Source organism: Crinia signifera, chromosome 3, assembly GCF_055691185.1.
Source record: "Crinia signifera chromosome 3, ASM5569118v1, whole genome shotgun sequence".
Taxonomy (NCBI): Eukaryota; Metazoa; Chordata; class Amphibia; order Anura; family Myobatrachidae; genus Crinia; species Crinia signifera.
Window position 1 is genome coordinate 332,196,385 of NC_139219.1, and position 144,179 is coordinate 332,340,563.

At 50.4% G+C, this 144,179-nt stretch overlaps 2 protein-coding genes across 2 annotated transcripts in view; both read left to right on the top strand.

Moving 5' to 3' along the window:
• The first annotated feature begins 5,201 nt into the window (after nt 1-5,201).
• LOC146063085 (adhesion G-protein coupled receptor F1-like) lies at nt 5,202-77,514 on the top strand. Its single transcript, XM_083175099.1, has 9 exons — nt 5,202-5,305; nt 57,929-58,251; nt 59,354-59,415; nt 60,844-61,017; nt 67,124-68,494; nt 71,266-71,307; nt 74,306-74,359; nt 75,395-75,432; nt 77,273-77,514. Exons 1-8 carry the CDS (start codon nt 5,202-5,204, stop codon nt 75,416-75,418), a joined length of 2,154 nt encoding a protein of 717 aa, XP_083031225.1. The 3' UTR covers nt 75,419-75,432; nt 77,273-77,514.
• A 63,574-nt stretch (nt 77,515-141,088) lies between these two features.
• Nucleotides 141,089-144,179, top strand: part of LOC146063087 (adhesion G-protein coupled receptor F3-like) — an 8,251-nt gene continuing 5,160 nt past the window's right edge. Inside the window, exons 1-4 of the mRNA XM_083175100.1 lie at nt 141,089-141,291; nt 141,785-141,969; nt 142,949-143,142; nt 143,340-143,531. Coding sequence (XP_083031226.1) covers nt 141,089-141,291; nt 141,785-141,969; nt 142,949-143,142; nt 143,340-143,531 — 774 coding nt within the window. The remainder of the gene's footprint in view (nt 141,292-141,784; nt 141,970-142,948; nt 143,143-143,339; nt 143,532-144,179) is intronic.

The following is a 144,179-nucleotide window of genomic DNA, read 5'->3' on the forward strand; positions in this document are numbered from 1 at the left end:
CCGACATTTAAAATCCCGACAAGTTCAAAATACCGACACATAGAATGTAGACAGGTGAAAAAGTCAACATGACTTTCGGGCGACAGCTCGCGAGGTCGATATGGGCTTTTCACAGTTTTTTTACCTGAATGTCGACACAGTCGACATGGACACAGTTGGAAGTCAACCGCAGCCCCTCGCATAGCTCGCTGCGCTCGCAATGCTTCGGGCACGGTGCCTCGCTACGCTCGGCACACTATTTTATTCTCCCACCACGCCCTAGTGGATGGTAGGGCATGAAATACCGCCTGTCGGCACATGTCGGGTCAAGAAACAGTGAAAAACCCATGTCGACCTCGCGACCTGTCGCCCGAAAGTCATGTTGACTTTTTCACCTGTCTACATTCTATGTGTCGGTATTTTGAACTTGTCGGGATTTTAAATGTCGGTATTTTGACCTTGTCGGTATTTTGACCATGTCGGGATTTTAAATGTCGGGATTTTGACCATGTCGGGATTTTGACTTTCTGTCAATTGCTGTCGGTATTTTGACCGTCGGGATTTTGACCGTCGGGATTTTGACTGCATCCCCATGGGACAATTGAAAGGGCCAGCACGTCGCGAGGTCAAGTCCTGGGCTGAAAAGGAAAGACAGACTGCTGAAAATATCTTTAAAAAACTGGCCAGTATATTTGATCTTAGGACAGTGGCAGAGATAAAAAGTCGTCTCTATGCACGGAAACAACGCCCTAGTGAAACTCTCAGAGATTTCGCATTGGGATTACAAGAGGCACTGAAAGCCATTCAAGCGTTGGAACCGCAGGGAGAGCCACACGCTGATGAGACCCTCATTAACGTATTCGTAGAAGGGGCTTCCGGAGAAGCGACGCGCGCCCAGTTGATAATGTGGAGACGACAAAACCCAACCTACACCTTCCCCGAGTTTAAAGAGACCATACTGCAAATTCTGGGCCAGAACTCAAGTATCGACGCTGAAAGTGAAGAGGCTTTTGAGATAACGGAAGAGTCGGGAATGGCAGAGGCCAGCCGGGCCATGAAAGGGCTAGTTACTCAGCAAACCCAAGCAGAAAGAGACCCTCTTCTCCTAGAACTAAGCAAGAGCATGATGGAGTTAGGACGAGAATTGAAAGAAATCCGTCAAGAGCAGGTCGAAGCCAGACGCCGGGGCTGGCGACAGAACACAGGTGGCCGAACTCGTCCCCGCTGGGACGTACCCCGTGAATTTGGCCGAAGAGCCACAGACCAATTCGATGAACAAGGTCGACCGATATGTCGGCGATGCCGGCAGAGTGGGCATATTGAACGAAACTGCCCACAAGAAATTTTAAACGACCAAACCCCGGGGAGGCGGACCGACCCTCGGGAGGAGACACACATGTAGGTCTGACACCAAAAGGGTGGAGGTCGCACTATGTTGGCGAGTGCCCCCACCTGAATCTTAAGATTAATGACATCACCTTGCCAGCTCTCGTCGACACCGGGTCGCAAGTGACGACCATCCAAATTGATGAATTTACCAAGTACTGGAATCAAGAGGAACTTCAGGCAGTACCACCTAGTTGGCTACAGCTAATAGCCAGCAACGGCCAACAGATTCATATTAAAGGATACTGGGAGGCAGACCTGTGCCTTGGAGCGACCAAACTAGAAAAACAAGGGTTCTTGGTCACCACCGTGAGAAATCAGCACATGCCACCCATCATCCTGGGCATGAATACACTGCGGAATTGTCCGGAAGAACTCGTAGATCTCCTAAAGAAGGAAATGCGCCTCGCCAATCCGAAAGAAAAAAAGGCCTTACAACGAGCTGTTCGGGTACTTGTGGGACAGCAGAAGTTTATAAACAGCAAGGGCGAAGCAGGCAAGGCCAGAATTGCTGACCAAAGTCCGGTGATTCTCCGACCGAATTCCGAACACGTTGTATGGTGTAAAGCAAAAATTGGGCCTGGGGGTCAAGACTACGAGGCTGTCCTAGAATCATGCGATCTTGAAGGACAAAACCCTTTTGCGGTGGCCAGAACTCTGGCCAAAGTCGAAAGAGGGAGAGTCCCTGTCCGAGTGTTAAACCCTCATAACTACCCTGTACGACTCTTCAGGAACTGTCCAGTAGCCAGCATTGTCCCGATCAACTTTCAGGATGTAATGGAAGAGAGGGATTCTGAAGATTTCCAGGAACATACCGCCGGACAGACGGTGCCTCCTGACTGCGGGCCTGCGTGGTGGTCGGAAATTCAGATTGGAGATACCAATACTCCGACGGAAAAAAGAGAGGAAGTCCTCCGCATCGTACAAAAGAATGCGGCCACATTTAGTCAATACCCTTCTGACTTCGGGACAGCGGAAAATATACATCATCGCATACCAACGGGCACTCACCCACCTATCAAAGAGAGACATCGACCCTTACCGCCCACACTATACCAGCCCGTAAGAAAGATGTTGGCGGAAATGAAAGAAACCGGCGTAATCCATGAGAGCTGCAGTCCGTGGGCGGCCCCAATCGTCCTTGTTAAGAAAAAAGATGGGAGCCTCCGATTTTGCATTGATTACCGGAAACTAAATGCCATTACTCATAAAGACGCCTATCCCTTACCCCGCATAGAAGAATCCTTGACTGCCCTCAAGACCGCCAAATACTTTTCAACCCTTGATTTGACCAGTGGATATTGGCAAATTCCCATGGCCCCTGAAGATAAGGAGAAAACAGCATTTACTACACCGATGGGCCTTTTTGAATTCACTCGTATGCCTTTTGGCTTGTGTAATGCCCCTGCCACTTTTCAAAGGGTAATGGAACATTGCCTCGGTCACTGCAACTTTGAATTAGTCCTGTTGTATCTCGATGACATTATAATTTTCTCTAAAAACTTTGAACAACACCTGGAACATCTGGATTACGTGTTTAGCCGGCTGGCTCAGAGTGGACTGAAACTCAAACCCTCGAAGTGCCACTTGTTGAAACCAAAAGTTCACTATCTGGGGCATATCGTTAGCGAAGAAGGAGTTCAACCAGATCTGGACAAAATCGGAGTAGTACGAGATTGGCCCACTCCCACTACCGTGAAGGAAGTCCGAAGTTTTTTAGGTTTTGCGGGCTACTACAGAAGGTTCATTGAGTACTTCGCTAAGATAGCCGCTCCACTTCACGAACTGTTACGAGGCAAAACAGGCCGGGAGAGAAAAAGTACCTCCCCAGTAGTGTGGACGGAAAAGCAACAAACGTCATTCCAGCGACTTAAGACCGCCCTGATAGAAGCGCCACTATTAGCCTATCCAGATTATTCCAAACCCTTTCGTGTTTACACGGATGCAAGTCACCAAGGGCTCGGGGCAGTACTAGCTCAAGTACAAGAAGGGAAAGAACGGGTAATAGCCTACGCCAGTAGAGGTCTGCGGAAGACCGAAAGAAACGCAGAGAATTATAGTACCTTCAAACTTGAACTCCTGGCCCTAGTGTGGGCTATCTCGGAAAATTTCAAAAATTACCTTTCAGCCACCTCGTTTGTCATAGTGACAGATAATAATCCATTAGCCCACTTACACACCGCTCATCTGGGGGCATTAGAACAACGATGGCTGTCCAGACTGGCCAACTTCCGGTACACAGTTGAATACAGAAGTGGCAAGCTGAATGGTAACGCTGACGCACTGTCTCGACTCCCAACTCAAGATGTTACGGAGCTGGAAAGAGATCAGGAAGAAGAGGTAGAAATCCCATACTCGTATCCCTCTAACAGCGATTCCTTACCTGTGACCTCGGGCCCAGTAACTGCCAATGAAGGCCTGAACTCCGTTGACCTGGATGTGGGGTCCGTAGACTTCGATTGCGAAACCATACAGAAAAAGAGCCCAGTACTACAAGAGTTAATCAGCCTAATGAAAAACAAAATCAGATTGACAAAAGCGCAAAGGGATAAAGCCGACCCAGAACTAATCAAGTTGATAAGACAACAGGACCGCTTCCGAATACAACATGGCCTGTTAGTACGGGTCAGCCTCGATCCCGGTACTCACCGGTCCATTATACAGAAAGTCATCCCACGGCAAGAGTCTCGACTCCTACTGAAGGCCTACCATGACCAATCTGGGCATTTCGGCTCCCAGAAGACAGAGGCGGTCCTACGGAAAAGATACTTTTGGGTCAACATGCGAGCCGATGTCGAACAGTGGTGCCGGAATTGTGTGGCCTGCAATCTAAAGAAACATCCCAAGCCAGATCAGAAAGACCCTCTCTGCCCGATCAAGAGTCACCAACCGCTGGAATTAATTGTTCTGGACCATGTGAAACTAGAAATGGCGTCCAACGGGGTACAATATGCATTAACCATAGTAGATCACTACAGCAAGTTTCTCATAGCCGTTCCAGTTAAGGACTTGACTGCAAAGACCACAGCAGAGGTCATATTGAGATACTTAGTTAGGCCTTATGGATACCCCGAACAAATCTTAACAGATCAAGGCCCTGCGTTTGAAGCACAAGTCTTCCATGAACTCTGCAGACTGTATGCGTGTAAGAAATTACGGACCACGGCTTACCACCCGCAGTGCATTGTCTTGTGTGAACGGGCGAATCAAACAATAATTAGCATGATGAGAAGTCTCTCCACAGAGCAACGCTCACATTGGCCTGTCGTCTTGGCCGAGCTGGTATATTTGTACAACAATACGGAGCACTGTTCTACGGGCTTCACCCCATTTTATTTGATGTTTGGACGGCACGGAAAATTGCCCAAGGATGTCGAATTGGGTTCTGGAGTAACTGAGGCCAGGAAATTTCACACAGAGTGGGTGGATGAACACCAACGACGAATAGGGGTTGCCAGGAAGATTCTGTGCACCTTCGACAGGAACGGAACTACAATATCAACGCTAGAGCGGACCCTTTAAAAATCGGCGATACAGTCTGGAAGAGAAAGATGCGCAGAACCAGTAAACTGGACGTTATGTGGGAAGAAGAACCCTACTCGGTAGTCAGGTTGCCAGATGAGAACTTACAGGCTTATCAAATGCAACGAAATAAAGGTGGTCCCATCATTACGGTGCCTAGGGATCAACTAAAGTTGTGTCCGGCGGAAGTTCCCACCTTACCCTCTAAACCTTCGCCAAATATACCCAAATCCCTTGAAAATATACCGTTCCATGATCCAATGGACTTACTATTATTTATGTGCGGGCCAGGTTCATCGAATATTACCCAGAAAATGATTACTCCATCACCAGCCGAACCATCTGTGGAGCGTGAACTGGACACTCGTATTGTAGTGGATCAAACTGAGGACACTAATGACTCTGTAGTGCTTAGAAGGTCAGAACGGAACACCAGGGGTATCCCACCCCTGAGATATCGAGTTTAGGGCATGCATTTAGTAAAAATGTTGTAAATCAAAATTGTGAGCTAACCCTTACTGAAGCTGTATATATGTATATATGTGTATAAAAGTGTAGAGGAAAGACTTATTCAAAAGTAGAGAGTAATTTCAGAGATGCCCGAGGACTGGCATCCTTCTGCCGGGGAGGCATGTAACACCCTCATGGCACAGAGACTCAGGTGACAGGTAGAGAGGAAGGCTTATGTGAACACTGTAAAAGAGTGACCCCGCTGAGTAGAGGTGTAACACCTGCACAACCCTGTCAAGCACAGTGCAATAAAGTTTTATGGCAGGAGGACTAACGGGTGCCCCAGGAGTAGCACGGGGGAAACTGCCTTAAGGCTGCAGCCGTTAACGGAGTGGTCGGTTGGAGCCAGTGAGAGGTTGAGCAGGGAGCTGCACAAGGAGAAAAAGGACAGCGTTGAAGCTTATGGTGCGTGTCCTACCGTGACAGCTGCCTCCCGACTGCCCAGCACTGCGCTCCGGTGATTCAGTGTCCAGCTTCATTCCGGTGACGCTGAATCCGCCGTGCGGCGTGACACCGCCCGCTGGGTGGACCCGGAGCTGCGGTCACCAACTACCAGGTGAGCCGAAGAGAAGGAGGCCGGCGCTGGGCGGAGTCGCGGCAGAGGTCGGCGCTGGGCGGAGCGGTGACACAGTTAGGCCTGCCCCCAAGTGTACAAGTGAGTGGAGCCAGCCCCAGCTGTCACAGAGACTGAGACTGTCACCATATACTATACAGAGGGAGATCATGGTTGCTTAATCCCCTTTTCCTGCTGGCATGCTACAGAGCGAGCTAACAACAGAGAAAGCCTGATAGCGATTGTGCCCCCTCCTCTACAGCCACCGTACAGCGCAGTGCAGAGCTTAGTATAAGGAGCCACTCAATATACAGGCTACACGATCACCAGAGTGATACAGTCACAGTGAAAGGAGACAGGTTATTTGTGACAGTGGTAACAGGGAGGAGTTAAGGAGCAAAAGTCTAGGATACAGGAGTGACAGGGATCATCATCTGAACTCGTCCCATCCCTATACCGTCCCTAGCTACAGGACATTTAGGAGCTGAAGTGTAAAAGCCAGTTGCTCATCAGTAATAAGGAAGAGCCTGCAGGGAGAGTTCTCTCTACTACCTTAAAGGATTACAACTTGTCCCCTGTCATAACTTGCTAGGAGCAGGAGAGTGCTACCTAGTTGCAGCAAGACTACATTGTTGTGAGAACAGTTATTTGTTGCTATTCATGCTGAATGCGAGACTGTGATGTAGCTATGAAATTGCAAAGACTGGGATAAATACCTGTTAGAGAGCTGTATTGTCAAAATGCTAAAGTAATTTATAGCAGACTAATAGAAGTAATTGCTGTATTGCTAACATAGCCAGACAAAGTAAATAATAGAGTAATTTGTAGCACGCTAATAGAAGTAATTGTTGTATTGCTAACATAGCCAGACAAAGTAAATAATAGAGAAATTTGTAGCACACTAATAGAAGTAATTGTTGTATTGCTAACATTGTCAGATAATACTGTCTATGGGAAGAGTGTTATAGTACAATCTGTCAAAACTTAAAAGTTATTTGTAGAAGTCTTCAGTTATTCTTATCTACAAAATAAAGTTATATTATAAATACCATCGTCTATACTTACCGAAAAGAGGAGAACGAATCCCCGCACTGAAGAAGACAAGAAGCAGAACCTGTAAGAGAAAGAAAGGTAGCGAAGGATTAGAACTAAATTACAGTGTATTACATGTGTGCACATGGAAACCCCTCCAGTCCTCACCGCTGTGTGTGTGTGCATGTGGAAACCGCTCCAGTCCTCACCGCTGTGTGTGTGTGCACATGGAAACCCCTCCAGTCCTCACCGCTGTGTGTGTGTGTGCACATGGAAACCACTCCAGTCCTCACCGCTGTGTGTGTGTGCATGTGGAAACCGCTCCAGTCCTCACCGCTGTGTGTGTGTGCACATGGAAACCCCTCCAGTCCTCACCGCTGTGTGTGTGCACGTGGAAACCCCTCCAGTCCTCACTGCTGTGTGTGTGTGTGCACATGGAAACCGCTCCAGTCCTCACTGCTGTGTGTGTGTGTGCACATGGAAACCCCTCAAGTCCTCACCGCTGTGTGTGTGCACATGGAAACCCCTCCAGTCCTCACCGCTGTGTGTGTGTGCACATGGAAACCCCTCCAGTCCTCACCGCTGTGTGTGTGTGCACATGGAAACCGCTCCAGTCCTCACCGCTGTGTGTGTGTGCACATGGAAACCCCTCCAGTCCTCACCACTGTGTGTGTCTACACATGGAAACCGCTCCAGTCCTCACCGCTGTGTGTGTGTGCACATGGAAACCCCTCCAGTCCTCACCGCTGTGTGTGTGTGCACATGGAAACCCCTCCAGTCCTCACAGCTGTGTGTGTGCACATGGAAACCCCTCCAGTCCTCACCGCTGTGTGTGTGCACATGGAAACCCCTCCAGTCCTCACCGCTGTGTGTGTGTGCACATGGAAACCGCTCCAGTCCTCACCGCTGTGTGTGTGTGCGCACATGGAAACCCCTCCAGTCCTCATCGCTGTATGTGTGTGCACATGGAAACCCCTCCAGTCCTCACCGCTGTGTGTGTGCACGTGGAAACCCCTCCAGTCCTCACCGCTGTGTGTGTGTGCACATGGAAACCGCTCCAGTCCTCACTGCTGTGTGTGTCTACACATGGAAACCGCTCCAGTCCTCACCGCTGTGTGTGTGTGCACATGGAAACCCCTCCAGTCCTCACAGCTGTGTGTGTGCACGTGGAAACCCCTCCAGTCCTCACCGCTGTGTGTGTGCACGTGGAAACCCCTCCAGTCCTCATCGCTGTGTGTGTGCACGTGGAAACCCCTCCAGTCCTCATCGCTGTGTGTGTGCACGTGGAAACCCCTCCAGTCCTCACCGCTGTGTGTGTGCACATGGAAACCCCTCCAGTCCTCACCGCTGTGTGTGTGCACGTGGAAACCCCTCCAGTCCTCACCGCTGTGTGTGTGCACGTGGAAACCCCTCCAGTCCTCACCGCTGTGTGTGTGCACATGGAAACCCCTCCAGTCCTCACCGCTGTGTGGAAACAAGAAAAAAAGAGGGGATACGAATATCCACAAAAAAAGGCGCTATGTATGAGTTAATTGGCTAAATACAGCAGCAGTCTGAAAAAGGGGGAGTCAGCCCCAATATAATGGAAAACAGGAAAAGAAGGGGTGGTTGACTTAGCGCAGTCAACCTCACCGCTGTGTGTGTGCACGTGGAAACCCCTCCAGTCCTCACCGCTGTGTGTGTGCACGTCAGGGGCGGATCCAGGATAAAATGACAGGGGGGGCACCATGATAAAAAAGGGTTTGGGTGGGGGAGGGGCGGTGTTAGTGGTGCCAGTGTACATGCTAAGAGAGCGGCAGGAGAGGGTGGGAATGGAATTAAAAATAGGCCCTGGCATTTAAAGTACACAGGCCCACCATGGCGACAAAAGTGAAGGATGTAGTTGTGCGCGCGCCAAAGGCGCGCTCCGGAAAAGGGTGTGTGGCCACTCAACAGGGGGCATGTCAACACCATATACAACTTCTACACATTATGCAACAAAATACTAGACCCCATTATAGTTGCCCCTTACACATGATGCCAAATGGAATGAGCCAAAATTGACATAATGCCACATGGATTGAGCCAAAATTCAAATAATGCCACATGGATTGTGTCAAAATTCACATAATAACACATGGATTGAGCCAAAATTTACATAATAACAAACACGGATTGAGCCAAAATTCACATAATGCCACATGGATTGAGCCAAAATTCACATAATGCCACACGGATTGAGCCAAAATTCACATAATGCCACACGGATTGGGAAAAAATTCACATAATGCCACATGGATTGAGCCAAAATTCCCATAATGCCACATGGATTGAGCCAAAATTCACATAATGCCACACGGATTGAGACAAAATTTACATAATGCCACATGGATTGAGCCAGAATTCACATAATGCCACACAGATTAAGCCAAAATTCACAATACACTTCATAAACAGGGACATTGTCCACCAAAGGCTCGCATTAAACATTTACACCATAATGTCCATTACACGTTAAGTTACACGCCATTATGTCCATTATGTGTTATGCCAAACACCATAATGCCTATTAAAAATTATGCTACATAAGTGCTGCTTATCTACATGCTCATTGCCAAGGGTTCCATGCTCATTGCCATAGGTTCCATGCTCGTTGCCATGTGGGATTACATGCTCATTGCCATGGGGGAATACATGCTCGTGGTAAATGGGGGACAGCCGCCGCCAGGCAGAAGTGATAGCCACTGACAGTGGCAGAGCCTGGCTGTATTCAGAGCACTGCAGGTCCCGGCTATTTGAAATAATACCCCTTTCACACCAGAAAATGCATTCCCAGGTTGGCCCCTTTTACACCAGCCTAGTCCCTGCATTTTCTGGTGTGAGGGGGAGAGAAAACCACCCCTCCCCCCTTTAACCAGTTATCTTATTTAACCGGCTATATCTTCGGAACCAACTGACCCATTTACATGAGACAAGTATCATATTGAATAACTTTTGAGTGGGCTTTGAATGATTTTGGTCCAGTGAAACTGGAACGTTTGGTTCCAGAGTAATCTGCCCTCAAAGAACATGAACAGCCATGAAATTACATTTCAAAAATAAAAAAATCGGTTTACACGCAATATCTCTGGAACCGATTGACCGATATGGACCAGCCTGATATCATATTGAAGGCCCAGCGATTTGGAATTGAATGAAATCAACCACAAGCTTCTGTGATGCAAGGGCGGGAACTGGCAGCCATCGGAACCAGGTGGGGGTCGGAATTGACAAGTCCCATATTATCCGATGGGGAAAAAACGTTACAGGTTTGCCAGGCGATATCTCCGGTTCCCGGGGGCTAGAGACACGGGGCTGGGCTCGTTGGAAAGCCCTGGTCCTCAGCTACAAAATAAATGACAGGGGGGGGCACGTGCCCGGGTGCCCCCCCCCCTGAATCCGCCACTGGTGCACGTGAAAACCCCTCCAGTCCTCACCACTGTGTGTGTGTGCACATGGAAACCCCTCCAGTCCTTGGTGCTGTGTGTGTGCACATGTCCTCACCACTGTGTGTGTGTGTGTGCACATGGAAACCCCTCCAGTCCTCACCGCTGTGTGTGTGTATGTGTACCCCAGTGTTGCCGACTTTTGGGCTGCCCTCTCCGGGAGAGGGCAGCCAGCAGCAGGAGGTAGGGGCGGGGCCGAGCGCTATGATGAAAAAGGGGGCGGAGCCAGAGGCGGATCTCAACAACAACAAAAAAAAAACATGTCATTTTAGCAAAATACGCTCACCGCTGCTTGCGCCACTTCTCGCGCTGCCGCTGCTCCTGCTCTCCATACTTCAGGCCACTGTGTAATGAGTGGCTGCTGTATCCAGCGCTACTCACAGAGCCCCGCTGTGGCTTTCATTTACATAATAGGGCGGTACATCGCGCTTGTAGGACCCAGCGCATCATGACTTGCGCATGCGCAGTCCGACTTTTCAGCTTGCAGGCTGAATACCCGGGAGGATCCTGGGTATTTCCGTAAGACCGGGAGAAAAGGGCAAAAACCGGGAGACTCCCGCAAATTCCGGTAGGGTAGGCAACCATGGTGTACACATGGAAACCCCTCCAGTCCTCACCGCTGTGAGTGTGTGTTTGTGTACATAGAAACCCCTCCAGTCCTCGCAGCTGTGTGTATGTACACATGTAAACCCCTCCATTCCCCACTGCTGTTTGTGTTTGCACATGGAAACCCCTCCAGTAATCGATGCTGTGTGTTAGAGTGTGTGCGCATGGAAACCCCTCCAGTCACCGACACTGTGTGTGCACATGGGAACCCCTCCAGTCCTCACCACTGTGTGTGTGTGTGTGTGTGTGCACATGGAAAGTTTGAAACCCCTCCAGTCCTCACCGCTGTGTCTGTGTGTACATGGAAACCCCTCCAGCCCTTGCCGCTGTGTCTGTGTGTACAAGGAAACCCCTCCAGTCCTCGCCGCTGTGTCTGTGTGTACAAGGAAACCCCTCCAGTCCTCGCCTCTGTGTCTGTGTGTACACGGAAACCCCTCCAGCCCTCGCCGCTGTGTCTGTGTGTACATGGAAACCCCTCCAGTCCTCGCCGCTGTGTCTGTGTGTACATGGAAACCCCTCCAGCCCTCGCCGCTGTGTCTGTGTGCACATGGGAACCCCCCCAGCCCTCGCTGCGGTGTGTGTGCACATGGGAACCCCCCCAGCCTGCGCTGTGGTGTGTGTGCACATGGAAACCCCTCCAGCCCTCGCTGTGTCTGTGTGCACATGGAACCCTCCAGCCCTCGCTGTGGTGTGTGTGCACATGGGAACCCCTCCAGCCCTCGCCGCTGTGTCTGTGTGTACATGGGAACCCCCCCAGCCCGCGCTGTGGTATATGTGCACATGGGAACCCCTCCAGCCCTCGCCGCTGTGTCTGTGTGTACATGGGAACCCCCCCAGCCCTCGCTGTGGTGTGTGTGCAAATGGGAACCCCCCAGCCCTCGCTGTGTCTGTGTGCACATGGAACCCTCCAGCGCTCGCCGCGGTGTATGTGCACATGGGAACCCCCCCAGCCCGCGCTGTGGTGTGTGTGCACATGGAAACCCCTCCAGCTTTCGCTGTGTCTGTGTGTACATGGGAACCCCCCCAGCCCTCGCTGTGGTATATGTGCACATGGGAACCCCTCCAGCCCTCGCCGCTGTGTCTGTGTGTACATGGGAACCCCCCCAGCCCTCGCTGTGGTGTGTGTGCACTTGGAACCCCCCCAGCCCTCGCTGTGTCTGTGTGCACATGGAACCCTCCAGCGCTCGCCGCGGTGTATGTGCACATGGGAACCCCCCCAGCCCTCGCTGTGTCTGTGTGCACATGGAACCCTCCAGCCCTCGCCGCTGTGTCTGTGTGCACATGGAACCCTCCAGCCCTCGCTGCGGTGTATGTGCACATGGGAACCCCCCCAGCCCTCGCTGTGTCTGTGTGCACATGGAACCCTCCAGCCCGCGCTGTGGTGTGTGTGCACATGGAACCCTCCAGCCCTCGCTGTGGTATACTGTATGTGCACATGGGAACCCCCCCAGCCCGCGCTGTGGTGTGTGTGCACATGGAAACCCCCCCAGCCCGCGCTGTGGTGTGTGTGCACATGGAAACCCCCCCAGCCCTCGCTGTGTCTGTGTGCACATGGGAACCCCTCCAGCCCTCGCTGTGTCTGTGTGCACATGGGAACCCCCCAGCCCTCGCTGTGTCTGTGTGCACATGGGAACCCCCCCAGCCCTCGCTGTGTCTGTGTGCACATGGAACCCTCCAGCCCTCGCTGTGGTATACTGTATGTGCACATGGGAACCCCCCCAGCCCGCGCTGTGGTGTGTGTGCACATGGAAACCCCCCCAGCCCGCGCTGTGGTGTGTGTGCACATGGAAACCCCCCCAGCCCTCGCTGTGTCTGTGTGCACATGGAACCCTCCAGCGCTCGCCGCGGTGTGTGTGCACATGGGAACCCCCCCAGCCCTCGCTGTGTCTGTGTGCACATGGAACCCTCCAGCACTCGCCGCGGTGTGTGTGCACATGGGAACCCCCCAGTCCGCGCTGTGGTGTATGTGCACATGGGAACCCCCCCAGCCCTCGCTGTGTCTGTGTGCACATGGAACCCCCCCAGCCCTCGCTGTGTCTGTGTGCACATGGAACCCTCCAGCGCTCGCCGCGGTGTGTGTGCACATGGGAACCCCCCCAGCCCTCGCTGTGTCTGTGTGCACATGGAACCCTCCAGCGCTCGCCGCGGTGTATGTGCACATGGGAACCCCCCCAGCCCACGCTGTGTCTGTGTGCAAATGGAACCCTCCAGCGCTCACCGCGGTGTATGTGCACATGGGAACCCCCCCAGCCCACGCTGTGTCAGTGTGCACATAGAACCCTCCAGCGCTCGCCGCGGTGTATGTGCACATGGGAACCCCCCCAGCACACGCTGTGTCTGTGTGCACATGGGAACCCCCCCAGCCCGCGCTGTGTCTATGTGCACATGGAACCCTCCAGCGCTCGCCGCGGTGTATGTGCACATGGGAACCCCTCCAGCCCTCGCTGTGTCTGTGTGCACATGGGAACCCCCCCAGCCCGCGCTGTGTCTGTGTGCACATGGGAACCCCTCCAGCCCTCGCTGTGTCTGTGTGCACATGGAACCCTCCAGCGCTCGCCGCGGTGTATGTGCACATGGGAACCCCCCCAGCCCGCGCTGTGTCTGTGTGCACATGGAACCCTCCAGCGCTCGCCGCGGTGTATGTGCACATGGGAACCCCCCAGCCCACGCTGTGTCTGTGTGCACATGGGAACCCCCCCAGCCCGCGCTGTGTCTATGTGCACATGGAACCCTCCAGCGCTCGCCGCGGTGTATGTGCACATGGGAACCCCTCCAGCCCTCGCTGCGGTGTGTGTGCACATGGAAACCCCTCCAGCCCTCGCTGTGTCTGTGTGCACATGGAACCCTCCAGCGCTCGCCGCGGTGTATGTGCACATGGGAACCCCCCCAGCCCACGCTGTGTTTATGTGCACATGGGAACCCCCCCAGCCCGCGCTGTGTCTATGTGCACATGGAACCCTCCAGCGCTCGCCGCGGTGTATGTGCACATGGGAACCCCTCCAGCCCTCGCTGCGGTGTGTGTGCACATGGAAACCCCTCCAGCCCTCGCTGTGTCTGTGTGCACATGGAACCCTCCAGCGCTCGCCGCGGTGTATGTGCACATGGGAACCCCCCCAGCCCACGCTGTGTTTGTGTGCACATGGGAACCCCCCCAGCCCGTGCTGTGTCTATGTGCACATGGAACCCTCCAGCGCTCGCCGCGGTGTATGTGCACATGGGAACCCCTCCAGCCCTCGCTGCGGTGTGTGTGCACATGGAAACCCCTCCAGCCCTCGCTGTGTCTGTGTGCACATGGAACCCTCCAGCGCTCGCCGTGGTGTATGTGCACATGGGAACCCCTCCAGCCCTCGCTGCGGTGTGTGTGCACATGGAAACCCCTCCAGCCCGAGCTGTGTCTGTGTGCACATGGAACCCTCCAGCCCTCGCCGCGGTGTATGTGCACATGGGAACCCCTCCAGCCCTCGCCGCGGTGTATGTGCACATGGAAACCCCTCCAGCCCGCGCTGTGTCTGTGTGCACATGGAAACCCCTCCAGCCCTCGCTGTGTCTGTGTGCACATGGAACCCTCCAGCGCTCGCCGCGGTGTGTGTGCACATGGGAACCCCCCAGCCCGCGCTGTGGTGTGTGTGCACATGGAACCCTCCAGCCCTCGCTGTGGTGTGTGTGCACATGGAACCCCCCCAGCCCTCGCTGCGGTGTATGTGCACATGGGAACCCCCCCAGCCCGCGCTGTGTCTGTGTGCACATGGAACCCTCCAGCGCTCGCCGCGGTGTATGTGCACATGGGAACCCCCCCAGCCCACGCTGTGTTTGTGTGCACATGGGAACCCCCCCAGCCCGCGCTGTGTCTATGTGCACATGGAACCCTCCAGCGCTCGCCGCGGTGTATGTGCACATGGGAACCCCTCCAGCCCTCGCTGCGGTGTGTGTGCACATGGAAACCCCTCCAGCCCTCGCTGTGTCTGTGTGCACATGGAACCCTCCAGCGCTCGCCGCGGTGTATGTGCACATGGGAACCCCCCCAGCCCACGCTGTGTTTGTGTGCACATGGGAACCCCCCCAGCCCGTGCTGTGTCTATGTGCACATGGAACCCTCCAGCGCTCGCCGCGGTGTATGTGCACATGGGAACCCCTCCAGCCCTCGCTGCGGTGTGTGTGCACATGGAAACCCCTCCAGCCCTCGCTGTGTCTGTGTGCACATGGAACCCTCCAGCGCTCGCCGCGGTGTATGTGCACATGGGAACCCCTCCAGCCCTCGCTGCGGTGTGTGTGCACATGGAAACCCCTCCAGCCCGCGCTGTGTCTGTGTGCACATGGAACCCTCCAGCCCTCGCCGCGGTGTATGTGCACATGGGAACCCCTCCAGCCCTCGCCGCGGTGTATGTGCACATGGAAACCCCTCCAGCCCGCGCTGTGTCTGTGTGCACATGGAAACCCCTCCAGCCCTCGCTGTGTCTGTGTGCACATGGAACCCTCCAGCGCTCGCCGCGGTGTGTGTGCACATGGGAACCCCCCCAGCCCGCGCTGTGGTGTGTGTGCACATGGAACCCTCCAGCCCTCGCTGTGGTGTGTGTGCACATGGAACCCCCCCAGCCCTCGCTGCGGTGTATGTGCACATGGGAACCCCCCCAGCCCGCGCTGTGTCTGTGTGCACATGGAACCCTCCAGCGCTCGCCGCGGTGTGTGTGCACATGGAACCCCCCAGCCCTCGCCGCGGTGTATGTGCACATGGGAACCCCCCCAGCCCACGCTGTGTTTGTGTGCACATGGGAACCCCCCCAGCCCGTGCTGTGTCTATGTGCACATGGAACCCTCCAGCGCTCGCCGCGGTGTATGTGCACATGGGAACCCCTCCAGCCCTCGCTGCGGTGTGTGTGCACATGGAAACCCCTCCAGCCCTCGCTGTGTCTGTGTGCACATGGAACCCTCCAGCGCTCGCCGCGGTGTGTGTGCACATGGAACCCCCCAGCCCTCGCCGCGGTGTATGTGCACATGGGAACCCCCCCAGCCCACGCTGTGTTTGTGTGCACATGGGAACCCCCCCAGCCCGTGCTGTGTCTATGTGCACATGGAACCCTCCAGCGCTCGCCGCGGTGTATGTGCACATGGGAACCCCTCCAGCCCTCGCTGCGGTGTGTGTGCACATGGAAACCCCTCCAGCCCTCGCTGTGTCTGTGTGCACATGGAACCCTCCAGCGCTCGCCGCGGTGTATGTGCACATGGGAACCCCTCCAGCCCTCGCCGCGGTGTATGTGCACATGGGAACCCCTCCAGCCCTCGCTGCGGTGTGTGTGCACATGGAAACCCCTCCAGCCCGCGCTGTGTCTGTGTGCACATGGAACCCTCCAGCCCTCGCCGCGGTGTATGTGCACATGGGAACCCCTCCAGCCCTCGCCGCGGTGTATGTGCACATGGAAACCCCTCCAGCCCGCGCTGTGTCTGTGTGCACATGGAAACCCCTCCAGCCCTCGCTGTGTCTGTGTGCACATGGAACCCTCCAGCGCTCGCCGCGGTGTGTGTGCACATGGGAACCCCCCAGCCCGCGCTGTGTCTGTGTGCACATGGGAACCCCCTCCAGCCCGCGCTGTGTCTGTGTGCACATGGAACCCCCCAGCCCTCGCCGCGGTGTGTGTGCACATGGAACCCTCCAGCCCTCGCCGCGGTGTGTGTGCACAGTCCTGATTTGTTTATTCATGTCAGTGGTTGGAGTGGGACGAGGGCTCCCTCAGGGAGCATGGAAATGAGCACTCAGTGGAAGCAGCCGGCATGCAACCTCTGTTTATTCAGCATACACTCCCGGCGCCGCTGCTTGTGTAATGTGTGTGTAGTGTCACGCAGGTTCTAACAACAATACACATTACTACTACAGCTCCTCATAAGCCTAGCGCAGCAGAAATCACACAGCGCCAGTGTTGCCAGGACACAAACCTCAAACTGAATAAGCTGCGCATGTGGTTGTGAAAGCAGCTCTACGTAGGGGTTTGTAGATAATTGGAGAACGGATAGAGCGCTAAATGAAAATAGAGTGACATGCTGCACTGCAGGTGTGGCAGATGTAACAGGTGCCGACAGAGTTACATTTGGGTGGGATATATTGTTTCTGTGCAGGGTAAATACTGGCTGCTTTATTCTTACACTGCTATTTAGATTTAATTTTGATCAGACCCCACCCAAATTTAACACTCTGCACCTATTACATCTGCCCCACCTGCAGTGCAGAAAGGTTTATCCATCTGCAGAAATTGCAGCCTTGCTAACAGGGTGTGAATCAGGCCCAATGTTAGCACTGTATGTGGTCTATGTACCAGGGGCTAGTAGCAGTCGCTGGCCTGGGCTGTGGGTCTCTGTCACCCATTACCACAATGTTACATAACGGCTTTCGGGTAAGGGGTACCCGGACAACCCCGCTGGGAGATGTTATATTATTCTAGAACATAACGTAATAAGGTAAATCAACAATATTTTGCCCCTCCTGGGGGCAGGACTGTGTTTGGAATTGGTGCTCCCAAGAGCCAAAGAAAGGGATGATGTATCAAGCAGGGAAAATAGAGAAGTGACCAGAGGAGAAGTTGCTCATGGCAACCAATCAGCTTTGAGGTATAAAATTATTGGTAGAAGCTGATTGGTTGTGATTTCTCCTGGGAGATGGTGGGTAGGAGTTTGGTCCGGGGACTGGACTGGTGTTTGGAGACTATCACACAGAGGGCCTTATTCTTGTTCACTCTTTATGACAAAATCCTTCTCAAATGGACAAAACCATGTGCACTGCAGGGGGGCAGATGTAACATGTGCAGAGAGAATTAGATCCGGGTGAGTTATTTTGTTTCTGTGCAGGGTAAATACTGGCTGCTTTATTTTTACACTGCAATATAGATCTCACTTCGAAGTAAAACCCCACCCAAATCTAATTCTCTCTGCACAAGTAACATCTGCCCCACCTGCAGTGCACATGGTTTTGTCCATCTAAGAAGGAATTTGTCAGAAAGAGTGAACCAAAATAACCCCCAGAGGCCATTATTCAGATCTGTTTTCAGTACAAATTTGTTTGGAAAATGGGCAAAACCATGTACACTGCAGGTGGGGCAGATTTAACATGTTGATGAGTTAGATTTGTGAGTTACTTTGTTTCTGTGCAGATTAAATACTGGCTGCATTATTTTTACACTGCAATTTAGATTTCAGTTTCAACACACCCCACCGCAATCTAACTCTCTCTGCACATGTTACATCTGCCCCACCTGCAGTGCACATGGTTTTGCCCATTTTCCAAACAAATTTGTACTGCAATCAAATCTGATTGGAGCTCCGGTTGAAGGGGATGCGTCTCCGGCATCTGGCGGATGGCGAATCCACCGCCAGCCCCTGCCTGAACGAGACCCGCTCCATCTGTATTTATATTGTGGCAGGGACAGCATAAGATTAGAGCAGCAGCAGCTGCAGGATGAGTAGATCCAGTCCAGCTTTTCCCAAAGAGGTGATCAGGGTTTGGTTGATTAGCAGCACCTGTGGTTTTCTGTTAAATCTGTGTCCAGGACAGAGGATAATGGCTCCTGATGGTGGAACAGCTGCCCAGGTGATTGGCTGTGGGGGTGTGCGCTACGGTAGGGCCATTGGAAGCTGTGAGGAGTTTGGTGAACCGTGCTGCTGACACCAGTGTGCTGCTCTACTGTAACCCTGTGAACATGCGGGAATGCTGTTTCCAATAAAGACTCAGACTGCATCTGTGTCCAGTGGGGGGGGGGGGATTACACATAGTGCAGCTGGCCGGAGGACCAGGAAAGGTTCCACTTGTGGTGTGTCTAGTGAATTGGTCAGCCTGTTGTGTGTGAGGCAGCCATTAAAAGACTGTTTGCCGTTTTGTTTTAAAAGTGGCCAGTAAAGCGTCTAGGTGTAAGTCTATAGTGTGAATATGGCACATTATATTAAGCCTCCTAAATTTGTCCTTAAAGGGAAAATGCGTGTTGCTATGGAGGACGTACTGAAAAGGTTTACTGAACGGCTGCTGGGCGGCAGCAGGTCGTTGCAGGAAGCAATACCAGATTCACACGTTGCATGAGGGGTCAAAGGAGCGGAGAAAAGAAGCTACCAACAGTAAAGGCCATATTTACTTGCGGGACTCCCTGGTGAACACCGCTAACGAGTTAGACTCTGCGCCCCTGTTCCTGGTCTACTTCCATTCTCTGGTCCAGCTGCTCTCTGGTGTCCCTGTGCATGAGCTCTCCATATCTCAAACCACCCTCCTTCCAGTTCCCAGCGCCCTCCACTGGTTGGAGCCAGGAACACAGCAGACCCCGGTTCTGACAGTATGTTCAAGGCCGATAGACTCGGCTCACGACCCAAGTGTGGGACCAGCGGCATTCCATGATGACACCGCCCGAATCGAGATCCAGGAAGCCACTCAGCATTGATTCTTACCCTATGCCCCAGGTTGGTGAGTTGGTATACAATTTTGCCAAAAGTCCGTATCTCACTACACTTGATTTGACAAAAGGTTATTGGCAGATTCTGTTAACAGAAGCTGATAAGGCAAAAACAGCCTTCCCTACCCCACAGGGCTTATTCCAGTATACAGTGCTGACATTTGGTTTACATGGTGCCACAGCCACCTTCCAGAGGGCTAGGAATAAGTTGCTGCAGCCCCACAGGGAATATGCAGCTGCATATTTAGATGACAATGTTTTTTTTTAGCTCTGATGGGCACACAGGATTACCGCCTGAAGCCAGGGTAGGAAGAAGAGGGCGAGGTGGGCGACCTCTGGAAAGTCCCCTTCAGACGATGGCAGGGAGCTGATTCACTGTCTGTCTCTGCTTCAGGGAGATGGGCAGGGTTAGTGGTGGTGCTGCAGCTACGAGAGAGGACGGGGGGAGCAGTGGCGGACTCCAGCAGAACGGGGTGCGCAAGCATCTCATGTGCATATACTACCTTCTGGTGGCTGGCGAATGGAGGTTCTATTGCATACTTGCCGACTTTGGCATACTCCTTTCTGGGAGAAGCCCGGAGAGGAGTGAAAGGGGGCGGGTAGAGGCTTCATTTTGGGGGCGGGGCACGGGTGATGTCATCAAGCCCCACCCCCATGACGGGCTGAAGCCTCAATTTGCGGGTCCGTGGGTGGGTGGAGGGGCTAAATATTACGCGAAATGCCGCAAATTGTGTCATTTTGCCCCGCCCCCTCCCCGCGGACCAGCGAAAGCCATAGTTTTTAGACCGCGGGGAGAGGGGGAGCCGGGGCTGTAGGGAAATGCGTTAGACTTGCCCCCCTTCCCGGGGGACCGGGAGGGGGACCCGATTTGCGGGACCCTCCCGGCCATTCTGGGAGGGTAGGCAAGTATGTTCTATTGCCAGGAGCAGCTCTGAGAGCTGCTCCATCTGTAGCTACTCAAGAGTGATAGACTGGGGTGTGGGCTACGGTAGGGACCACTGGAGCATTCTGAGGAATTTGGAACTACTGTATGCTGTGTACCTGGTATGCTGCAATGCTGTAACTATACCTGGCTATGCTGTGTACCTGGTATGCTGCAATGCTGTAACTATACCTGGCTATGCTGTGTACCTGGTATGCTGCAATGCTGTAACTATACCTGGCTATGCTGTGTACCTGGTATGCTGCAATGCTGTAACTATACCTGGCTATGCTGTGTACCTGGTATGCTGTAACTATACTTGGCTATGCTGGGTACCTAGAATAAGAGCATTTTATCGTTTTATATATACATGCATATTTTATTATATAATGTGTTTTAATCGAGATTTTTTGTTTTTATTTGTTTCACTTTCTATATATACATGGAGGATCTGCGAATAAAACCTGGCCACATTAGGGATGGACTTAGCCTGAATGAAGTAGGGCTTAGTTTTTAGATGTGGCCATGGTAAAACATCCTATCCCATATCATTGCTGGAATGCCAGTATCCAAAATGGAGACCTGAGATTACCAAAGACCGGCGATCATATCCACCAAGCAAAGTATCCTATTGATACCTGTGAGGTGAGGAAAGGATCAAGAAATTCATATACGCTGATCCCCAAAAAAGGAAAAATAACATCTAAACAGATCCGCAATAACCGGAGTGTGACACGCAAACACGGAGCGTATGAACCGCAAACGTCACTTCCGGGTATAGTGACTTCCGGTCCAGACGTCCACGAAACAGGCGGCTAGAACGCACTTGAGCCGCAATACGTCATTTCCGGCGAAGCTCTTCCGTTCACAACGGAGCTATACAGGAGTCTGTTTCCATGAAGACACTTCTCAAATATCCGCTTTAACGACAGAAACGTCACTTCCGAAACGCAAGTAATGCGGAAGTGTGCCTGTCAGGTGAAACAGATGATCTAATCAAAGGGGTATAAAAACCCTAGACCTTCAGTGAGTTGGCATCCACATCTGAAGAAGGAACAGAGTTTCCGAAACATGTTATGAGGATGCCAAGACGCTGACGGGAGGACTCTGACAAAACTCCATCTTATCCCCATTCAAAGCCTGTGCGGTGGTGCATTCATCCTGCTACCCGGGACCTACCAACTTTAGCACCAAGCCCACCGCACCACCCTGGAATGGTGAGATATTAAGGACAGATTGCCCCGTCTAATCCCTTTGTACATGCACTTTAAAATATACTGCATTTGTCACTTTGAGGAAAAACTGCTTTTAAAACTGTATTGTATATTTCATATTGTACCCTTTTTTTGCATTGCATCTCTGCATTTGTTGCAATTGCATATGTTTTTTGTTAATAAATTTATCTGGTAAATATATTCCCATTGTGGGTCCAGATTCATTGCATATCCACTGTGGAACACATGCGCCTACCCTGTTGACCTACCCCCCCCCCCCCCCCCCCCCCCCCCAAACAAGTATGTTCTATTGCCAGGAGCAGCTCTGAGAGCTGCTCCATCTGTAGCTACTCAAGAGTGATAGACTGGGGTGTGGGCTACGGTAGGGACCACTGGAGCATTCTGAGGAATCTGGAACTATGCTGTGTACCTGGTATGCTGCAATGCTGTAACTATACCTGGCTATGCTGTGTACCTGGTATGCTGTAACTATACTTGGCTATGCTGTGTACCTGGTATGCTGCAATGCTGTAACTATACCTGGCTATGCTGTGTACCTGGTATGCTGCAATGCTGTAACTATACCTGGCTATGCTGTGTACCTGGTATGCTGCAATGCTGTAACTATACCTGGCTATGCTGTGTACCTGGTATGCTGCAATGCTGTAACTATACCTGGCTATGCTGTGTACCTGGTATGCTGTAACTATACTTGGCTATGCTGGGTACCTGGTATGCTGTAACTATACTTGCATATGCTGTGTACCTGGTATGCTGCAATGCTGTAACTATACCTGGCTGTGCTGTGTACCTGGTATGCTGCAATGCTGTAACTATACCTGGCTATGCTGGGTACCTGGTATGCTGCAATGCTGTAACTATACCTGGCTGTGCTGTGTACCTGGTATGCTGCAATGCTGTAACTATACCTGGCTGTGCTGTGTACCTGGTATGCTGCAATGCTGTAACTATACCTGGCTATGCTGTGTACCTGGTATGTTGCAACGCTGTAACTATACCTGGCTATGCTGTTTACCTGGTATGCTGCAATGCTGTAACTATACTTGGCTATGCTGGGTACCTGGTATGCTGCAATGCTGTAACTATACCTGGCTGTGCTGTGTACCTGGTATGCTGTACCTGGCTATGCTGTGTACCTGGTATGCTGCAATGCTGTAACTATACTTGCATATGCTGTGTACCTGGTATGCTGCAATGCTGTAACTATACATGGCTATGCTGGGTACCTGGTATGCTGCAATGCTGTAACTATACCTGGCTGTGCTGTGTACCTGGTATGCTGCAATGCTGTAACTATACCTGGCTATGCTGTGTACCTGGTATGCTGCAATGCTGTAACTATACCTGGCTATGCTGTGTACCTGGTATGCTGTAACTATACTTGGCTATGCTGGGTACCTGGTATGCTGTAACTATACTTGCATATGCTGTGTACCTGGTATGCTGCAATGCTGTAACTATACCTGGCTATGCTGTGTACCTGGTATGCTGCATTGCTGTAACTATACCTGGCTATGCTGTTTACCTGGTATGCTGCAATGCTGCAACTATACTTGGCTATGCTTGGTACCTGGTATGCTGCAATGCTGTAACTATACCTGGCTGTGCTGTGTACCTGGTATGCTGTACCTGGCTATGCTGTGTACCTGGTATGCTGCAATGCTGTAACTATACTTGCATATGCTGTGTACCTGGTATGCTGCAATGCTGTAACTATACTTGGCTATGCTGGGTACCTGGTATGCTGCAATGCTGTAACTATACCTGGCTGTGCTGTGTACCTGGTATGCTGCAATGCTGTAACTATACCTGGCTATGCTGTGTACCTGGTATGCTGCAATGCTGTAACTATACCTGGCTATGCTGTGTACCTGGTATGCTGCAATGCTGTAACTATACCTGGCTATGCTGTGTACCTGGTATGCTGCAATGCTGTAACTATACCTGGCTATGCTGTGTACCTGGTATGCTGCAATGCTGTAACTATACCTGGCTGTGCTGTGTACCTGGTATGCTGCAATGCTGTAACTATACTTGCATATGCTGTGTACCTGGTATGCTGCAATGCTGTAACTATACCTGGCTGTGCTGTGTACCTGGTATGCTGCAATGCTGTAACTATACTTGCATATGCTGTGTACCTGGTATGCTGTAATGCTGTAACTATACTTGGCTATGCTGTGTACCTGTATGCTGCAATGCTGTAAGTATACTTGCATATGCTGTGTACCTGGTATGCTGCAATGCTGTAACTATACTTGGCTATGCTGGGTACCTGGTATGCTGCAACTATACTTGCATATGCTGTGTACCTGGTATGCTGCAATGCTGTAACTATACCTGGCTATGCTGTGTACCTGGTATGCTGCAATGCTGTAACTATACTTGGCTATGCTGTGTACCTGGTATGCTGCAATGCTGTAACTATACCTGGCTGTGCTGTGTACCTGGTATGCTGCAATGCTGTAACTATACTTGCATATGCTGTGTACCTGGTATGCTGCAATGCTGTAACTATACCTGGCTGTGCTGTGTACCTGGTATGCTGCAATGCTGTAACTATACTTGCATATGCTGGGTACCTGGTATGCTGCAATGCTGTAACTATACCTGGCTATGCTGTGTACCTGGTATGCTGCAATGCTGTAACTATACCTGGCTATGCTGTGTACCTGGTATGCTGCAATGCTGTAACTATACCTGGCTATGCTGTGTACCTGGTATGCTGCAATGCTGTAACTATACCTGGCTATGCTGTGTACCTGGTATGCTGCAATGCTGTAACTATACCTGGCTGTGCTGTGTACCTGGTATGCTGCAATGCTGTAACTATACTTGCATATGCTGTGTACCTGGTATGCTGCAATGCTGTAACTATACCTGGCTGTGCTGTGTACCTGGTATGCTGCAATGCTGTAACTATACTTGCATATGCTGTGTACCTGGTATGCTGTAATGCTGTAACTATACTTGGCTATGCTGTGTACCTGTATGCTGCAATGCTGTAAGTATACTTGCATATGCTGTGTACCTGGTATGCTGCAATGCTGTAACTATACTTGGCTATGCTGGGTACCTGGTATGCTGCAACTATACTTGCATATGCTGTGTACCTGGTATGCTGCAATGCTGTAACTATACCTGGCTATGCTGTGTACCTGGTATGCTGCAATGCTGTAACTATACTTGGCTATGCTGTGTACCTGGTATGCTGCAATGCTGTAACTATACCTGGCTGTGCTGTGTACCTGGTATGCTGCAATGCTGTAACTATACTTGCATATGCTGTGTACCTGGTATGCTGCAATGCTGTAACTATACTTGCATATGCTGTGTACCTGGTATGCTGCAATGCTGTAACTATACTTGCATATGCTGTGTACCTGGTATGCTGCAATGCTGAAACTATACTTGCATATGCTGTGTACCTGGTATGCTGCAATGCTGTAACTATACTTGGCTGTGCTGTGTACCTGGTATGCTGCAATGCTGTAACTATACTTGCATATGCTGTGTACCTGGTATGCTGCAATGCTGTAACTATACTTGCATATGCTGTGTACCTGGCATGCTGCAATGCTGAAACTATACTTGCATATGCTGTGTACCTGGTATGCTGCAATGCTGAAACTATACTTGCATATGCTGAGTACCTGGTATGCTGCAACCTGCTGCAAAATAAAGACCAAAACTTATCTTGATCCACTCTATGTGATCCCCTGTCACATATATATATATATATATATATATATATATATATATATATATATATATATATATATATATATATATATATATATATATATATAGCTAAATAAGGGCACAATGATTGTCTTCCAATCTAATGTTATTTTTCTACTGGTAAGTGCCTATCAATTGTATATCAAAATATCAAAATAACCATTTAATTAAAAAAACATGAAAATTAAACACAAGTAGTATATGTAACAAGAGAGAAGGACCGCAAACCCATAGGAGCTGGCAGTCCAGCAGCCAATCAGGAGCGGCATTTGGTGGCTTCTGATTGGCTACCGGACAGCAAGTTCCTATTGGCTCACAGTGGAAGAGTTGAATACAGCGGCGGACCGGCTTTGACTATACAGCCGGGCAGCACACCGCTCTCTCTGCCCGCCTGTCATTGCTTTACATTGTGTGTGCCTGGCGACTGTCGGTCTTACCAGGAGTGGCAGCATTTCACCCTCCTCTTGCCAACGAGCAATTTCACTCCCCCTTGGCAATGAGCAATTCACTCCCCCTTAGCAACGAACATGAAGCCACCTTGGCATCAAGTATGAAGCCCCTGGCATCAAGCAAGAACCCCCTAGCAATGAGCATATAGTTAAGTGGCACTTATGTATCAATTATGTAATGGGCATCCCGGTTTGTGTTATAATGTGTGATGGGCATCATAGTGTGTGTTATAATGTGTGATGGGCATCATCGTTTGTTTTATAATGTGTGATGGGCATCACAGTGTGTGTTATAATGTGTGATGGGCATCACAGTGTGTGTTATAATGTGTGATGGGCATCACAGTGTGTGTTATAATGTGTGATGGGCATCACAGTGTGTGTTATAATGTGTGATGGGCATCACAGTGTGTGTTATAATGTGTGATGGGCATCACAGTGTGTGTTATAATGTGTGATGGGCATCACAGTGTGTGTTATAATGTGCGATGGGCATCACAGTGTGTGTTATAATGTGTGATGGCCGCTTCAGTTTCTCCTGGTAGTGTAGTGGTAAGTACTGCAGCAGTATGTGCTCAGGAGAGAGGGAAAGCGATGTCATAGACAAACGCGGGGGAAGGGTGTTCTGGTTGCCTGGACGCCCCCCTTCTCTTTACATGTGCCTTAAATTCTGACAACAATAACACTGGTATATAATATAATCAATAGAACTACCACCACACCATGCAGTGTAAGGGACAGAGCGGAGCTGCCACCACATCATGCAGTGTAAGGGACAGTGCGGAGCTGCCACCACATCATGCAGTGTAAGGGACAGTGCGGAGCTGCCACCACATCATGCAGTGTAAGGGACAGAGCGGAGCTGCCACCACATCATGCAGTGTAAGGGACAGAGCGGAGCTGCCACCACATCATGCAGTGTAAGGGACAGAGCGGAGCTGCCACCACATCATGCAGTGTAAGGGACAGTGCGGAGCTGCCACCACATCATGCAGTGTAAGGGACAGAGCGGAGCTGCCACCACATCATGCAGTGTAAGGGACAGAGCGGAGCTGCCACCACACCATGCAGTGTAAGGGACAGAGCGGAGCTGCCACCACATCATGCAGCGTAAGGGACAGAGCGGAGCTGCCACCACATCATGCAGCGCAAGGGACAGAGCGGAGCTGCCACCACATCATGCAGCGCAAGGGACAGAGCGGAGCTGCCACCACATCATGCAGTATAAGGGACAGAGCGGAGCTGCCACCACATCATGCAGTGTAAGGGACAGAGCGGAGCTGCCACCACATCATACATACAGTGTAAGGGACAGAGCCGAGCTGCCACCACATCATACAGTGTAATGGACAGAGCGGAGCTGCCACCACATCATGCAGTGTAAGGGACAGAGCGGAGCTGCCACCACACCATGCAGTGTAAGGGACAGAGCGGAGCTGCCACCACACCATGCAGTGTAAGGGACAGAGCGGAGCTGCCACCACATCATACAGTGTAATGGACAGAGCGGAGCTGCCACCACATCATGCAGTGTAAGGGACAGAGCGGAGCTGCCACCACATCATGCAGTGTAAGGGACAGAGCGGAGCTGCCACCACATCATGCAGTGTAAGGGACAGAGCGGCGCTGCCACCACATCATGCAGTGTAAGGGACAGTGCGGAGCTGCCACCACATCATGCAGTGTAAAGGACAGAGCGGAGCTGCCACCACATCATGCAGTGTAAGGGACAGAGCGGAGCTGCCACCACATCATGCAGTGTAAGGGACAGAGCGGAGCTGCCACCACATCATGCAGCGTAAGGGACAGAGCGGAGCTGCCACCACATCATGCAGCGCAAGGGACAGAGCGGAGCTGCCACCACATCATGCAGCGTAAGGGACAGAGCGGAGCTGCCACCACATCATGCAGTGTAAGGGACAGAGCGGAGCTGCCACCACATCATGCAGTGTAAGGGACAGAGCGGAGCTGCCGCCACATCATGCAGTGTAAGGGACAGAGCGGAGCTGCCACCACATCATGCAGTGTAAGGGACAGAGCGGCGCTGCCACCACATCATGCAGTGTAAGGGACAGAGCGGAGCTGCCACCACATCATGCAGTGTAAGGGACAGAGCGGAGCTGCCACCACATCATGCAGTGTAAGGGACAGAGCGGAGCTGCCACCACATCATGCAGTGTAAGGGACAGAGCGGAGCTGCCACCACATCATGCAGCGTAAGGGACAGAGCGGAGCTGCCACCACATCATGCAGCGCAAGGGACAGAGCGGAGCTGCCACCACATCATGCAGCGTAAGGGACAGAGCGGAGCTGCCACCACATCATGCAGTGTAAGGGACAGAGCGGAGCTGCCACCACATCATGCAGTGTAAGGGACAGAGCGGAGCTGCCGCCACATCATGCAGTGTAAGGGACAGAGCGGAGCTGCCACCACATCATGCAGTGTAAGGGACAGAGCGGCGCTGCCACCACATCATGCAGCGTAAGGGACAGAGCGGAGCTGCCACCACATCATGCAGTGTAAGGGACAGAGCGGAGCTGCCACCACATCATGCAGTGTAAGGGACAGAGCGGAGCTGCCACCACATCATGCAGTGTAAGGGACAGAGCGGAGCTGCCACCACATCATGCAGTGTAAGGGACAGAGCGGCGCTGCCACCACATCATGCAGTGTAAGGGACAGTGCGGAGCTGCCACCACATCATGCAGTGTAAGGGACAGAGCGGAGCTGCCACCACATCATGCAGTGTAAGGGACAGAGCGGAGCTGCCACCACACCATGCAGTGTAAGGGACAGAGCGGAGCTGCCACCACATCATACATACAGTGTAAGGGACAGAGCCGAGCTGCCACCACATCATACAGTGTAATGGACAGAGCGGAGCTGCCACCACATCATGCAGTGTAAGGGACAGAGCGGAGCTGCCACCACATCATGCAGTGTAAGGGACAGAGCGGAGCTGCCACCACATCATGCAGTGTAAGGGACAGAGCGGAGCTGCCACCACATCATGCAGTGTAAGGGACAGAGCGGCGCTGCCACCACATGCCCAGTGTACCAGCTTCTACCACATTTACTGTTTGTGTGGGTCTGAGCCCTCAAACATTGCACTGGACCAGAGAGCAGTGACCAGGAGGAAGGGACAGGAGCCTTACCATGAAGTGGGAGATTGTGAGCTTAGAAAGTGGTGCTATTATGTTTGTGTATGTATTTATTACGATAGGTTTGATATGATATATGTCAGGGCTGCCGACTCTCCCATAATGTCCGTGAGACTCCCGGAATCCTGGGTCATCTCACGGACTCCCGGAAGAGGGCCCCTTTCTCCCGCAGCTGCCCCTTCGCATATGCGATGTGTACTGTGCACACGCGATGATGACGCTGCATCATAGAGTTGCCAGCGTCCTCGAGAATGTATCCGCGATGTGTACTGGGCGCGATGACGCGGCCAACGCGATGACGCCGCTTGCGCGGAAGCAAAGAGGTAGCAAGCTAGATGCCGAGAGAAAGGGTGCACCCGCACCGGGAACCCTTTCAACCTGTCTAAGGCCTCAATCAGCTGCTTCTCGCCTGCTGCGGAACCAGCTTACATCGTACAGCAGCTGCTTCACAGACACGCAAGGTAGATGGTCCTCTTTACAATCTACCTCAGGCACCAGACTGACCTGAGCTGAGGATAGTGTGCATGGAGTGTGTACTCCCAGGCTGTTGAAGGTGGCTGGTACCACTGACACAATGGTGGCTGTAACTGCGAGATATTCAGAGTGGCTTACAGGAAGTCTGGGAGGGTGGTGAGAAGGGGGGTAAAAACCATGCATTTGTGGGCTGTCACAGTGATAATGGCCATACTGCTGTAGGTAGAGGGGGTTGGCTACAGCATGTGCATTCCCTGGCTCAATGGGCTGTGTAATAAATCCCTGTAATAAACTTATATAGGATTCAAGGGCAAGGGCTCTGGAACCATTAATGGTTTTATATCCTTTTGCTCAGTGTGTTGTTATCATGTATACTGTGTCATTTATGGCCTGTCAAAATATAAAAAAAAACTGTATGGGCCCCGTGGCGATGTAAGGCCCGCCCCCTGGTGATGTAAGGCCCGCCCCCTGGCTTTACTTTTCTCCCTGAAATCATTTTTAAAAAGTAGGCAACCCTGATATATGTATTGTTAATACTGTAATCCATACGGTATCCAGTGTATACCAATTTTCAGGGCTATTACCGCCCCCCCAGACTCCGGTACTTACTCCAATGTGCGGCAGAGTGGGAGACTGTGGATTATATTTGGAACCCCCCCCCTCTAAAAATCCTGCGTTTGCCACTGGATGTGGCTGGTGATTTGCATCTCTCTCCTCAGTGACAGTGACAGATGCTGGCTGCAGGTTAGTTCATTACCTTGACGAGCAGTGACAAGCCTGCGATGGACTGGACTCTGAGAATGATCCTTCTGCTTGTAATGGAGATGCCCCAGCAGGTGGGGGCACAGCAGCAGGTTTGTACTGGGGGGGTTTGTATGGTTCTAGATAAAGGCACTAGGATTAGGGACCCGTCCCAATGATGCAGAATTAGCAGCAATAACCTATATATTGGTTACAGTAGCGGCTGCGTCTCCCATGTACAAAGTGCTCAGGAACCGGAGGATTCTGGGGATCGGATTTTGCAAACTACTGTATATTTCATAGGGGTGGAACCTGAATCTACACTTATGGGGGAAAGTTACTAAGATGGGAGTTCTGCTTTAGATGGGATGTTGTTTTGGGCAACCAATCAGATACTGAGGCAGATGCACTAAGCTTCAAAAGTGATACATTGGAGAGTGATAAACAGCCAGCCAATCAGCTCCTGACTTTCTTGTCACAGACTGTTTGAAAAATGTCAGGTAGGATCTGATTGGCTGGCTGTTTATCACTCTCCATTTTATCACTTTTGAAGCTTAGTGCATCTGGCCCTCTATCTATTATCTTCAAGAAGGTGTTAAATAAATAAGAAGTAGTTCCGGATTAATTGCCCATAGCAACATCCCATGTAAAACATCTTAGTAAATCCCCTGCATGTCATGTACACATGCAATCTTATACAATATTTGTCATAGACATTCCCTGAGCGATCGCAGAGCAGAGGAGCCACTATCGCCGTCACGTTCCACAAATGACATCTTTCGGGAATATTCTATATTTTGGGTTTTTGGATACGGGAGACTCGACCTATATCTATTATAGCAGACCCTTTACTACAGTAACAGACTGGAAAACGGGGTACCGGAGCAGCTGTTGGGGCGCCTGTGTGAGTTGTTAGGCCAGCAGCAATTAAAATTAAAGGGATTGTCAGTCCCAAATGGAAACGCAAAAAATACAAGGTGTAGATTGCGCTGAATTGGTGGCGGAAGAAGGTTAGTAGTAAATGGTGAACATTATAATTATACATAAAAAACAATAAAATGCAAGAAACTAAAAATAATGGAAGGAAATTGGAAAAGCTGCATCCAGTTATTATAACATCACCCCGGTGAGAGTCCGCAGCTCAGTGGGGGGCGGAGTGTGGAAATGGCCTCCAGACAATGCACAATGTGGTGTCCTTTACAGCGCTTCCTCCAAGTTGGTAGTGGGGGTGACATTCCTCCCAATTTCTGGAATATCTGAAGCTGTAGGTAGTCCTCTTCGTTGCCAGGGCAGGTGCTTTAGAGAGGTGGCTTTCCTTCAGTTAGTAGTACCGTCCGTGCCCAATATGGTATTGGATGGCCAAGTGTAGTCTGGGTCCCCGTCTCTGGTTGGTGGTTCTCAGGGAGTTTTTGGTGGGTGATGCCTGGAACAGCAGTGTGAGGGGTGAGAGGGCTGGATGCCTGATGCCTCCATCACCCACGGTGACAGTCAGTAGGTCTGTTCGACATGATCTAGACCAGGGCTGGGCAACACCGGCCCTCCAGATGTTAATGAACTACACATCCCAGGATGCTTTGCATTAGTTTTGCTATGTGGCCGTGCTGAAACTGATGCAAGGCATGCTGGGATGTGTAGTTCATCAACATCTGGAGGGCCGGTGTTGCCCAGCCCTGATCTAGACAATGACAAAAGATCGACACAAGCAAAAAGTTGACATGTAAATGGTCAACATCAGGAAAGGTCAACGTCAGTTTTCTTAACCTTTTATATGTGTCAACCCATCGACTGTCACCATTGACACATCCAGTATCCAGTCAATGGTGATGATACAGCGGCGTTGTGTCCAGGAGGGTCCGGAGCAGAATCACCATAGAACAAGATCTATAATGCTGTAACATCCATGATAACATTGATCATGTCGACAGTAATCCAGGATTACTGTCGACATTATCAATGCAGACCATCATGAACAGGTAGACAAGTTCAATGTCAGCAATACCCCCATGACGACATTGTAACGGCAATCTGACAAAGGTCGTTAGTCCACATATACCACACACGATATAATAATACACATGTTCATGCGACGTGATGACATCATCGCTGACATCACAACTACCTGATTCATACTCCTGTCCTATTCTGCAGTCCTTACAAGTATTAGCAGCAATGTGTTTTATAGGGTAGATCAAAAGGTAAAAATATTTACAGGCAATAGGCAGGCAGGGTCAAAGGGTAGACCAAGTGAAAATGTCGACATAAAAATAGTCGACACAAATAAATTGGTTGACGTGCTTTTTTTGGGGGGGGGGGGTGTCATGTTGTATAGTACATTATATCTAAGCCAAATTAGTGGAAACGTACCCCCGCGGGCTCGCTCCCCTCACCTGTCTACCTTTGGATCCTTTTTACTTATTTCATGTTGACTATTTGGGTCCGACCTATTGACTGTCTCTCTTTTAAGTGTAGATCTGTCACCCGGATAATATCCATGCGCCTTTATTTTACAGATAAATAGGAGCATGCTGCTGCAGGAACCAGGGCACGTGGTGGGCAGAAGTAAGAGGGCGTCTGGTACGTATATGCTGTATATATCAATGTATTAAAGTATCCTACAAAGAGCAGGTCTGATTCATTTGCATGGTAGGCAAATAGTAGGCATGTGGATGGTGGGTGTGGCTTAATGATTGTGTCATTGTGGTCCTGCCCCCTTTTCAAGGGGGTGGAGACGCCACCTAATTTTCAGGATCCTATTTTCTCTTCCCCATATGGACTGAGGTGGGATAGTCCTCTTACCATGCAATAGTTTAGGGGCGTGTTCTAGCGAATGACAAATGAAACACTGTATGACATATTTAAGATCTTGGTGTGACATCATTAGGGGCGTGGACATGTCTGTTACAATGACGCAATGCATTTTATAAAAAGTGTACAGATGGCCTCGAGATAAATGCAGAACTATAAAATACACCCGGCTGAGTTAGACGTATAGAGATGCGGTACAAACATGTTATGCGTTTCGTGGGTGCATGGCCCGCTTCGTCAGACTGTCCTATGCAGCTACATGTAGATTCAAATATATCAATGACTGAGTGAGTGAAGATAACAATTGTGATTTTAAATGGAGGTTAAATATAAAGAGTAATAATTGGTAAATAAAAGCACTGATAATAATAATAATAATTAATATATTTACTGATAACTTTTCCAATAGTGCTGTAGGTTTTTACCATTGCTCTTTAATAGGAAAAATGCAATATTACTAATATTATTGATAATAATGTATACAGGGGTGGTGCAATGCATCACCCAGCACGATACAGATCCCCGTCCATTACAGTGGAGCGGGGGGCATAATCAGAGAGCTCAGTCTTAGGAGTATGAACCAGGACCTCGGATTCCTGTATCCTCCACACTCCCCACACACAGCACAGATCTGCCACTGAATCTGCATGGCCAAGATCTGCCGGAGCTGTGTGTGTAAAATGAGGCCACACATGCTGCTGCAACTGTAGTAAGACACATATTAACACGTATCTTCATTCCTTCACCTCCCCAGCTGTCACCGCAGACCATTCTCTTTAGATTATCAGCATTGTGCAGGCATCATAAAAATGTACCCTTCCCTTCTGCGCAGTGGAGGCAGCCATCTTGCCTGATCAGGCCATGTTCATGAGGGCACAGCCAATCAAATCCCTGGGAACCAGTGACATCACTAAGGCAGATTAGGCACTAGGTGTTGTGTGAATTAATAACTAGAACACTAAGGGGGAAATTTACTAAGCAATATACGGTAGGAATTGGTGTATTCGTATGCAGTCGTATTCATATTTGGGTACATATTCGTATTCAGTGACACACGCAAGCACACTTCTCTGCTTGTTACATACAGAGATGGGTACCCATTTATACATTGAGAAGTTTTCATTGTGGGCTGTGGGCTACCTGATGTTCTGACTCCTGACACACGCATCGAAGAAGAACATGAAACAGAACATCCACAGCCAGCGGCGTAACTATAATTTGGGAGCCCCCCCGCCGATAATAAATCACGCCCCCCCCTCCCTCCACCACCCCGGCCGCCCATGCCCCCCCCCCCCCCATATTTACCTGTATTCGCTGCGCTGGTCCCGGCTCCCCTCCTGGCTTTATTCTGATGCTAAACACGGACCATCACAAAATGGCCGCCCCCATACAGCAGACAGTTTCATAGAACTGTTTGCTATATGGGGGCGGACATTTTATGATAGCCCGTCGAAATAGCATCAGAATGAAGCCAGGGGAGCCGGGACCACCGCGGCGAACATAGGTAAAGCTGCGGGGGATGGGGCATTATAAAAGCACCGCAGCCCCCCGGCACCCGCACTTACCCAGCGCCTCCCCGCGACTGCGGGGGCTGCGGTGCTGTAGCTACGCCACTGTCCACAGCAGCTTGTGCAGGTTCCTCGGAGGCTGCGTATCCCTCATTTAATCCCCCCTATATGACTACACTCACCATCAGACGCAGACATTGCTTAAGAACATGCAACACACTGAAAATTAAAAGACAAACAAACAAAGAACCTTTTCTCCTTACCTAATACACACACACAGACACAGACACACACAGACAAACACACACACACAAACCACAAGACAACTTTCAAACGAATAAACCAACAATCAGTAGATAACTCAGCAAACTTTGACCTCTCTTGCACTCTCCACACCGCGCCTCTCTAGCGGAGCTAGGGAGCATGCAAACATGAATCAGTCCCGCGCACGATGCAACCGTACAGCAATAATGGCCGCACAGTCTAATGCAGATGTGGTTACTTTCAGTGAGTCCCCCGCCGTGCTATTTCCCATTTATCGCTGATGGAATGGTGTTCACTTCCTGCACCATGTGGGGGCAAACCAGAGCCTACTGGTGCGCTACAACGGACAACTACGACCGGGACAGACTGTGGAGCTGGTGTACCGGACCAGGTGACCCATTTCTCCTTCTTACTCAGAGTTCACCATTTGTGTCCTTTCCCAAATTCAGCATGGTCTGTCCGGCACAGTCCATTGCCCCTTGCCCCAACTTCTTCCACCTGGGGAGTGAACGTATGTAATACATTGGTGACATAGGGTCCAAACCTCCCAGTCAGGATACGTGGAGATGATGCTCAGGACAACCAATCAGATTCTGGCTATGATATCATAGAATGTACAAGATAAATATCTAGCGTATGATTGGTTGCTGAGGGCATCACCACCATTTCTGCGCTCTTTGGAAGGTTCCCCGAGAATGGGATATAACCCAAACAGAGAAACCTGACACTTTCCCAGCAAAGGTTTTACACATAAAACTGGAATCTGTCTATAGATATGTGATAATACAATGACATCATTGTAATTGCTGACACCAACATCCATTGTCTCTCAAAGGGACCGATTCAGACTCAAATACCCCGTGAGCGAGCGACTTCGGTGAGTTTCACACTCGCCGAGCCATTAGCTCCAGACAGGGAGGTCCAGGGGTGGGCAGGAGGCGGGAGCAGGAGAACGCCCACCATTTATGGGCGTCCCCATATGAAACTAGCAATCAGACCCCAAATTATAAGTACGTGCCATATGTATTGCGCTTGCACGAGGGGGTGTAGCGGCAAAAAATGCGTATGGATCGTAAACGCAATGAGGCCGGAGGTAGACTGACAGGAAGGTTTCTGGGTGGTAAGCGGACGTTTTCCGGTAGTGTCACGAAAAAAACACAGGCGTGCCCAAGTGTTGTAAGGGGGGTCTGTGACGTCCGCGCCGGCCTCGGTCAGCCTGATTATGTCGCACAGTTGGAAATAACATTTAGAGATCGCCTGGATTTACCAATAATCCCATCTGGAGGTGTAGTTACTGACGATCATGGGCCCCTCTCTGGGAGGAGACACTACAAGGCGCATCAGGGGCGTCGCTAAACCGTGACCCGCTACGGAAAAATTGCCTGAAAAAAATCGTTAGTTTACCAAAATAATTGGAACCTTAGGGCATGTATGGGACAGAGGCCCCTATTGCAGCCTATACCTCAATGTGTTCAGGGCACCCCCCGATAGAAACCTATTGGGGGACTGCTTTTCTGGTTCCTCCATGTTACATCTAGGGGATATTGACCTTTTGTGGAGATTGGACTTCCGGGTTTAGGACACAGAGGCCTATATGCAAATGTGTCGGGATTCCTGGGAGGGATCTAGTTGGATCCATCTCAGCAGGATTATGGGGGTGGGATGCACAAACATCCGGCCCCTCACTTTGCCGCACATCGCCGGCTACCGCATTGATAATAATTGCACATGCCCTAACTTATTATCGCAAAGAGGAGCTCTTGAGCTGCCATTTGTGAAGCAGCCGGCAACGTGGGCGCGGGTCCCTGGTGGCTTCTCTCCCTCCTCCTGCCCGGTTGGAGGAGGTCACTGTTCCGGGCAGCACGGCAGGTCGGGCAGCCCAGACACATGTGTATGTGTGTGTGGGGGGCGGCAGGGGTCGGTGTGGGGCAATGGGGGTCGGTGCAAGGGTGCGGTGTGTGGGTTTTAGTTCATACGCAAATGCGGTAAAAAAACATTTTTTTTTTAGTACATATGCATATGAGACACGCGATGTAACCCCTGGAAATGGCAAATCCGTGGTTTGGTCATATATGTCAACATGGTGCAAGAAAAATACCAATGGGCATTTGTGGACGCTGACAGAAAGGTGCCGGTGGGGGCATAAACAGACCACCAGAGATGCTGCATCATATGGTAGTGTTGCAGACATACTGCCACAGGCATGCCACTGAAAGTGGTTGCTTGCAGCCGGTTACGTACCATAGGAGGCCACACTCAGGAAGGAGCACGGCACCTGCCACAAGGGCGGTGTAAGTTCTGATGGCGTGCCCGATGGTGGCATCTATAGATGCAGTGGGCATTACAGATCTTGCCCATACAGCCGCACAGAGTTACACCAGGAAAGGACTTTGTAGCTGCATTGGTATAAGGCCGCAGGTGGGAGAGCGGAAAATGACGCAGGGACAGATGCTGCTTCCTCCAACCCATAATGTCACAGACCCTGAGCGTTATGTGTCCAGCAGCATCAGTCTGTGAAACCAATGTGTAACCGCGTCATAACATGAGTTGATGTTACATGTTTTATCTACCTCCCTTTACATCACTATTGTGTCTCTTGCAGGCACCACCAGCTATGTGGCCTGTTACCTTCCCTTCCAGTATAATGGTGTGCTGTATACAGCGTGTATTGTGGATGTCGCTGGCGGCTACTCTTGGTGTTCAAATACAGCATTCTATGCCAAAAGCAGCCTCTCAATATATTGCCTGGAAGTTGGTACAGTATCATTTTTAAATTTCAATTCACACTGTCCAGTGCCCACCATAGTTTTACCTACTGAGCATTTGTTATCACTTCCAGATAAATGAAAAGCTGGTGTAGGATGTGAGCAGCCAGAATAGGGTATGAGGAGCCAGCATAGGATATGAGCAGCCAGTATAGGATATGAGGAGCCAGTATAGGATGTGAGCAGCCAGTATACGATATGAGGAGCCAGTATAGGATGTGAGGAGCCAGTATACGATATGAGGAGCCAGTATAGGATGTGAGGAGCCAGTATAGGATATGAGGAGCCAGTATAGGACGTGAGGAGCCAGTATAGGATGTGATGATCCAGTTTAGGACGTGAGGAGCCAATACAGGAAATGAGGAGCCAGTATAGGATATGAGGAGCCAGTGTAAAATGTGAGGAGCCAGTATAGGATGTGAGGAGCCAGTATAGGATATGAGGAGCCAGTGTCAAATGTAAGGAGGCAGTATAGGATGTGAGGAGCCAGTATAGAATATGAGGAGCCAGTATAGGATATGAGGAGCCAGTACAGGATATGAGGAGCCAGTATAGGATATAAGGAGCCAGTGTAAAATGTGAGGAGCCAGTATAGGATGTGAGGAGCCAGTACAGGATATGAGGAGTTGGTGTAAAATGTGAGGAGCCAGTACAGGATATGAGGAGCCAGTATAGGATGTGAGGAGCCAGTACAGGATATGAGGAGCCAGTATAGGATGTGAGGAGCCAGTATAGGATATGAGGAGTTGGTGTAAAATGTGAGGAGTCAGTACAGGATATGAGGAGCCAGTATAGGATGTGTGGAGCCAGTATAGGATATGAGGAGCCAGTGTAAAATGTGAGTAGCCAGTACAGGATGTGAGGAGCCAGTATAGGATATGAGGAGTTGGTGTAAAATGTGAGGAGCCAGTACAGGATATGAGGAGCCAGTGTAAAATGTGAGGAGCCAGTATAGGATATAAGGAGCCAATGTAGGATGTGAGGAGCCAGTACAGGATATAAGGAGCCAGTATAGGATGTGAGGATCTGGTGTAGAATGTGAGGAGCCATTATTGGATATGAGGAGTCATTGTATAATGTGAGAAGCCAGTATAGGATATGGAGGAGTTGGTGTAGAATGGGAGGAGCCAGTATAGGATATGAGGAGTTGGTGTAGAATGGGAGGAGCTAGTATAGGATATGAGTAGCCAATGTCGAATGGGAGGATCAAGTATAGGATATTAGGAGCCAGTATAGGATATGAAGAGCCAGTGTAGAATGTGAGGAGCCAGTATAGGATATGAGGAACTAGTATAGAATGTGAGGAGCCAGTAAAGGATAGGAGGAGCCTTTGTAGAATGTGAGGATCCAGTGTACAATATGAGGAGCCAGTATAGGATAGGAGGAGCCAGTGTAGAATGTGAGGAACCAGTAGAGGATATGAGGAGCCAGTGTAGAAAGAGAAGAGCCAGTATAGGATATGAGGTCCCAGTGTACAATGTGAGGAGCTAGTATAGGATATGAGGAGCTGGTTTAGGATGTGAGGAACCAGTATGTGATATCAGTAGCCAGTGTAGTATGAGAGGTGCCGGTATAAGTTATGAGGAGCCAATGTGTGAAGCCAGTATAGTATATGAGGAGCTGGTATACAGTGTAAGGAGCCAGTACAGGATATGAGGAACTAGTATAGGATATAAGGAGCCGGTAAAAAATGTGAGGAGCCAGCATAGGCTATGAGGTACTAGTGTAGAATATGTGAAGCCTGTATAGGATATGAGGATCCAGTGTAGATAGTGAGGTGATAATATAAGATATTAGGAGTCATTGTAGAATGTGAGGAGCCAGTATAGGATATGAGTAATCAGTGTAGAATGTATGGAGCTAGTATACGATATGAGGAGCCAGTGTAGAATATGAGGACCCAGCAGGGCTAGACTGGGACCAGAAATCGGCCCTGGCATTTTGAGCACACAGGCCCACCTACATTCGGCGGGATCCTTGTATGCCCATTACACATTGCCGCACACTGTATTGCCCATTACATATTATGACACACACCGTAATGGTCATTACACAGTATGGCACACACCGTGATGCCCATTACAGACTATAACACAATTCGTTACGCCCATCAGGGGCCAGTATGGTATATGAGAAGCCAGTATACGATGTGAGGAGCTAGTATATGATATGAGGAGCCAGTATATGATATGAGGAGCCAGTATGGTATATAAGAAGCCAGTATAGGATATGAGGAGTCAGTACAGGATATGAGGAGCCAGTATTGGATATGAGGAGCCGGTATAAAATGTGAGGAGCCAGTACAGGATGTGAGGAGCCAGTATAGGATATGAGGAGTTGGTGTAAAATGTGAGGAGCCAGTACAGGATATGAGGAGCCAGTATAGGATGTGAGGAGCCAGTATAGAATATGAGGAGCCAATGTAGGATATGAGGAGCCAGTACAGGATATGAGGAGCCAGTATAGGATATAAGGAGCCAGTGTAAAATGTGAGGAGCCAGTATAGAATGTGAGGAGCCAGTACAGGATATGAGGAGTTGGTGTAAAATGTGAGGAGCCAGTACAGGATATGAGGAGCCAGTATAGGATGTGAGGAGCCAGTACAGGATATGAGGAGCCAGTATAGGATGTGAGGAGCCAGTATAGGATATGAGGAGTTGGTGTAAAATGTGAGGAGTCAGTACAGGATATGAGGAGCCAGTATAGGATGTGAGGAGCCAGTATAGGATATGAGGAGCCGGTGTAAAATGTGAGGAGCCAGTACAGGATGTGAGGAGCCAGTACAGGATATGAGGAGCCAGTATAGGATGTGAGGAGCCAGTATAGGATATGAGGAGTTGGTGTAAAATGTGAGGAGTCAGTACAGGATATGAGGAGCCAGTATAGGATGTGAGGAGCCAGTATAGGATATGAGGAGCCGGTGTAAAATGTGAGGAGCCAGTACAGGATATGAGGAGCCAGTGTAAAAGGTGAGGAGCCAGTATAGGATATAAGGAGCCAATGTAGGATGTGAGGAGCCAGTACAGGATATGAGGAGCCAGTGTAAAATGTGAGGAGCCAGTATAGGATATATCGAGCCAATGTAGGATGTGAGAAGCCAGTACAGGATATGAGGAGCCAGTATAGGATGTGAGGATCTGGTGTAGAATGTGAGGAGCCATTATTGGATATGAGGAGTCATTGTATAATGTGAGAAGCCAGTATAGGATATGGAGGAGTTGGTGTAGAATGGGAGGAGCCAGTATAGGATATGAGGAGTTGGTGTAGAATGGGAGGAGCTAGTATAGGATATGAGTAGCCAATGTCGAATGGGAGGATCAAGTATAGGATATTAGGAGCCAGTATAGGATATGAAGAGCCAGTGTAGAATGTGAGGAGCCAGTATAGGATATGAGGAACTAGTATAGAATGTGAGGAGCCAGTATAGGATAGGAGGAGTCTTTGTAGAATGTGAGGATCCAGTGTACAATATGAGGAGCCAGTATACGATAGGAGGAGCCAGTGTAGAATGTGAGGAACCAGTAGAGGATATGAGAAGCCAGGGTAGAAAGAGAAGAGCCAGTATAGGATATGAGGTCCCAGTGTAGAATGTGAGGAGCTAGTATAGGATATGAGGAGCTGGTTTAGGATGTGAGGAATTAGTATGTGATATCAGTAGCCAGTGTAGTATGAGAGGTGCTGGTATAAGTTATGAGGAGCCAATGTGTGAAGCCAGTATCGTATATGAGGAGCTGGTATACAGTGTAAGGAGCCAGTACAGGATATGAGGAACTAGTATAGGATATAAGGAGCCGGTAAAAAATGTGAGGAGCCAGCATAGGCTATGAGGTACTAGTGTAGAATATGTGAAGCCTGTATAGGATATGAGGATCCAGTGTAGATAGTGAGGTGATAATATAAGATATTAGGAGTCATTGTAGAATGTGAGGAGCCAGTATAGGATATGAGTAATCAGTGTAGAATGTATGGAGCTAGTATACGATATGAGGAGCCAGTGTAGAATATGAGGACCCAGCAGGGCTAGACTGGGACCAGAAATCGGCCCTGGCATTTTGAGCACACAGGCCCACCTACATTCGGCGGGATCCTTGTATGCCCATTACACATTGCCGCACACTGTATTGCCCATTATATATTATGACACACACCGTAATGGTCATTACACAGTATGGCACACACCGTGATGCCCATTACAGACTATAACACAATTCGTTACGCCCATCAGGGGCCAGTATGGTATATGAGAAGCCAGTATACGATGTGAGGAGCTAGTATATGATATGAGGAGCCAGTATATGATATGAGGAGCCAGTATGGTATATAAGAAGCCAGTATAGGATATGAGGAGTCAGTACAGGATATAAGGAGCCAGTATTGGATATGAGGAGCCGGTATAAAATGTGAGGAGCCAGTACAGGATGTGAGGAGCCAGTATAGGATATGAGGAGTTGGTGTAAAATGTGAGGAGCCAGTACAGGATATGAGGAGCCAGTATAGGATGTGAGGAGCCAGTATAGAATATGAGGAGCCAATGTAGGATATGAGGAGCCAGTACAGGATATGAGGAGCCAGTATAGGATATAAGGAGCCAGTGTAAAATGTGAGGAGCCAGTATAGAATGTGAGGAGCCAGTACAGGATATGAGGAGTTGGTGTAAAATGTGAGGAGCCAGTACAGGATATGAGGAGCCAGTATAGGATGTGAGGAGCCAGTACAGGATATGAGGAGCCAGTATAGGATGTGAGGAGCCAGTATAGGATATGAGGAGTTGGTGTAAAATGTGAGGAGTCAGTACAGGATATGAGGAGCCAGTATAGGATGTGAGGAGCCAGTATAGGATATGAGGAGCCGGTGTAAAATGTGAGGAGCCAGTACAGGATGTGAGGAGCCAGTATAGGATATGAGGAGTTGGTGTAAAATGTGAGGAGCCAGTACAGGATATGAGGAGCCAGTGTAAAAGGTGAGGAGCCAGTATAGGATATAAGGAGCCAATGTAGGATGTGAGGAGCCAGTACAGGATATGAGGAGCCAGTGTAAAATGTGAGGAGCCAGTATAGGATATATCGAGCCAATGTAGGATGTGAGAAGTCAGTACAGGATATGAGGAGCCAGTATAGGGTGTGAGGATCTGGTGTAGAATGTGAGGAGCCATTATTGGATATGAGGAGTCATTGTATAATGTGAGAAGCCAGTATAGGATATGGAGGAGTTGGTGTAGAATGGGAGGAGCCAGTATAGGATATGAGGAGTTGGTGTAGAATGGGAGGAGCTAGTATAGGATATGAGTAGCCAATGTCGAATGGGAGGATCAAGTATAGGATATTAGGAGCCAGTATAGGATATGAAGAGCCAGTGTAGAATGTGAGGAGCCAGTATAGGATATGAGGAACTAGTATAGAATGTGAGGAGCCAGTATAGGATAGGAGGAGTCTTTGTAGAATGTGAGGATCCAGTGTACAATATGAGGAGCCAGTATACGATAGGAGGAGCCAGTGTAGAATGTGAGGAACCAGTAGAGGATATGAGAAGCCAGTGTAGAAAGAGAAGAGCCAGTATAGGATATGAGGTCCCAGTGTAGAATGTGAGGAGCTAGTATAGGATATGAGGAGCTGGTTTAGGATGTGAGGAATTAGTATGTGATATCAGTAGCCAGTGTAGTATGAGAGGTGCTGGTATAAGTTATGAGGAGCCAATGTGTGAAGCCAGTATCGTATATGAGGAGCTGGTATACAGTGTAAGGAGCCAGTACAGGATATGAGGAACTAGTATAGGATATAAGGAGCCGGTAAAAAATGTGAGGAGCCAGCATAGGCTATGAGGTACTAGTGTAGAATATGTGAAGCCTGTATAGGATATGAGGATCCAGTGTAGATTGTGAGGTGATAATATAAGATATTAGGAGTCATTGTAGAATGTGAGGAGCCAGTATAATATATGAGTAATCAGTGTAGAATGTATGGAGCCAGTATACGAAATGAGGAGCCAGTGTAGAATATGAGGACCCAGCAGGGCTGGACTGGGACCAGAAATCGGCCCTGGCATTTTGAGCACACAGGCACACCTACATTCGGCGGAATCCTTGTATGCCCATTACACATTGCCGCACACTGTATTGCCCATTACATATTATGACACACACCGTAATGGTCATTACACAGTATGGCACACACCGTGATGCCCATTACAGACTATAACACAATTCGTTACGCCCATCAGGGGCCAGTATGGTATATGAGAAGCCAGTATACGATGTGAGGAGCTAGTATATGATATGAGGAGCCAGTATATGATATGAGGAGCCAGTACGGTATATAAGAAGCCAGTATAGGATATGAGGAGCCAGTACAGGATATGAGGAGCCAGTATAGGATGTGAGGAGCCAGTATAGGATATGAGGAGTTGGTGTAAAATGTGAGGAGTCAGTACAGGATATGAAGAGCCAGTATAGGATATGAGGAGCCGGTATAAAATGTGAGGAGCCAGTACAGGATGTGAGGAGCCAGTATAGGATATGAGGAGTTGGTGTAAAATGTGAGGAGCCAGTACAGGATATGAGGAGCCAGTATAGGATGTGAGGAGCCAGTATAGAATATGAGGAGCCAATGTAGGATATGAGGAGCCAGTATAGGATATAAGGAGCCAGTGTAAAATTTGAGGAGCCAGTATAGGATGTGAGGAGCCAGTACAGGATATGAGGAGTTGGTGTAAAATGTGAGGAGCCAGTACAGGATATGAGGAGCCAGTATAGGATGTGAGGAGCCAGTACAGGATATGAGTAGCCATTATAGGATGTGAGGAGCCAGTATAGGATATGAGGAGTTGGTGTAAAATGTGAGGAGTCAGTACAGGATATGAGGAGCCAGTATAGGAAGAAGGAGCCAGTATAGGATATGAGGAGCCGGTGTAAAATGTGAGGAGCCAGTACAGGATGTGAGGAGCCAGTATAGGATATGAGGAGTTGGTGTAAAATGTGAGGAGCCAGTACAGGATATGAGGAGCCAGTGTAAAATGTGAGGAGCCAGTATAGGATATAAGGAGCCAATGTAGGATGTGAGGAGCCAGTACAGGATATGAGGAGCCAGTGTAAAATGTGAGGAGCCAGTATAGGATATAAGGAGCCAATGTAGGATGTGAGGAGCCAGTACAGGATATGAGGAGCCAGTATAGGATGTGAAGATCTGGTGTAGAATGTGAGGAGCCATTATTGGATATGAGGATTCATTGTATAATGTGAGAAGCCAGTATAGGATATGGAGGAGTTGGTGTAGAATGGGAGGAGCCAGTATAGGATATGAGGAGTTGGTGTAGAATGGGAGGAGCTAGTATATGATATGAGTAGCCAATGTCGAATGGGAGGATAAAGTATAGGATATTAGGAGCCAGTATAGGATATGAAGAGCCAGTGTAGAATGTGAGGAGCCAGTATAGGATATGAGGAATTAGTATAGAATGTGAGGAGCCAGTATAGGATAGGAGGAGCCTTTGTAGAATGTGAGGATCCAGTGTACAATATGAGGAGCCAGTATAGGATAGGAGGAGTCAGTGTAGAATGTGAGGAACCAGTAGAGGATATGAGGAGCCAGTGTAGAAAGAGAAGAGCCAGTATAGGATATGAGGTCCCAGTGTAGAATGTGAGGAGCTAGTATAGGATATGAGGAGCTGGTTTAGGATGTGAGGAAACAGTATGTGATATCAGTAGCCAGTGTAGTATGAGAGGTGCCGGTATAAGTTATGAGGAGCCAATGTGTGAAGCCAGTATAGTATATGAAGAGCTGGTATACAGTGTAAGGAGCCAGTACAGGATATGAAGAACTAGTATAGGATATAAGGAGCCGGTAAAAAATGTGAGGAGCCAGCATAGGCTATGAGGTACTAGTGTAGAATATGTGAAGCCTGTATAGGATATGAGGATCCAGTGTAGATTGTGAGGTGATAATATAAGATATTAGGAGTCATTGTAGAATGTGAGGAGCCAGTATAGGATATGATTAATCAGTCTAGAATGTATGGAGCCAGTATACGATATGAGGAGCCAGTGTAGAATATGAGGACCCAGCAGGGCTGGACTGGGACCAGAAATCGGCCCTGGCATTTTGAGCACACAGGCCCACCTACATTCGGCGGGATTCTTGTATGCCCATTACACATTGCCGCACACTGTATTGCCCATTACATATTATGACACACACCGTAATGGTCATTACACAGTATGGCACACACCGTGATGCCCATTACAGACTATAACACAATTCGTTACGCCCATCAGGGGCCAGTATGGTATATGAGAAGCCAGTATACGATGTGAGGAGCTAGTATATGATATGAGGAGCCAGAATATGATATGAGGAGCCAGAATGGTATATAAGAAGCCAGTATAGGATATGAGGAGCCAGTATATGATATGAGGAGCCAGTACGGTATATAAGAAGCCAGTACAGGATATGAGGAGCCAGTACAGGATATGAGGAGCCAGTATAGGATGTGAGGAGCCAGTATAGGATATGAGGAGTTGGTGTAAAATGTGAGGAGTCAGTACAGGATATGAGGAGCCAGTATAGGATATGAGGAGCTGGTATAAAATGTGAGGAGCAAGTACAGGATGTGAGGAGCCAGTATAAGATATGAGTAGTTGGTGTAAAATGTGAGGAGCCAGTACAGGATATGAGGAGCCAGTATAGGATATGAGGAGCCAGTGTAAAATGTGAGGAGCCAGTATAGGATATAAGGAGCCAATGTAGGATGTGAGGAGCCAGTACAGGATATGCGGAGCCAGTATAGGATGTGAGGATCTGGTGTAGAATGTGAGGAGCCATTATTGGATATGAGGAGTCATTGTATAATGTGAAGAGCCAGTATAGGATATGGAGGAGTTGGTGTAGAATGGGAGGAGCCTGTATAGGATATGAGGAGTTGGTGTAGAATGGGAGGAGCTAGTATAGGATATGAGTAGCCAATGTCGAATGGGAGGATCAAGTATAGGATATTAGGAGCCAGTATAGGATATGAGGAGTGAGTGTAGAATGTGAGGAGCCAGTATAGGATATGAGGAACTAGTATAGAATATGAGGAGCTAGTATAGGATAGGAGGAGCCTTTGTAGAATGTGAGGATCCATTGTACAATATGAGGAGCCAGTATAGGATAGGAGGAGCCAGTGTAGAATTTGAGGAACCAGTAGAGGATATGAGGAGCCAGTGTAGAAAGAGAAGAGCCAGTATAGGATATGAGGTCCCAGTGTAGAATGTGAGGAGCTAGTATAGGATATGAGTAGCTGTTTTAGGATGTGAGGAACCAGTATGTGATATCAGTAGCCAGTGTAGTATGAGAGGTGCCGGTATAAGTTATGAGGAGCCAATGTGTGAAGCCAGTATAGTATATGAGGAGCTGGTTTACAGTGTAAGGAGCCAGTACAGGATATGAGGAACTAGTATAGGATATAAGGAGCCGGTAAAAAATGTGAGGAGCCAGCATAGTGTAGTACTAGGTACTAGTGTAGAATATGTGAAGCCTGTATAGGATATGAGGATCCAGTGTAGATTGTGAGGTGATAATATAAGATATTAGGAGTCATTGTAGAATGTGAGGAGCCAGTATAGGATATGAGTAATCAGTGTAGAATGTATGGAGCCAGTATACCATATGAGGAGCCAGTGTAGAATATGAGGACCCAGCAGGGCTGGACTGGGACCAGAAATCGGCCCTGGCATTTTGAGCACACAGGCCCACCTACATTCGGCGGAATCCTTGTATGCCCATTACACATTGCCGCACACTGTATTGCCCATTACATATTATGACACACACCGTAATGGTCATTACACAGTATGGCACACACCGTGATGCCCATTACAGACTATAACACAATCCGTTATGCCCATCAGGGGCCAGTATGGTATATGAGAAGCCAGTATACGATATGAGGAGCTAGTATATGATATTAGGAGCCAGTATATGATATGAGGAGCCAGTATGGTATATAAGAAGCCAGTATAGGATATGAGGAGCCAGTATAGGATATGAGGAGCCAGTATATGATATGAGGAGCCAGTATGGTATATAAGAAGCCAGTATAGGATATGAGGAGCCAGTATGGTATATAAAAAGCCAGTATAGGATATGAGGAGCCAGTATAGGATATGAGGAGCCAGTATAGGATATGAGGAGCCAGTATATGATATGAGAAGCCAGTATATGATATGAGGAGACAGTATACGATATGAGGAACCAGTGTGGTATATGAGAAGCCAGTATATGATATGAGAAGCCAGTATAGGATATGAGGAGCCAGTATAGGATATGAGGAGCCAGTATAGGATATGAGGAGCCAGTGTGGTATATGAGAAGCCAGTATATGATATGAGAAGCCAGTATAGGATATGATTAGCCAGTATAGGACATGAGGAGCAGGTATAGGATATGAGGAGCCAGTATACGATATGAGGAGCCAGTGTGGTATATGAGAAGCCAGTATATGATATGAGGAGCCAGTATATGATATGAGAAGCCAGTATTGGATATGAGGTGCCAGTATAGGATATGAGGAGCCAGTATAGGATATGAGGAGCCAGTATACGATATGAGGAGCCAGTGTGGTATATGAGAAGCCAGTATATGATATGAGGAGCCAGTATATGATATGAGGAGCCAGTATATGATATGAGGAGCCAGTATACGATATGAGGAGCCAGTGTGGTATATGAGAAGCCAGTATATGATATGAGGAGCCAGTATATGATATGAGGAGCCAGTATAGGATATGAGGAGCCAGTATGGTATATGAGGAGCCAGTATGGTATATGAGGAGCCAGTATAGGATATGAGGAGCCAGTATAGGATATGAGGAGCCAGTATAGGATATGAGGAGCCAGTATATGATATGAGGAGCCAGTGTGGTATATGAGGAGCCAGTATATGATATGAGGAGCCAGTATAGGATATGAGGAGCCAGTATAGGATATGAGGAGCCAGTATGGTATATGATTAGCCAGTATATGATATGAGGAGCCAGTGTGGTATATGAGAAGCCAGTATATGATATGAGAAGCCAGTATAGGATATGAGGAGCCAGTATAGGATATGAGGAGCCAGTATATGATATGAGGAGCCAGTGTGGTATATGAGAAGCCAGTATATGATATGATTAGCCAGTATAGGATATGATTAGCCAGTATAGGACATGAGGAGCAGGTATAGGATATGAGGAGCCAGTATACGATATGAGGAGCCAGTGTGGTATATGAGAAGCCAGTATATGATATGAGGAGCCAGTATATGATATGAGAAGCCAGTATAGGGTATGAGGTGCCAGTATAGGATATGAGGAGCCAGTATAGGATATGAGGAGCCAGTATACGATATGAGGAGCCAGTGTGGTATATGAGAAGCCAGTATATGATATGAGGAGCCAGTATATGATATGAGGAGCCAGTATATGATATGAGGAGCCAGTATACGATATGAGGAGCCAGTGTGGTATATGAGAAGCCAGTATATGATATGAGGAGCCAGTATATGATATGAGGAGCCAGTATAGGATATGAGGAGCCAGTATGGTATATGAGGAGCCAGTATGGTATATGAGGAGCCAGTATAGGATATGAGGAGCCAGTATAGGATATGAGGAGCCAGTATAGGATATGAGGAGCCAGTATATGATATGAGGAGCCAGTGTGGTATATGAGGAGCCAGTATATGATATGAGGAGCCAGTATAGGATATGAGGAGCCAGTATAGGATATGAGGAGCCAGTATATGATATGAGGAGCCAGTGTGGTATATGAGGAGCCAGTATATGATATGAGGAGCCAGTATAGGATATGAGGAGCCGGTATAGGATATGAGGAGCCAGTATGGTATATGATTAGCCAGTATATGATATGAGGAGCCAGTGTGGTATATGAGAAGCCAGTATATGATATGAGGAGCCAGTATAGGATATGAGGAGCCAGTATATGATATGAGGAGCCAGTGTGGTATATGAGAAGCCAGTATATGATATGAGGAGCCAGTATAGGATATGAGGAGCCAGTATGGTATATGAGGAGCCAGTATATGATATGAGGAGCCAGTGTGGTATATGAGAAGCCAGTATAATATATGAGGAGCTAGTATAGGATATGAGGAGCCAGTATAGGATATGAGGAGCCAGTATAGGATATGAGGAGCCAGTATGGTATATGAGGAGCCAGTATATGATATGAGGAGCCAGTGTGGTATATGAGAAGCCAGTATATGATATGAGGAGCCAGTATAGGATATGAGGAGCCAGTATAGGATATGAGGAGCCAGTATAGGATATGAGGAGCCAGTGTGGTATATGAGAAGCCAGTAGAGGCAGTGAGGATGCTTCGTATGTGGGATATGAGGAGGTGGTTTCGGATATGATCTGCAAATATAAGACCAGATCAGCCATTAGGATTTACAGGGCCAAAAAGGATATAAGCAGAAGGAATATAAGTTAATATGCTGTACATTTGGTTAATGATGAATAGTAAACATATTCTTTCTTTGGGTTTGATGGTCATATACTCATAGATATATGTACCATATGTAGTACTAAAGTTGCCATATGTCTACTCTTATCATTTGCCTTGTGCCGCTCAGGTAAAGTAATTGTTGTTGTCTCTATTCTATGAATTTTCTGGTGGTAGATGTACATAAAAGTGTGGCATAGGGCTAGAGAAAAAAGAGAGCACTGCAGAGCCAGCCAATGTAGTGTCCAAGGTTAGCATGTGCTCTATATTAACTGCCTCAGCTCCCCTGAATTAGGTTGAGGTAGATACATGGTAGATGCTGATTGGAGCATGGTAATCTGATTTCAGCAAGGAATGAAACTGCTTTACCATTAGATTTGTTGGAATTCCTATTCATTGTTATTTCTATTATAGATTTTACACCTGGAAACACATCCGTGAAGCCTGGATCTACAGCGCTAGGTCTACTGGCAGCAACTTCATACACACCGGGGACAAACTCAATCCCAGATCAAAGGTCAACTTTACCTCCCATTAATTCTACCCTCAACTCTGGCATGACCCCGGGCACAATGAGCTGGAATAACCCATCAATGGCATCTGGACCAGCACTGAATATGTATCATACTACTGTACAGGCTGACCTTCTTCCTAATGGTTTGCAGTCAGCATTGCCCATTTCTGCCGATCTCATAGACGCAGCTGGGTTAGGTAAGTGGCCCCTGAGCAGTTCCAGAGAGAAATGGTAACTGTAGTTCCATTAGTGGCATGCCTATAATTATTAGGGTGACAGTGTAAAAATCCTATATCCCGTCCGGTGGCTAGTGTATACATCCTTCCTCCCGCCTGGTGGCTAGTGTATAAATCCTACCGCCAGCCTGGTGGCTAGTGTATAAATCCTACCTCCCGTCTGGTGGCTAGTGTATAAATCCTATATCCAGCCTGGTGGCTAGTGTATAAATCCTATATCCAATCAGGTGGCTAGTGTATAAATCCTACCTCCCGTCTGGTGGCTAGTGTATAAATCCTATATCCAGCCTGGTGGCTAGTGTATAAATCCTACCTTCAGCCTGGTGGCTAGTGTATAAATCCTACCTCCCGTCTGGTGGCTAGTGTATAAATCCTACCTCCAGCCTGGTGGCTAGTGTATAAATCCTACCTCCCGTCTGGTGGCTAGTGTATAAATCCTATATCCAGCCTGGGGGCTAGTGTATAAATCCTACCTCCAGCCTGGTGGCTAGTGTATAAATCCTACCTCCAGTCTGGTGGCTAGTGTATAAATCCTTCCTCCCGCCTGGTGGCTAGTGTATAAATCCTACCTCCAGCCTGGTGGCTAGTGTATAAATCCTATATCCTGTCTGGTGGCTAGTGTATAAATCCTACCTCCCGTCTGGTGGCTAGTGTATAAATCCTACCTCCAGCCTGCTGGCTAGTGTATAAATCCTACCTCCAGCCTGGTGGCTAGTGTATAAATCCTACCTCCAGCCTGGTGGCTAGTGTATAAATCCTATATCCAGTCAGGTGGCTAGTGTATAAATCCTATATCCAGTCAGGTGGCAAGTGTATAAATCCTATATCCAGTCAGGTGGCTAGTGTATAAATCCTATATCCAGTCTGGTGGCTAGTGTATAAATCCTACCTCCAGCCTGGTGGCTAGTGTATAAATCCTATATCCAGTCTGGTGGCTAGTGTATAAATCCTACCTCCCGTCTGGGGGCTAGTGTATAAATCCTATATCCAGTCTGGTGGCTAGTGTTAAATCTTACCTCCAGCCTGGTGGCTAGTGAATAAATCCTGTCTCCAGTCTGGTGGCTAGTGTATAAATCCTATCTCCAGTCTGGTGGCTAGTGTATAAATCCTATCTCCAGTCTGGTGGCTAGTGTATAAATCCTACCTCCCTTCTGGGGGCTAGTCTATAAATCCTACCTCCCGTCTGGTGGCTAGTGTATAAATCCTACCTCCAGTCTGGTGCCTAGTGTATAAATCCTACCTCCCGTCTGGGGGCTAGTGTATAAATCCTACCTCCAGCCCGGTGGCTAGTGTATAAATTCTACCTCCCGTCTGGTGGCTAGTGTATAAATCCTATCTCCAGTCTGGTGGCTAGTGTATAAATCCTACCTCCAGCCTGGTGGCTAGTGTATAAATCCTCCCTCCAGCCTGGTGGCTAGTGTATAAATCCTACCTCCCGTCTGGTGGCTAGTGTATAAATCCTATATCCAGTCTTGTGGTTAGTGTATAAATCCTACCTCCATCCTGGTGGCTAGTGTATAAATCCTACCTCCAGTCTGGTGGCTAGTGTATAAATCCTACCTCCAGTCTGGTGTCTAGTGTATAAATCCTACCTCCCGTCTGGTGGCTAGTGTATAAATCCTACCTCCAGTCTGGTGCCTAGTGTATAAATCCTACTTCCCGTCTGGGGGCTAGTGTATAAATCCGACCTCCAGCCTGGTGGCTAGTGTATAAATTCTACCTCCCGTCTGGTGGCTAGTGTATTAATCCTATCTCCAGTCTGGTGGCTAGTGTATAAATCCTCCCTCCAGACTGGTGGCTAGTGTATATATCCTACCTCCCGTCTGGTGGCTAGTGTATAAATCCTATATCCATTCTGGTGGCTAGTGTATAAATCCTACCTCCAGCCTGGTGACTAGTGTATAAATCCTACCACCAGCCTGGTGGCTAGTGTATAAATCCTCCCTCCAGTCTGGTGGCTAGTGTATAACTCCTACCTCCAGCCTGGTGGCTAGTGTATACATCCTATATCCAGTCAGGTGGCTAGTGTATAAATCCTACATCCAGTCAGGTGGTTAGTGTATAAATCCTACCTCCACCCTGGTGGCTAGTGTATAAATCCTACCTCCAGCCTGGTGGCTAGTGAATAAATCCTGTCTCCAGTCTGGTGGCTAGTGTATAAATCCTATCTCCAGTCTGGTGGCTAGTGTATAAATCCTACCTCCCGTCTGGGGGCTAGTGTATAAATCCTACCTCCCGTCTGGTGGCTAGTGTATAAATCCTACCTCCAGTCTGGTGCCTAGTGTATAAATCTTACCTCCCGTCTGGGGGCTAGTGTATAAATCCTATCTCCAGTCTGGTGGCTAGTGTATAAATCCTACCTCCAGCCTGGTGGCTAGTGTATAAATCCTCCCTCCAGCCTGGTGGCTAGTGTATAAATCCTACCTCCCGTCTGGTGGCTAGTGTATAAATCCTATATCCAGTCTTGTGGTTAGTGTATAAATCCTACCTCCAGCCTGGTGGCTAGTGTATAAATCCTACCTCCAGTCTGGTGGCTACGGAATAAATCCTACCTCCAGTCTGGTGGCTAGTGTATAAATCCTACCTCCAGTCTGGTGGCTAGTGTATAAATCCTACCTCCCGTCTGGTGGCTAGTGTATAAATCCTACCTCCAGTCTGGTGCCTAGTGTATAAATCCTACCTCCCGTCTGGGGGCTAGTGTATAAATCCGACCTCCAGCCTGGTGGCTAGTGTATAAATTCTACCTCCCGTCTGGTGGCTAGTGTATAAATCCTATCTCCAGTCTGGTGGCTAGTGTATAAATCCTCCCTCCAGACTGGTGGCTAGTGTATAAATCCTACCTCCCGTCTGGTGGCTAGTGTATAAATCCTATATCCATTCTGGTGGCTAGTGTATAAATCCTACCTCCAGCCTGGTGGCTAGTGTATAAAACCTACCTCCCGTCAAGGGGCTAGTGTATAAATCCTACCTTCAGCCTGGTGACTAGTGAATAAATCCTACCTCCAGTCTGGTGGCTACGGAATAAATCCTACCTCCAGTCTGGTGGCTAGTGTATGAATCCTACCTCCAGTCTGGTGGCTAGTGTATAAATCCTACCTCCCGTCTGGGGGCTAGTGTATAAATCCTACCTCCCGTCTGGTGGCTAGTGTATAAATCCTCCCTCCAGCCTGGTGGCTAGTGTATAAATCCTACCTCCCGTCTGGTGGCTAGTGTATAAATCCTATATCCAGTCTGGTGGCTAGTGTATAAATCCTACCTCCAGCCTGGTGGCTAGTGTATAAATCCTACCTGCCGTCTGGTGGCTAGGGTATAAATCCTACCTCCAGCCTGGTGGCTAGTGTATAAATCCTACATCCAGCCTGGTGGCTAGTGTATAAATCCTTCCCCCAGTCTGGTGGCTAGTGTATAAATACTACCTCCAGCCTGGTGGCTAGTGTTTAAATCCTATCTCCAGCCTGGTGGCTAGTGTATAAATCCTACATCCAGTCTGGGGGCTAGTGTATAAATCCTACCTCCAGCCTGTTGGCTAGTGTATAAATCCTACCTCCAGTCTGGGGGCTAGTGTATAAATCCTAGCTCCAGTCTGGTGGCTAGTGTATAAATCGTACCTCCAGCCTGGTGGCTAGTGTATAAATCCTACCTCCAGCCTGGTGGCTAGTGTATAAATCCTACCTCCAGCCTGGTGGCTAGTGTATAAATCCTACCTCCAGCCTGGTGGCTAGTGTATAAATCCTACCTCCCGTCTGGGGGCTAGTGTATAAATCCTACCTCCCGTCTGGGGGCTAGCGTATAAATCCTATATCCAGTCTGGTGGCTAGTGTATAAATCATACCTCCCGTCTGGTGGCTAGTGTATAAATCCTATATCCAGTCTGGTGGCTAGTGTATAAATCCTACCTCCAGTCTGGTGGCTAGTGTATAAATCCTACCTCCCGTCTGGTGGCTAGTGTATAAATCCTATATCCAGTCTGGTGGCTAGTGTATAAATCCTAGCTCCAGTCTGGTGGCTAGTGTATAAATCCTACCTCCCGTCTGGTGGCTAGTGTATAAATCCTATATCCAGTCTGGTGGCTAGTGTATAAATCCTACCTCCCGTCTGGGGGCTAGTGTATAAATCCTAGCTCCAGTCTGGTGGCTAGTGTATAAATCCTACCTCCAGTCTGGTGGCTAGTGTATAAATCCTACCTCCCGTCTGGTGGCTAGTAAATAAATCCTACCTCCAGTCTGGTGGCTAGTGTATAAATCCTAGCTCCAGTCTGGTGGCTAGTGTATAAATCCTATATCCAGTCTGGTGGCTAGTGTATATATCCTAGCTCCAGTCTGGTGGCTAGTGTATAAATCCTAGCTCCAGTCTGGTGGCTAGTGTATAAATCCTATCTCCAGTCTGGTGGCTAGTGTATAAATCCTATCTCCAGTCTGGTGGCTAGTGTATAAATCCTACCTCCCTTCTGGGGGCTAGTGTATAAATCCTACCTCCCGTCAGGTGGCTAGTGTATAAATCCTACCTCCAGTCTGGTGCCTAGTGTATAAATCCTACCTCCCGTCTGGGGGCTAGTGTATAAATCCTACCTCCAGCCCGGTGGCTAGTGTATAAATTCTACCTCCCGTCTGGTGGCTAGTGTATAAATCCTATCTCCAGTCTGGTGGCTAGTGTATAAATCCTACCTCCAGCCTGGTGGCTAGTGTATAAATCCTCCCTCCAGCCTGGTGGCTAGTGTATAAATCCTACCTCCCGTCTGGTGGCTAGTGTATAAATCCTCCCTCCAGCCTGGTGGCTAGTGTATAAATCCTACCTCCCGTCTGGTGGCTAGTGTATAAATCCTATATCCAGTCTTGTGGTTAGTGTATAAATCCTACCTCCAGCCTGGTGGCTAGTGTATAAATCCTACCTCCAGTCTGGTGGCTACGGAATAAATCCTACCTCCAGTCTGGTGGCTAGTGTATAAATCCTACCTCCAGTCTAGTGGCTAGTGTATAAATCCTACCTCCCGTCTTGTGGCTAGTGTATAAATCCTACCTCCAGTCTGGTGCCTAGTGTATAAATCCTACCTCCCGTCTGGGGGCTAGTGTATAAATCCGACCTCCAGCCTGGTGGCTAGTGTATAAATTCTACCTCCCGTCTGGTGGCTAGTGTATAAATCCTATCTCCAGTCTGGTGGCTAGTGTATAAATCCTCCCTCCAGACTGGTGGCTAGTGTATAAATCCTACCTCCCGTCTGGTGGCTAGTGTATAAATCCTATATCCATTCTGGTGGCTAGTGTATAAATCCTACCTCCAGCCTGGTGGCTAGTGTATAAAACCTACCTCCCGTCTGGGGGCTAGTGTATAAATCCTACCTTCAGCCTGGTGACTAGTGAATAAATCCTACCTCCAGTCTGGTGGCTACGGAATAAATCCTACCTCCAGTCTGGTGGCTAGTGTATGAATCCTACCTCCAGTCTGGTGGCTAGTGTATAAATCCTACCTCCCGTCTGGGGGCTAGTGTATAAATCCTACCTCCCGTCTGGTGGCTAGTGTATAAATCCTCCCTCCAGCCTGGTGGCTAGTGTATAAATCCTACCTCCCGTCTGGTGGCTAGTGTATAAATCCTATATCCAGTCTGGTGGCTAGTGTATAAATCCTACCTCCAGCCTGGTGGCTAGTGTATAAATCCTACCTCCCGTCTGGTGGCTAGGGTATAAATCCTACCTCCAGCCTGGTGGCTAGTGTATAAATCCTACATCCAGCCTGGTGGCTAGTGTATAAATCCTTCCCCCAGTCTGGTGGCTAGTGTATAAATCCTACCTCCAGCCTGGTGGCTAGTGTTTAAATCCTACCTCCAGCCTGGTGGCTAGTGTATAAATCCTACATCCAGTCTGGGGGCTAGTGTATAAATCCTACCTCCAGCCTGTTGGCTAGTGTATAAATCCTACCTCCAGTCTGGGGGCTAGTGTATAAATCCTAGCTCCAGTCTGGTGGCTAGTGTATAAATCGTACCTCCAGCCTGGTGGCTAGTGTATAAATCCTACCTCCAGCCTGGTGGCTAGTGTATAAATCCTACCTCCAGCCTGGTGGCTAGTGTATAAATCCTACCTCCAGCCTGGTGGCTAGTGTATAAATCCTACCTCCCGTCTGGGGGCTAGTGTATAAATCCTACCTCCCGTCTGGGGGCTAGTGTATAAATCCTATATCCAGTCTGGTGGCTAGTGTATAAATCCTACCTCCCGTCTGGTGGCTAGTGTATAAATCCTATATCCAGTCTGGTGGCTAGTGTATAAATTCTACCTCCAGTCTGGTGGCTAGTGTATAAATCCTACTTCCCGTCTGGTGGCTAGTGTATAAATCCTATATCCAGTCTGGTGGCTAGTGTATAAATCCTAGCTCCAGTCTGGTGGCTAGTGTATAAATCCTACCTCCCGTCTGGTGGCTAGTGTATAAATCCTACCTCCCGTCTTGTGGCTAGTGTATAAATCCTACCTCCAGCCTGGTGGCTAGTGTATAAATCCTAGCTTCAGTCTGGTGGCTAGTGTATAAATCCTACCTCCCGTCTGGTGGCTAGTGTATAAATCCTACCTCCCGTCTGGTGGCTAGTGTATAAATCCTACCTCCAGCCTGGTGGCTAGTGTATAAATCCTAGCTCCAGCCTGGTGGCTAGTGTATAAATCCTAGCTTCAGTCTGGTGGCTAGTGTATAAATCCTACCTCCAGTCTGGTGGCTAGTGTATAAATCCTAGCTCCAGCCTGGTGGCTAGTGTATAAATCCTAGCTCCAGTCTGGTGGCTAGTTGGGTATAACGAGCCCTGTCCTGGCTGAAGAAATTCCGGGGGTAAAAAAAGTGGGGTCCCCCGTAAATCTATAGCCAGCACCGTCCTGGTCCCTAAAATACGGGGGACAAAATGAATTGGAGACCCTTGTATTTTGACAACCAGCACCAGGCCCAAACAGTCAGCAGGCTAATGCCACAGCCTGGAGAAACTTCCCGCGGTCCCTCTGATGGTTTGCAATAAAAGGATTTAGCACACATTCAGTTTTCCCCGTAAGTGTATAAAGCCCCCTGACAGATAACAGCACATCAGGGTCTGTCAGCCATTACAGTTACATGTGGCTGCAAAAGAAAAAGAAAAGTGGATGAGATAATATCTAGATAGCATTCTAAAGAATGTAATTCATTTGTACATTCTTTTATTGAGACACAATAGCAGCAGCAGCAGCAACAGCAGCAACAACAGTGGCATCAACAACAACAGTAGCAAGAGCAGTATCAACAACAGCAGAAGCAGCAACAATGACAGTAGCAACAACAACAGTAGCAACAGCAGAAGCAGCAACAATGTCAGTAGCAACAGCAACAACAACAGTAGCAACAACAGAAGCAGCAACAATGTCAGTAGCAACAACAACAGTAGCAACATCAGAAGCAGCAACAATGTCAGTAGCAACAGCAACAGTAGCAACTGCAGCAGCAACAGTGGCAACAACTACAACAGAAACAAATCCAGCAGCAACAGCAGCAGTAACAACAGCAGCAACAGCAGAGGCAGCAACAACCGTGGCAGCAGCAGCACCAGCAACAACAGTGGCAGCAGCACCAGCAACAACAGTGGCAGCAGCAGCAACAACCGTGGCAGCAGCACCAGCAAAAACAGTGGCAGCAGCAGCAGAGGCAGCAACAACAGTGGCAGAAGCAGCAGCACCAGCAAAAACCATGGCAGCAGCAGCAGCAACAACAACAGCAGCAGCACCACCAGTAAAAACAGTGGCAGCAGCAGAGGCAGCAACAACAGTGGCAGAAGCAGCAGCACCAGTAACAACAGTGGCAGCAGCAGAACCAGTAACAGCAGCAGCAGCAGCAGAACCAGTAACAGCAGCAGCAGCAGCAGCAGAACCAGTAACAACAGTGGCAGCAGCAGCAGAACCAGTAACAGCAGCAGCAGCAGCAGAACCAGTAACAGCAGCAGCAGCAGAACCAGTAACAGCAGCAGCAGCAGAACCAGTAACAGCAGCAGCAGCAGAACCAGTAACAGCAGCAGCAGCAACAACAGCAGCAGCAGCAGAACCAGTAACAGCAACAACAGCAGCAGCAGCAGAACCAGTAACAGCAGCAGCAGCAGCAATGGACGCCTCACAGGCGATGTGTAAGTAACATCTCAAAAACCATTTGCCTCAAATGAGGGTCATACTGGGGTAAATTTACTAAGATGGGAGTTCTACTGAAGATGGGATGTTTCCCATAGCAACCAATCAAATTGTACTTCTTATTTATTTAGCACATTCTGGAAGGTAATAGACAGAATATGATTGTTTGCAATAAATGTACCCCACTGAATGATCCAAAACATCTCTGTGGGTCACTAAGGAACCCAAAAATGTTACATTGCGCTGCGGAGACTTCATGCACACAAATCTGTGCCCACTCTCCGCTACTGGCACTGCCCATGGGTATCGCATCCAATTATCCATTTGTCGGGGGGACACAATAAAACTAACGACAAATAATACACCCACATGATGTCACAGAACGCCATTGGCACTCAGCATTGTGACATAGCTGTGCCACCCCGATCGTCACTGAGTCTGATATATATCTGTGTATAACAGAATAATCTCTCCCACAGACCCTACGTCTAACGCTTCTGTCTGGGGCCAGCTGACCGAATGGCTGCAACTGGCAAATCTGGTGCGTAGGACGAAGTGTTATATTATAGTAATGTCTATAATGTACAGTCATCTTACTATGATCAATACAAAGCATTACAGAATAACCAAAGTGAGTGCTGTATCTATCCATGGACTCATGCAGTTATAGTAGGGAGGTAGGTTCCATGGTTGGTGTCATTCTGGGCCTAATTCAGTAAGACCCGGTCCCCAGCATATTCGGGCCAGGGGCCGATGTTGCAGGTCTGCACATGTGTATGGGTGAAAATACACATGTGTAGACCCGATTCACGAGTATTACACTCACCATGTGCCACGCAAGGCCAGGAGAGGGAGGGGTGCGGAGAGGGAGGGGTGCGGAGAGGGAGTAGTGCGGAGAGGGAGGGGTACGGAGAGGGAGGGGTACGGAGAGGGAGGGGTTTGGAGAGGGAGTAGTACGGAGAGGGAGGGGTGCGGAGAGGGAGGGGTACGGAGAGGGAGTGGTACGGAGAGGGAGGAGTGTGGAGAGGGAGGGGTACGGAGAGGGAGGGGTGGGGAGAGGGAGGGGTGCGGAGCGGGAGGGGTGTGGAGAGGGAGGGGTGCGGAGAGGGAGGGGTGCGGAGAGGGAGGGGTGGGGAGAGGGAGGGGTGCGGAGCGGGAGGGGTGTGGAGAGGGAGGGGTGCGGAGAGGGAGGGGTGCGGAGAGGGAGGGGTGCAGAGAGGGAGGAGTGCGGAGAGGGAGGGGTGCGGAGAGGGAGGGGTGCGGAGAGGGAGGGGTACGGAGAGGGAGTAGTACGGAGAGGGAGGAGTGCGGAGAGAGAGGGGTGCGGAGCGGGAGGGGTGCGGAGAGGGAGGGGTGGGGAGAGGGTGGGGAGCGGGAGGGGTGCGGAGCGGGAGGGGTGTGGAGTGGGAGAGGTGCGGAGAGGGAGGGGTGCGGAGAGGGAGGGGTGTGGAGAGCGGGCAGCGCACATATCAATTCGCATGCTGGGGTGAACATTCGCTCTGCGAAAGAGCGTGGACACTCCCTCGCCCGGCGGGCGGTGTTTCAGCGATCGGTAAGCAGTGATTTTTGCTACTTACCGAGTCAACCAGAATCAGGGAGAGGAGAGATTATTACTGGAATTATTATTAATTTATTTTATTTATATGGCGCCACAGGGGATCTGCAGCGCCAATGACCGAGCACATAAACGATAAGCAGAACAGGAAACAGCGAGACACAGGTGACTACAATAGAGGATAAGAGCAGGGTATATAACCATAGCTGCAACAGCAGGCAGCACTGGCATAAGTATAAGCAAGAGAAGGAAAAGCACCAGAGGGAAGAGGGCCCTGCTCATCAGAGATTACAATCTATAGGGTATAGCGATCACAGTTGAGAATTAGAATTCAGCTCGGACGTATTTTATTGTCTTCTGTGCAGTAAGGGAACATTGCCGCTATATAATACAGAGTCTTTCTCTCATAAACAGAGTACCTCCGCAGATATCGCACTGGGCATAATTCCGGACTTACAGAAATACACATCCTCCGTCGGCCCCGCCGGGTTCTACAAGGGCGAGGTGGCACTAATACTGAATATTCTGGGGAATATCACGGAAATAGCAGCCCAATCAAATCAGACCTTTCAGGCGAGCACAGTGCTGGTGAGTCCCAGGCGGCGAAACGCGCGTATTCCACCGTCATGTAGGATCTTACTTCCAATATTACTCATAGAACCTGGATAATGATTGTTTGCTATGATTCATTTTGTGTGCTGAATCAGCCCCTATTGTAGTTCTCGTAACCCCAATGATATAATAGCCCCTTTCCTGCCAGTCCACATACATAGGACATGCAACAAATGAACACGCCTAGCAAGAGGACTTCAGGGTTAACATGTATGTGTCAAATTTGCATCAAATTCTAACAACCAATGAGGCACCTGCTCTCATTGTGTATCTTGCGATAGACATATACAAGCTGATGGCTGATTGGTTCCTTTGGATCATTCAGGGGTTAAAGTGAGGGGGAACTGGGTGGAACTGAGTTCCACCACGTCTAATGGTAGGGGAACTGAGTTCCACCTCCACCACAGCCCTGAACAGTAATTCCAACAGAAAAACCTGTCCCATCGGCTTCTTCTTCTGGCACGGCGTGCATAATGTAAAGTTAAGATGAACAACTGTGGACATTATGTGTATAAGGGGAATTACTGTGTGATTTAATATGAATCAAGGGCACTACATGCAGTGTAATGTGTATACGATTGTGCTACCATGTATGGTGGGACCATTATCCCTTTATGGGTGGTACGGCACAATTCCCTAGCACGGTTCTAGGCTCTGCCTAATTGGGGGGGGGGGGGTGTCGGTGTTAGGGGAGCGGAGTTCCACCACCACTCCTGGACCACTTTAAGCCCTGGGATCATTACATATTGTTTACTTAAATAATATTAGTAAATTAACCCTAAAGGAAGAAAATATATAAATGTCCTCTACGTGACCTTCAACCCCTGCAATATCGTATCTGATAATTATCCCAATATTACTGCAATGGCAGATCAAACTCCATAGTGTCCTTATGTAGCATGGACGTGGTCATCATTCATGTCACCAACCAGCCACAAGCCAGCCAATCAGGAGACAGACACATGGCCGGATCTCTGTTTACCAACGCCCCTTTACAGGAAATCCCAGCCAAAGGAACGTATCCCCCACATGTATCACGGAGGTAGGGCTGGCTCTCGGCAGCTGCCATGGGGATCCAGAATCTCTGGGGCATCCCTGACTATTACAAGATTAAGGACGACTCTGACAGAGGCTTCCTTGGTGAACTTAAGGCTTACGGCAGGTGTAGAACTTCTAAGACGCCACTTCCACACTTTCGTGTATGCAGAAGGGATGTGGGGATCCGCAGTGCATATGGGAGACCCAATCTATATTATGTCCAATGGTTGTCTCAGAATCGTAACTGACCAGCGATAATCTCATATTGGTCACTGTTCACCCTCAGGTCACAATTAACCCCTGCGGTGTCTATATGGTGACGGTCAGGGGTGCACCCCAGAGTTACCACAATATTAACAGGATTTAAAAAAGGAGAAAAAGAAACTCGGATGGGGTGCACGCCTGATTCTGGACATTTAGTATTGGATACAGTTAAAAATAATTTGATAACAAATTAGTCATTAATAACAAATTTGATAATTGCCCCTGAGAAAAATTACTTCCAGTGCCTTGATGATTATGAGGACTGCGCAGAATATGGGAAAATGTTTACGCCACACAAGTTAAGGGGTAAAATTTAGAAATGACCATTATATCTTCTTATGGTGACACCCAGTCGGTACAGGATCTCTCATTTGATAGGAGTTTGCTGATAAGAGTCAGTAATATTTGAGTCTTGTTTTGCTTTAACAAACCCACATGGTGCATTATATAAATTGTGAACCAATTCTGATATTTTTAGTTTTTTGTGAAAACAATTGTACTGTATCAAAGATAAACAATTGTATATAAATATGCAGTTGGGATGAGGAGTTAGAGAGTCCAGCATAGGACGAGGAGTGAGAAAGTCCAGCATAGGACGAGGAGTGAGAGAGACCAGCGTAGGACGAGGAGTGAGAGAGTCCAGCATAGGATGAGGAGTGAGAGAGTCCAGCATAGGATGAGGAGTGAGAGAGTCCAGCATAGAATGAGGAGTGAGAGAGTCCAGCATAGGATGAGGAGTGAGAGAGTCCAGCATAGGATTAGGAGTGAGAGAGTCCAGCATAGGATGAGGAGTGAGAGAGTCCAGCATAGGACGGGGAGTGAGAGAGTCCAGCATAGGATGAGGAGTGAGTGAGTCCAGCATAGGATGAGGAGTGAGTGAGTCCAGCATAGGATGAGGAGTGAGAGAGTCCAGCATAGGATGAGGAGTGAGAGAGTCCAGCATAGAATGAGGAGTGAGAGAGTCCAGCATAGGATGAGGAGTGAGAGAGTCCAGCATAGGATGAGGAGTGAAAGAGTCCAGCATAGGACGGGGAGTGAGAGAGTCCAGCATAGGATGGGGAGTGAGAGAGTCCAGCATAGGACGGGGAGTGAGAGAGTCCAGCACAGGATGAGGAGTGTGAGAGTCCAGCATGTGTAGACCCGATTCACGAGTATTACACTCACTGTGTGCCACGCAAGGCCAGGAGAGGGAGGGGTGCGGAGAGGGAGGGGTACGGAGAGGGAGGAGTGCAGAGAAGGAGGGGTGCGGAGAGGGAGGGGTACGGAGAGGGAGGAGTGCAGAGAGGGAGGGGTGCGGAGAGGGAGGGGTACGGAGAGGGAGGGGTATGGAGAGGGAGGGGTACGGAGAGGGAGTAGTACGGAGAGGGAGGGGTACGGAGAGGGAGTAGTACGGAGAGGGAGGGGTGCGGAGCGGGAGGGGTGCGGAGAGGGAGGGGTGCGGAGAGGGAGGGGTGCGGAGCGGGAGGGGTGCGGAGAGGGAGGGGTATGGAGAGGGAGTAGTACGGAGAGGGAGGAGTGCGGAGAGAGAGGGGTGCGGAGCGGGAGGTGTGCGGAGAGGGAGGGGTGGGGAGAGGGAGGGGTGGGGAGAGGGAGAGGGAGGGGTGGGGAGAGGGAGGGGTGCGGAGCGGGAGGGGTGTGGAGTGGGAGGGGTGTGGAGTGGGAGAGGTGCGGAGAGGGAGGGGTGCGGAGAGGGAGGGGTACGGAGAGGGAGGGGTACGGAGAGGGAGTAGTACGGAGAGGGAGGAGTGCGGAGAGAGAGGGGTGTGGAGCGGGAGGGGTGCGGAGAGGGAGGGGTGGGGAGAGGGAGAGGGAGGGGTGGGGAGAGGGAGGGGTGCGGAGCGGGAGGGGTGTGGAGTGGGAGGGGTGTGGAGTGGGAGAGGTGCGGAGAGGGAGGGGTGCGGAGAGGGAGGGGTGTGGAGAGCGGGCAGCGCACATATCCATTCGCATGCTGGGGTGAACATTCGCTCTGCGAAAGAGCGTGGACACTCCCTCGCCCGGCGGACGGTGTTTCAGCGATCGGTAAGCAGTGATTTTTGCTACTTACCAAGTTAACCAGAATCAGGGAGAGGAGAGATTTTTACTGGAATTATTATTATTTTATTTTATTTATATGGCGCCACAGGGGATCTGCAGCGCCAATGACCGAGCACATAAACGATAAGCAGAACAGGAAACAGCGAGATACAGGTGACTACAATAGAGGATAAGAGCAGGGTATATAACCATAGCTGCAACAGCAGGCGGCACTGGCATAAGTACGAGGAGTGAGAGAGTCCAGCATAGAATGAGGAGTGAGAGAGTCCAGCATAGGATAAGGAGTGAGAGAGTCCAGCATAGGATAAGGAGTGAGAGAGTCCAGCATAGGATGAGGAGTGAGTGAGTCCAGCATAGGATGAGGAGTGAGTGAGTCCAGCATAGGATAAGGAGTGAGAGAGTCCAGCATAGGATAAGGAGTGAGAGAGTCCAGCATAGGATAAGGAGTGAGAGAGTCCAGCATAGGATGAGGAGTGAGTGAGTCCAGCATAGGATGAGGAGTGAGTGAGTCCAGCATAGGATGAGGAGTGAGAGAGTCCAGCATAGGATGAGGAGTGAGAGAGTCCAGCACAGGACGAGGAGTGAGAGAGTCCAGCATAGGATGAGGAGTGAGTGAGTCCAGCATAGGATGAGGAGTGAGAGAGTCCAGCATAGAATGAGGAGTGAGAGAATCCAGCATAGGACGGGGAGTGTGAGAGTCCAGCACAGGATGAGGAGTGAGAGTCCAGCACAGGACGAGGAGTGTGAGAGTCCAGCACAGGACGGGGAGTGTGAGAGTCCAGCATAGGACGGGGAGTGAGAGAGTCCAGCATAGGATGAGGAGTGAGAGAGTCCAGCATAGGACGAGGAGTGAGAGAGTCCAGCATAGGACGGGGAGTGAGAGAGTCCAGCATAGGACAGGGAGTGTGAGAGTCCAGCATAGGACGGGGAGTGTGAGAGTCCAGCATAGGACGGGGAGTGTGAGAGTCCAGCACAGGACGAGGAGTGTGAGAGTCCAGCACAGGACGAGGAGTGAGAGAGTCCAGCATAGGACGGGGAGTGAGAGAGTCCAGCATAGGACGGGGAGTGTGAGAGTCCAGCATAGGACGGGGAGTGAGAGAGTCCAGCATAGGACAGGGAGTGTGAGAGTCCAGCATAGGACAGGGAGTGTGAGAGTCCAGCACAGGACGAGGAGTGAGAGTCCAGCACAGGACGAGGAGTGTGAGAGTCCAGCACAGGACGGGGAGTGAGTGAGTCCAGCATAGGATGAGGAGTGAGAGAGTCCAGCATAGGACGAGGAGTGAGAGAGTCCAGCATAGGACGGGGAGTGAGAGAGTCCAGCATAGGACAGGGAGTGTGAGAGTCCAGCACAGGACGAGGAGTGTGAGAGTCCAGCACAGGACGGGGAGTGTGAGAGTCCAGCACAGGACGAGGAGTGTGAGAGTCCAGCACAGGACGGGGAGTGTGAGAGTCCAGCACAGGACGAGGAGTGTGAGAGTCCAGCACAGGACGGGGAGTGTGAGAGTCCAGCACAGGACGAGGAGTGTGAGAGTCCAGCACAGGACGAGGAGTGAGAGAGTCCAGCATAGGACGGGGAGTGAGAGAGTCCAGCATAGGACGGGGAGTGAGAGAGTCCAGCATAGGACGGGGAGTGAGAGAGTCCAGCATAGGACAGGGAGTGTGAGAGTCCAGCATAGGACGGGGAGTGTGAGAGTCCAGCACAGGACGAGGAGTGAGAGAGTCCAGCATAGGACAGGGAGTGAGAGAGTCCAGCACAGGACAGGGAGTGAGAGAGTCCAGCACAGGACGAGGAGTGTGAGAGTCCAGCACAGGACGAGGAGTGTGAGAGTCCAGCACAGGACGAGGAGTGAGAGAGTCCAGCATAGGACAGGGAGTGAGAGAGTCCAGCACAGGACAGGGAGTGAGAGAGTCCAGCACAGGACGAGGAGTGTGAGAGTCCAGCACAGGACGAGGAGTGAGAGAGTCCAGCGTAGGACGAGGAGTGAGAGAGTCCAGCATAGGACAGGGAGTGAGAGAGTCCAGCACAGGACGAGGAGTGTGAGAGTCCAGCATAGGACGGGGAGTGTGAGAGTCCAGCACAGGACGGGGAGTGTGAGAGTCCAGCACAGGACGGGGAGTGTGAGAGTCCAGCACAGGACGGGGAGTGTGAGAGTCCAGCACAGGACGGGGAGTGTGAGAGTCCAGCACAGGACGAGGAGTGTGAGAGTCCAGCACAGGACGAGGAGTGTGAGAGTCCAGCATATTTAATTATTGAATTTGAATTATTGTGTCTAAATAATTAATCCATATGCCCCTTAACAAGAAACTTCTTAGAAAATAGGTAAATCCTATAATAATAATAATAATAATAATAATAATAATAATAATAATAATAATAATAATAATAATAATAATAAGGATATTAATAAGCTATTCAGGTTTTCACTAGTGAGATACAATGGAGGAATTACTGAGTGCCTTTAGTATAAACTTATCTTTGGTTATGTTTAAAATCATCGATCCTGTAGAATAAAGGCAAACACTGCTCCTCACCTATATGGGGGGAATTCAGGTGCGTTTCAGGCCTGAGGCCACTAGCTGGTTCCTGACAGAGCAATTCAAGTGTTGCTCATTTCAGTATACTGCTATGTGGTTCTGCCATTTTGGTGGACTGGTAACTGGTAAAACTATCATTACAGAGGAATGTATTTGTGTAGTATCGTATATCAGCATGGTTATATCGCTATATTCTGACTCTCGCCTCTAGGATATTTTATACATCACCAACCAGCTTCTCAATGAGACCTCCTGGGGTGCAGCTTCCAGCAGTAACTCCGCACTCGGACCCCAGCTCTTGTGGTGCTTTGAAAACATTTTGGAACGGATGGAAATAACGGATGTCTCCTTTAACGTTTCGTATGAAAACATTGAGTTGCGCTGTTTGGCCGCCCCCTGCATGAACTTGAGCAATGAGACGGCCCTGAGGGTTGTGGAACAGGTGAGTGTTGCATTCCCTGCAAAGGACAGTCGGCAAACGTTAAATTCTTCCTGTCTGGTCAACGTGTTGTTATTAACCTACAAGAACCTTCATATGAACTTCAGGAAGAGCTACGAAGAAGAAGGGGGTCCAAGTGGTGGTTTCGTGGTAGACAGTAACATTATGACAAACATCATGCTGTTCGATGGCAAGAGTTACCATGGCGCCAGCACCAATTTGAGTTTCCAGTGTAACAACGGAGACTGCGACCCAACAGCCGTGTGCGCCTTTTGGAATTTTAGCACCAACAGTTGGTCATCGGCGGGGTGCACGACCGAAGTTGTCAACGGTGGGACTAACTGCCAATGCTACCATCTCACATCATTCGCTATACTATTTGCAAAATATTTACCATCAGGGCTGCGGAACTCCAACGTTCTTGATTATATCACAATCGCCGGCCTGGTTGTCTCCATAGCATCTCTTGTTTTGTGCATTTACTTCCAAGTGTATCTGCTGAAGACTGCGATAAACCTCGTTGCCCACTACAGACATCTGGCCATCCTCAACGTCTCGTCCTTCCTGCTTCTGAGTAACGTCTCCTTCATAGCAGCCAGTTACATCACACCAAAACAGTACCTCAGGCTTTGTGTTGGCCTCACCTTCCTCACCCATTTTTCTCTCCTGGCATTCCTCTGCTGGACCTTGGTCCAGAGTCTCTTCCTTTTTTGCCGTCTAGTGTTCGTGTTCCACCACATAACAAAGAAGGAGTTCATGGGCCTCTCTGTTGGCCTGGGGTACGTGTGTCCCAGCTTGATTGCTGCAGGCACCTTCTTGTACTTCACACCCACTGATGATTATCAGGGAGACAATGTGTGCTGGCTGAACAGCAACTCGGGGGCTTCCATGGCGTTCATTGTCCCGACCATCATTATCCTGTCAGGGAATTTCCTTGTGCTGCTGGTGGTGGTCCGCAAGCTCCTTAGACCGTCCATTTCCGATGGCCACAGAGAAGACGAGGAAGTCATTAGGAAGCTGATAAAGGCTGTAGTCTTCTGCACCCCCCAGTTTGGATTGACCTGGGCCGTTGGAATCCCTTTGCTGACATATGGGAGCTCGGAAGTATTACAGTATCTGTTCGTCCTGCTCAACCCCCTGCAGGTAAGTGAGGGATGCAGTGCTCTCCATGAGTCTGGGACCGGGATGCCGTCATTTGGTCTACAGCATGATGGTCGACAGTCAATAGGTCAACACCATTAGGTCGACATGGGAAAATGTCGACATGGGAAAAGGTCGACATTCGAAAGGTCGGCATTGTGTTTTTCACTGTTTTTTGAACCGATATGTGCCGACAGGCGGTATTTCATGCCTACCATCCACTAGGGCGTGGTGGGAGAATAAAATAGTGTGCCGAGCGCAGTGAGACACCGTGCCCCGCGCAGCGAGCGTTGCGAGGGGATGCGGTGGACTTTAAACTGTGTCCATGTCGACATGTCGAACTAATGACCTTTCGACCTAGAACCATGTCGACCTAGAACCATGTCGACCTAGACCCACGTCGACCTTTTCCCATGTCAACCTAATGGTGTCGACCTCATGACTGTCTACCATAATGCTGTAGACCAAATGATCCCAACCCCTGGGACCTGTGCAAAAGCCATGGGGTGGAAGGGTTGTAGCGTCTCCACTAGGGGGCGCTACAATAGACTGAATATAAGTAATATTATTGAAGTATAATAGGCATTTATCCCTTGGAGTAAGATGAATGTGATGTCATCAGAGATTGAGGAGTCGGAACGTGTAGCCCAGAGGTGGAACACATAAGTACCGTCCGGCTTCTTTCCATTCTATGGGCCTAATTCAGAGTCCTTCACAGATCTCCTAAATACGTTATTCAGCAATTTCTGTAGATCTGCGCACGTGTGAGCAATTCACCTGCGCTCTTGGGCCCTATGTACTGTACAGATGGGTCCATGGCCAATCAATGCTAAAATGGTATTCGGATGATAGATTGACAATGTATACAGTAGGTGGATGGACATTAGGTCAACACTATATGGTCGGCATGCAAAAATGTCGGCAGATGGTCAACGTAAGGTTGAAGTTGCACCCCCTGTACCCTCTATAGCTACGCAACTGCTGTCAACGCTTTCTCTGAGGAGAACCCGACCCGTCCTGCACTCCTCCAGCAGCCGGCAATAAGATAGGCAATATGTCTAATGGGTGGTCCGGTGCACCCCCGGACCACCCCTTAGATTCGCCTATGGTGCCGCCTCACCCCACAAGTATCTTAGGACATCGGCGTCCTGCGCTGCACCTTTGGAGGGCACCTGCCAATATATCTCCCTGCATTTTTGCTATGCCAGCCCCCTGCCTTTTCCAGGCATATATAATTAGTTGAAAGTATTTACACAAATAGAGACCCCCATGAGCAGACCACCCAACCAGAACACTGGTCACGCCACCCACATTATTAGGTGCTGGCCACAACCCCTATTATTGCACATAATAGGCTCATGATAATTTTCAGCTCCAGGCCCATTTAGACCTTAATCTGGCACTGGCTGAGGTACTCACCGTACCTGCTGTGATACCCACCTTTCCTTCTGGGGTACTCCCCTTACCTGCTGAGGTTCTACCCTTACCTGCTGGGGTACTCCCCTTACCTGCTGAGGCACTCTCCTTACCTGCTCAGATATCCACCTTGCCTTCTGGGGTACCTGCTGGGGTCATCCCCTTACCTGCTGAGGTACTCTCCTTACCTGCTGGGGTCATCCCCTTACCTGCTGAGGTACTCTCCTTACCTGCTGAAGTACTTCCCCTTACCTGCTGAGGCACTCTCCTTACCTGCTGAGGTACTCTCCTTACCTGCTGAGGTACTCCCCTTACCTGCTGAGGTACTCCCCTTACCTGCTGAGGTACTCCCCTTACCTGCTGGGGAACTCCCCTTACCTGCTGAGATTCTCCCCTTTCCTGCTGAGATACCCACCTTGCCTTCTGGGGTACTCCCCTTACCTGCTGAGGTTCTACCCTTACCTGCTGGGGTACTCTCCTTACCTGCAGAGATACCCACCTTGCCTTCTGGGGTACCTGCTGGGGTCATCCCCTTACCTGCTGAGGTACTCTCCTTACCTGCTGAGGTACTCTCCTTACCTGCTCAGATACCCACCTTGCCTTCTGGGGTACCTGCTGGGGTCATCCCCTTACCTGCTGAGGTACTCTCCTTACCTGCTGGGGTCATCCCCTTACCTGCTGAGGTACTCTCCTTACCTGCTGAAGTACTTCCCCTTACCTGCTGAGGCACTCTCCTTACCTGCTGAGGTACTCCCCTTACCTGCTGAGGTACTCCCCTTACCTGCTGAGGTACTCCCCATACCTGCTGAAGTACCTTCCTTACCTGCTGAGGTACTCCCCTTACCTGCTGGGGTACTCCCCTTACCTGCTGAGGTACTCCCCTTACCTGCTGAGGTACTCCCCTTACCTGCTGAGGTACTCCCTATACCTGCTGAAGTACCTTCCTTACCTGCTGAGGTTCTCCCGTTACCTGCTCGGGTTCTCCCGTTACCTGCTGAGGTACTCCCCTTACCTGCTGGGGTACTCCCCTTACCTGCTGAGGTCCTCAGCCAGCTCTCACCTGTGCAGCACATACATGATAAATGACCATCTTACAGAACAGGTAACAGGTGCCTTCCTCAGAAATTGGTTATAGCGGTCCATCCTCCGGGTGACCCACGTTCCATTCAGCGGCCCTTGCTTCTACCTGGCCCAAGTACATGCAGTTCTTAGCATGCGCCGTGTAATGTCAGCTACTACATAGGGGTGCAGGGCCTTTGCTTTGTTTGGTGTTTACTTATCCAAGGTGCTAGAACGTGGGTGTGAGAGGTTTCCGGACGGGCGTTCTGATCACCCCATCCCTCTCTTCTCTCCCTCAGGGCTTCTTCATCTTCGTCTTCGGCTGCCTGCTGGATAAAAGGGTTTGTGACTTCATGTTTACTTGTAGCAGTTTCTATCACATAGATTCTCTTCTAACCCCTGCACCTTACATCTATTCCAGTCCGCCATTCCCCTTAGTATGTGAGCTCTGGCAGGCAGGACCCTCCTTCCTACCGCTATTCCCAAGCACACTCCATGGGGGACATTGACTAAGCTCAGCCGTAATCGCCGAGCGCAAATACAAATGGTTACGAACGTCTTCGGCCATGATTTTGGCCTGAGAACTCGGCAAATTCACCTAGCTGCTGAGTTCTCAGGATTAGTAGTTCCCGATGGGGGCGACATTCGTATTTGGCTGCTGCGTTTACCGGCAACCAAACACAGCCGACCCTGGAGAGTGGGGTCCCCCCAGGCCACCCAAGGCCAGTGCTGAAGCCTGGGCTTTCTCCGGCACCCCTGGACGGTGGGCGCCAGGCTGATTTTTGCTTTTGTGTAAAAAAGAACACATCACATTGGAATTGGAGAACCACAAGTCCTAGCATGCCATTCCTCATCCAGCAAACACAGAACACGGGACACGTCAACCAATCAGGGCTCAGCTCAATCCTGATTGGCTGTAGGCGTTTCCATGGAGGGTTTTTCATGCCGGGAAACTTGGCAGCCAAATATGAACGACTTCCTTTCTACCATCGGAAAATACGAATCCTGAAAATTCGGCAGCTTAGTAAATCTGGCGAATTATCAGGCTGTATTTTCGGGGTGATCACGGAGGATTCTGGCCATACCCTTTTGTACCGCGAATTGTCCGTGATCAGCATTCCTAGTAAATTTCCCCCAAGTTCCTGCATGTGGGGCAATAAAGGGCCTGATAGGACTTGTATTTCCACAGCAGAAGCAATACTCAAATAAAACACGAACACCCCATAGAAAGTTAAAAAAAAATATTACATACATGCACAAACATACATATACTCACCCATGTTCCCCTGTAGATCTGTCCTCTTTTCCAGTAGAAATTCATTAGAGAGCTGTGGAAAAAATATATACTCACCCGGATCTAGTGTAGATCATGTTCTCCTGGTTCCAAGTAGCATCTACAGCAGGCATTCCCAACCACGGTCCTCAAGGCACACCAACAGTGCAGGTTTCAGAGATATCCAGACTTCAGCACAGATGGTTTAATCAGAATCCCTCAGATTCTAATTAAGTCACCTGTGCTCAAGCCTGGATATCTACAAAACCTGCACTGTTGGTGTGCCTTGAGGACCGTGGTTGGGAATGCCTGATCTACAGGGTTAAAAAAGAACAAAAAAATGCAAACTCCAGACTGAGGAATAGCATTGTGTGTGTGTACACATGCTGCTTCTCCGTGTAACTGAAGGCAAATCCCACTCACATCAGTCAATGGAAACCTCTCAGCAAATCAGCTGCGAGCTCCAGATGAGCTCTGCACCTGATTGGCTGTTCGCGTTCCATAGATGTCTATGTTATGACCCTATGGTGGTTCCCAGCATGCAAATCAATTCTGTGTAAATAACAATGGCTCCTATGATGGGTCTGACCTCAATGCTAATTCACAATATCCCCGGGGATACCTTCAATAATCTTTGCGGGTATGCTGATTTGCTGGTTGCACAGATCATACGTTGGGTGTAGGATTACTGACCACTGAATTGTGAATTGTGCCAGCTCCAGTGAGTTGCCCATCCCATGCCCAAGTCATCTGTCCTGTCCGGTCTGTTGTTCATGTAAGGTATATATGCCATGGTATTCCGGTTCATGTAAGGTATTTATGCCATGGTATTCCGGTTCATGTAATTTATGCCATGGTATTTCGGTTCATGTAAGGTATTTACAGTATGCCATAGTCTGCCCATGTGTATTTTACTCATGCTCTAATATCCCTCTACCTCTCCCTGTCACACTTTACCTCCCTCTGCCTCTCCCTGTCACCCTCTACCTCTCCCTGTCACACTTTACCTCCCTCTGCCTCTCCCTGTCACCCTCTACCTCTCCCTGTCACACTCTGCCTCTCCCTGTCACACACTGCCTCCCTCTGCCTCTCCCTGTGACATGCTGCCTCTCCCTGTCACACACTGCCTACCTCTGCCTCTCCCTTTCACCCTCTGCCTCTCCCTGTCACACACTGCCTACCTCTGCCTCTCCCTGTCACACACACTGCCTCCCTTTGCCTCTCCCTGTCACACTCTGCTTCTCCCTATAACACACTGCCTCCCTCTGCCTCTCCCAGTCACACTCTGCCTCTCCCTGTCACACTCTGCCTCTCCCTATAACACTTTGCCTCCCTCTGCCTCTCCCTGTCAACCTCTACCTCTCCCTGTCACTCTGCCTCTCCCTATAACACTCTGCCTCTCCCTGTCACCCTCTATCTCTCCCTGTCACACTCTGCCTCTCCCTATAACACTCTGCCTCTCCCTGTCACCCTCTATCTCTCCCTGTCACACTCTGTCTCTCCCTATAACACACTGCCTCCCTCTGCCTCTCCCTGTCACACACTGCCTACCTCTGCCTCTCCCTGTCACACACACTGCCTCCCTTTGCCTCTCCCTGTCACACTCTGCTTCTCCCTATAACACACTGCCTCCCTCTGCCTCTCCCTGTCACACACTACCTACACCTGCCTCTCCCTGTCACCCTCTGCCTCTCCCTGTCACCCTCTGCCTCTCCCTGTCACACCCTGACACCCTATTCCTCTCTCTGACACCCCCTGCCTCTCCCTGTCACCCACTGCCGTTTTGCATATAGTGAACTTGGGTTGGGGTGGAGGAGGGGGACCCAAATAATATTATTTGCACCTGGGCTCACAACCCCCAAGTCCCACCACTGGTGGGAGGGTAAGGATTATGGGAACAGGGGCAGGGGTATACATATTGGGGCCCATGGATTCCATCCTTCGAGATGCCAATGTCCCCACCGCCAGTGATCCATATGTATCCCCTCTCAGGGTATCACTGTACTGTGTCTCACAGCCCCGCTGTACTGTGAGGGGAAGGTGACAGATGTTACTGTGCATTCCAGGTGATGGGTCTAATGAAGAAGAGACTGTCAAAGACTCCCAGTTTCAGAAGCACGGTAAGGACATATACTGTATAAGGACTAATACCTATTGTGCAGTCCTAATGCGCAGCAGTCCCTGAGATTACAGCGGACTGGCTCAGAGCAGCTGAATATTAGGGTTGTACTGTAATATTCTGTATGGGACATGGGGCACCTGCCCTCCTCTGCCTCTTATTGTACACATGTAATTGTGTGTGAGATGGGTGCATGTAGCGCAATGGCGGATAGAGGGGGTAGGACACAGACCATGTCATGGGGGCGATACATCTTAATCCAGAACATAACCCCAAAATCTGATACCCCCACCCCCCCTCCCCCCATACGCCGTCCAGTGCAGGGGCAAATGCAGGATTTGGAATGGGGGAGGGGGGGGGGGTTGTGTGTGTGTGTGTATGTGTGTGTGGATACATACACTATATATATATATATATATATATATATATATATATATATATATATATATATATATACACACACACACACACACACACACACACACTTATACATATTTTTAGGGGATTTAGCTAAATTTCCCAACTTCAGGATATTGCAAATACTGTAGCACTACTATCAATAACAAAATGGCACTGCCCAAACATTTACATGGGCTACAAGAAAATGTCCACCGCTATTTTCTTTAGTAATCACCAGCAGTGAAACATATTATAGTAAGAAGCAGAATTCTACTCAGACCCCCTCACCACTGGCCCACTGGGGCGGGGCCTAATGCCACCAGGGAGTGGGGCCAATATTGCATTTGTCAGGACAGCAGTAATCAGGACAAAACAATGATTTAGTCCATCAGGGGGTGGGGGGTTCTGGTACTATGAAACCCCCCCTGCATGCGCCACTGCAGTGAGTTTGGTTGGTTCAGGTACTGGAGGGGGAGAATGGAGGGGCACACTGCATGTTAAGGGGTAAGACCACTGCCCGCTACATTTCTTGCCCTCACATAACTGGCAGAAACTCCCATCTGCAAGGACGGACAATGCGCGAATGTCGTTCTCAGGAAACCGGTAATGTGTCATACTGTCTGTTATGTCCCCACAGGCTACAACGGTCAGCTCTTACTGAGGACACTGATGAAGGTAAGACGTAGCGAGGGGCCATGTGTAATATAGGGGTATGTGCTGGACAATATCTAGTCCCGCAACTCGGCCTCTGTAGTGACCTGCGAGTTCCATGCCGTTACATTGTGGGCCTGTTACAGACCAGGTCGCTGATGTGCAAAATTGCCGAAGACTGACAGAAAACCTGCCCTGCACAAGTCTGCGAGTGAATTGCAATAATAATGCAGATCGCTATCCTATCACACATCTACACGCAATTCCCGATTATTTCTGTGCAAATGTGCGTAGCACTGTGACCGGCTGATCGGCACCGGCGCTGACGTCACAGACCCCCCTGATAACGCTTGGCGCACCTGCGTTTGATCTGGCACTATGATAACGGCCGGCTTCCTGTCAGTCACATTGCGGAGGGATTGCGTTTAGATGTTTTCACTATTCCAGTCGCTATTTGGGCTCGCACATGCGCGCTGCAATCCGTACACATGCGCAGTCATCCGATAATCTAACGGATTGCAGATTGGCACAACAGCGATCAGGTCTGAATACGTTTTTTTCATATTTGAACGCGCCCATTGTGATGCGAATATACACAGGTGATAAATGCCGGCCACTGTCAGGACTGATAGTTCTAAGGGGGTCATTCAGGCCTGCTCGCTAGGCTGCGTATATTCGCTGGTTTGCGGCAGGGCTGGTCAAACTAGTCATTGTGAACTACCCACATTTCTCATTTTCCAGACCACCAACTGGTGCACAGGTGCTGTCATTACTAACTGTCACATTTCCAGACTACATATCTGGTGAACAGGTGCAGTCGTTACTAACTGCCACATTTCCCAGACCACTTAGCTGGTGCACAGGTGCCGTCATTACTGTCACATTCCCCAGACCACCTAGCTGATGCACAGGTGCAGTCATTACTGTCACATTCCCCAGACCACCTAGCTGGTGCACAGGTGCCATCATTACTGTCACATTCCCCAGACCACCTAGCTGGTGCACAGGTGCCATCATTACTGTCACATCTCCCAGACCACCTAGCTGGTGCACAGGTGCCATCATTACTGTCACATTCCCCAGACCACCTAGCTGGTGCACAGGTGCAGTAATTACTGTAACATTCCCCAGACCACCTAGCTGATGCACAGGTGCAGTCATTACTGTCACATTCCCCAGATCACCTAGCTGGTGCACAGGTGCAGTCATTACTGTCACATTCCCCAGATCACCTAGCTGGTGCACAGGTGCAGTCATTACTGTCACATCTCCCAGACCACCTAGCTGGTGCACAGGTGCCATCATTACTGTCACATTCCCCAGACCACCTAGCTGGTGCACAGGTGCAGTAATTACTGTAACATTCCCCAGACCACCTAGCTGATGCACAGGTGCAGTCATTACTGTCACATTCCCCAGACCACCTAGCTGGTGCACAGGTGCCATCATTACTGTCACATTCCCCAGACCACCTAGCTGGTGCACAGGTGCAGTAATTACTGTCACATTCCCCAGACCACCTAGCTGGTGCACAGGTGCAGTAATTACTGTCACATCTCCCAGACCACATAGCTGGTGTACAGGTGCAGTCATTACTGTCACATCTCCCAGATCACCTAGCTGGTGTACAGGTGCAGTCATTACTGTCACATCTCCCAGATCACCTAGCTGGTGCACAGGTGCAGTCATTACTGTCACATTCCCCAGACCACCTAGCTGGTGCACAGGTGTACATTGTACAAGTCCACAGATGGTTTGGAAAACATGGACTGTTGGTAGATCTCAGGACCAGTTAGGCCACCCCTGATTTAGGGCATACTTACTGTACACAATAGATGTAAGCCGCCTTTTCTTTCCTTCATAGGTTTTCGGAAACATGGAAGACGCTGATTACAGATTCCTAGATTGTTATTCTTACATCCACTCATATAATGTAATGTCTCATGGTGTCCATGCATAATCATTGTGTGCGTTATGGACTAGATCGCATCGCACGCGGAATTGTACCATGTATGGGCACCTTCAGATGCGGGAGTGTGCAGTGTACCATAGAGTGCATATCAGCAGCCACTATGAGGACGAATGCCGCCTCCAGACAAAACCAAGAGGAAACAGCATTCAAGTGGCGTTCTCTATCACACAAACACATCCATTATAACTGAAAGTGTTTCTTTATGTAGTATTTCAACAAAACCAATAAATACAGAAAAATATATATATGTGTCGCACTATACAAAACACCTGACAACTTCCCGGGGGTGTTAAAAGATAAGAAATCATTAAATAAACAATATTAAAAGAAAACAAAGATCACTGGTGAGATCGCTCACCATACTGGCTCATCTTTCACTGTACGGCTCACCTTACATGAACTGTACCGGCTCACCATACTGGCTCACCTTACATGCACTGTACCGGCTCACCTTACATGCACTGTACCGGGTCACCATACTGGCTCACCTTACATGCACTGTACCGGCTCACCATACCGGCTCACCTTACATGCACTGTACCGGCTCACCATACTGGCTCACCTTACATGTACTGTACCGGCTCACCATACTGGCTCACCTTACATGCACTGTACCAGCTCACCATACTGGCTCACCTTACGTGCAATGTACGGGCTCACCATACCGGCTCACCATACTGGCTCACCTTACAAACACTGTACCGGCTCACCATACCGGCTCACCTTACATGCACTGTACCGGCTCACCATACTGGCTCACCTTAAATGCACTGTACCGGCTCACCATACTGGCTCACCTTACATGCACTGTACCAGCTCACCATACTGGCTCACCTTACGTGCAATGTACGGGCTCACCATACCGGCTTACCATATCGGCTCACCTTACCAGCTCACCTTACGTGCACTGTACGGGCTCACCATACCGGCTCACCATACCGGTTCACCTTACGTGCAATGTACGGCTCACCATACCGGCTCACCATACCGGCTCACCTTACCGGTTCACCTTACGTGCACTGTACCGGCTCACCATACCAGTTCACCTTACGTGCAATGTACGGCTCACCATACCGGCTCACCGTACCGGTTCACCTTACGTGCAATGTACGGCTCACCATACCGGCTCACCATACCAGCTCACCATACCGGTTCACCTTACGTGCAATGTACGGCTCACCATACCGGCTCACCTTAAAAGCTCACCTTACGTGCACTGTACCGGCTCGCCGTCCCGGTTCACCTTACGTGCAATGTACGGCTCACCATACCGGATCACCATACCGGATCACCATACCGGTTCACCTTACGTGCAATGTACGGCTCACCATACCGGCTCACCTTAAAAGCTCACCTTACGTGCACTGTACCGGCTCACCATACCGGCTCACCATACCGGTTCACCTTACGTGCAATGTACGGCTCACAATACCGGCTCACCATACTGGCTCACCTTACCAGCTCACCTTGCGTGTACTGTACCGGATCACCATACCGGCTCACCATACTGGTTCACCTTACGTGCACTGTACCGGCTCACCTTGCCAGCTCACCTTACGTGCAATGTGCCGGCTCACCATACCGGCTCACTATACCGGTTCACCTTACGTGCAATGTACGGCTCACCATACCGGCTCACCTTACCAGCTCACCTTACGTGCACTGTACCGGCTCACCATACTGGCTCACCTTACCAGCTCACCTTGCGTGTACTGTACCGGCTTACCATACCTGCTCACCATACTGGATCACCTTACGTGCATTGTACCGCCTCACCTTGCCAGCTCACCTTACGTGCAATGTACCGGCTCACCATACCGGCTCACTATACCGGTTCACCTTACGTGCAATGTACGGCTCACCTTACCAGCTCGCCTTACGTGCACTGTACCGGCTCACCATACCAGTTCACCTTACGTGCAATGTACGACTCACCATACCGGTTCACCTTATGTGCAATGTACGGCTCACCATACCGGCTCACCTTACCAGCTCACCTTACGTGCACTGTACCGGCTCACCATACCGGCTCACCATACCGGTTCACCTTACGTGCAATGTACGGCTCACCATAACGGCTCACCTTAAAAGCTCACCTTACGTGCACTGTACCGGCTCACCATACCGGCTCACCATACCGGTTCACCTTACATGCAATGTACGGCTCACCATACCGGCTCACCTTACATACACTGTACCGGCTCACCTTACATGCACTGTACCGGCTCACCATACCAGTTCACCTTACGTGCAATGTACGGCTCACCATACCGGCTCACCATACCGGTTCACCTTACGTGCAATGTACGGCTCACCATACCGGCTCACCTTAAAAGCTCGGCTTACGTGCACTGTACCGGCTCACCATACCGGCTCACCATACCGGTTAACCTTACGTGCAATGTACGGCTCACCATACCGGCTCACCTTACATACACTGTACCGGCTCGCCATACTGGCTCAACTTACATGCACTGTACCGGCTCACCATACCAGTTCACCTTACGTGCAATGTACGGCTCACCATACCGGCTCACCATACCAGTTCACCTTACGTGCAATGTACGGCTCACCATACCGGCTCACCTTACATACACTGTACCGGCTCGCCATACTGGCTCACCTTACATGCACTGTACCGGCTCACCATACCAGTTCACCTTACGTGCAATGTACGGCTCACCATACCGGTTCACCGTACCGGTTCACCTTACGTGCAATGTACGGCTCACCATACCGGCTCACCATACTGGCTCACCATACCGGTTCACCTTACGTGCAATGTACGGCTCACCATACCGGCTCACCTTAAAAGCTCACCTTACGTGCACTGTACCGGCTCACCGTACCGGTTCACTTTACGTGCAATGTACGGCTCACCATACCGGCTCACCATACCGGCTCACCATACCGGTTCACCTTACGTGCAATGTACGGCTCACCATACCGGCTCACCTTAAAAGCTTGCCTTACGTGCACTGTACCGGCTCACCATACCGGCTCACCATACCGGTTCACCATACTGGCTCACCTTACCAGCTCACCTTGCGTGTACTGTACCGGCTCACCATACCGGCTCACCATACTGGTTCACCTTACGTGCACTGTACCGGCTCACCTTGCCAGCTCACCTTACGTGCAATGTACCGGCTCACCATACCGGCTCACTATACCGGTTCACCTTGCGTGCAATGTACGGCTCACCATACCGGTTCACCTTGCGTGCAATGTACCGGCTCCCCATACCGGCTCACCTTACCGGTTCACCTTACGTGCAATGTACCGGCTCACCATACCAGCTCACTATACTGTGTCACCTTACGTGCAATGTACGGCTCACCATACCGGTTCACCTTACATGCAATGTACGGCTCACCATACCGGCTCACCTTACCGGTTCACCTTACTTGCACTGTACCGGCTCACCATACCAGTTCACTTTACGTGCAATGTACGGCTCACCATACCGGCTCACCATACCGGTTCACCTTACGTGCAGTGTACAGCTCGCCATACCGGCTCACCATACCGGCTCACCTTACCAGCTCACCTTACGTGCACTGTACCGGCTCACCATACTGGTTCACCTTACGTGCAATGTACGGCTCACCATCCCGGCTCACCTTACATGCACTGTACCGGCTCGCCTTACCAGCTCACCGTACATGCAATGTACCGGCTCACCATACCGGCACACCTTACCGGTTCACCTTACTTGCGCTGTGCCGGCTCACCATACTAGTTCACTTTACGTGCAATGTACGGCTCACCATACCGGCTCACCATACCGATTCACCTTACGTGCAATGTACGGCTCACCATACCGGCACACCTTACCGGTTCACCTTACTTGCGCTGTGCCGGCTCACCATACTAGTTCACTTTACGTGCAATGTACGGCTCACCATACCGGCTCACCATACCGATTCACCTTACGTGCAATGTATGGCTCACCATACCGGCTCACCATACCGATTCACCTTACGTGCAATGTACCGGCTCACCATACCGGCACACCTTACTGGTTCACCTTACTTGCGCTGTGCCGGCTCACCATACTAGTTCACTTTACGTGCAATGTACGGCTCACCATACCGGCTCACCATACCGATTCACCTTACGTGCAATGTACGGCTCACCATACCGGCTCACCATAGCGGCTCACCTTACCAGCTCACCTTACGTGCACTGTGCCGGCTCACCTTACCGGTTCACCTTACATGCAATGTACGGCTCACCATACCGGCTCACCTTACCGGCTAACCTTACATGCACTGTACCGGCTCCCCATACCGGCTCACCATACCGCTTCACCTTACGTGCAATGTACGACTCACCATGCCGGCTCACCAAACCGGTTCACCTTACCAGCTCACCTTGCGTGTACTGTACCGGCTCACCATACCGGCTCACCATACTGGTTCACCTTACGTGCACTGTACTGTCTCACCTTGCCAGCTCACCTTACGTGTGATGTACCGGCTCACCATACCGGCTCACCATACTGGTTCACCTTACGTGCACTGTACCGGCTCACCTTACCAGCTCACCTTACGTGCACTGTACCGGCTCACCATACCAGTTCACCATACCGGCTCACCTTACATGCACCATACCAGTTCACCTTGCCGGTTCACCTTACGTTTACTGTACCGGCTCACCATACCAGTTCACCTTACGTGCAATGTACGGCTCACCATACCGGCTCACCTTCCCAGCTCACCTTACGTGCAATGTACCGGCTCACCATGCCGGCTCACTATACCGGTTCACCTTTCGTGCAATGTACGGCTCACCTTACCGGTTCACCTTACTTGCGCTGTACCGGCTCACCATACTAGTTCACTTTACGTGCAATGTACGGCTCACCATACCGGCTCACCTTACGTGCAATGTACGGCTCACCATACCGGCTCACCATAGCGGCTCACCTTACCAGCTCACCTTACGTGCACTGTGCCGGCTCACCATACCGGTTCACCTTACGTGCAATGTACGGCTCACCATACCGGCTCACCATACCAGCTCACCTCACCAGCTCACCTTACGTACACTGTACCGGCTCACCACACTGGTTCACCTTACGTGCAATGTACGGCTCACCATACCGGCTAACCTTACGTGCACTGTACCGGCTCACCATCCCGGCTCACCTTACATGCACTGTGCCAGCTCACCTTACCAGCTCACCGTACATGCAATGTACCGGCTCACCATACCGGCTCACTGTACCGGTTCACCTTACATGCAATGTACGGCTCACCATACTGGTTCACCTTACGTGCAATGTACGGCTCACCATACCGGCTGACCATACCGGCTCACCTTGCGTGCGCTGTACGGGCTCACCATACCAGTTCACCTTACGTGCAATGTGCGGCTCACCATACCGGCTCACCTTACCAGCTCACCTTACGTGCACTGTACCGGCTCACCATACCGGCTCACCATACTGGTTCACCTTACGTGCAATGTACGGCTCACCATACCGGCTCACCATACCGGTTCACCTTACGTGCAATGTACGGCTCACCATACCGGCTCACCTTACGTGCACTGTACCGGCTCACCATACTGGCTCACCATACCGTTTCACCGTACGTGCAATGTACGGCTCACCATACCGGCTCACCTTACCAGCTCACCTTGCGTGCACTGTACCGGCTCACCATACCGGCTCACCATACTGGTTCGCCTTACGTGCAATGTACGGCACACCATAGCGGCTCACCTTACGTGCACTGTACCGGCTCACCTTACCAGCTCACCTTACGTGCAATGTGCCGGCTCACCATACCGGCTCACTATACCGGTTCACCTTACGTGCAATGTACGTCTCCCTATACCGGTTCACCTTACGTGCAATGTACGGTTCACCATACCGGCTCAATTTACTGCTGCCACCATTCCTGGTCCCCGCTGCTGGGCCATTGCATGCACGGTAGCTTCTATGGTAATGCGCATGTGCTTCTGCAGCGTCCCCAGAGGCACATTCAGGGTCCTGGGTCAGGCGTATGCGCAGTATTGTCATCGGTACTGCGCATGTACAGAACCCGGGTTTTATGGGCTGCGCTCAGGCTTCCTCAGCGAGGGAACACCTCCCATTGGGACTGCTTTGGGTGACTGGCAGGTCAGACATCCAATAGGAAGTCACTGCCAGTTTCACAGACTGCATCTGCCATCACTTAGGCAGAGGACAGTGGCGGATTATAGCTGGGGGTGGCTGCAGTCCATAGGTTAAAACCGCTACTGTTAAGGACGCTGCGGCTGGGAGAGAAGAGGGGGCCCGGCCAGAGGGGGCTACACACGGCCTCCTCGTCTCTAGAATTGCCCCGGACTGCATGGTTAGCACTGCAGCCCCGCTGTATGTACCAATGTGCTATGTGGACACAAATCGGCTATTGTATGCTTTCACACTGCGCATGCGTATTATCCCAGGGAGTGATTGGCGAGTGCAATTCCAGCGAGAGTGACAGGAGGTCAGCGTTTGGGGGTGTTAATGGGCCGTCAGGACAGTGTTTCATGGGCGTGCATAAATTAGCAGCTGTGATCACACGTCCTACTGGATCGATGTGCGCCGATGTTAGCAACATTTCTGCAAGGGACGCGATTGATTCTTTGGCATGTGCTAGCTTCTGCGTATATTAGCAACATCATTAAGAAGAACAACCTCATCGGAATGACCCCCATTGTCCAGTAACTGAAAGCTGCAGTTCCACATGAAACCACAAGGTGGCAGCCTCTAAATTCCCACTGTACTACTGGGATGCGGTCATCTATTAGAATGAACTTAGGTCTACAGTCATTAGGTCGACCCCACTAGGTCGACTGTCAGGAAGGTCGACCTGACTTAAGGTCGACATGGGCCAAGGTCGACATGACTTAAGGTCGAATTTGCATAAAGGTCGACATGAGGAAGGTCGACTGGTCATAAGGTCGACATGGGTTTTTCACTGTTTTTTGAGCCGACATGTGCCGACAGGCGGTATTTCATGCCCTACCATATGATCCCATTCCCATAGATGAGCAGAAAACAAGAAAATAACAAATTACAGTACAATGCAATTTAGGACAAGTACATGGTAAATAAACACAGTTCCATTAGGGGACAGGACACGGATGCAATTATCAGGGTGGCAGAGATATGTTCTAAGGAAAGCACATGAGGAGAGAGGGCCCTGCTCGTGAGAGCTTACATTCTAAAATATCATTTGTAAACTATAGTAGTGCCGGATCTACATACAGTATACAATTATATCTCTAGGTATACGAACACACTTCCTCTGCACTGTGGGCGATACCTGTTCAACAGCATCATATATTGAAGTACTTCCATAGGGGTACGGCCATTAGGTCTACAAGCATTGGGTCAACACCACTAGGTCAACATGCAGCAAAGTCGACATGGGTTAAGGTCGACATGGGTCAAGGTCGACATGGCTTTAGGTCGATACAAGCATTAGGTCGACAAGGGCTAGGTCAACAGTCCAAAGGTTGACATAGGGTTTTCACTGTTTTTTGTGCTGACAGGCGGTATTTCGTGCCCTACATCCACTAGGGCATGGTGGGAGAATAAAATAGTGTGCCGAGTGCAGCGAGGCACCGTGCCCGAAGCATCACAAGTGAAGCGGTGCACTTTGAAACTGTCCATATCGATTGTGTCGTCATTCGCGTAAAAAAACAGTGAAAACCCCCATGTCGACCTTTTGACTGTCGACCTGGCCCATGTCGACCTAATGCTTGTGTCGACCTAATGTCGTGTCGACCTACACCCATGTCGACCTTGACTCATGTCAACCTTAACCCATGTCGACCTTGCTGCATGTCGACCTTAACCCATGTCGACCTTGCTGCATGTCAACCTAGTGGTGTCGACCCAATGCTTGTTGACCTAGTTGTTGTAGACCCTAACGATCCAAACCCCTTTCATATTATAGTGACATATTGTCGGGGCATTATTTCTATGAGCTGATGTGTAGACAGTGCCTCCGTACCTCAGGACCAGGACCTGCAGTGCCTCGTACCTCAGCAGCACATGTGTTACGGTGTTCTGCACTTGATGACCAGGACCTGCAGTGCCTCCGTACCTCACGACCAGGACCTGCAGTGCCTCTGTACCTCACGACCAGGACCTGCAGTGCCTCTGTACCTCACGACCAGGACCTGCAGTGCCTCGTACCTCATCAGCACATGTGTTACGGGTTTTTGCACCAGGTGACCAGGACCTGCAGTGCCTCATACCTCATCAGCACATGTGTTGCGGGGTTCTGTACTAGATGACCAGGACCTGCAGTGCCGCGTACCTCATCAGCACATGTGTTATGGGAGTTCTGAAGAGAGGCTGGTGCATACAGGGTGGGGAGAGAAGCTGGTGCAGCCAGTGGAGGGAGGGAGAGAGAGCGGCTGGTGCAGCCAGGGGAGGGAGGGAGAGAGAGAGGCTGGTGCAGCCAGGGGAGGGAGGGAGAGAGAGAGGCTGGTGCAGCCAGTGGAGGGAGAGAGAGAGGCTGGTGCAGCCAGGGGAGGGGAAGAGAGGATGATGCAGCCAGGGGGGGGAGAGAGGATGATGCAGCCAGGGGAGAGAGAGAGGATAATGCAGCCAGGGGAGGGGAAGAGAGAGGCTGGTGGAGACAGGAGAGGGGAAGAGAGGATGATTGAGCCAGAGGAGGGGGAGAGAGGATGATGCAGCCAGGGGAGGGGAAGAGAGGATGATGCAGCCAGGGGAGGGGGAGAGAGGATGATGCAGCCAGGGGAGAGAGAGAGGATGATGCAGCCAGGGGAGGGGAAGAGAGAGGATGATGCAGCCAGGGGAGGGGGAGAGAGGATGATGGAGCCAGAGGAGGGGGAGAGAGGATAATGCAGCCAGGGGAGGGGAAGAGAGAGAGGCTGGTGCAGCCAGTGGAGGGAGGGAGAGAGAGCGGCTGGTGCAGCCAGGGGAGGGAGGGAGAGAGAGAGGCTGGTGCAGCCAGGGGAGGGAGGGAGAGAGAGAGGCTGGTGCAGCCAGTGGAGGGAGAGAGAGAGGCTGGTGCAGCCAGGGGAGGGGAAGAGAGGATGATGCAGCCAGGGGGGGGAGAGAGGATGATGCAGCCAGGGGAGAGAGAGAGGATAATGCAGCCAGGGGAGGGGAAGAGAGAGGCTGGTGGAGACAGGAGAGGGGAAGAGAGGATGATTGAGCCAGAGGAGGGGGAGAGAGGATGATGCAGCCAGGGGAGGGGAAGAGAGGATGATGCAGCCAGGGGAGGGGGAGAGAGGATGATGCAGCCAGGGGAGAGAGAGAGGATGATGCAGCCAGGGGAGGGGAAGAGAGAGGATGATGCAGCCAGGGGAGGGGGAGAGAGGATGATGGAGCCAGAGGAGGGGGAGAGAGGATAATGCAGCCAGGGGAGGGGAAGAGAGAGAGGCTGGTGCAGCCAGTGGAGGGAGAGAGAGGCTGGTGCAGCCAGTGGAGGGAGAGAGAGAGGCTGGTGCAGACAGGGGAGGGAGAGAGACAGAGGCTGGTGCAGCCAGTGGAAGGTGAGAGAGAGGCTGGTGCACACAGGGGAGGGGAAGAGAGGATGATGGAGCCAGAGGAGGGGGAGAGAGGATAATGCAGCCAGGGGAGGGGAAGAGAGGATGATGCAGCCAGGGGAGGGGAAGAGAGGATGATGCAGCCAGGGGAGGGGGAGAGAGGATGATGGAGCCAGAGGTAGACAGTGCCTCCGTACCTCAGAACCAGGACCTGCAGTGCCTCGTACCTCATCAGCACATGTGTTACGGGTTTTTGCACCAGGTGACCAGGACCTGCAGTGCCTCATACCTCATCAGCACATGTGTTGCGGGGTCCTGTACTAGATGACCAGGACCTGCAGTGCCTCGTACCCAGAGCCGGATTAACAATGGGCCTGATGAAGCTATAACTCCAGGCCCACTCTCCAAATAGGCCCATTTTGTAGCTGAGGGTCAGGGCTTTCCAACGAGACCAACACCGCATCGCTAGCCCCCCGGGAACCAGAGCTACCGCCAGGCAAACCTGGAACGTTTTCCCCATAGGATAACATGGGACCCGCTAATTCCGACCTCCACCCGGTTCCAACGGCTGTCAGTTTGTTTAAAGGGGGACGGGGGTGGTTTTATCTCCCCCTAACACCAGAAAATGCAGGGACTAGGCTGGTGTAAAAGGGGCCAGTCCGAGAATGTCCCTGCATGATCCTGGGACCATATTCCCTGCATTTTCTAGTATGAAAGGGGTATTATTTCAAATAGCCGGAACATGCAGTGCTCTGAATACAGCCAGGCAGCCCCCTGCTCTCTGCCCGGCTGTTAATGGCTGTCATTTCTGCCCGGCGGCGACTGTATTCCCCCTTGGCAATGAGCATGTAATCCCACATGGCAACGAACATGGAACCCCTGGCAATGAGCATGGAACCCCTGGCAATGAACATGGAACCCCTGGCAATGAACATGTAGGTAAGTAACACTTATGTAGCATAATTTTTAATAGGCATTATGGTGTTTGGCATAATACGTAATGGAGATTATGGTGTGAGGCTTAACATTTAATGGGCATTATGGTGTAAATTTTTAATGTGCGCCTTTAGCGCGCAATGCCCCTATTTATGAAACATATTGTGCATTATTGCTCAATCTGTTTATTATAGTGCAGGCATGTCCAAACTATGGCCCTCCAGCTGTTAAACTACAAGTCCCACCATGCATTGCCACAGTTTTTCAATTAGGGAATGCTAAAACTATGTCAAGGCATGCTGGGACGTGTCGTTTTTAGGCCACTGTTTGGACATGCCTGTTATAGTGTGTATTTTGGCTCAATCCATATGGCAAAATGTGAATTTTGCCTTAATCTGTGTGGCATAACATGAATTTTGCCTTAATCTGTGCGCCATAGTGTGAATTTTTGCTCAATCGGTGTGAATTTTGTCTCATTCCATGTGGCATAATGTGTAAGAAGCAAGTACAGTATAAGGGGTTACTATTGTGTTGCATGATTTATATAAGGGGTATATGGTGTCGTAAACTTAGGTGACCACATAAAAGGTGCTGACATATTGTCTACCAAGTTTCGGCTTTCAGTATTTTTTTTATGACTGGAGTGCCGCCTCACCCCGCAAGTATCTTAGGACATCGGCATCCTGCGGGTGCACCTTTGGAGGGCACCCGCCAATAAATCTCCCTGCATTTTTCTTATGCCAGCCCCCTGCCTTTTCCAGGCATATATAATTAGTTGAAAGTATTTACACAAATAGAGACACACCCATGAGCAGACCACCCAACCAGAACACTGGTCACGCCACCCACATTATTAGGTGCTGGCCGCAGCCCCTATTATTGCACATAATAGGCCCTTGATCATTTTCAGCTCCAGGCCCATTTAGACCTTAATCTGGCTCTGCTCGTACCTCATCAGCACATGTGTTATGGGAGTTCTGAAGAGAGGCTGGTGCATACAGGGTGGGGAGAGAAGCTGGTGCAGCCAGTGGAGGGAGGGAGAGAGAGCGGCTGGTGCAGCCAGGGGAGGGAGGTAGAGAGAGAGGCTGGTGCAGCCAGTGGAGGGAGAGAGAGAGAGGCTGGTGCAGACAGGGGAGGGGAAGAGAGGATGATGCAGCCAGGTGGGGGGGGGAGAGAGGATGATGCAGCCAGGGGAGGGGGAGAGAGGATGATGCAGCCAGGGGAGAGAGAGAGAGGATGATGCAGCCAGGGGAGGGGAAGAGAGAGGCTGGTGGAGACAGGAGAGGGGAAGAGAGGATGATGCAGCCAGGGGAGGGGAAGAGAGGATGATGCAGCCAGGGGAGGGGGAGAGAGGATGATGCAACCAGGGAAGGGGGAGAGAGGATGATGGAGCCAGAGGAGGGGGAGAGAGTATAATGCAGCCAGGGGAGGGTGAGAGAGGATAATGCAGCAAGGGGAGAGAGAGAGGCTGGTACAGCCTGTGGAGGGAGAGAGAAAGAGGCTGGTGCAGACAGGGGAGGGGAAGAGAGGATGATACAGCCAGTGGAGGGAGAGAGAGAGGCTGGTGCAGACAGGGGAGGGAGAGAGACAGAGGCTGGTGCAGCCAGTGGAAGGTGAGAGAGAGGCTGGTGCACACAGGGGAGGGGAAGAGAGGATGATGGAGCCAGGGGAGGGGGAGAGAGGATGATGCAGCCAGGGGAGGGGAAGAGAGGATGATGCAGCCAGGGGAGGGGAAGAGAGGATGATGCAGCCAGGGGAGGGGGAGAGAGGATGATGCAGCCAGGGAAGGGGGAGAGAGGATAATGGAGCCAGAGGAGGGGGAGAGAGTATAATGCAGCCAGGGGAGGGTGAGAGAGGATAATGCAGCCAGGGGAGAGAGAGAGGCTGGTACAGACTGTGGAGGGAGAGAGAGAGAGGCTGGTGCAGACAGGGGAGGGGAAGAGAGGATGATACAGCCAGGGGAGGGGAAGAGAGAGAGGCTGGTGCAGCCAGTGGAGGGAGAGAGAGAGGCTGGTGCAGACAGGGGAGGGAGAGAGACAGAGGCTGGTGCAGCCAGTGGAAGGTGAGAGAGAGGCTGGTGCAGACAGGGGAGGGGAAGAGAGGATGATGCAGCCAGGGGAGGGGGAGAGAGAGGCTGGTGGAGACAGGGGAGGGGAAGAGAGGATGATGCAGCCAGGGGAGGGGGAGAGAGGATGATGCAGCCAGGGGAGGGGAAGAGAGGATGATGGAGCCAGAGGAGGGGGAGAGAGGATGATGCAGCCAGGGGAGGGGAAGAGAGGATGATGGAGCCAGAGGAGGGGGAGAGAGGATGATGCAGCCAGGGGAGAGAGAGAGGATGATGCAGCCAGGGGAGGGGAAGAGAGAGGCTGGTGGAGACAGGAGAGGGGAAGAGAGGATGATACAGCCAGGGGAGGGGAAGAGAGGATGATGGAGCCAGAGGAGGGGGAGAGAGGATGATGCAGCCAGGGGAGGGGAAGAGAGGATGATGCAGCAAGGGGAGGGGAAGAGAGGATGATGCAGCCAGGGGAGGGGGAGAGAGGATAATGCAGCCAGGGGAGAGAGAGAGGATGATGCAGCCAGGGGATGGGAAGAGAGAGGCTGGTGGAGACAGAAGAGGAGAAGAGAGGATGATGCAGCCAGGGGAGGGGAAGAGAGGATGATGCAGCCAGGGGAGAGAGAGAGAAAGGATGATGCAGCCAGGGGAGGGGAAGAGAGAGGCTGGTGGAGACAGGAGAGGGGAAGAGAGGATGATGCAGCCAGGGGAGGGGAAGAGAGGATGATGGAGCCAGAGGAGGGGGAGAGAGGATGATGCAGCCAGGGGAGGGGAAGAGAGGATGATGCAGCCAGGGGAGGGGAAGAGAGGATGATGCAGCCAGGGGAGGGGGAGAGAGGATGATGCAGCCAGGGAAGGGGGAGAGAGGATGATGGAGCCAGAGGAGGGGGAGAGAGTATAATGCAGCCTGTGGAGGGAGAGAGAGGCTGGTGCAGACAGGGGAGGGGAAGAGAGGATGATACAGCCAGGGGAGGGGGAAAGAGGATGACGCAGCCAGGGGAGGGGAAGAGAGAGAGAGGCTGGTGCAAACAGGGGAGGGAGGGGGAGAGAGGATGACGCAGCCAGGGGAGGGGAAGAGAGAGAGACTGGAGCAGCCAGTGGAGGGAGAGAGAGAAAGGCTGGTGCAGCCAGTGGAGGGAGAGAGAGAGAGAGGCTGGTGCAGCCAGTGGAGGGAGAGAGAGAGGCTGGTGCAGACAGAGGAGGGAGGGGGAGAGAGACTGGTGCAGCCAGTGGAGGGAGAGAGAGCGAGGCTGGTGCAGCCAGTGGAGGGAGAGAGAGAGAGGCTGGTGCAGACAGGGGAGGAAGAGAGAGGCTGGTGCAGCCAGTGGAAGGCGAGAGAGAGGCTGGTGCAGACAGGGGAGGGAGAGAGAGGCTGGTGCAGACAGGGGAGGGAGAGAGGCTGGTGCAGACAGGGGAGGGAGAGAGAGGCTGGTGCAGACAGGGGAGGGAGGGGGAGAGAGACTGGTGCAGCCAGTGGAGGGAGAGAGAGCGAGGCTGGTGCCGCCAGTGGAGGGAGAGAGAGAAAGGCTGGTGCAGCCAGTGGAGGGAGAGAGAGAGAGAGAGAGAGGCTGGTGCAGCCAGTGGAGGGAGAGAGAGAGGCTGGTGCAGACAGGGGAGGGAGAGAGACAGAGGCTGGTGCAGCCAGTGGAAGGTGAGAGAGAGGCTGGTGCACACAGGGGAGGGGAAGAGAGGATGATGGAGCCAGGGGAGGGGGAGAGAGGATGATGCAGCCAGGGGAGGGGAAGAGAGGATGATGCAGCCAGGGGAGGGGAAGAGAGGATGATGCAGCCAGGGGAGGGGGAGAGAGGATGATGCAGCCAGGGAAGGGGGAGAGAGGATAATGGAGCCAGAGGAGGGGGAGAGAGTATAATGCAGCCAGGGGAGGGTGAGAGAGGATAATGCAGCCAGGGGAGAGAGAGAGGCTGGTACAGACTGTGGAGGGAGAGAGAGAGAGGCTGGTGCAGACAGGGGAGGGGAAGAGAGGATGATACAGCCAGGGGAGGGGAAGAGAGAGAGGCTGGTGCAGCCAGTGGAGGGAGAGAGAGAGGCTGGTGCAGACAGGGGAGGGAGAGAGACAGAGGCTGGTGCAGCCAGTGGAAGGTGAGAGAGAGGCTGGTGCAGACAGGGGAGGGGAAGAGAGGATGATGCAGCCAGGGGAGGGGGAGAGAGAGGCTGGTGGAGACAGGGGAGGGGAAGAGAGGATGATGCAGCCAGGGGAGGGGGAGAGAGGATGATGCAGCCAGGGGAGGGGAAGAGAGGATGATGGAGCCAGAGGAGGGGGAGAGAGGATGATGCAGCCAGGGGAGGGGAAGAGAGGATGATGGAGCCAGAGGAGGGGGAGAGAGGATGATGCAGCCAGGGGAGAGAGAGAGGATGATGCAGCCAGGGGAGGGGAAGAGAGAGGCTGGTGGAGACAGGAGAGGGGAAGAGAGGATGATACAGCCAGGGGAGGGGAAGAGAGGATGATGGAGCCAGAGGAGGGGGAGAGAGGATGATGCAGCCAGGGGAGGGGAAGAGAGGATGATGCAGCAAGGGGAGGGGAAGAGAGGATGATGCAGCCAGGGGAGGGGGAGAGAGGATAATGCAGCCAGGGGAGAGAGAGAGGATGATGCAGCCAGGGGATGGGAAGAGAGAGGCTGGTGGAGACAGAAGAGGAGAAGAGAGGATGATGCAGCCAGGGGAGGGGAAGAGAGGATGATGCAGCCAGGGGAGAGAGAGAGAAAGGATGATGCAGCCAGGGGAGGGGAAGAGAGAGGCTGGTGGAGACAGGAGAGGGGAAGAGAGGATGATGCAGCCAGGGGAGGGGAAGAGAGGATGATGGAGCCAGAGGAGGGGGAGAGAGGATGATGCAGCCAGGGGAGGGGAAGAGAGGATGATGCAGCCAGGGGAGGGGAAGAGAGGATGATGCAGCCAGGGGAGGGGGAGAGAGGATGATGCAGCCAGGGAAGGGGGAGAGAGGATGATGGAGCCAGAGGAGGGGGAGAGAGTATAATGCAGCCTGTGGAGGGAGAGAGAGGCTGGTGCAGACAGGGGAGGGGAAGAGAGGATGATACAGCCAGGGGAGGGGGAAAGAGGATGACGCAGCCAGGGGAGGGGAAGAGAGAGAGAGGCTGGTGCAAACAGGGGAGGGAGGGGGAGAGAGGATGACGCAGCCAGGGGAGGGGAAGAGAGAGAGACTGGAGCAGCCAGTGGAGGGAGAGAGAGAAAGGCTGGTGCAGCCAGTGGAGGGAGAGAGAGAGAGAGAGGCTGGTGCAGCCAGTGGAGGGAGAGAGAGAGGCTGGTGCAGACAGAGGAGGGAGGGGGAGAGAGACTGGTGCAGCCAGTGGAGGGAGAGAGAGCGAGGCTGGTGCAGCCAGTGGAGGGAGAGAGAGAGAGGCTGGTGCAGACAGGGGAGGAAGAGAGAGGCTGGTGCAGCCAGTGGAAGGCGAGAGAGAGGCTGGTGCAGACAGGGGAGGGAGAGAGAGGCTGGTGCAGACAGGGGAGGGAGAGAGGCTGGTGCAGACAGGGGAGGGAGAGAGAGGCTGGTGCAGACAGGGGAGGGAGGGGGAGAGAGACTGGTGCAGCCAGTGGAGGGAGAGAGAGCGAGGCTGGTGCCGCCAGTGGAGGGAGAGAGAGAAAGGCTGGTGCATCCAGTGGAGGGAGAGAGAGAGAGAGAGAGAGAGAGAGGCTGGTGCAGCCAGTGGAGGGAGAGAGAGAGGCTGGTGCAGACAGAGGAGGGAGGGGGAGAGAGACTGGTGCAGCCAGTGGAGGGAGAGAGAGCGAGGCTGGTGCAGCCAGTGGAGGGAGAGAGAGAGGCTGGTGCAGACAGGGGAGGAAGAGAGAGGCTGGTGCAGTCAGTGGAAGGTGAGAGAGAGGCTGGTGCAGACAGGGGAGGGAGAGAGAGGCTGGTGCAGACAGGGGAGGGAGAGAGGCTGGTGCAAACAGGGGAGGGAGAGAGAGGCTGGTGCAGACAGGGGAGGGTGGGGGAGAGAGACTGGTGCAGCCAGTGGAGGGAGAGAGAGCGAGGCTGGTGCCGCCAGTGGAGGGAGAGAGAGAAAGGCTGGTGCAGCCAGTGGAGGGAGAGAGAGAGAGAGAGAGAGAGGCTGGTGCAGCCAGTGGAGGGAGAGAGAGAGGCTGGTGCAGACAGAGTAGGGAGGGGGAGAGAGACTGGTGCAGCCAGTGGAGGGAGAGAGAGCGAGGCTGGTGCAGCCAGTGGAGGGAGAGAGAGAGGCTGGTGCAGACAGGGGAGGAAGAGAGAGGCTGGTGCAGCCAGTGGAAGGCGAGAGAGAGGCTGGTGCAGACAGGGGAGGGAGAGAGAGGCTGGTGCAGACAGGGGAGGGAGAGAGGCTGGTGCAGACAGGGGAGGGAGAGAGAGGCTGGTGCAGACAGGGGAGGGAGGGGGAGAGAGACTGGTGCAGCCAGTGGAGGGAGAGAGAGCGAGGCTGGTGCCGCCAGTGGAGGGAGAGAGAGAGGCTGGTGCAGACAGGGAAGGCATTAATCTTCTGGCTGTTTGGGCCCGGCTTTGTTGGGACCCCTACATGTTTTGTCCCCAGTATGCATGTGGCATGGGAACAAAGGAAAGTTTGGAATAGAAGGAGAGTAGAATATAAATGTGTTATCTGCTCTTCTGTATAAGATTAAGAGTGCATTAAGGGCCTGATTCTGATTCTCACAGCTTACCAAGTCCCAGGGGGCCCGCCTCGCCCACACGCTGAATCGCCGCCCCCTTCCCCTCACAACCATGCACTAAGACACATCCCCTCAAATGTCCCGCTGGTAAAGAAATCATTCAATGATTGCAAACCATCAAATGATTTATTCAGGCCACACAAATATAAGTCATTAGAGACATGTGACGTCAGCCGCCTGCCTCCAACACTCCTCGTCCCTCCCGCCACCAGCACTCCTTGTCCCACCCACCCCCAGCACTCCTCGGCCCACCGCCTCCAGCACTCCTCGTCCCACCCGCCACCAGCACTCCTCGTCCCACCCGCCTCCAGCACTCCTCGTCCCACCCGCCTCCAGCACTCCTCGTCCCTCCCGCCACCAGCACTAATCGGCCCACCGCCTCCAGCACTCCTCGTCCCACCCGCCTCCAGCACTCCTCGTCCCTCCCGCCTCCAGCACTCCTCGTCTCACCTGCAGCCAGCACTCCTCATCCCACCCGCCCCCAGCATTCCTCGTCCCACCCGCCTCCAGCACTCCTCGTCCCACCCGCCTTCAGCACTCCTCGTCCCACCCGCCTTCAGCACTCCACGTCCCACCCACCTTAAGCACTCCTCGTCCCTCCCGCCTCCAGCACTCCTCGTCCCACCCGCCTCCACCACTCCTCGTCCCTCCCGCCGCCAGCACTCCTCGTCCCTCCCGCCTCCAGCACTCCTCGTCCCATTCGCCTCCAGCACTCCTCGTCCCACCCGCCTCCAGCACTCCTCGTCCCACCCACCTCCAGCACTCCTCGCCCCACCCGCCGCCAGCACTCCACGTCCCTCCCGCCTCCAGCACTCCTCGACCCTCCCGCCTCCAGCACTCCTCGTCCCACCCGCCTCCAGCACTCCTCGTCCCACCCACCTCCAGCACTCCCCGTCCCACCCGCCTCCAGCACTCCTCTTCCCACCCGCCCCCAGCACTTCCGCAAACGCACGGAGGAGCGAATGAAGCAAGATGACACCCTAAATTTCCAAAGCGTTTCTCTAGAGGTTGGCACAAGGGTGAGGTGGACACTCTGACTGTATTGCAACCCAATGATAGTGAGGTGGAAACTCAGACCCAGGAGACACCAGGGATATTGCACCCAATGATAGTGAGGTGGACACTCGGACCCAGGAGACACCAGGGATATTGCACCCAATGATAGTGGAGTGGACACTCTGACCCAGGAGACACCAGGGATAGTGCACCCAATGATAGTGAGGTGGACACTCTGACCCAGGAGACACCAGGGATAGTGCACCCAATGATAGTGAGGTGGACACTCGGACCCAGGAGACACCAGGGATATTGAATCCAATGATAGTGAGGTGGACACTCGGACCCAGGAGACACCAGGGATAGCTTGCCCAATGATAGTGAGCGGACACTCGGACCCAGGAGACACCAGGGATATTGCACCCAATGATAGTGAGGTGGACACTCGGACCCAGGAGACACCAGGGATATTGCACCCAATGATAGTGAGGCAGGCACTCCAACCCAGGAGACACCAGGGATATTGCACCCAATGATCGTGAGGTGGACACTCGGACACAGGAGACACCAGGGATATTGCACTTAATGATAGTGAGGCGGACACTCGGACCCAGGAGACACCAGGGATATTGCACCCAGGGATAGTGAGGTGGACACTCGGACCCAGGAGACACCAGGGATATTGCACCCAGGGATAGTGAGGTGGACACTCGGACCCAGGAGACACCAGGGATATTGCACCCAATGATAATGAGGTGGACACTCGGACGCAGGAAACACCAGGGATATTGCACCTAGGGATAATGAGGTGGACACTTGGAACCAGGAGACACCAGGGATATTGCACCCAATGATAATGAGGTGGACACTCGGACGCAGGAAACACCAGGGATATTGCACCCAATGATGAGATGAGATGAGATACATCTATATTGTCATCACCCTAATTAGAGTGACAAAACTCAGTTTAGCATCCATCCAAATATGTACATATAATAAAATATGAAATGATCCACAGACAAATTACAATAAAACTTAAGTCCCATTAAACCTCCCCTCATGACCCAAGTTAGCATTTAGTTCTAAAATAGCCCTAGGAAAGAAATGATTCCTCATCCTACTGGTCCTACTCCTCATACAACTAAACCGTCTACCAGAAGGTAATAGAACAAACAACCTATTTACTGGATGGGTTTCTATCTTTTAAGATATTGTTCACCCTACACAGGCCACGCCTCCTCTGAATGTCATCAGCAGCAGGGCGAGTAGTACCCATTATCCGTTGGTCCAGTTTAATTACCCTCTGTACTTGATTCCGTTCTGCAACGGTACAATTTCCATACCAAACGGAGATACAACTGGTCAGAATGCTTTCCACTGCACAGCGATAGAAATTAACCAATATGCTCAGTGGCAATTGTTGTTTTTTCAGCATCCTGAGGAAAAAAAGGCGTTGATGGGCCTTTTTTACCAAACACTTTATGTTAGTTGATGATAGGACTAGATTTTTTCCTACGAAAATCCACCACATTCTCTTTCGTCTTACTTGCATTGAGAAAGAGATTATTGGCACTGCACCACTCAGACAAATGCTGAATCTCATCTCTGTATGCCGTTTCATCATTGTTGTCAATAAGGCCTATTAATGTTGTATCATCGGCAAATGTAATAATGGTATTGGAATTAAAAACCGGTTTGCAGTCTTACATAAAAATTGAATAAAGGAACGGGCTTAGTACACAACCTTGTAGTACCCCAGTGTTCAGTATAACTGATGATAGTGAGGTGGACACTCGGACCCAGGAGACACCAGGGATATTGCACCCAATGATAGTGAGGTGGACACTCAGACCCAGGAGACACCAGGGATATTGCACCCAATGTTGATAGTGAGGTGGACACTCAGACCCAGGAGACACCAGGGATATTGCACCCAATGATAGTGAGGTGGACACTCAGACCCAGGAGACACCTGGGATATTGCAACCAATGACAGTGAGCGGACACTCAGACTCAGGAGACACCAGGGATATTCCATCCAGTGATAGTGAGGTGGACACTCAGACCCAGGAGACACCAGGGATAGTGAACCCAATGACAGTGAGCGGACACTCGGACCCAGGAGACACCAGGGATATTGCACCCAATGACAGTGAGCACAGAGCAGTATATTGTATCTGGGTGAATCCCTAATGCTTGCTATTCAAATGAGCCTCCTGTGTTTGTGGTTTCACCTCGCCCGGTGCCCTCACACTGACTGACGGAGGGCGAGCGTACACTTGTGTCCCAGCATGAGGTGTGTGGGATCCCGGCTGGCACTACTGCTCCTGTTTTGCTGTTCTGTGTGGCGTACGGTGAGTGACATCACTATTACCCATGACCCGCTTTATCACAGCTATTCAATTGCATGCAGGCAGTAAGTCTCTATATGGTTTATTGTGACATTCACGTCACCTACTCTGAGCAGGTGAAATGTTGGGGAAAATCCTTAGGTACTTGTTTCCTAGCACGGCCACACCGATTTGCATCCGGGTGGTCGTGTCGGAAAAATCGCGTCGGTCGCATCGTATGCGACCGACGCGATTGACCCGATTTTCACATTGAATCTAATGTGAATAGGGTCCCTGGGACCCTATTTTACATTGGATTCAATGTAAAATATTCCCCAGACCCCCAATTTTACCCCCTCAATGCCACCACCCCACGATTGACGCCAACCCGAAGCATGGCGAGCGCAGCGAGCCCGCGAGGGGCGGCGGTGCGCGTCCTCCGACCTTTTCATACCCCTACTATCCACGTCGGCGAGGAGTTGAGAATATAAAGTGTGGCGAGCGCAGCGAGCCACCGAGCCCGAAGCGTGCCGAGCGGACGCGTATAACTTCACAGGTATGCGCATCCCCTCGCGGGGCTCGCTGCGCTCGCCACGCTTCGGGCTCGGTGGCTCGCTGCGCTCGCCACACTTTATATTCTCAACTCCACGCCGACGTGGATAGTGGGGGTATGAAAAGGTCATGGATGCGCACCGCCGCCCCTCGCGGGCTCGCTGCGCTTGCCACGCTTCGGGTTGGCGTCAATCGTGGGGTGACGACGGGGCCATATACAATGTGAAATGGGTCATATTGGGCCATTTCACATTGTTTCCTATGTGAGATGGACTTAATCAAGTCCATCTCATCTTGTGCCATTATAATGGCACAAGACCGACGCGATGCCCCCGATTTTTCCTTTGCCGGCAAAATGGACCTGATTTCAAAGGAAATCGGGTCCATCGCGGCCATTGTGTACCTTAACTTTAAGGTACACGATGCCCGCGATTGTGGCCGTTCTAGGAAACAAGTACCAATCCTTATTTTTGGGTAATAATGTTGGGACTTGGGACAAGTGTTTTTAGACTTGCAGATGGAAGTAATCTGTTGTTTTCACAAGATTTTTGAAAGTGCCTTTATTTGATCCAAAAATATACTTCTGACAGGGTTGGAAGGTTGACACAAGCATTATGGCAACAATGGGAAGGTCTAAAGTCAAAAGTTCGACATGAGTTTTTGAGCCGACATGTGCCGACAGGCGTTATTTCATACCCTACCATCCACTACAGCGTGGAGGGAGAATAAAATAGTGCGCCCCACGCAACGAGGCACCGAGCCCGGAGCGAGGAGACGCGGTACAATGTGACAGTGCCCATGCGGACTATGTCGACATTTGGAACAAAAACGCGAAAATACTTGTGTCTACATTTGACTGTCGACCTTCCCATTGTCGACCTAATGCTTGTGTCAACCTTCCAACCCTGTCGACCTTAGCCATGTCATCCTATTTCTGGTGTCGACCTAAGCTCTGTCGACCTTCAGTCATTTGATAATACATAGGGCTGGGTATTTGCAGGTGTGAATCAGGCCCAATATCCTTGTGATTTATAACAGTCAGCTCATGACCCCCGTTACTGATAAATGACACAATAACAATATAACTTTCTCCTAAAATACACGAGACATGTGATTGGCTGTCTACATCTATAACAGCAGTAGGTACAGGACACGTGATTGGCTACAAATCGGTACATCTGTCAGAATGAACTTAGGTCTACAGTCATTAGGTCGACCCCATTAGGTCGACTGGCTGAAAGGTCGACCTGATTTAAGGTCGACATGGGCCAAGGTCGACGTGACTTAAGGTCGAATTTGCATAAAGGTCGACATGAGGAAGGTCGACTGGTCATAAGGTCGACATGGGTTTTTCACTGTTTTTTATCCGAGTGTCGACACAGTCGACATGGACACAGTTGGCAATGAGAATCGGATCCTCGCATCGCTCGCTTCGCTCGCGATGCATCGGGCGCGGTGGCTCGCTTCGCTCGCCACAGCTTTAATAACCTCCTCCACGCCCTAGTGGATGGTAGGGCATGAAATACCACCTGTCGGCACATGTCGGCTCAAAAAACAGTGAAAAATCTCATGGCGACCTTATGACCAGTCGACCTTCCTCATGTCGACCTTTATGCAAATTCGACCTTAAGTCATGTCGACCTTGGCCCATGTCGACCTTAAGTCAGGTCGACCTTCCTGCCAGTCGACCTAGTGGGGTCGACCTAATGACTGTAGACCTAAGTTCATTCTAATAGATGACCGCTTCCATAACAGCAGTAATATGATTGGTAGGTATGAGAAGCACCTGCTCCCAACAGGTCACCTGGCACAGGAGAAAGGAGCACAGTGTTTTCTCGTCAACCCCAAAAAGTTCATCATGCACACGGTCGACACAAGGAAAAGGTTCTGTGTGGAAATGGTCAACACATGATAAGGTCGACATGAGTTTTTCTTGTTTTTTGTGTCAATTTGTAAATTTGAGCATGAAAAAAAAATCCTATAAAACTCTTTGGGACCTTTTCAATAATTGACTTCACGTCGACCTTTGATTGTGTCAACCTATTGTCAATGTCGACCAAAAATATATCAGGTTCACCTCCTATGCTGTCCCCTGCAGGCAGCAGCAGACGTCATTTATATACAGAGAATAATATCAGTCCTTGCGCCAACTCTGGGGTTAGTGTTTGGCAGTGGCCAGCTTAAGTACCTGCACCCAAAGGTAACCCACGGAAACATGGGGAGACTGTGCAAACTCCACACAGAAAGTACCTGCATTGGGATCTGAACTCATGACCTCAGAGGTGGGAGACAGCAATGCTGACCACTACGCCAATCATGGCTGCACTGTAACTTCTGCCTGTGTATAATGATAACCTCCTATCTGCCTGCATCCATGCTTGAAGTGAGGTGAGTTCCAGCCTCCGTACATTGCTCCTGACAGATCCCGTATACAGTAACACAGGGGATTAGGGGAAGTATCCTCGTTTGCCTGTGTATACAGTATATAAGCACACTCATTACCCTGGTTGGACGCTGTTTTCTGTATGTAAATAGTGTTTGCTTTGTGTGTTTATTGTAGTCGGATATAAGTTGGAGCAAACAGATGTGAGACGGCCATAAGCAAAATAGCCGCGACTGTCAGGCTACACGTCCACTCTGGTTACACTAACGTGTGTGTGATGCAAATTACTGTAACCATAGATACGTAGTCCCGGGAGCAGCGGGGTCATTGGCAGAGCTAGAAACTTTGCGACCCCCTGCCAAAAAAAATGTGGCGCCCTTCCCCGTACATTTATATTTTTTTACCTAAATGCTCATTGCCACGGCTTATATGCTCGTTGCCAGGGGCCTCATGCTAGCTTCCAGGGGTTAAATGCTCGTTGCTAGGAGTTTTGTGCTCATTGCCAAGGGTTCCTTCCTCCAGGCAGGGGTTTCAAGCTCATTTCCAGGGAACTTCCTGGGACTTCCTGGGCAGTGTTTTTTTTTTTGCTTGTTCCCAGTAGGACCTCTAGCATCTATCCATCTGTCCAGTAGGACCAGTATCATCTGTCTCCTCCAAGGCGGCAGCCATTTTATAAGCAGTGCTAATTTTGGCAAAGAAGAGGTTTTTCCTGTGACTAAAATGTAAAGATAATGAAAATAGGAATTTCTTAATAACAAAAATATTGACTAAACATTCGTCCATGTCAGGGTTGCCTACCCTCCCGTATTGGCCCGGAGGGTCACGGAAATCGGGTCCTCCTCCCGTCCCCCCGGAAAGGGGGGCAACCTTCCCGCATTTCCCTTCATCTCCCGTGAACCCCCCTCCCGGCGGGCATTGCATTGTGGGGGGCGGGGCTAAAATGATGCGATCGCACTAGACAATAGTGCAGCCCGCCGCCGCCCCCGTACCGCCCCTTCCCCCCTCCCCCCTTTATTTAATTTTTTTACACACATTCGCCAGCAGGGGGCGGGGAGCAGCTCATAAATATTCACTTCACACTGGTCCCGGTCATTACATATGCACGAGCGGGACCAGTGCAGCGGCTCTCTACCCCAGTCCCTTGCCAGCTCTTGACAGCTCTCACAGGGGGCAGCTTCTGCTGCCTGTGTCCCCGGGAGCCCTCCTTCTCCCCCACAAATTCTGGGGCAGGCAGGGAGGCTTACATCCTTTCATCTCCCTGCCTGCCGCCATCCCCCGGCTCCCTGCGGCATTCGGCGCAGGGGTTAAAATTTGCCATCAGGGGCAGCGAGCCCCTGTGGCGTTGAATAGGGTGACAGGGAGGGCTGACAGCGAATGCTCCAGCCCTCCGGAACCCTGCAAATGTGCAGCAAATCCTAAACAGGATTCGCTGCACATCGCGAGAAGGGACATTGAATACCGGCCTTTGTCATGAGAGTCACTCAGCCAGTTTATGTAGCTAGTTACCGTTAGCTAAATACAGTAGATATATATTATATATATATTATATATATATTATCCATGTTCTGCAGCAGACTTGTACTGTACTGCTACTAATTGTATCAGGCAGGTTGTATTTTTCATTAATTATTTAAATTAACGTTTTTAATTACAAAAAAAGATTGTATTCTTAATTTGATATTTACAGAAAATAAATGCCCTGCTGTGAAGGAAATAGCGTTTGTGTTGTTCTTGTTGATACCTAAGTTACTAAACACATAGGGGTTTATTCTGATTCACTCGAAAGGCACAATCACTCTCTAATGGACAAAACCATGCTGCACTGCAGGTGGGGCAGATGTAACATGTGCAGAGATAGTTAGATTTGGGTGCGGTTTGCACTTCAAACTGAGATCTATATTGCAGTGTAAAAATAAATCAGACAGTATTTACCCTGCACAGAAACAATAAAACACCTAAATCTAACTCTCTCTGCACATGTAACATCTGCCCCACCTGCAGTGCACATGGTTTTGCCCATTAGAGAGTGATTGTGCCTTTCCGAGTGAATTAGAATAACCCCCATAGTGACAGGTATAGAAAGTATTCAAGGGAATAATAGAGAAATGGGGTGACATTTAATGGGACGCGATTTTTAGGCACTTTCCGAAATCACAACATATCGCACTATTTAAATTTGCATATTTAATGAGATGCAATGTCGCTGGCAAAAAGTGCGATATTGTGTCATGAAAATGTGCGATTTGAGGACATGTGCAAATTTGTGTGAAAAAAAACAAAAACCTGGCGTGGGGTCCCCCCTCCTGGGCATAACCAGCCCAGGGCTCAAAGAGCTTGTCCTGGTTTATTAAAATCACAGGGCAAAATTTTATAAAATGCCACAACTGGGGGAGACTTTTTATACAAGTCCCCCCGGCGAAAGCATTCACTGTTCAGCATGGGCAGGGATCCGGGGGAAGTGCGAACCCCTCACCCCCAATGAAAGCCCCCCTCCAGAATTTACCAGCCCATGCTGAAGCCCGGGGCTGTCCCCAGTGCCGCTGGGCATCATGCTGATAAATGTGTCAAATAAAATTAAACTATTGTATATTGTTGTGGAACTACAAGTCCCAGAGAGCCACGAGTCCCAGACTGCAGGGCACTAAAAGGCCCGCTGGGACTTATAGTCCCACAGCAGTACAAATAGTTAAATAAATACACACACACACCAGAGAAAAAAAACTTGAGGTACTTGTGTACTATCTGGGCCCCCGATTTTTTCATCAGGTCGGAAAAATCGGGTCGATCGCATTGCATGCGACCAAATCGCATGCGATGCGATGGACCCGATTTTTACATTGGATCCAATTTTAAATGGTCCCTGAGACCCAATTTTTGACCAATCCAATGTTAAATGCCCCCAGACCCCAGTTTTAATTGTATACCCACCCTTTTCATACCCTCACTATCCACATTGGCATGGAGTTAATTTTATATAGTGTGGCGAGCGCAGCGAGGGGACGCGGAATACATGTTAAGTAATCGCTGCACTCGCCACGCTTTATGCTCGGTGGCTCGCTGTGCTTGCCACACTATATAAAATCAACTCCACGCCAACGTGGATAGTGGGGGTATGAAAAGGGTGGGTATACAATTAAAACTGGGGTCTGGGGGGCATTTAACATTGGATCCAATGTAAAAATCGGGTCGATTGCATCGCATGCAACCAAATCGATGCGATCGACCCGATTTTTCTGAAAAAATCGGGTCCATCGCATCTGATTGCATGCCTTAAGTTAAGGCATGCAATCAAAAAATCGGGCGCCCAGATATTACACAAGTGCCACACTTTATTACATAAGGAGCCCCTACAGTGTGCTGATATTAGTTCGGTCCCCTTGTCCAGTAGAATCCATGTGGGGTAAAAAAAACATACTCACCAGCCGGCTTGTTTGCTTCTCCGGGACCCCTGGAACGCTGTAGCCACAATCCCGTCTTCTGTTTACATCTGGGGCTCGGGGGTTAAGCCCGCCCATCAGCCAATCATGATCAGGGAAATGGCTGGTGGGTGGGCCATACTTTAAAATGGGAAAGCATCTGGATGCGAATTGAAGTGTTACTAAATCGCCAGGTGCCAGAATGTGCAAATTTGCGGCAAAAAGTTTCAAAATGTGGCAAAAAGTTTCAAAATGCGGCAAAAAGTGTGATTTTTTTTTACCCCCCCCGCATCCTATAAAATGTGCGATTTTATTCCTATTAAATGTCACCCATGATCTTCAACAAAATCCATTACAGTTACAACCAACTGCAAATCCTCTAGCATCCCAAAAAACGTCTGCTATAAGGGGGCGGACATTTTGTATGGAACATTTTTCATAATAGCAGCAGGAGCCGAGCCAGGAGAAGTAGATCTGCGTGTCCCGGTTACAGAGGCGGCGGAAAGTGGCAATGGGGGTAAGGCGGCAGCAGCGCAATGATAGCCCCAGCAGACCCCCGGCGCCCACACTTTACTCAGCGCCTCCCCGCGCTGCGGGGTCTGTGGGGCTGTTTTTACGGTACTGATCGCATGTGTACATCGCAGGCAGGGCCGGTGCAAGGCACCGGAGCGCCCCAGGCGAGGGGGGGTGGGGCTCCCCGGTGCCTACGGGGGGGGGGGGACCTGCGGCGCTGTGTGATCTGGCGGCGGGGTCCCTGCAGTGATGCGCGCTATCTGGCAGGCAGGCGGCGGCGCGGGAAGCGCTGATGGGTTTGAAAACTCGCCGCACGCTGATTGGCTGAATCTCAGCTAATCAGCATGCGGAATGTTTTCAAACCGAGCAGCGCTTCCCGCACCGCCGCGTGGCTGCCGGATAGCGTGCATCACTGCAGGGACCCCGCCGCCAGATCACACAGTGCCGCATGTACCCGGCACGGACACCCCTGCAGCCTCTATGCGAGAGGCGAGGGGCGAAGTGCCGCCCTCCAGTGGCTGGCGCCCTAGGCAAATGCCTAGATTTGCCTAGTGGTGGCGCCGGCCCTGATCGCAGGTAACAAAATGTCCTCTCAGATTTATCACATGCGATTACCCAGAGGAAAGTTTATATATGGTAATAGCCCATGCCCCCAACATTTCACCGTGCGCCTTCGGCATGCAAACTGTCTCTCCTGGCAGCACTCAAATGTTGGGAGGTATGAGACAGTATTGTGTTTAGGGGTCCGGTATGATATGCCGGCGGTCGAAATACCGATGCCTGAATCTCGATCGCCGCAATGCCGACAAGGGGGGCCGTGGATCACCCTTCTTGCCGGCTCGATGCGCTCACCACGCAGTGAACCAGGTGCCTCGCTACACTCGGCACACTATTTTATTCTCCCTCTATGTGTTTCGTGGACAAAGTGACGGCATTGCGGCGGTCGGGATTCCGGCATCGGTATTTCGCCTGCCGGGATTCTGACCGCATCCCGTGTGTAGGTGACAAGTGCAAATAAGCCTCAAATGTCTCCAAACTGCATCTTTCTATTTTACATTCTTTTGTTTTCTTTGGAATGTTTGTGAGTTTTAGGTGGAAATGGAAGAGGCGGTCACTGAGAGGAGAGAGAGGAGCCCTGGTGAGGTGGTCACTGAGAGGAGAGAGAGGAGCCCTGGTGAGGAGGTCACTGAGAGGAGAGAGAGGAGCCCTGGTGAGGTGGTCACTGAGAGGAGAGAGAGGAGCCCTTGTGAGGAGGTCACTGAGAGGAGAGGGAGGAGCCCTGGTGAGGCGGTCACTGAGCGGAGAGGGAGGAGCCCTGGTGAGGCGGTCACTGAGAGGAGAGAGAGGAGCCCTGGTGAGACAGTCACTGAGACAAGAGAGAGGAGCCCTGGTGAGGCGGGCATTGAGAGGAGGGAGAGGAGCCTTGGTGAGGCGGTCACTGAGAGGAGAGAGAGGAGCCTTGGTGAGGCGGTCACTGAGAGGAGAGAGAGGAGCCCTGGTGAGAAGCTGATGTCCATTATACAGATGTACACATACTTTATGTTTAGTAATTATGCAGACAATGGAGACAATTTAGTACTGTAAGTCATACTAAACAATGGCTGCCAAAGCACTTCCTTTAACAACAAAACACTTCCTGTGTAACAAACACTTCCTACAGTATATGACATATAGATAGCAGTGATGCCATACACATAGAGCGCATACTTGCCTACCATCCTGAAAATCTGGTGCCTCTCCCGGATCCCCTGGAAAGGTGGGTCATCAGCGGCAACAGGTAGGCCAGGTAGAGATGACAAGGGTATGGTAGAAGGGTGGGGAGAGCGACCTGGTGACAAGCTCGGGTGCTGGTAAAGTCCATTATTTATATTTGGAACTCCCCCATGTTGTATTTCCCAGGAGTGTGCAATCCTCATACATGTGATGATCTGACCACGTGTGTGTTTGTCGTGTGCTCCTTCTCCTCCTAGGGATAGTTTCCTTGAGGGTCTACATCCAGTTTATACCACGCAATGCCGTCTCGGGTGACCTGCAGCTCGTGAAGGATCTTCTGACCAGCGGGAACCTCTCCTCTGCAGACCTGGCCATTAACATCACTGGGATTGCTGCCACAACAGGTCAGACGTGCGGTCACATTGCAGAGATGTATACGAGCGCTGAGCAGATATAATAGTATACATGCAACAGTATATACTTTACAATCTATATACACTATAGAATAACACTGGGTAACATTGCCTATGTAAGAATACAAACTCACTCACACGGTTCTCTTTGTGCGCACACAAATGGCGCAACAATTGAATTGCTCAGCTGGTCGCCATCTAGTGGCACAAGGGCACACAACAGATCAAAGAGGTGAGGAGCAGAGTTAGATTTCTATTACAAATAATATATGTATAAATGGTAATTTTTAGACTGGCCTATGATTGACTAATGTGATTACTTTGTTGTATGCACCTGACGCGTTTCTCCAATATAACAGAGATTTCATCAGATGCCCCTGATGAATTCAGCTTATGCCGCCCACAATTGTACAATCCTCATTTATTATTGAAATGCAAAAAGACTTGGTACCGAATTCCTGCATCCAACTCCTGTCCTCCATCATTATGTAATATAGGCTGGCCAAGAAAACCATATTTGCTGCTTGTCCTGGTGGTTACAACTTACAGGACACCTGTGTACGCTTTGTGTATAACTGGCTGTAGAGTCTTACACAGGTAACATTGTGAATACTCACCACTACACTACCGTACGTTGTCTTCTAGAATGCACCAAGAAGGGACAGCGCAATCAGTGTGGCTGTAAGCCTGGGTTCATGTTTGACATATCCAAGTGCACCTCCTACCCATCCTGCTACATCCCCACGGACAGCGAATCCTCCTGTGTCTGCAATCAAATAAACTCCACCAGCTCGCCGTACTGTGAGCAGATCCCACCAGGTAGGTGATCACTGCTTTGTATCATCTCCAGTCCTCGTAGTAAGATGTGTGTGAGGGGTCTGGTGATGCCCCAGCTCTGCGTGCAGAAGATGAGGAGGAAACTCTTGTGGGCATTGGAAGACTGAGTTTTAGATTCCCAAAGAGGACTTTATGGGGCATTTATTGGGCCAGTGCTAGGGATAGGCAATCCTAGATCCCAGAATCCGAATAGATAATGCCATTAATCAGAAAATCCTGGGTACGGCTCTACTGTAATTCCCAGAACGTGCAGTATGGGGGATAACGGTTCCCACTATGCCACTAGTATGGGGGAGATAACGGGGTACTTGTGTATTATCTGGGCGCCCGATATATCGCATCGCATGCCACTAGTTAAGGCATGCGATGCGATTGGACCCGATTTTGAGCCTTTTCCGGGAGGAGTGTACAATTTTAATATTGCGTCGCATCGCATGCCTTAACTAGTGGCATGCGATGCGATGTGACGCGATTATACCTGATATTACATTATACAGGCACCCTGATGCCTGATTACAATGTTAAATGCACCCCCAGACCTGATTTTTAATTGTACAGGCACCCTGATGGGTGATTACTATGTGAAATGCCCCCTCCCCATTGTTAACGCCACCCCAGTATCAACGCCAACCAGAAGCGTGGAGAGCGCAGCGAGCCCGGGAGGGGCGGCGGTACGCGTTCTCCGACCTTTTCATACCCACACTATCCACGTCAGCGTGGAGATGATTCTATATAGTTTGCGAGCGCAGCGAGCCACCGAGCTGGAAGCGTGGCGAGCGCAGTGGGTGGCGTTAACAATGGGGGGCCATTTAACATAGTAATCACCCATCAGGGTGGGTGTACAATCAAAAATCGGGTCTGGGGGGGGGGGGCATTTAACATAGGAATCAGGCATCTGGGTACCTGAACGATTAAAAATCGGGTCCAATCGCGTCGCATTGCATCGCATGCGATATGATTGTATGCGGTGCGATGCGATTTTTTAACATGCGATGAAAAAATCGTGCGCCCAGATAATACACAAGTACCGATAACGATTCCCACTATGCCACTAGTATGCCGGAGATAACGATTCCCACTATGCCACTAGTATGTGGGAGATAACGGTTCCCACTATGCCTCTAGTATGCCGGAGATAACGAATCCCACTATGCCACTAGTATGCCAGAGATAACGATTCCCACTATGCCACTAGTATGGGGGAGATACCGGTTCCCACTATGCCACTAGTATGGGGGAGATAACAGTTCCCACGATGCCACTAGTATGGGGGAGATAACAGTTCCCACTATGCCACTAGTATGGGGGAGATACCGGTTCCCACTATGCCACTAGTATGGGGGAGATAACGGTTCCCACGATGCCACTAGTATGGGGGAGATAACGGTTCCCACTATGCCACTAGTATGGGGGAGATAACGGTTCCCACTATGCCACTAGTATGCCGGAGATAACGGTTCCCACTATGCCACTAGTATGTGGGAGATAACGGTTCCCACTATGCCACTAGTATGTGGGAGATAACGGTTCCCACTCTGCCACTAGTATGGGGGAGATAACGGTTCCCACTATGCCACTAGTATGCCGGAGATAACGGTTCCCACTATGCCACTAGTATGGGGGAGATAACGGTTCCCACTATGCCACTAGTATGTGGGAGATAACAGTTCCCACTATGCCACTAGTATGGGGGAGATAATGGTTCCCACTATGCCACTAGTATGGGGGAGATAACGGTTCCCACTATGCCACTAGTATGTTGGAGATAACAGTTCCCACTATGCCACTAGTATGGGGGAGATAACGGTTCCCACTATGCCACTAGTATGCCGGAGATAACGGTTCCCACTATGCCACTAGTATGACGAAGATAATGGTTCCCACTATGCCACTAGTATGACGGAGATAATGGTTCCCACGATGCCACTAGTATGTGGGAGATAATGGCTCCCACTATGCCACTAGTATGTGGGAGATAATGGTTCCCACTATGCCACTAGTATGTGGGAGATAACGGTTCCCACTATGCCACTAGTATGACGAAGATAATGGTTCCCACGATGCCACTAGTATGACGGAGATAATGGTTCCCACTATGCCACTAGTATGTGGGAGATAACGGTTCCAACTATGCCACTAGTATGACGGAGATAATGGTTTCCACGATGCCACTAGTATGACGGAGATAATGGTTCCCACTATGCCACTAGTATGTGGGAGATAACGGTTCCAACTATGCCACTAGTATGTGGGAGATAATGGTTCCCACTATGCCACTAGTACGTGGGAGATAATGGTTCCCACTATGCCACTAGTATGGGGGAGATAACGGTTCCAACTATGCCACTAGTATGACGGAGATAATGGTTTCCACGATGCCACTAGTATGTGGGAGATAACGGTTCCAACTATGCCACTAGTATGACGGAGATAATGGTTCCCACTATGCCACTAGTATGACGGAGATAATGGTTCCCACTATGCCACTAGTATGGGGGAGATAACGGTTCCAACTATGCCACTAGTATGGGGGAGATAACGGTTCCCACTATGCCACTAGTATGACGGAGATAACGGTTCCCACTATGCCACTAGTATGGGGGAGATAACGGTTCCCACTATGCCACTAGTATAGGGGAGATAATTGTTTCCACTATGCCACTAGTAAGTGGGAGATAATGGTTCCAACTATGCCACTAGTATGGGGGAGATAACGGTTCCCACTATGCCACTAGTATGACGGAGATAACGGTTCCCACTATGCCACTAGTATGGGGGAGATAACGGTTCCCACTATGCCACTAGTATGGGGGAGATAACGGTTCCCACTCTGCCACTAGTATGGGGGAGATAACGGTTCCCACTATGCCACTAGTATGTGGGAGATAATGGTTCCCACTATGCCACTAGTATGTGGGAGATAACGGTTCCCACTATGCCACTAGTATGCCGGAGATAACGGTTCCCACTATGCCACTAGTATGTGGGAGATAACGGTTCCCACTATGCCACTAGTATGTGGGAGATAACGGTTCCCACTATGCCACTAGTATGGGGGAGATAACGGTTCCCACTATGCCACTAGTATGCCGGAGATAACGGTTCCCACTATGCCACTAGTATGGGGGAGATAACGGTTCCCACTATGCCACTAGTATGTGGGAGATAACGGTTCCCACTATGCCACTAGTATGTGGGAGATAACGGTTCCCACTATGCCACTAGTATGTGGGAGATAACGGTTCCCACTATGCCACTAGTATGGGGGAGATAACGGTTCCCACTATGCCACTAGTATGGGGGAGATAACGGTTCCCACTGTGCCACTAGTATGGGGGAGATAACGGTTCCCACTATGCCACTAGTATGGGGGAGATAACGGTTCCCACTATGCCACTAGTATGTGGGAGATAATGGTTCCCACTCTGCCACTAGTATGGGGGAGATAACGGTTCCCACTATGCCACTAGTATGTGGGAGATAACGGTTCCCACTATGCAACTAGTATGTGGGAGATAATGGCTCCCACTATGCCACTAGTATGTGGGAGATAACGGTTCCCACTATGCCACTAGTATGTGGGAGATAATGGTTCCCAGTATGCCACTAGTATGTGGGAGATAGCGGCTTCCACTGGTGAAGCTGGGAATGATATTCCAATGATAGAATCTATTTTTGTGATTGTGTGTCTCGATAAATTAAGGGTGGGCCGATATTGGGATGGACTATTTGCTGTCCTCTCCTGCTGAAGACCAGAAAACGGATCTCATCTGCTCTCGTGATGTGACACCCACTTAGGTAAGTATCAGAAAACCACTGTCAGGGAAATTTACTAAGATGGGATTTCTATGTCACATGAGATGTCGCTATGTGCTATTATCGTCTATAAGACGCTAAATAAATGAGATGTAAAATGTCCCAAATATGTAAAATATATAAAGAAAATAATGAAAAATGGATGTTGACTTGTGTGTCAACCATTGCCATGTCAACTTGTCACTTATGTCGATATCTTTTCCATGTCGACCTGATCAATGACGATGATATGAGGTGGGACCTATTCACTGTTGAACTATAATCTGGATCCCTGTTCCGTCACAGACCTGAGGTCTATTTTAGCATGGTGGCAGGAGTTGGGCATCACAATGAGGCCTCCTCAGAGGGCATAGCCGGTGGCATGGGAGGGTAACCAGCCTCTCCTCCAGACTCTATAGTGGTGCTGTGCTATAAGTTAATAAGAAGCACCACCGTCATGTATCATCCATGCTGTCATCCGGTGTAACTAACCCTGTTCCATCCCCAGTTCCAGGACGCATTTCGCTATTCCCAAGCTCTGTCTCTGTTGGGAACAACATCAGCTTAGAGTTCTCTTCATCAGCGGATGTCACCAATGTGAGGTGGGTAATGGTGAACCCACTGAGGAACTTGAAGAAGGAGGTCACAAACGGCACCAGGGCCACGGTGGTTACATCTAAGAGGTCCTCTACGGTCAGCATCAAAGACATCCCCAGGAACTGGGAAGGTATCTCTCCAGTCACATCTTATCTTCACGTTCCCGTTTATCTCCTAGATTAGTGAATGTAGATCTATGTAGATCCATTTATATAGACATTACGTAATACTACGCTCGAATACGGATTCAACCAATATTTCGGTTCGTGTATTAATTAGCGTTTACGATTTGCTGGATCCCAGGTTGTTGGATTATTTGCTAAAAGACCAATAAAAGTTGTTTATTTCTGGTCTTTTTTCCAAAATATTCCCTTGGAGTTTGGTGGCTTCTCCCGTATCCCGTACTAACTTCTATAATTCATATTCATGAGCGATTGCCAATGTTCTGCACTGTACTAGACTTTACATTGTCAAATGCACATATAGGGCCTGATTCAGTAATGCTTGCTGCTTAGCGAGAGCCTTAATGCCACATGCCACCTGCCACCCGTCCCAACGCTTGCTCTACCCCAAGAAATGCACATGTTTTGCGCATCGGGGCTGGGGCCGATTCCAGATTACTAAGCGCAATCCTGAATTGGGCCATAGTTTTACTATACAATGTGCAGATGTTCATTTGGACAATATTCCCTATGAAAGTGCATAGGTTTATGTAGTATTTATTGTATTTGTATCCTACGGATCCCGGTCTGATATAAAGTTGAAGATATGCAGTCCATAGACTATATTTTCTAACGCGTTTCGCACCTGTGAGCGTTCTTGTGGGAGTACAGCAGGAGACCCCTTTGGTAACTAATACCAGATGTTGTTGGAGGACTGACGGCTTTATTCTGTATGCTAAATAGACTACATTATATTATATTCCCGGAGCTGACATCCTGATCTCCCGTCCTGCAGGGTTATACATGTGTACGTTTCGGTACTGGAACCTACCCTGGCAAGCCAGTCAGCAGGTGAAGTTCTCTCTGCAATCCCCGGACATCACGCCGAGACCAGCCCAAGTCACGCTCTGGAACAACTCCACCTCCTTCCCCGGGACCACACTGGAGTGCTGCATCTGGAACAATGGAAGTTCCTACCAGGTGTTTTGGGAACCTGGGCACATCCCCTCAGGTGTGACGCGTCATAGATCTGGGCATGCCGGATGGTAGTGCATAGACATAAGGGGTTATTGGGCATTATTTTGCCGGATGAATCGTTCTCCTCATCACAGCGATTCTATGATCGTTTCATTTTTCTCAGTGATGGAAGTATTATTCAGAATCATGGAGAGATGTATTGAGCCTTGGGGACAGGCTGGGCTTTCCCCTGCGAATGCATACTTGTCCTTTTGGTTTTCCTGTTCCAGGATTGACACTCCTGTTTTTTTGCAGCTGCTACTTATACCCCTTTCACATCGCACTTTTAAACCGGTATATTGCCGTTTTTTTCCCATTTTAAAACGTTTAAGGCTGCAGTGTGAAAGTGCCAAAGTTGATTTACCGGTTAAAGATAACCGGTATTTCAACACGGTTAAAAAGCAGAGTCCTACACGTTTTAAAGCCATTTTTAGGCAGTGTGAATGGCTCTATTTCAATGGCTTGAAACGTGTCCCTTGGGGGTTAAACGGGTTGAATTTTGAATGGTATTAAATGATTTTTAAAACGGTTTTCACCTGCAATGTGAAAGGTCTCAAGGCTCAGACCCGTTTTAAAGTCCCATTTAAGAATACCGTGTCATTACCCATTTCTGCAATGTGAAAGCAGTATAAGTAAGGCAGCTCTTGTTCATTGCGCCCCTACTGGGACACTCTCCCTGGCCTAGCCAGAAAGTGATACCCCAAAAATTCTCCTTACCTGTGCACTAGGCTGATAACATACGTGGAAAAGAAATTAGTGATAGCGCTGACTCAAGTTTTCTTTATAAATATAACAAAATTTATTTAAAAGAATTTATATCTTTTGAAATATAACAATTAGTCACCGGCCGGTGGTACACAATATACAATCATATAAATTTAAAACAATTACTAAAAAGGGGAAATGTGGGTGAATTAATTAAGGAGTAATTCCTTTAGGGGTGCTGAATATATTATTTAGCCCAACTTATAGTACAATACTGGCAGTTTTAATGTTAGCCTGTGAGTGGCCAATCAGTCCAATTTGAACAATAGGTAGCTCTCTCACAGCTCCTGTTTGTTAAAGAGTACTTTGCATGCAGTAACCAGTTAGTAAGGTTAGTAATTATTATGTTAGCCTGTAGTTTGGCCGGTTAGTCCAATTCACACTGGGCAGCTCTCTCACAGCTCCTGTGAGTTAATGGATATTTGCATGTAATAGCAAGTTAGTAATGTTAATGCTTTGAAAAGCTTGGTAACTTGCCAGGTTCCGGATTTTTCAGCTGCAAATGCAGTGCAGCCAGGCGGACTCGTCTACGCTCCCGGGGTTTAAGGCAGTCACTCAGAGGCTTGATTGTGGCAGTGAGGGGTACCGGCAGGGCCGTTTCTAGAGGCGGACAAGCCGTGCAGCAGCCCGGGGCGCCGCACGGCTTGTCCGCCTCTGAAACAGCCAGGGCGCCCGGCAGTCTAACCCCCCCGCCCGCAGCCGCAGCCGCTGCCGCTGTCTCCCCGGCCGCCCGACTCCACGCTGGAGAGGGGAGGGGAACGCATCGTGCGTTTCTCCGTCCCCTCGCCCACGTCACTGGGCTGCCGCTGTCAGCCAATAGGAGCTCGGGCGCGGGATAGGAGAGAAGCACGATGCGCTCCCCTCCCCTCTCCAAGTAAGTTTGTTACTGGGGGCATATGTTTGTGACACTGGGGGGCATATATCTGTGGCACTGGGGGGCATATATCTGTGGCACTGGGGGCATATATCTGTGGCACTGGGGGCATATATCTGTGGCACTGGGGGCATATGTTTGTGACACTGGGGGGCATATATCTGTGGCACTGGGGGGCATATATCTGTGGCACTGTGGGCATATATCTGTGGCACTGGGGGCATATATCTGTGGCACTGGGGGCATATGTTTGTGACACTGGGGGGCATATATCTGTGGCACTGGGGGGCATATATCTGTGGCACTGGGGGCATATATCTGTGGCACTGGGGGCATATATCTGTGGCACTGGGGGCATATATCTGTGGCACTGGGGGCATATGTTTGTGACACTGGGGGGCATATATCTGTGGCACTGGGGGGCATATATCTGTGGCACTGGGGGCATATATCTGTGGCACTGGGGGCATATATCTGTGGCACTGGGGGCATATATCTGTGGCACTGTGGGGCATATGTGTGGCACTGTGGGGCATAATTGTGGCACTGTGGGGGCATATATTTGTGGCACTGGGGGCATATGTGTGGCACTGTGGGGGCATATATTTGTGGGACTGTGGGGGCATATATTTGTGTCACTGTGGGGGCATATATTTGTGTCACTGTGGGGGCATATGTGTGGCACTGTGGGGGCATATATGTGGCACTGTGGGGTATATATTTGTGGCGCTGTGGGGGCATATCTGGCACTGTGGGGGCATATTAGTAAACAGCATCGGTTGTGCGGCAGCGGCACATGGGGCATAATGTGTAATGGGCATTACGATGTGGGGAGTATTGTGTAATTGCCATCACAGTGTGTGGTCTAATGGGCATCTTGGTGTGCGGTGTAATGTGTAATTGTCATCACGGTGTGCGGCGTAATATGTAATCGTCATCACAGTGTACGGCGTAATGTGTAATTGGCATCACAGATAAATAGTGTATAATGATTTAAGTAGCCTGTCATTGTGAGGCGTACTAGGTCATTGTGTGGCCTTCAGCCAGCCAACTTAAGTGCGGGAGGACAATAACAATTCCTGCAGCAACCAATGTCTGGTCTTGCAGGTTGCAAAAGTGTGATATAAGGTAATTGTTTTCCTGCTAGACCACGCCTTACATTAAGCCACACCCCTTTTAATATCAAGCCACACCCCCTATTTCGGCGCGCGCCTTCGGCGCGCGAAATTACTATAATACCATGCTATGTATTGGGGGGGGGGGGGCGCATTTTTATTTCTTCGCCCTGGGAGCTAAATTGTCTAGAAACGGCCCTGGGTACCGGTACCGGTGAATAACTCCTTTACGCGTTTCCCCGCCTTTGGTTTCAGCGGCTTCCTCAGAAGGACATATACTCACTGTGTTCAATGTTCCGTTTAAATAGACCTCATAATTAGGTCTGCGTCTGCGCCCTAGGTGTGCTATCCAGGCCTCGTTTTCGCCTGTAGCGCACGTCACGTCATTGTAATGGATAAACTGACCACGCCTCACTTTCATTTAGCCTGCGTGTCATGTATCCCGCTTGCGTCTCAGGCCTCGTTTTCGCCTGGAACGCACGTCACATCTCCGTAGTGAATATACTAACCATGCCTCACTCTCGTTTTGCGTGCGTATCATATATGCCGCTTTTGTCTCCGGCCTCAGTTCAGGCATACTTGTGGAAGTGATTATACGGTCCGTGGCTCCCTTTATATTTGGAGCGCACGTCAAGTAGTCTTTTACCATTTGAGGTGTGTATGATTTACTCGTTGGCATGGTTACTGTTTGATGTGTCGTCTGATTGGATAGTATTTAGACACATATTGTCTATTCTTTCGTGTATAAATTTATACTGGCATTCAGACCCTTTAATAGGGAAACATTGGGCATTTTGCAAATCATAAAGAGAAATTATATATAACCAAAATGTAGTAATCTGGCACTATTTATAAAAAAACACAAGAGTATAGTTGGTACTTATGTAGTATCTGGGCTGCCGATTTTGTGATTGTATGCCTTACCTTAAGGCATACAATCAGATGCGATGCGATGCGATTCAATGCGATTTTGCATAGGATTCAATGTTAAGAAGGTCCTGTTCATTTCCCCACTATCCAAGTGGGCATAGAGTTGATTTTATATAGCGTGGCGAGCCCCGCGAGGGGACGCATATTTCCTAAAAAGTATTCTGTGTCCCCTCGCGGGGCTCGCTACGTTGGCCACGCTTCGGGCTCGGTGGCTCGCTGGGCTCGCCACAGGTTTATATCCAACTCCATGCCCACTTGGATAGTGGGGAAAGGAAAAGGACCCCTTTTTCCCATTGAATTCTATGTTAAAATGGACTCAGACCATTTTAACATTGAATCCTATGGAAAAATCTTGACCATCGCATCGCATTTGATTTGGTCGCATGCGATGCGATACGATCCGATTTCTAAATCGGACACCCAGATACTACATAAGTACCGTATAATATAGAGAACGAGGGGTTTGTACCTGCGCACTGAATCTATCTTTTTGATATTCTTTAACTAGCAGCTGCACCTAAACGGGTGACTAATCCCGTTTAAGAAATGGGCAAGATATAAAGAATAGTTTTGTGGTGCTGCGCTCCGTTAATGAAAATTCTACAGGCTGTTTTAAAATAAATTGTTGTTCTTTATTTGTAAGTAGTAGTACTGGGTATACGGCAATAAACCTTTTCAATACAAACGCCTGACGCTAAGGACAGGAATATTATATTCCTTCAAGGTTTTTACAATTGCTCGTGGTGAATAGACATGCGACACATGCACTATGTACCTGGACCATGTGCGCTAATTTACAAGGCAAGTATATGGTACATTACAAAAAATGTAGATAAAGAACAAAACATAACGATACTGAACAAAGAAAAAAATTAAAAAAAAAATTAAAAAAATGAAAAATGAAAAAAAATGCAGAAAAAATCAACACAAGCGTGTCGTCAGTTATCTGTCCAATAGATTGGACGGTGTGTGCACAGTTGCCGCTCGACATTGTTCTAAAGCACAGACTAAGTTTGAACACATTTTTTTCTCACCAAGGAACCCTAAATTTACTGCAATTATCGCACAATATTGCGACAACTGTGCACACACCGTCCAATCTATTGGACAGATAACTGACGACACGCTTGTGTTGATTTTTTCTGCATTTTTTTTCATTTTTCATTTTTTTCATTTTTTTTTTCATTTTTTTCTTTGTTCAGTATCGTTATGTTTTGTTCTTTATCTACATTTTTTGTAATGTACCATATACTTGCCTTGTAAATTAGCGCACATGGTCCAGGTACATAGTGCATGTGTCGCATGTCTATTCACCACGAGCAATTGTAAAAACCTTGAAGGAATATAATATTCCTGTCCTTAGCGTCAGGCGTTTGTATTGAAAAGGTTTATTGCCGTATACCCAGTACTACTACTTACAAATAAAGAACAACAATTTATTTTAAAACAGCCTGTAGAATTTTCATTAACGGAGCGCAGCACCACAAAACTATTCTTTATAAGTACCGTATAGTTATATCCATAGGTGTCGCCATTATGGAAAAAAGTTTAATTTGATGGGACCCTAGTACAATAGAAAGTCCTATGGTTTTTATAACATATATTAAACCATTTTAAAAAACAGTTTCTTATGGCATTTTTTAAAGTGTATATATATTTTGCAAAGTAATATGGTTTCAAGCAGAGTGCATTTTAGCTGTAAAACTTTTGATATTAATATAAAAATAAAAATAATAATAAAAATAAAAATAAACATTAAAATAAAATTAAAAATAAAAATAATAATAAAAGTAAAAATAAAGATAAAAATACAAGGTATATGTATATATATATATATATATATATATATATATATATATATATATATATAATCCATGCAGGGGGGGCGGCGGCACTCAGAAATGAAGGGTCAAACAACGGGGTATATTACCAACGTTTCAAAACCATATAGGTTTTTTTATCAAGGTGCAGTGAGAACAGTTTTACAAGCGTCAGTGTGCTTACCTAAGTAGGGACTGGCTCCGTTCGTGTCCAGCGTCGGCGCCGGCCGGGGAGGCGCCTGGCGGTGACGTCATCTCCCCTCAGCACGCTTGCCGGGGGCACGGCAGGAGGCCGGTCCAGGGTGAACCAATAACAACATAGCAATGACGTTTTGCTGCAAAAAATAAACAAACTGTGTGAGCGATCGTGCAAATCAAACAAACGGCAAATAAATGTGATAGTGAGCCAAAACATCAATACATCTGTTACATAGGGAAGTGCCTAGAGAAAAAAATTGTGATAGAAAAATAATATGGAGGATGGTTACTGCAACGGAAACAATATACATTTCCATTATTGGGATGGGTGTAAAGGGTTCTCATTTACAAAAAATGAATCTCTAATGAATCAAGTAATTCTATCTAATAAGATGATGGTTTTCAAGGAATCCTGATTGCTATTATAGACATCCGATGTCAATACTTCACAATAAAATTTTTTTTATAAAAAACAACTCAGTCCCAAGTTTTCATTTAACCCCTTAGGGGCAAGAGTGTCCAACATAAATATCCAGCGACTTTCCTTCTGGAGCAACATCAGAGATCGGTTGCCCCCTCTAGCTGGCAGGGGTACATGGTCGATTATTTTATGCCGCAGGGATGTGATAGGATGTTTGGCCTCGCTAAAATGTCGGGCAACTGGCTGTTCACTTTTGCCTGTAATAATAGCGTTCTTGATTGCAGATCTATGGGCCGCTGCTCGCTCTTTAAAAGTGCGGTCGGTTTTGCCGACATAATGTCGGCCGCACGGGCAGCTGATAAGATATATGACATATCTACTCATACAACCAAGTCGGTATCTGATTTTGAATTTTTTTCCCGTATATGGATGGTAGAACACATCTCCTGGGATCATGTGGCTACATGTCGTACAGCCACAACAACGGTAACAACCTGGCTTGGGTCTCCCTAGGAAGGTTACAGGATCTTTTATCGGGTATTGTATGTTATTGTGCACTAACAGATCCTTGAGATTTTTCCCTCTCTTATAGGCACTCATAAGACTTTTCGATTGCAAGGAAGGTAATGAGTGGTCTGTTTGGATAATCGGCCAATACTTTTTACCAATGTGGTCTATCTTGTTGCTATTGGTATGATAAGTTTTAACCCATATGTGCTTGTTTTGCTGGTTTCTCTGCGGTTTTTGAGTTAAGGTAGATGCTCTGGTCATAGCAGCGATGTTATTCTTGGTTCGGAGGATTTCTTCTTGAGGATATCCTCTCTGTATGAACTTTTGAGCCATTTTATCAAGTGCTGGTGACACCTCTCCCTCCTCACTGGTGATTCTGCGCACTCGCAGCATTTGTGAGTGAGGTAGTGCCTTGATCAGAGGTGTTGGATGGTGGCTGGTAGCAAGTAAAATTGTATTTCTATCTGTCGGTTTGACAAATAGTGAAGTCTTGATCTTGCCATCCTGGAGACAGATGTTCACGTCGAGATAGTTCACCTGGGAGGGATGCATGCAATAGGTGAATTTGATGGGCGAATTGGTGGTATTATGCTCATTGATGAGGTCAGTAAATTCTTGTTCACCGCCAGCCCAGATGACCAGCAGGTCATCAATATACCTGGTGTAGAATATGAGCTGGCTGTTAATGGCTGGATTCTGTGTTAGCAATTGTTGTTCAATATGGAACATGAACGTATTGGCGAACGATGGGGCCACTGAGGACCCCATCGCACACCCCCGTAACTGCAGGTAGAATTTACCGTTGAAAAGGAAGAAGTTCCTCTTGAGCGTCAGCTCCAACAGCTGTAGGAAAAAGGCAATGTTGGGTCCCACTTCTTGATCTGAGGGTGAGGATCTGTCATCACGAGAGGAGTCACTATCAAGGAATCTCCTATTGCGGGGTAAGAACTTGCGTCTAGGTGGTGGTCGTGCATTGGAGGCCCCTCCTGTAAGCCATGGGTAGATGGAATGTCTGGCATAGTCGTCATTGACCTTTTCCTTTTTGTTCTTTTTGTAGAGGATAAGTTCTTTTTTATACTTATCCATTTGGATATTCAGTTTTTCCAGCCAATTTGTGGTTGGGTCTGCTGTCAGTTGTTCTTTGTGTAGGGCCTCAAAGGTGTTAACTTTATCTCTAATGACCTTCAGCTCCCTTGACACTTCTTCGATGACAGCGACCATAAGGTCAAAGGAACATTTGTTAAGAATTGACGTCCAGGTCTTGCAGAACGGTATACTATATCTCCCAATGGTGGGCACGTTTTTGACCCGGAAGCCACGGGGAATTTTCTTCTCCCGGATATATTCCGACAATGTTACCCCATGATAATAAAAAAAAATATCCAAATGGATAAGTATAAAAAAGAACTTATCCTCTACAAAAAGAACAAAAAGGAAAAGGTCAATGACGACTATGCCAGACATTCCATCTACCCATGGCTTACAGGAGGGGCCTCCAATGCACGACCACCACCTAGACGCAAGTTCTTACCCCGCAATAGGAGATTCCTTGATAGTGACTCCTCTCGTGATGACAGATCCTCACCCTCAGATCAAGAAGTGGGCACCCACAACTCTGGTTCTATCCCTTTAGGTGGGCCATCCCAAGCCCTACCTCCAAGAGACCCAGGGCCCACACGAGGCGGGGGGGCCAGAAGCAGAGACAGAGGCACAAAAGTGCGATTCCAACCGGCACGTCACCCGAAGAATTGATTTATAACCTATCCGACAGACCCCTCTCTCCCATTGAAAAATCAGTCCTAGAAAAAGGCCTGAGTTTTGTCCCTAATAACAAAATGGATCCCTTTGTCACGAAGGTTGAGCAATTCAAATTGCAGCGCTCACTAAAGCTACGGGAATTCTTTCAAAACAAACCCCAAGAAGATCAGCCATTGTCTTCGGCTGCACCATATCCACCATTTCCAGCACAGCTGCGCAAAAAATCTAAATTTGAGCCCATGTCATATAACCCCTCCATCAAAACATTTTGCAGGATGGTGGAGAAAGACATAGCTACCCTGCCCAACATTCATCCTACTCATTCTAACTTCACCAAACATGAATGGCAGGCAGTCCAAGGTCTAAGTAAAGATCCCACCATCTGCATCCGATCAGCGGATAAAGGTGGAGCAGTCGTGGTGCTCAACACAAGTGAATATGTGGCAGAAGCAGAGCGGCAACTAGCCGATTCAAGCACGTACACCAGACTATACAATGATCCCTCGATTGAATACAAGAAGGAGCTAGATCTCATCCTACAAAAGGCGCTAAATGAGAAAATTATTGACAGTTCAACTAAAGAAGCACTTTCTACAGAATTCCCTATCACACCGCTATTATACCTTAACCCCAAAATACACAAGACTCTGGTACACCCCCCGGGGAGACCCATAATATCTGCCCGAGGGTCTTTGTACCAGCCAATATCTATCTATTTAGACTCTTTTCTGCAGCCCTGTGTTCAAAATGAACCAACATATTTAAAAGACACCAATGCGCTGCTAGCCAAACTGGATGCCCTTGGACCTATACCAGAAACATGCCTGATGGGTACCATCGATGTGGTTAATTTATATACGTGTATCCCGCATCAGGACGGATTGGAGGCTGTGCGTCAACTGCTGACCAACAATACACTATATATGGGACCCAACATTGCCTTTTTCCTACAGCTGTTGGAGCTGACGCTCAAGAGGAACTTCTTCCTTTTCAACGGTAAATTCTACCTGCAGTTACGGGGGTGTGCGATGGGGTCCTCAGTGGCCCCATCGTTCGCCAATACGTTCATGTTCCATATTGAACAACAATTGCTAACACAGAATCCAGCCATTAACAGCCAGCTCATATTCTACACCAGGTATATTGATGACCTGCTGGTCATCTGGGCTGGCGGTGAACAAGAATTTACTGACCTCATCAATGAGCATAATACCACCAATTCGCCCATCAAATTCACCTATTGCATGCATCCCTCCCAGGTGAACTATCTCGACGTGAACATCTGTCTCCAGGATGGCAAGATCAAGACTTCACTATTTGTCAAACCGACAGATAGAAATACAATTTTACTTGCTACCAGCCACCATCCAACACCTCTGATCAAGGCACTACCTCACTCACAAATGCTGCGAGTGCGCAGAATCACCAGTGAGGAGGGAGAGGTGTCACCAGCACTTGATAAAATGGCTCAAAAGTTCATACAGAGAGGATATCCTCAAGAAGAAATCCTCCGAACCAAGAATAACATCGCTGCTATGACCAGAGCATCTACCTTAACTCAAAAACCGCAGAGAAACCAGCAAAACAAGCACATATGGGTTAAAACTTATCATACCAATAGCAACAAGATAGACCACATTGGTAAAAAGTATTGGCCGATTATCCAAACAGACCACTCATTACCTTCCTTGCAATCGAAAAGTCTTATGAGTGCCTATAAGAGAGGGAAAAATCTCAAGGATCTGTTAGTGCACAATAACATACAATACCCGATAAAAGATCCTGTAACCTTCCTAGGGAGACCCAAGCCAGGTTGTTACCGTTGTTGTGGCTGTACGACATGTAGCCACATGATCCCAGGAGATGTGTTCTACCATCCATATACGGGAAAAAAATTCAAAATCAGATACCGACTTGGTTGTATGAGTAGATATGTCATATATCTTATCAGCTGCCCGTGCGGCCGACATTATGTCGGCAAAACCGACCGCACTTTTAAAGAGCGAGCAGCGGCCCATAGATCTGCAATCAAGAACGCTATTATTACAGGCAAAAGTGAACAGCCAGTTGCCCGACATTTTAGCGAGGCCAAACATCCTATCACATCCCTGCGGCATAAAATAATCGACCATGTACCCCTGCCAGCTAGAGGGGGCAACCGATCTCTGATGTTGCTCCAGAAGGAAAGTCGCTGGATATTTATGTTGGACACTCTTGCCCCTAAGGGGTTAAATGAAAACTTGGGACTGAGTTGTTTTTTATAAAAAAATTTTTATTGTGAAGTATTGACATCGGATGTCTATAATAGCAATCAGGATTCCTTGAAAACCATCATCTTATTAGATAGAATTACTTGATTCATTAGAGATTCATTTTTTGTAAATGAGAACCCTTTACACCCATCCCAATAATGGAAATGTATATTGTTTCCGTTGCAGTAACCATCCTCCATATTATTTTTCTATCACAATTTTTTTCTCTAGGCACTTCCCTATGTAACAGATGTATTGATGTTTTGGCTCACTATCACATTTATTTGCCGTTTGTTTGATTTGCACGATCGCTCACACAGTTTGTTTATTTTTTGCAGCAAAACGTCATTGCTATGTTGTTATTGGTTCACCCTGGACCGGCCTCCTGCCGTGCCCCCGGCAAGCGTGCTGAGGGGAGATGACGTCACCGCCAGGCGCCTCCCCGGCCGGCGCCGACGCTGGACACGAACGGAGCCAGTCCCTACTTAGGTAAGCACACTGACGCTTGTAAAACTGTTCTCACTGCACCTTGATAAAAAAACCTATATGGTTTTGAAACGTTGGTAATATACCCCGTTGTTTGACCCTTCATTTCTGAGTGCCGCCGCCCCCCCTGCATGGATTATATACGAGGGACACTGTTTCCTCTCTGGAAGGCACCGGACGTTATGCTGCTTCTTACCACAAATCTGCCTATGTGATTTGGGCTCATCGGAGTGCTAGCCTCCTGCATCACTATATATATATATATATATATATATATTCCATTGACAAAAAACCTTACGGTTTCACATGTCCCATTAAGGCTTCTTACACATGATCTGGAATTTCTGAAACCTGTTGTAACTCTTGCACTCAAACGCCAAAAAGCAATGAAATTCCGATCATTAAGGCTGACGCCTTAATGGACGTGTTCCTTGCGCAGTACAGATATGGTACGCCATCACAGCCTGTGGGTAAGTGCAGATTCAGCACTCTCACAGAGTGAGATTGCTGTCACTCACACAATGGTGGAGCTGCTAATTCACAGATTTGTATGCTCATTGGAATACACACATGCAGTCTATGCAACTGAAGGTCTGAGCAGTAAACAGCCGAGAGGATGGGGTAAAAGTGGTGTTGATTGGGGGAGGAGACAGTGTGGTGCAGATGAGGAGGAATAGAAATGTGTAGATTGTGGAAAGGCTAAGCAGCACTGATGGGAGACTAACAAATGCGGATGGGTGGAAAACCGTGGCACAGATTGGGGGAGGTAAGACAGGGTGATGTTATTGGGTGGGAAACAGTGAAGCAGTTGGAGAAAAGACAGAGTGGACCAGATAGGAGAGAGACAGCAGTACAGATGGAAGGAAACTGTGGCATGGATAATAAGGGCAGAGCAGCATGGATGGAGGGGGGGACAGAGTATCACTAATAGATGGGGAGGCATTGGCACAGATAGAAAGAAACAGAGTGGCATCGGTGTGGAAAAGCAGGGCAGCGCAGATGGGGAAAGACACATTGGTGCATATGAGGGAATACACACAGCAGTAGGTATCGGGGAAGACAGAGCAGCCTGAAGGCGTATAGGAGAAGAAAGTGTCGATGCATAGTAGTTAGGAGTATTATAGTTTTTGCAATTATGAAAGATGTTTTTGGTAACTGCATGTGAATACTAAATGAAATGGATATATGTAGTGAGTGTGAAAGATGTTGGACCCTCAGTGGGATATTTCTAGTAATAGTGTTTATTCTAGTACCTGCCATCTTTGAAAACCCATGCAGTTCCTCTACCCTGTCTGGGGTGTTGCTGTCTGCTGTAGTGTTTCTAGCACAGGTCGGGTTTGCAGTGCTGATATACAGACCACACAGTGCTAGAATTACTACAGCAGACAGCTACACCCCAGGCAGGGAAGAGGAACTGCATGAGTTTTCAAAGATGGCGGGTACTAGAATGAACACTATAGTAATTCAGTGGGCTAGACAGTTTTAGATGATTGCAGGTACTTATTAGGATGAGTGCGCCACATAACAGCTCAGTCCTTCAGTTGCATAGACTGCATGTGTGTATTCCAATGAGCACACAAATCTGTGAATTAGCAGCTCCACCATTGTGTGAGTGACAGCAATCTCACTCTGTGAGAGTGCTGAATCTGCACTTACCCACAGGCTGTGATGGCGTACCATATCTGTATTGCGCAAGGAACACGTCCATTAAGGCGTCAGCCTTAATGATCGTAATTTCATTGCTTTTTGGCGTTTGAGTGGAAAAGTTACAACAGGTTTCAAAAATGCCAGATCATGTATAAGAAGCCTTAATGGGACATGTGAAACCGTAAGGTTTTTTGTCAATGGAATTTCATAGCTTTTTTCAATTTATTTTTTATTTTATTTTAAATTTCAGTGTAAGAATAAAATTAGATTTTTTAAATGTTTAATGATAACACAAACCCCTGGCATTGAGTATGACACCCATCCCAGTGCATGAAACCCCTGTCAACAGGCAAGACATCCATCCCATGAAACCCCTGGCAATAAGCATGACACCCAGAGTGTACAGTAGAAGCTTTACTGAAGGGCATTGAAGGAGAACAATGTACACACGGGGTACACATAGAGGGGGCACAGCTTACGCACAAGGGGCACAGTGTACACATGGGGGGCACAGCATACACACGGGGGGACAACGTACACATGAGAGGCACTGGGGGGATAGCGTACTCACGGGGGGCACAGCGTACACACGGGGGGCAGAGGGGGGAACAGCGTCCATGCAGGGGGCACTTGGGGGGACAGCATCCACGCGGGAGGCACTGGGGGGACAGCGTATACGCGGGAGGCACTGGGGGGACAGCGTACACGCGGGGGCACTGGGAGGGGGACAGCCTACACGCGGGGGCACTGGGAGGGGGACAGCCTACACACGGGGGGCACTGGGAGGGGGACAGCATACACATGGGGGGCACTGGGATGGGGACAGAATACACACGGGGAGCACGGGGGGGGGGGGGCGGACAGCGTACACACGGAGGCACTGGGGGGGGCAGCATACACGCGGGGGCACTGGGAGGGACAACGTACACGCGGGGGGCACTGGGGGGCAGCGTTCACATGGGGGGCAATGGGGGGGCAGCGTACACACGGGGGCACTGGGGGGGCAGCGTACACACGGGGGCACTGGGGGGACAGGGTTCACACAGGGATAGTGGGGTGGGGGACAGTGTACACACAGGGACAGTGGGGGGACAGATTTACCTGGGTGCAGCTGCAGTACAGGGGGGGGCAGCGTACAAACGGCGGGCACTGGGGGGGACAGCGTACACACGGCGGGCACTGGGGGGGTACATACAGGGACAGTGGGGGGGGGAAAGGGTATGCACAGGGATAGTGGTGTGGGGGACAGGGTACACACAGTGATAGTGGAGATGGGGGACAGGGTACACACAGGGACAGTGGGGGGATGGGTTTACCTGGGTGCAGCTGCTCCTCTGATGGCCCGGGTTGCTGCTTTCTGTCTTACGGGTGGCGAAGGCAACTCAAGGCCGGGGCTTCACCAGACTGTTAGGCCGCAGGCTGTGGAAGCACCTGAACCTGGTCCCGACGAGTCCCGGCAGCAGCATGGGGAGGACAGAGTCCAGGCAGGAAATATAATAATAATATTTACAATAACAATAATAATGCATACACACGGGGGGTGCACTGGGGGGGGGGGGCAGCGTACACACGGGGAGCACTGGGAGGGGGGGACAGTGTACACACGGTGGGCACTGGGGGAGCACAGCGTACACACGGGGGGAAAGACAGCGTACACACGGGGGGAGAGCACAGCGTACACACGGGGGGAGAGCACAGCGTACACACGGGGGGAGAGCACAGCGTACACACGGGGGGAGAGCACAGCGTACACACGGGGGGAGAGCACAGCGTACACACGGGGGGAGAGCACAGCGTACACACGGGGGGAGAGCACAGCGTACACACGGGGGGAGAGCACAGCGTACACACGGGGGGAGAGCACAGCGTACACACGGGGGGAGAGCACAGCGTACACACGGGGGGAGAGCACAGCGTACACACGGGGGGAGGACAGCGTACACACGGGGGGAGAGCACAGCGTACACACGGGGGGAGGACAGCGTACACACGGGGGGGGAGGACAGCGTACACACGGGGGGGGGGACAGCGTACACACGGGGGGGGGAGAGCACAGCGTACACACGGGGGGAGAGCACAGCGTACACACGGGGGGAGAGCACAGCGTACACACGGGGGGAGAGCACAGCGTACACACGGGGGGAGAGCACAGCGTACACACGGGGGGATAGCACAGCGTACACACGGGGGAGAGCACAGCGTACACACGGGGGGAGAGCACAGCGTACACACGGGGGGAGAGCACAGCGTACACACGGGGGGAGAGCACAGCGTACACACGGGGGGAGAGCACAGCGTACACACGGGGGAGAGCACAGCGTACACACGGGGGGAGAGCACAGCGTACACACGGGGGGAGAGCACAGCGTACACACGGGGGGAGAGCACAGCGTACACACGGGGGGAGAGCACAGCGTACACACGGGGGGAGAGCACAGCGTACACACGGGGGGAGGACAGCGTACACACGGGGGGAGAGCACAGCGTACACACGGGGGGAGGACAGCGTACACACGGGGGGAGAGCACAGCGTACACACGGGGGGGAGGACAGCGTACACACGGGGGGGGAGGACAGCGTACACACGGGGGGGGGGACAGCGTACACACGGGGGGGGAGAGCACAGCGTACACACGGGGGGAGAGCACAGCGTACACACGGGGGGAGAGCACAGCGTACACACGGGGGGAGAGCACAGCGTACACACGGGGGGAGAGCACAGCGTACACACGGGGGGAGAGCACAGCGTACACACGGGGGGAGAGCACAGCGTACACACGGGGGGAGAGCACAGCGTACACACGGGGGGAGAGCACAGCGTACACACGGGGGAGAGCACAGCGTACACACGGGGGGAGAGCACAGCGTACACACGGGGGGAGGACAGCGTACACACGGGGGGAGAGCACAGCGTACACACGGGGGGGAGGACAGCGTACACACGGGGGGGGAGGACAGCGTACACACGGGGGGGGGACAGCGTACACACGGGGGGGGGAGGACAGCGTACACACTGAGGGGGGAGGACAGCGTACACACGGGGGGGAGGACAGCGTACACACGGGGGGAGGACAGCGTACACACGGGGGGGAGGACAGCGTACACACGGGGTGGGGGGACAGCGTACACACGGGGTGGGGGGACAGCGTACACACGGGGTGGGGGGACAGCGTACACCTGGAGTGGGGGGACAGCGTACACACGGAGTGGGGGGACAGCGTACACACGGAGTGGGGGGACAGCGTACACACGGGGTGGGGGGACAGCATACACACGGGGTGGGGGGACAGCATACACACGGGGTGGGGGGACAGCATACACGAGGGGGGGGGACAGCATACACGAGGGGGGGGGACAGCATACACGAGGGGGGGGACAGCATACACGAGGGGGGGGACAGCGTACACACGGGGAGAGAGCACAGCGTACACACGGGGGGAGAGCACAGCGTACACACGGGGGGAGAGCACAGCGTACACACGGGGGGAGAGCACAGCGTACACACGGGGGGAGAGCACAGCGTACACACGGGGGGAGAGCACAGCGTACACACGGGGGGAGAGCACAGCGTACACACGGGGGGAGAGCACAGCGTACACACGGGGGGAGAGCACAGCGTACACACGGGGGGAGAGCACAGCGTACACACGGGGGGAGAGCACAGCGTACACACGGGGGGAGAGCACAGCGTACACACGGGGGGAGAGCACAGCGTACACACGGGGGGAGAGCACAGCGTACACACGGGGGGAGAGCACAGCGTACACACGGGGGGAGAGCACAGCGTACACACGGGGGGAGAGCACAGCGTACACACGGGGGGAGGACAGCGTACACACGGGGGGGGGAGGACAGCGTACACACGGGGGGGAGGACAGCGTACACACGGGGGGGGAGGACAGCGTACACACGGGGGGGGAGGACAGCGTACACACGGGGGGGGAGGACAGCGTACACACGGGGGGGGAGGACAGCGTACACACGGGGGGGAGGACAGCGTACACACGGGGGGGGGAGGACAGCGTACACACGGGGGGAGGACAGCGTACACACGGGGGGGAGGACAGCGTACACACGGGGTGGGGGGACAGCGTACACACGGGGTGGGGGGACAGCGTACACACGGGGTGGGGGGACAGCGTACACACGGGGTGGGGGGACAGCGTACACACGGGGTGGGGGGACAGCGTACACACGGGGTGGGGGGACAGCGTACACACGGGGTGGGGGGACAGCGTACACACGGGGTGGGGGGACAGCGTACACACGGGGTGGGGGGACAGCGTACACACGGAGTGGGGGGACAGCGTACACACGGGGTGGGGGGACAGCGTACACACGGGGTGGGGGGACAGCATACACACGGGGTGGGGGGACAGCATACACACGAGGGGGGACAGCATACACGAGGGGGGGGGACAGCATACACGAGGGGGGGGGACAGCGTACACACGGGGGGAGGACAATAATAATGCGTACACACGGGGGGGGGCACTGGGGGGGGGGGACGTACACACGGGGAGCACTGGGAGGGGGGGACAGCGTACACACGGTGGCACTGGGAGGGGGACAGTGTACACACGGTGGGCACTGGGAGGGGGACAGCATACAAACGGTGGGCACTGGGAGGGGACCAGCGTACACACGGGGGCACTGGGAGGGGGGCAGCATACACACGGGGGCACTGGGAGGGGACCAGCCTACACACGGGGGGCACTTGGAGGGGGACAGCATACACATGGGGACACTGGGAAGAGGACAGCGTACACACGGGGGACACAGGGGGCACTGAGGGGGATACAGCGTACACACGGGGGGCACTGAGGGGGAGACAGCGTACACTGAGAAGCAGACAGCGTACACACGGGGGGCACTGAGGGGGAGACAGCGTACACACGGGGGGCACTGAGGGGGAGACAGCGTACACACGGGGGGCACTGCGGACACACGGGGGCACTGAGGGGGAGACAGCGTACACACGGCGGGGCACTGGGTGGGGCAGGATACATACAGGGACAGTGGGGGGGGGACAGGGTATGCACAGGGATTGTGGTGTGGGGGACCGTTGGGGGGACAGGGTACACACAGGGATAGTGGGGATGGGGGACAGGGTACACACAGTGGGGGGATGGATTTACCTGGGTACAGCTGCTCCTCTGATGGCCCGGGTAGCTGCTTTCTGTCTTCCGGGTGGCAGAGGCAACTCAAGGCCAGGGCTTCACCAGACTGTTAGGCCGCAGGCTGTGGAAGCACCTGAACCTGGTCCCGATGAGTCCCGGCGGCAGCATGGGGAGGGCAGAGTCTAGGCAGGAAATATTATAATAATAATAATAATAATAACAACAACAATAATAATAAAGGGCTCAGCTTTAGGAGCTACAGGCGGGCGGCCGGGCAAGCACGTCCCCGGCCTGGATGGTAGGGGATGTAGAATGCCGGGGATAGGAGTTGCTGGCTGGTGGGCGGGGGACATGTCCCCTGGCTGGATGGTAGGGAATGTAGGATGCCATGGGGGACAGCGTACACACATGGTGGCACTGGGGGGGGGAGCGTACACACACAGGGGCACTGGGGGGCAGCATACACACACGGGGGCACTGGGGGGGGCAGCATACACACACGGGGGCACTGGGGGGGGCAGCATACACACATGGTGGCACTGGGGGGGACAGCGTACACACACGGGGGCACTGGGGGGCAGCATACACACACGGGGGCACTGGGGGGGGCAGCATACACACACGGGGGCACTGGGGGGGCAGCATACACACACGGAGGCACTGGGGGGCAGCGTACACACACGGGGGCACTGGGGGGGCAGCGTACACACACGGGGGCACTGGGGGGCAGCATACACACACGGGGGCACTGGGGGGGCAGCATACACACACGGGGGCACTGGGGGGGCAACATACACACACGGGGGCACTGGGGGGGGCAGCATACACACACGGGGCAAAAGCATATACACGGGGGCACAGCGTACACATGGGGGGCACTGGAAGGACAGCGTACACAAGGGGGCACTGGGGGGAGACAGCGTACACACGGGGGCACAGCATACCCACGGGGGGCACTGGGGGGACAGCGTACACACGGGGGGCACTGGGGGGGGGACAGCGTACACACGGGGGCACTGGGGGGGACAGCGTACACACGGGGGCACTGGGGGGGGACAGCGTACACACGGGGGGGACAGCGTACACACGGGGGGGACAGCGTACACACGGGGGCACAGCGTACACACGGGGGGCACTGGGGGGACAGCATACACACGGGGGGCACTGGGGGGGGACAGCGTACACACGGGGGCACAGCGTACACATGGGGGCACTAGGAGGGACAGCATCCACAAATGATGGGGCACAGTGTACACACGGGGGGGGAAGCATACACACAGGGGGCACTGGGGGGGGACAGCGTACACACGGGGGGCACTGGAGGGACAGCGTACACACGGGGAGCACTGGGGGGAGACAGCGTACACACGGGGGGCACAGCATACCCACGGGGGGCACAGCATACCCACGGGGGGCACTGGGGGGGACAGCGTACACACGGGGGGCACTGGGGGGGCAGCATACACAAGGGGGGCACTGGGGGGACAGCATACACATGAGGGGCACAGCGTACACACGGGGGGCACAGCGTACACACGGGGGGCACAGCGTACACACGGGGGGCACAGCGTACACACGGGGGGCACAGCGTACACACGGGGGGAACAGCGTACACACAGGGGGGGCACAGCGTACACACAGGGGGGGCACAGCGTACACACAGGGGGGGCACAGCGTACACACAGGGGGCACAGCGTACACATGGGGGCACTGGGGGGGACAGCATCCACAAATGAGGGGGCACAGCATACACACGGGGGGCACTGGGAGGGGGTGGGAGGTCCTGGCCATGGATGGTTCCCTCTGGCCATGTATGGTTCCCTCTGGCCAGGGACTTGCATCATCCTGCACGGGTAGTACCCCAAAGTAGCCATAGGGAAGGCTGGCACCGGAGGAGCTCTGCGCCGCTGAGCAGAGGCTGCACTGCTTGGCAGGCTCAGATGCTGACAACTACTCCTGCATCTGCAGCCGCTAGCAGCAGCAGCAACAATCCTCCTCGCTCCGGTGCTCCGTCCTTCCTGCCAGTGACATCACTACACATCATGGTGTCCTGGCTGACGGCAGACCTAGGAGAGGCGATCGTCCCCATCCCCCCCCCCCCCCCCCCCCCCCCAAATCCGTGCCTGGCTGTGAGTGACGGCTGGGGCAGCACTGGCGGGTCTGTGTAATGAAGCCGCAGTGCGCGCCCAGGCTGCAGGATGCTGGAGACGGGGTGGGTGCTTTCGTGCAGGCAATGGGGCAGATCCGGGCGGGGAAGTGCTTGGGGTAGGCGGGGGGAGGGGGCGGCACCGCCAGCTCTTCGTGGCAAAGCCACATTATGAAGTTCTCGGGCAGCACGACGGGGGACGGTGTGTTTAATAGGTACCTTTCTGCTTTTGTGGCGCACCATATGACACCTCCTCAGCTTTTCAGGACACTTCTCCCTGCAGAGCCCTCACATCTCCGTCGGCCATATTTGTACACCCAGTGAAGCCTCTCTCACTCTCAGTACTCCCCCTGCTGGTGGCCACGGCGCATGCGCAACAAGTTGATAATCCCTATCTCTATAATGGGGGACGTTTCACTAAATTAAAAAAAAACTGTACCTATCTGAAAAATCTTAACCCCAAAAGGCACTCCACTGGGACAATATCTACCTAATAAAACAAACCCCAAGTCTCAATTGTTCCTCTACCCCGAGTTATGCCTTCCCAAAAAAACCCTCATAGACTAACATGGGTGACAAAGTGTCATTTCGCGAGTGTCAGAAAAAAACTGGCAGTTGGAAGTTTAGATCGCTCCCAATTGGTCATTTTTTAATATTTCGCCCTGAAATTTGGCACGCAGCACCGGTTGACGATTCTACGCGTACATGCCAAATTTCAGCTCAGTACGCCCAGTCACTTTTGAGGTGCAGTCCCTCAAACACCATGCCCCCATCCGAAAAGTTCCCTATGGGAAAAATCCGTTCGTTGGATTCAGCCTTAATATAAGGGCACTACCGTGCCCTTATAATATATATATATATATATATATATATATATATATATATATATATATATATATATGGTTTTAAACATGATCATTAATAAACAGGGAAGATAGGCAGGTATTATGCATGATTAGTATTCATTTAAGGTGAATCTGATAAGAATAGATAAATAAATAAATACATGAATACATACGTAGCTTAGCGAACGGGGCTGAATTAGGCCTATAGAACCTAGAGAGCAGGTATACCGTACAGCCACGTCATTCTAATGAATGTAATAATTATACAGCGTATACAAGGTTTTTGTATAAGTTTTTGTTTTGGCATAAATTTGGCCAATATTATAACCCTACCCACCAAACCTCAATGTAACCTCATCTGGTCCTTTACATTCTAGGGGTTCACTTTCTGGGGTGACTAGTGTACAGAACATCCCCGTACTGTAGCTGATATAAATGTGCTAGCATTTGATATAATGTTCCATGACATGTTGGATCCGTAACCTTTACTCTAATCTCTCTCTGGCACCATGGGGGGGGGGGGGGGGGATACTCTAAAGCTGAGTTCTGTGCTGTCTTCGTAGCTGCTGTAAAGCGAGGAGCTCAGCAGTGTTACCCGCTGGCCATAGCGGCGATCCCAGAGAACGACACATACTACAGATGCCTGTTTCAGGATAACGTGAATAACACGGCTGAATCCGGGGTCCGAGTGGCTGTTATACAAGGTGAGATACTGTACAAGGCCCCTCATGTGGGTAAAGGGAGGAACCCCAGTGCCAGCACTGCTGGGAGTTTGTGGTGTCCTGGATAAGTGCAGACTTGGTCTTGTAACTTTGGGGCAGATGTATTAAGCTTTAACAAGAGATAAATGCAGGGGTGATAAGGAGAGATAAACGCCCAGCCAATCACCTGCTAACTGCCATGTTACAGGCTGTGTTTGAAAAAAGTCAGTAAGGAGCTGATTGGCTGGACGTTTATCTCTCCTTATCCCCCTCGCATTGATCTCTTGTTAAGGTTTAATACATCTGCCCCATTGTATCTAACAGACCAGGAGCAAATGCTCGGTACTCTTTACTTAGTTGGGCGCCAGCGATTGAAATCGCGGGCGTCGGGGGTAAAAATCGCGGTCAACGCGGTCATCGCGGGCATCGCGGGTAAATCGGGATGGCCGCGATGCCCGCGATGACCGCGATTTTCCCATAGGGAACAATGTTAAAAAGGCTGATTGACCGCGATTTTACTGTTAAATGCCTCAATGGACCCGATTTGGCCATAGGAATCAATGTTAAATGGGCCACAGAGCCCAAATAGGCACAATTAACCCTTAAATGTCCCCCCCAATTTTTAACGCCACCCCACGATCCACGCCAACCCGAAGCGTGGCGAGCGCAGCGAGCCCGCGAGGGGCGGCGGTACGCGTCCTCCGACCTTTTCATGCCCTACTATCCACTAGGGCGTGGAGTGAGAATAGAATAGTGTGGCGAGCGCAGCGAGCCACCGAGCCCGAAGCGTGGCGAGCGCAGCGAGCCCCGCGAGGGGACGCGGATACCTTCACAGGTAGACGCGTCCCCTCGCGGGCTTCACAGGTGTCGGCGTCGCCACGGACACCTGTGAAGCCCGCGAGGGGACGCGTATAACTGTGAAGGTATCCGCGTCCCCTCGCGGGGCTCGCCACACTATTATATTCTCACTCCACGCCCTAGTGGATAGTAGGGCATGAAAATGTCGGAGGACGCGTACCGCCGCCCCTCGCGGGCTCGCTGCGCTCGCCACGCTTCGGGTTGGCGTGGATCGTGGGGTGGCGTTAAAAATTTGGGGGACATTTAAGGGTTAATGGGCTCTGTGGCCCATTTAACATTGATTCCTATGGCCAAATCGGGTCCATTGAGCCATTTAACAGTAAAATCGGGTCCATCGGGCCTTTTAACATTGATTCCTATGGTAAATCGGGAGCATCGCGTCGCGGGCATCGCGAGTACATTTATGGCCGGCCGCGACGCGACCGACACGATTTCCATGTTTAACATGGGTTTCAATGGGAAATCGCGGGCATCGCGTCGGTCGCGTCGCGGCCAGACATAAATGTACCCGCGATGACCGCGACGGGCGCCCAATTAAGTAAAGAGTACCCATTATTTATGTGCACAGTGAATACTGTCTGCTTTTTCATGTAGCCCACATATGTTGGACAGATGATATTTCCGCTATCGGTGGCTGTTTTCACCTTTGCACGGACTTTCCGACTGTCAGAATCTAGTCCAATAGTCGGAAGATCGGACCCCACACTGCATGATGGACAATGAAGAACGTCCATTTCCGACAATGCAGATTCGCCTTCTTAAGGAGGCAAATCTGCAGCAGACGAGCCCCGCCTATTTCCGGCTGGGATTGGTTACTGACTGACGAGATTTCCACCTGTCTTCGTCCTAGATTTATTACCCCTTTATCGTTAAACTACAATTTAGATTTCAGTTTGGACACATTTCATCCAAATCTAACTCTAATCTCTAATCTAATCTTTGCACGTTACAAATTCCCCGCTGCAGTGCTGTATGGTGTTACCTGGCTGCACATTACATCTGTCAGCCTGGATTGCTGCATTGTGTTATCCAGATGTACAGCTACATCTGCTCCCTGTGGCGCATCATAGCGTTACCCAGATGCAGTTATATCTGCCCCACCTGCAGGGCAGCATGGTGTTACCCAGATGTGCGATGAGCGATGGATGATGATTTATGATGTGTGATGAGCGATGGATAATGATCTATGATGTGTGATGGATGATGATCTATGATGTGTGATGGATGATGATCTATGATGTGTGATGGATGATGATCTATGATGTGTGATGGATGATGATCTATGATGTGTGATGGATGATGATCTATGATGTGTGATGGATGATGATCTATGATGTGTGATCAGTGATGATCTATGATGTGCGATGAGGGATGGATGATGATCTATGATGTGTGATGAGCGATGGATAATGATCTATGATGTGTGATCAGTGATGATCTGTGATGTGTAATGAGCGATGGATGATGATCTTTGATGTGTAATGAGCGATGGATGATGATCTTTGATGAGTGATGAGTGATGGATGATGATCTATGATGTGTGATGAGTGATGGCTGATGATCTATGATGTGTGATGAGCGATGGATGATAATTTATGATGTGTGATGAGTGATGGCTGATGATCTATGATGTGTGATGGGCAATGGCTGATGATCTATGATGTGTGATGGGCAATGGATGATGATCTATGATGTGTGATGAGCGATGGCTGATGATCTATGATGTGTGATGAGCGATGGCTGATGATGTATGATGTGTGATGGATGATGATCTATGATGTGTGATGAGCGATGGATAATGATCTTTGATGTGTAATGGGCAATGGATGATGATCTTTGATGTGTAATGAGTGATGGATGATGATCTTTGATGTGTGATGAGAGATGGATGATGATCTATGATGTGTGATGGGCGATGGCTGATGATGTATGATGTGTGATGAGTGATGGATGATGATCTGATGTGTGATGAGCGATGGCTGATGATCTATGATGTGTGATGAGCGATGGATGATGATGTATGATGTGTGATGGATGATGATCTATGATGTGTGATGAGCGATAGCTGATGATCTTTAATGTGTGATGAGCGATGGATGATGATCTATGATGTGTGATGAGCAATAGCTGATGATCTTTGATGTGTGATGAGAGATGGATGATGATCTTTGATGTGTGATGGGCAATGTCTGATGATCTATGATGTGTGATGGGCAATGGCTGATGATCTTTGATGTGTGATGGGCAATGGCTGATGATCTATGATGTGTGATGAGCGATGGCTGATGATGTATGATGTGTGATGGATGATGATCTATGATGTGTGATGAGCGATGGATAATGATCTATGATGTGTGATGGATGATGATCTATGATGTGTGATGAGCGATGGCTAACGATGTATGATGGGTAATGAGTGATGGATGATGATCTTTGATGTGTGATGGGCAATGGCTGATGATCTATGATGTGTGATGAGCGATGGATGATGATCTTTGATGTGTGATGAGTGATGGATGATGATCTATGATGTGTGATGGGCAATGGCTGATGATCTATGATGTGTGATGAGCGATGGATGATGATCTATGATGTATGATGGGCTATAGCTGATGATCTTTGATGAGTGATGAGAGATAGATGATGATCTATGATGTGTGATGGGCAATGGCTGATGATCTATGATGTGTGATGAGCGATGGATGATGATCTATGATGTATGATGGGCTATAGCTGATGATCTTTGATGAGTGATGAGAGATAGATGATGATCTATGATGTGTGATGAGCGATGGCTGATGATCTATGATGTGTGATGAGCGATGGCTGATGATGTATGATGTGTGATGAGCGATGGATGATGATCTATGATGTGTGATGAGCGATGGATGATGATCTATGATGTGTGATGAGCGATGGATGATGATCTATGATGTGTGATGAGCGATGGATGATGATCTATGATGTGTGATGAGGGATGGATGATGATCTATGATGTGTGATGAGCAATAGCTGATGATCTATGATGTGTGATGAGCGATGGCTGATGATGTATGATGTGTGATGAGCGATAGCTGATGATCTATGATGTGTGATGAGCGATGGATGATGATCTATGATGTGTGATGAGTGATGGATGATGATCTATGATGTGTGATGAGCGATGGCTGATGATCTATGATGTGTGATGAGCGATAGCTGATGATATAAGATGTGTAATAAGGACGTGTGATGAGAATGTTGCCATGTAGTGACATCACGCACACTGTAGGTGCTTAGAGAGAAGGGCGAGTGTACTGATGATGATGATGTGTACTGATGATGATGTGTAATGATGATGAGGTATCAGAAGAGCCTTGCGGTGAGTGGACTTGCTGGGAGTGACATGTGATGTGTGATGCCTGATGAAGTGTGATCAGCAATGATGATGTGGAACTTTACTTCTAACATGGGAATTAAAGGCTAATACACTGTACCTGGAAATTGATTATATTATAGGAATACAGTACGTTGCATAAAATGAATGTACAATATATGGTACATTAATAGCTGCAATCTGAAGTAAGGCCATGGCCGCCAAGAGAAATCCTGGGCCCCGGTACAACAACTTCGTGGGGCCCCCACGGACAGAGCTCCCCACACACTCTGTGGACCCTTGTAACGCCACTGCTTCCAAGGTGGATACAAGGACAAAAATTTACACCGTAATGCCGATTACACGTCACACACCCATTACATATTATACCACATGCCATAATGCTCATTACACGTTATGCCACACACCGTAGTGGCCAGTACACATTATGCGATGCACCGTAATGCCGATTACACATGTCACACACCCATTACATATTATACCACATGCCATAATGCTCATTACACGTTATGCCACACACCGTAGTGGCCAGTACACATTATGCGATGCACCGTAATGCCTATTACACATGTCACACACCCATTACATATTATACCACATGCCATAATGCTCATTACATGTTATGCCACACCGTAGTGGCCAGTACATATTATACCATACATTGTACTACCTATTACATATTTTACCACATTTACCAATAATTACACATTATTCCACACACCGTACTGCTCATTGCATATTATGCCACACACTGTTGTTGGGAATCAGGATTTATGGTTCAGTCTGCTTTGGCTTTCTGTTCAGTTTGTTTGGCATTTGACTCATTGGTGGCCTCCAGTGGTCTGTGCCACATCAGCTCAATATTCTGATAATACTCCTGACGCTCCATACTTCGAAGGAGATTTGACCCAGCTACGCTCTATTCCTCTCCCAGATGGATTCCACACCAAATATGAAGATAACCCCTTCTTCTGCTGTCCATTATCTTCTGTCATGCTTTAGAGGTAGAGCATTAGAGTGGGTAAAACCTCTCATGGAGGCTAATGATCCCATCCTAAGGGATCTTCCGGTTTTTCTAAAAAACGTACAAAAAGTGTTCGGCCCAAAGGCCGTAGCCCCGAGTGGGGGCCCAAAGGCCATAGCCCCGAGTGGGGGCCCAAAGGCCGTAGCCCCGAGTGGGGGCCCAAGGGCCGTAGCCCCGAGTGGGGGCCCAAGGGCCGTAGCCCCGAGTGGGGGCCCAAGGGCCTGTTTCGCCCCAGAAGGGGGGCAAGTCTGTTTTGCCTCAGTATAGGGGCAAGTCTGTTTCGCCCCAGAAGGGGGGCAAGTCTGTTTCGCCTTAGAAGGGGGTCAAGTCTGTCCGGTCCCAGAGGGAGACTCAGTCCATCTAGCCTCAAGTGGTATCATAGAAGCTGTGTCCCCGGAAGGGATGGCCATATCCTTGTCTGAGGTCCCAAAGGCCACAGCCTCAGCAAGGGACTTGAGGGCCATAAATCCAGTGGGGGTTTCTGTCGTGCCAGCTTCTAAGAAGACTTCAGAAGCTTTAGCTTCCAATAATGTCGTCCACATAGAGAATTCCTGTCCTGAGGTCCTAGAGGTGGACGTTTCCACGTCCATAGTATTTGATGGAGATCCCATTTCAATTCCCTGGTTAGGCACTATACTTCCCGTTTTGAATCAGGACCATCTTTAGGGGTCACTTGGGCTAATATTGTAGACCTCCTTATTTCTGCCTTTCAGGGTAGACCTCAGACATGGGCTTACGGGCTGATCAGGTCTGGTAACCCGTACCTTCAAGATCTCCCTTCTTTCTGTGATGCAGTTATTAAGAAGTTCAGTCCCAAAAAGAAGGTTGGGGTTCCACCAGCTCCTGGAGACATGGTGTCCGACATAGGCCAGAAGTGTGAGGACCTGGCGTTGGGAAATCCACAGTTTATTCATTGCTCTTTCGCCTCACTATACTAGGCCCGTATGCAAGACTCTTGTGGCTCGTCCTGCCGTAATGATGGCGGATAAAAGAGTGCTGGCCGAGTTGTTCAGTCACAATTCTGGGATTGAAGATTTTGATGAAAGTTCCATCTACGGCCAAGCAATTCATTCCTCCTCATCCCACATCCCGTCTGTAAAAAAGACTTTCATGGTCCCCACAAACCAGAGCTCTAGCCCAGACCCTGGCTTGACAGAAAGCACCGTCGAGCCTTATAATTTGTGGGGCCCCAAGCCATTGATTTCTTCAAGATCCACAAGTAGAAAAAAGAAAAAGAAGAAGCATTAATCTTTTTCCGCTTTCCTAGATCATCTTGTTCGCCTTTTTGGTTGTGCCCTGTGGTCACCCTCTAGGGGGGGCACTGAGACAAGCCGTGGTTTCGGCTTGTGTTTGGTTTTTGTTCATCCCTTCTCCAAAATCCAGATGCTCATTGTTCTTGGATGTCTGCAATTTTGGGGTCTGTTGACCCCTCCTCAAGGGGGGGGGGGGGGGTACTGTTGGGAATCAGGATTTATGGTTCAGTCTGCTTTGGCTTTCTGTTCAGTTTGTTTGGCATTTGACTCACTGGTGGCCTTCAGTGGCAGGTCTGTGCCACATCAGCTCAATATTCTGTGAGCAATTATCACCTGAGGCCTTGATAAGGCATGCTGACCTGTGGAATCCTGCCAGTGATAGCTTCCTGTTACCAGTGTTTATTTCCTGCTTCCTGTGCAGGGAACTCTATGTCAGCTCTCAGCTACGCTACCTGGTCCCTTGCTCCGGTCTCCTGTTTGGATCTCAGGATATATCCTCTGCAGCTCAGCTCCCAGTTCCTTCGTCTCATTCTGGGTCCCATTACATCTGCGGCTCTGCTTCCATACCTGGCCCTGATCCACCATTACCTCCTTTCCGTGGGTCACGTAAGTGCTCCAGTGGAGCCTGGTATTATCTCGCTTCTTACTCGGCGGCTTGACGATTTCTTTAGTTTTTGGGGCTGCTCAGCCCATAGTTTAAGTTTGGGGTTCTGGACTTCGCCCCGCCGTGGGCTTAGCCTGCCTATTTCTCTGGTGGTTTCCAGTGTACATTTCTCTGTTACCCTCTGCCCGTCATTACAGTTCCATGTTAGGCAGGGCTTCCCGTTCTGTATTGGGTTGCTTTGGGGATTCGCTGTGCTGTGTTATACCCGTTGTTAGGAGATTCCCAGAGTCTGTCTCTTGTGCCTGCGACTGGGTCGCACTCCTGTCATTGACCAGGTGCCGGCAGATAGGGGCTCTTACTTAGTTAGGCCCGTTAGTCAGATCATCCTCTTGAGTAACCCCCTGATGATCGCTCACCCTTTGTCCGTCCATAAGACCTGGCTGCATCGGGGTTGGAGCGGGCCTAACTCGCTCCTTCGAACGCGGCGGCCACAGGTGAAGCCTAGTTCCTGCAGGGGTTTGACATCTGCCCGGGGGACTCAATAGAGTCAGTGTAGGTTTCGCTGTGGCCGTCCTAACCAGCGGTCCCGGCTACGGGCTCACGCCTAATCTCCAGCTCCCAGCCTCCGGTAGTTACATCCAGCGCCCAGGTGGCAACCGTAACAACTGTAATGTCTATTACATATAATACCACACATATTATGCCACCAAATAAAAAAAACCCTGTGTGTCCAGGCCCGTGCCCCCCTGACAGGCCCGTTTAAACTGTACCTGCTTCCCCCCCTCCCTCTCGGCACCCCTGCGTAAGGTACGCCCGCTGCAATCACCAGCTGTCCCAATGGGTATGCTGTATGGTATTTGTTTTTGGGGTAACCTGTGACTGGAACTTGTACACAGGAATATCCATTTTTCATACCAAAAACCTTCTTCTGTGATCCTCCAATTGTCATAGTATTTAACCCTATGTCTGTCTACTGTGCAGCGAACGATATCTTCTGCCCTGAGGATGGCAAGGATACGTGGAGGACCACCAAAGCCGGGTATGAGGCTGAAATTCCCTGCCCCTATGGCAAGAGAGGCAGAATTACCAGGAGCTGTCTAAGTAACGGTCAGTGGGCAGTTCCACTGTCCTCCTGTGTGGATGCCCGGCTGTGGTCTCTGCTGGAGCAAAGCAAGGTGAGGTCCTCATCCCCACGTGGCTGGATTCTGAGGGAGTTCTTCCAGCCCTACACAGCCAATGTACATAAACTACATAAACATGTACATAAACGAGATGCAACCTGAAGCTTCCATGTTTTTCCGCTATTACCTCTCTTCTGCGGGAAATAAATACATATTAACCAATAATAAAGCATTATATTTTTTTCCCTCAGCTTCTTATGGGTGGTCTAGGAATTCCGGGGCGGGAAATCTCATCAATTATCGAGCGCTTAAGGAACTATACCACATCCAACCAGACATCCAGTAATGATTCTTCAGACATTATCACCGCGGTCGATACGATTAAAACCCTGTCTCAGACAGCCACGAATAACAATGTACAAATCAACGTCACCACCATGGCGGTAGGTATAACCGGGCAAGCTCGGAGAGTAACGGTGAACTCTGGGTATAGTCCTAGTACTGTTTCATCCCCCCCTCAAAATGCTGCAGCATGATGAAAAGTATGAAAAAAAAGTGAAAAACTCAAGTCAACCTTTCCATGTCTACCTTTCGCTTGTGTCAACCCTTTGGCCATGTCGACTTAAGGTATGTAGACCTTTGTCATGTGTCGACCTATGACCACATTTGGTGAATATGCTGGTTACCAGCCCTTGAAAATAACAGAACAACATAACACATCAGCACCGTTGGTTGTGTGCGGGTAAACTAGAATTGTTCTGTTGGGCGCCATCTAGTGACTAAAACACTTGAATTCCCCTCATAGAGGTGAGGAGCAGCATTGGCCTTTTGTCCTCTAGGATTACTTTAATGGATAAAATGTGTACAGTACATAAAAGGCATAACACAATAGAGCGCCCCCTTCATTTCGGGATACGGTCATTGCGTCACCAGCATGACGGTAGACAAGCATTAAGTCGACACAATTGTGTCGACATGCATTTAGGTCGATATGACTTAAGGTAGACATGCAGGAAGGTCGACTTGACTTAAGGTCGACATGGGTGAGGTCAACAGGTTCATTAGGTTGACATGGGGTTTTCTGAGCAAAA

Excerpts from the sequence above, each read along its gene's own strand:
- LOC146063085 (XM_083175099.1), top strand. The coding sequence starts at position 5,202 with ATGATTACTCCATCACCAGCCGAACCATCTGTGGAGCGTGAACTGGAC. Across the intron at positions 5,306-57,928 it reads GACTCTGTAGTGCTTAGAAG|ACACAATAGCAGCAGCAGCA; the intron begins GTCAGAACGGAA and ends TCTTTTATTGAG. Across the intron at positions 59,416-60,843 it reads GGCTGCAACTGGCAAATCTG|AGTACCTCCGCAGATATCGC; the intron begins GTGCGTAGGACG and ends TCTCATAAACAG.